General features: G+C 41.2%; 1 protein-coding gene across 4 annotated transcripts; it reads left to right on the forward strand.

Moving 5' to 3' along the window:
- The first annotated feature begins 2,388 nt into the window (after positions 1-2,388).
- GCNT1 (glucosaminyl (N-acetyl) transferase 1) lies at positions 2,389-65,088 on the forward strand. Of its 4 annotated transcripts, XM_082614955.1 has the most exons (6): positions 2,389-2,482; positions 3,112-3,144; positions 3,300-3,419; positions 51,175-51,268; positions 60,288-60,424; positions 61,495-65,088. In XM_082614955.1, exons 5-6 carry the CDS (start codon positions 60,397-60,399, stop codon positions 62,922-62,924), a joined length of 1,458 nt encoding a protein of 485 aa, XP_082471081.1. In that variant the 5' UTR covers positions 2,389-2,482; positions 3,112-3,144; positions 3,300-3,419; positions 51,175-51,268; positions 60,288-60,396; the 3' UTR covers positions 62,925-65,088. The 4 variants fall into 4 exon arrangements, with proteins under 4 accessions (XP_082471081.1, XP_082471080.1, XP_082471082.1 ...); XM_082614954.1 differs by lacking the exon at positions 3,112-3,144; XM_082614956.1 differs by lacking the exons at positions 3,112-3,144; positions 51,175-51,268.
- Positions 65,089-144,179: the final 79,091 nt, after the last annotated feature.

Genomic DNA, 144,179 nt, shown 5'->3' on the forward strand with positions numbered 1-144,179 from the left:
ACTTTTACAGTACTTAGTTTCCAGAGCTTCTCTTGTGTCTCAGTTTCTTAAAAATAACCAGTTTAAAATGATCCTTGTGCTCAAGAGGCATATTTTGGGGTGGCATATTCTGCTCCCCTAAATAGGAATACTAAGTATTGACAATTAAAACAAACTTAAAATATTCTTGATGTAAGCACAGTAAGAAAAAAACTGGTCAAGTGAGGATGGAGGAAACATGTTTAGTCCAGTGGAAAGGAGTGACAGGCTGAGTTTCAAACAGTGAATTAATAAAACTTATGAATTTAATTTCATAATGCTGTATTAAGGTTTTAGCATAATTGACTTCACAATGGCTTTACTTAAGGAATTAAAAAATATAATTCTGTCCTTTAGTAAAAAAGGTCATCTGGATTAGCAATAGATTGAAAAAAAAATTGCAATTACTTTTTTTCTAGTTCTGACCAAAATGTAAATTCTGTGTATATTTGCAGAAGATATTTTGGGTTCATACTTTTTGTTTCCATGATAAAAATATAAACCACACTTAAAAGAGGTTCATGGGGCTTCCCTGGTGGCGCAGTGGTTGGGAGTCCGCCTGCCGATGCAGGGGACACGGGTTCGTGCCCCGGTCCGGGAAGATCCCACATGCCGCGGAGCGGCTGGGCCCGTGAGCCATGGCCGCTGAGCCTGCGCGTCCGGAGCCTGTGCTCCGCAACGGGAGAGGCCACAACAGTGAGAGGCCTGAGTACCACACACACACACAAAAAAGACGAAAGCAAGATGCTCCAAGATTACACTGGAGGAGGAATCTCCTCAGGGAAGAGGCAAGATTTACCTTCCCCCAGGAATATTTCACTAGTGACTCCGCCATTGTCAGTACAGCTGGCCTGCAGGGTCCTGGTTCGCTCAGCAACACTCTGGCACAGGGGTGGGGAGGAGTTGAGTCCAGAGCACTCCTCCCAGAATATTCCAAAGTCTAGAAGAGAAAAGGCCAGGTGTTCATAAAAGAGACACGTGGGTTAACTTGAAACCTGTGTGCTGTGCAATGTGGCTAATTTATGCTCCACTTACTGGGCACTGTCAGCCTCTGCTTTGTGTGGACATGTCTATACAGCTAACCCTGTACCTAGGGCATCTAATCTTATCAAGACCAAAGCCCAAGAAGATGAGCCTCAGATACTCAGTGCTTCCCGGCCCTGCTCTCTGTGTTCACGCGTGTCCCCCTGAGCAATGACCTCCTTTCCTTAGAATGGTGGACACCAGGCAAGCCTCCTGTGACAGGGAAGCCCATCCACTAACAAGGTCTCAGCTTTACCCTACAGCTCCAGCAGGGCCCTGTGGGCAGGGAAGTGACTGTGTATTCAGTTAGCTCCTTCATTTTTTCAGTACATATGTGTTGAATGAATAAGTGATACGAAGATAGGTAAGAACCTGTTCTGCACTCCAGGAGTTAAAAATTCAACGGAAGAAAACACGTACACAATATTCCTCTTGCTGAAGGGTAGATTGTGCAGACTTTTATAATTGACACAGTGCTACGGGCGGGCAGTGAGGGCAGGAGAGAAGTGCTTTCTACTTTGCATAGCATTGAGGATGGTTCCACAATTCAATTTCAGTTTTCATGTCAAAATACACACGAATGTCATGAGTTTTCTAAAATGCTAAATTTAGTAAGCAAAGTTCATCAGGGGAAAAAAAACTACACCGTCACCTCTAAACTTTTTTTTTTTTTTTTTTTTTTTTTTGCGGTACGCGGGCCTCTCACTGTTGTGGCCTCTCCCGTTGCGGAGCCCAGGCTCCGGACACGCAGGCTCAGCAGCCATGGCTCACGGGCCCAGCCCCTCCGCGGCATGTGGGATCTTCCCGGACGGGGGCAGGTACCCGTGTCCCCTGCATCGGCAGGCGGACTCTCACCCACCGCGCCACCAGGGAAGCCCCATCTCTAAACTTTAACATGATGTAAAGAGCCTTGGCATTAATTTTTTTCTTTTTCGTTATAAAACCTATTTTTGTTTTTAAAATCAGAGAAGACAGCGCTTCCCGCGTTTCCTGCCCCCGAGGAAGGGGGTATAAAAGACCTCACTCACGTGCCCAGTCCTTACGCGGTTCTCCCAACTAAGAACCCGGGCAAACCTGAGGAAGCAGAGGGAGGAAGCACGTGGAGTCCAGCCCTCCGCTCAGACCACGGAAACGCCCTGAGGGTGTGCTGACCTCTACCTGGTGTCCCGCGGCGCCTGCAGGAGCACAGGTGGGCGAGGCGGGCGAGACGAGCGAGGCCTGTGAGGCCGGCGAGGCCGGCTAGGCGGGGATGCGCTGGGCGGGCCCTAGAGGGGCGGGCCGAGGGGCGTGGCGCGCGGGCCCGCGGGTGGGAGGCCCGAGGCCGGGCGGCGAGGTCCTCCAGCGCCGCCAGCGCAGCTTAGCGCAGCGTAAAGTCAGGCGAGGAGAGTACCCGCGCGGCCAAGCACCTTCCAGCGTCCTCGGGACCAGGCGCTCGCTGCTGGTAACTAACTCCCTACCCCGTTCCTGCTCGGCTGCCTGGCTGCAGGGGAGGAAAGGGGAAGTATGGGCTGAAGGGAGGGAGCAGGCTCTTAGCCAGGACCCCGCTGCCCCGAGCCGGGTCAGCTCCGCCGGGGAAGAGGAAGCGTAGCCGGGGCAGGAGGAAGAGGACGCGCGGTGGGAGTCGGTTTCGAGCTTGTGCGCCCGGGGCCGGGGATGGTGCAGGGCGCCCTGCCTCGACCCTACTCTTCCGTACGGTCAGGGGAGCCTGGGGCTAAAACTCTGGTGCCCAGTGTCACCTGGAAGCCACTTTTTCTGGTCTCTTTCCCCCTGGTCCACGTAGCGAGTAGGAGCTTAGGAATCGGAGTTGGCGGCTGCGGGCGTGGATAGTCAGGGAGCGAACAGTTAATCATTGTTGTCCCTTCGGGCCAGAGGCTTTAACTTCATTTAATCTGTAGCCCTGCGGAGAGGCATTTATTACCCCCATTCTACTGATAAAGAAACCTACGCCAGGATAATAAATGACTCACCCTGGGGCAAACCACTGGAAAAGAGACGCTACTCAAAGGCTCTGAAGCCCTCACGCGTCTCCCCATCTTCCTGTTCTCTCTCTATCCTTCATGCCAAGTCTAGAAAACGCGCGCTGCTGAGTCTGTGATGAAACAGGTGATTCTTCTTAAACTCATTCTACTCCCTTCCTAGGTTTCTTTTTGGTTTTGTGTTGTTGGCACCCAATTTCTGATTTAAATACTTCCAATTTTTGTTTATTAGCTTTTAAGGTGGAAGAAGCTCTCGCTCACAGCTCTTTTCCCCCCTTGCAGCCCTTTCTCTGGACGCCGAGCAAAACACACGCACCCCTGCCTGCTGCACACTTCTCATCTTTCCCGTTGGATGAGGTCACTTGTAGGTCCAGCTTCGGCCTTAGGGCTGCCCGGTTGGAGGTGAGTCTTGTATCACCTGGCATCCTGCACACCCTTGGCTTTGTTATTTCTTTCTTTTTTTTTTTTTAAAGAAGATGTTGGGGGTAGGAGTTTATTAATTTAATTTATTTATTTTTGCTGTGTTGCATCTTCGTTTCTGTGCGAGGGCTTTCTCTAGTTGTGGCAAGCGGGGGCCACTCTTCATCGCGGTGCGCAGGCCTCTCACTATGGCGGCCTCTTGTTGCAGAGCACAGGCTCCAGACGCGCAGGCTCAGTAGTTGTGGCTCACGGGCCCAGCTGCTCCGTGGCATGTGGGATCCTCCCAGACCAAGGCTCGAACCCGTGTCCCCTGCATTAGCAGGCAGATTCTCAACCACTGCGCCACCAGGGAAGCCCTGTTATTTCTTTTTAGAGAGAAGAGAGTCTTCATTTTAGAATTAGTAGGACAAGAAGCAAATTGGGAAGATGTACAGTGTTCAGAGAAAGCATGGTCTGCATTTGGTGAGGGGTAGGTGAGGCATCCGGTCAGGGACATATGTGCTCCTGTGGGGCATTCTGCCCCCCTTTTAGAGCTGTTCTGAAAGGCAGATTTGTTTTATAAAGGGGAGGAGGAGGGCTGAATGGTTATTAAAGATCAGTGTAAATTACCTGCAAGGAATCCAGGCAGTTCCAAACAAGCGCCACCCCCCCGCCCCACGCTGCCACAGGATTTGGTAATAGATTTCAGTTAGGGCAAGAAGGAAAATGCACGCTCTGTGGCTCTCTGCTGTTGCTTAATGGATTTTTTGCAGGCCTTCAGGATGGTAGTTCTGGGAAGATTTTGAGTTCTCAGAAATGGCTAACTCCTCTGTGTTTAAAAACAATGTAATATACGGCGAATTTACTTTTACTCAGTTTTGTTGATAGATGAAAGAAGATTTGTTTGTTTGTTTGTTTTCCCTGTTTCATGGTGAGAGTATAAAGGTTCCTGTCAGCTCCTCTGCCTTTGCTCCAGCCTGGCCTTGGAAAGAGCCTTCTCAGCCTTGGCGCTGAGTATGTACTGGATTCCATTCTTCATTAATTATAGTTCATCCTTGATTAATTATAGGACTGCTTCGAGTCACTAGTTACTTCTTTTCCATTTGCAATTTAGTCGCTTAACACTAAGGAAAATGTTTTTCCTGAGAACTATCAACTATCTACAAAATGAAATCAACAAATTTACAGGCACCAAACAAGTAACGTGTGGGGAGAGCTAAATGGACCTTGATTGGTCCCAGGTGACCTGCAGAGGACCTGCCAACACCTGGGTGGGTATTGGCCATTTCCTCCCTATAACAGTGCAGGAATTCTGGCCCAGTGTGACCAGAGCTCCCCCACCCAATAACTGAAAAATCTTTATTAAAAAATATGTAAAAAGGGATTTTAAATATTGGCTCTTCTTTTTTCTTTTTTAAAACACAAGAAATCAAATCAAATTTGGTTCATGCTGCGTCATCTGTTTTCAAATCTCTTAGAAACTGCTATACCTGGTGATCACATTCTCAAGTGAATGAAAAATTCTGACCTATGATGTATATATATTGTACACTTTTCATGAAATGAGGTGGTAGGAAACAAATTAATACTATTGAAAATCATCTCTTCTGAATCTCAATTTCTCTTTTCTATGAAGTGTACATTAGTGTAGCTGCATTGAGGAAAGTAGTCTTTTTTGGACCAACCAAGGAATTTTGTTACTGTTTATTCATGGTTCTAGCTCAGGATGTCAGATGCCTTACTCCCTGCCTTAAAAAGGGAGTTCCCAAATGACTATTCTTATAAATCTGGTCTTTCTCCTGGGGCCCATCTGTACTTTTAACCACAGTGGCTTTGACACAGGAGGCATGGCTTCAGGTTGTCATATGTCCTTTTGCCTATCTGTAGCAAACGCATGTACGCGTAGACCAGAGTTCCTCAACTTCGGTACTTTTGACATTTTTGGCCAGGTAATTTCCTGTTGGGATTGTCTTCTGCATTGTAAGATATGTAGCAGTGTCCCTGGCTTGACTCACTGGATGCCACCAGTCCCCTCCATCTAGGTTTTTTTTTTTTTTAATTAGTTAATTAATTTGGCTGCGACAGGTCTTAGTTGTGGCACGCGAGCTCTTTGTTGTGGTGTGTGGGCTTCTCTCTAGTTTTGGCGCTCTGGCTCTAGAGCACAGGGGCTCAGTAGTTGCGGCGTGTGGGCTTAGTTGCTCCCGTGGCACATGGGATCTTAGTTCCCCAACCAAGGATCAAACCCGGGTCCTCTGCATTGGAAGGCGGAGTCTTAACCACTGGATCACCAGGGAAGTCCCCCCTCCGTCTAGTTATAGCAACCAAAAATGTCTCCAGACATTGCCAAATGCCCCTGCGGAACAGTCACCCAGTTGAGAAAAACATGCACCAATAGTTAAAATGCTCTAGATGTTTATTAACTAAACTGTATACTAAACACAGTTAACTTTAAATTTCTAATGACTAGAGAAGCTATTGGTAAAGTTTAAACATCTGACATTTAAAATATTTTTATAATAAAGATGACTAAACCAGTGTTCTTCGTGAATGGCCACGTGTATTCTGCCAGATTTTATTGCGAAAGAAATCTCAAGTGTTTGATGCAGCTGTTAAATTTCTAAAGTTTAAAATGTGGAAGCTAAAAAGGAGTTATACAGCAGTTTTCATTTTTCTCTTTTTAGTGTGCTCATTGTCCTTCCGTTTTTTTTAAGGTGATGGAGTATCAGTGGACCATGGTTATTAATTTGAAAAAACTGACACAATCCCTAATTTTAGAACAACAAACAAAAAATTTTAAGCAAAAATTTTAAAAGAGAGACTCAATCTAAATCATGTTCAGAGTAGAATTTAGTTTTAAAAGAAATTTAAAATTTTTTGCCTAACAGCAGTAACTAGGACAACCATGTGTTTCTGCTCTGAGATATCCTAATTTTATTAAAGAGAACGTTAAGTAATATATGATATTGCTTATCAGAAGAAAAAATGTCCTGCAAGTATAATCCTCTATTTTTAGACCTTGGGAGGTTGAAAACATTGCCCTGGTTATAAACGATGCATCCTTAGAGAAATCAGACTAATTTGTAAGACTCAGGACTGGCTACGTAATTTGTGGGGCCCCTTGTTTAAATATTATGAAGAATTTCAGGGTGGCGACAGACAGCTGAGCGTTAAAGCTCAGGGTCCTGTGCAACAGCACACAGGAAACTGGCCCTGGTAAAACTCCGTCCAGAGCTCAAAAGAGGATTGTGGTCACAAATGCAAATCCAGAGAAGTGTTCCTGCTGCCATGAAGCACCCAGAATTTCTGATTCTTTGATTGTCCAAATATTTCCAATCAGGAGTCTATGTGTATTTGATAATCAGTGCACTAAATTTACTAAGAACTTCCTCCCAAGATTAATTTTTCTTTTGCTAAAGAGGGAGCCAGATAGTTTGTGAGGGGCCTGGGTACCTGCACCTGTTTACTCACTGAACAACTATTTACTGAGCACCTGTTGGATGCCAGGCATTGTCAGCTCTGGGGCTACAACTGTGAATGGGATAGAGGGTCCCTGCCGTTATGAACCATTTAGTCTAGTGGCTGGTTGTCGGGGGGCAGGGGGCTGACTAGCACGTAGTCACACAGGCAATCACAGTCATAAATGGTACTTCAGAAAAGCACAGATGTCCAGAGAACATTTAACCTGGGGACCTAACCTAGTTTAGGGGAGGGGATTACTCAAGGTAGGTCCACCTAAAAAGAGACATTTAAAATGAGGCCTTAAAAATGAGAAGGAAGTAGTCAGGTGAATTAGGGTTTAAAGTTCCAGGCTGAAATGGTTGAGACCAAGGAAGGGACGTGGCTTGGGATGAGGCCTCTTGGGTCATTTTTTGGACTTCGGACTTTAATGAAAAGGTAGGGTGGGGCTTCCCTGGTGGCGGCAGTGGTTGAGAGTCCGCCTGCCGATGCAGGGGATGCGGGTTCGTGCCCTGGTCCGGGAAGATCCCACATGCCGCAGAGCGGCTGGGCCTGTGAGCCATGGCCGCTGAGCCTGCGCGTCCGGAGCCTGTGCTCTGTAGCGGGAGAGGCCACGATAGTGAGAGGCCTGCGTACCGCAAAAAAAAAAAAAAAAAAAAAAAAAGGGGGTGGGACCTCATTGAAAGCTTTCAAGTGGGAGATGAGATGATTAGATTTGGGTTTAAAAAATGATATCGTCACTGCTGTGTTTGGAGGGGTAAGCCCTGTTGGCATATACAGTGCCTTTGTGCAAACCAGAAAAAGGCTTCCCGTCTGGGTGGACCAATTAGAAAAGATGTACTGCTTGTCCCACTAGGTCGGGCCTAAAGGCAGTCACTTTGTGTGGGCACAGCCTGTACAGTCATATGCGGCTACCCTGGGGAGGGGGAGAATTGGGTGCAATAGTGCAAAGGCTTTTCAGTCACCCAGGGATAGAGGGGGGGCGAGGGAGGGAGAGGGAGAGAGACATTAAGTTAGTAGTTAAAAATCAGTAAGAAGGTAGTGACTATTTGGATATAGCTGATAGAGAGGAAGGTATCAAGGATGATTTAAAAGTTTGGCATAAATACCTGAGTGGGATAGGATGGTGAAACCCTTTATGGCTGAAGGCACCAGAGGAGGAGTGGGTTTGTACAAGGTGGGAGAGGGAAGGTAATTCCATCCATATCTGTTTGCTTGTGAGACGTCCATGTGGAGTCAGGGAGTAGGCAATGGGAACTCCTGAAAGAGATCTGGGGTGGAAATCACATGTTTGGGAGGTATTGCAATTAATCATTGCATATGAAAAAGATCCTCCAGTGCTCCGCTAGCTCAGTCTGTAAGAGCATGAGATGCTTAAAAAAGATCATCCAAAGAGGGGTGTAGAATGAGAAGGGGAGGGAGCTGGTCCTGGAGAATTTGATCATTGTACTCAGATGAAGAGGAGAAATTGGTTAAGACTGAGAAGCCAGGTACACCTGCGGGGTAGGGAGGAAATATGGGGTCTGTGGCCCACTCTTTGCTTGTTTGTTTTTGGCTTGTTTTTTCAAATCGAGATAGAAGAAACTTGAATGTATTCTAATGCTGTTGGGAAGTTTCTAGTAGAGATGGGAGAGGCTGAGGGATGTGGGAGTGAGAAGGGACCCTAGGTAGCCTCAGGATGAGACTGGTCACTAGAAAGACCAAGTAATTAAGAGGGTTGGAACTTTTCAGCCCCACACGGTGACCTCTGGGAAGGGGAGGAGGTGCTAGGGATTGGGTTATAAAAACACTTGAACAGGGGCTTCCCTGGTGGCGCACTGGTTGAGAGTCCGCCTGCCGATGCAGGGGACGCGGGTTCGTGCCCTGGTCCGGGAGGATCCCACATGCCGCGGAGCGGCTGGGCCTGTGAGCCATGGCCGCTGAGCCTGCGCGTCCGGAGCCTGTGCTCCGCAATGGGAGAGGCCACAGCAGTGAGAAGCCTGCGTACCGCAAAAAAAAAAAAACCCAAAAAACCACTTGAACAACACCAGTTGGAGAGCTTCTGGGTTGCTGCACACGTCAAGGTGCTGAGCAGGGGCAGCCTGCTGGGAGGAGTAGCCAGGAAGCTCGGCGCCCGTCCCCCCATACCTTGCCCTATGTATCTCTTCCTTTTGGCTGTTCCTGAGTTGTATGCTTTCTAATAAACTGTAGTAGTAAGTAAAGTTTTTTCTGGAATCCTAGCTGTGCTAGCAAATTTTTGAACCTGGGGTTGGGGTGTCATGAGAAACGCTGAATTCACGGAACCCCCAAATTTATAATTTGCCTGGGCACCCCGTTTGCAGCTGATGACTGAAGTGCGGGCAGTCTTGTGGGACTGAGCCCTTAATCTGTGGGGTCTGGGCTGACTCCAGCTAGTTCGTGACAGAATGGAACTGAATGGTTGAGTACCCAGTTGGTGTCAGAATTGGTGGGTGTCAGGAGGAAGCAACCCCGCGTTTGGTGTCAGAAGTGTTGTAAAAAACAGCTCAGCCCCACGTACCTGAAACAGCCTCTTACTACCTTTTCTTCAAATCATTTCCCACCTTTCACCTCACACTTGATGACTAAAGGCATTAATGCTCACCTGAGAGCTTATTTTGATGGACATCAAGGCCCCTGGGGTGGGGGTGTGGCTTCTGGAGGGAAAGGGTCTTCCCAGGCTCCCTCCTCAATGCGCAGCTACATGTCCAAGTTCTCAATGTTGACTATACATTAGGAACACTTGGGAGCTTCTATTTTATTATTATTATTACTTTTTTTTTTTTTTTTGCGGTACGCGGGCCTCTCACTGCTGTGGCCTCTCCCGTTGCGGAGCACAGGCTCCGGATGTGCAGGCCCAGTGGCCATGGCTCACGGGCCCAGCCGCTCTGGGGCATGTGGGATCTTCCTGGACCGGGGCACGAACCTGTGTCCCCTGCATCGGCAGGTAGACTCTAAACCACTGCGCCACCAGGGAAGCCCTCACTTGGGAGCTGTTAAAATTCCTGCCACTCCCGTCAAACTCGAGACCAGTTCCATCGAATCTCAGGGAGGGGGATCGGTATTCTTGGAAAGCTCCCCGGTAGTTCCAACATGTGTACAGCCAAGGTTGAGAGCCACTCCCTCAGCTACCAGACCGTTTAAAGCCATTCTGCCCCCTTGAGCTGGAGCCTATTACCTGGAATTTACTGTATTTGCCTATTGTGTATGAACAATTAGGTTGAGACCATTGTGAGCGAAATAGATTGGCATCCAAAGCAGGAGACGAATGACGATTCTCTCGGGGTGTTGAAGGAAAGTATAAGACCTTCTATTTATAATTTTGTAAATATTTAAGAAGGAAACCAAGCTGTCTTACTAGTTAAAGTCTGTGTTGCCAGTGGTGCCTTCTGGATCTGCTATCCTGTGCGAGCCGTGTGATCTCCTGAGGAGGAGGAGGCTGGGGTTCCTCGCCCAGGTGGGGCCCGCCTCATCTCGCCCTTAAGCGTATTGTGAAGTGTTGCAATTTGCCACTGACAGGGTATCATTGAGTTATGTAGTTGTTTTATCAATACAAAGGCTTTAAATCACATCATCTCTCAAACGGTGAACTGAGACTTAGCCGTGAGTTGGTTATAGGTGTCCTGAGATTTGATTTTCAGCCACGGGAGTTGAAGTTGAGCATTCGCCTCGTTGGATGTGTGTCAGGGCATGAGAGAGAATTGCAGCTTCAGGTGGTAGATGCTTTACCATCCTTTATAATGCTCTGGGGAGGGAGCGTGACCATCTTCGCACCACTCAGCATCCCTGGTTCTCTTCCCGTCACCCACCTAAGAGCGGTTGAGTTTACAGGTGTTTGCATTTTTTTTTTAACAAAAGTCAAGGTTTCCAGATTTGCTGCCCGTTCCCAGTTTTGCTGTGCCTCTCAGTAGTTACAGCTACTTTGTAGAGCAGGAACAATCCAAGGTAAGTGTGAAATTCTCACAAGGAGAGGGAGAGTGACTGCTTTTCAGAAGAAATTTATGCTACAGAGGCATTTGGAAATAACTATTTGGAAAACGTTTGCATTAGGATGTGAACATGTTGCCAAGAAATATGGTAGATTCGTGAGTTATCAAAACTCTCCCCAAAAGAAAAAACTTTTTATTTTATTTATTTATTTATTTAATTTTTATTTTTGGCTGAGTTGGGTCTTTGTTGCTGCGCTGCACATGGGCTTTCTCTAGTTGCGGCGAGCGGGGCTACTCTTCATTGTGGTGCACGGGCTTCTCATTGCGGTGGCTTCTTTTGTTGCGGAGCACGGGCTCTAGGCCCATGGGCTCAGTCGCTGTGGCTCGCAGGGGCTTAGTTGCTCTGCCGCATGTGGGATATTCCCGGACCAGGGCTCGAACCCGTGTCCCCTGCATTGGCAGGTGGATTCTTAACCACCGCACCACCAGGGAAGCCCTTATTTTTATTTTTACATTTTTGGCCACACCACACAGCATGTGGGATCTTAGTTCCCAGACCAGGGATCGAACCCGCGCCCCCTGCAGTGGAAGCGTGGAGTCTCAACCACTGGACTGCCAGGGAAGTCCCAGAAAAAACTTTTATAAACTTGGAAACAGAATTATCTACCTGTTAAAATGTTTTAGGTGAAGAATATCAGTAAGTTTTGAATCTATTTGTTGAATTTATAAAAATGTGACACCTGAGACTAATTTGCAAGAAGGACTGATTGAAACTTTACCAGTTGAATCTCATCAAGGAGCTTTTTATAATTGGTCAATAGAAAAGTATCAAGATTTGGGAAGCAGAGCTAAGTGTGTTCTGCTGTTTTCCAGTGTATCCCTGTCACCCCAGACAGCCATTAAAGCAAAATGTTACAGTACGCTGAGCTTGGAAGCAGTCATTCAAGCACTGGATCGCAGAGTAATTGGGGGTTTTCAAAAATAATGAAGCATATTTAATATATTGCTTTCATTACAAATATTAATAAAAAATTGTAGTGAGCAAGAACTTTTGTGCCCTAAGTGATTAAGCTAATAGGTTTTATTTCCTCTTGCTCCACCTTTTTGTTTTGTAATGCACATCATTTAAGGTACATATGTACAGTAGTACATGTAATTTTTAAAAGAAATATACATATATTGAAGGTACTTAAAGCTTTTACTCTTAGTGTTTGTAGTAAAAATTTTGCCAGCTTATCATTAAAAACTTTGAGTCAAACTGCTGTGTCTGTCCACACACACACACACACACATACACAGGACAGTCTGAAAACTTGCTTTCCTTGTAAACTTTAATCTAAAACTGCCTCTTCCCCATGATATGCTCCTGTAGCTCACTCAGTGGAAAATAAAATTGCTATTAGAGTAAAAATAAGTGCTCAAACTCTGGAAGGAATTGAATGCTGTCTTGTTTCCCTTGAACTGTGTACATTAAACTTCCTTTAAACAAGCCACTTTGAACACTTTAAAAAACAAGCACAAAAAGCCATGGAACTTCAAGAAATCTTGTCGTCAGCCCTTTGCTCTGGGACAGGTAAATGCTTTAAATCGTGTGGCTTCCCTTTCTTTCATTCATTAGCCACATCATTGCTGTTGTCTGTGCACCCATACAAGCCAGTTTGGGTATTTTTGGCAAGCAGAGATTGGTGGAGGGCTGCAGTTCTCTGGGCAGGTGAAGATTAAAAAGCCAGTCCAGGTCAGCTGTGTCCTGTCTTGGGGCTCTGACTGCCTCTCCCGCAAAAGGTTGACTTGAGGCACAGGGTGTCAGACATTCCAGCAGGATTCAGCTGACCATCATGTTGCAGTCAAGTAATCACGAATTTTCTGGAATCAGCAGCTGGACCCAGGAATGCTCCCAGGGCACCATCCCAGGCTATTCGACTTGCCAGGCTTATGTGTCCTTTGGATGTAAGCATAGGACGTGCCTCTAGAATATCCCTAATCCATCCACATAGACGGAGCATCCTGATCTCATCTTTGTCCACTCTTTTCTCAAATGCCATGTTAATCAAAGTCATTAGCTTCACCCAGGAAGATCCAGTTCTAACACTCCTGCTAATTAACAAAACCTCTGGTTTGCAGTGAAAATACCTGAAGCACTCGTAGTAGCTGCCACTAGAGTGCGGCTGTCCCAGGAATGTGTTCCTGTTTAGGGCTCTTGACCTCTCTAGCTCCCAAGTATAGATGAAAACCAGCACATTTACATCTTACTGGCTCTGCTGAAGTATTTTAACAGTACACTATAGTCAACCTAACAATATGGCGTTGATTGCCTTTTATCAGAGAACTAGCAAGTTCCCTGAAAAAATAGGCATGGCTATAAAAATACAAGATTTTCAGGACTTCCCTGGCGGTCCAGTGGTTAAGACTCCACGTTCCCAATGCAGGGGAACCCTGGTCGGGGAACTAAGATCCTGCATGCCCCACAGCCCGGCCAAAAAAGGAAAAAAAAAACACACAACAAGATTTTCAAACACATGCACAAATCAAAATGAGTGCCTTTGAACACCTTGTTTGGTATCCATGAAACCAAGCAGGACCCTGTGGAGCCCTCCCAAGTACAAAGGCTTTCCATGCCCCACCACTTCTTGCTTGTAGGGAAAGGATTTTAGCCTCCTAGACCTTCCCTGAGTTCCAAAGGTCAGATTCAAATAGTTACTACTTAGAGGAGGGAGGGAATGCAGAAACAAAGGAAAGGCAGTCAAGGAACAAATAGTGCAGCCATCAGTCAGGGCCCTGGTTTCTCCTGAAGGGATCTCTGATTTCATTTATGGGAACTAAGGCCCCCCACCCAGGTGGAGGGTGGTAACTTCAGGCCCATGGGCCCCAGACTGGTTGGAACCAGAAGGCTGATGATTGAGATTGTTGGAACACCACCCTGTTGCCTCACCACCAACCAATCAGGAAGGACACACACCCTGCAGACCTCCCCACCAAAGTTTGCCTAAAAAAACCTATTTCCCCAAAACCGTCGAGGAGTTTGGGGTTTTTTGAGCATTGGCAGCCCCGGACTCCTTGTCTGGCGCCTTACAGTAAAGGCTTCATTTTCCTTCACCATAACCCAGTGTCAGTAGATTGGCTTTACTCTGCACAGATGTGTGGACCCAAGTTTGGTTCTGTAACATCCTTAGATGTTTCTCGTTATTTTGAGGATTAGTCTCTGTGCTAAATTGGACCCATTAGGAAAGGGACCAGTGCTTGATGGTAGATGTGATTTTGGAACGTGGTAAAAGTTGGCCTTACAAGGTAGATTGATCATGCTCAGTAATACCATTTTGGGGAGGTGGGGTAGGGAGGTTAAAAATAAAGTGTAAGTGTAAGAAAATAATACACTAGATTTCTTGTTTGACTCATATAGAGATTTTTTTTTCTTTCTTTTTTTGGTTACGAAATTTGACCTGTATTGAAAGGGGATGGAAGAAAAGAAGCGATGTTTGATGGCCACTAACCACACAGGAATCAGGTTTCCCATTTGGGTTCCTGTGGCCGGCCCTTCCTATCTCCCTCGCCCCATTCCCCTCCCCCACCAAATTGAGTTGACGCAAAGCAGTAGAGTGTAAAAACGTACATTCTGACAGGGTGAAGTTCAGGGTGAACCCTCAGCCTTTACACTCACAGTTGACCCTTGGAAAAGTCATTTGTGCCCCTGGGCCCCAGCTTCTTTGTGAGTTAAAGAGGAGAGTGGGGCTTAGGACTAGCTGGATTTTTTCCTTATGGTTGTAATCTGCTGCTCTAAAATGTGTTCTTGGTCAAATTTGAGAAATTCTGAACACCATGTCCCTTGTACCTGTCTTTAAATATTCATGGTGAGCATTACCATCTTGAGAGCTATTAGAAGGAAGAAGCCCGGGAGTACAACATCTTGTCCAGCTTTGTTTCTGACCACATTTCTCATAATTTATTGGACCACAGGATCCACCTGACCCACACAACCTAGTAACTGCCCACCAGAGCTGGTGTTTCTAGCAGGACTAGATGCATTCTCAAGTTTCTTTCAGCTCTACAATGGATGCATTGTTTCCAAAATAGGTTTTTACTGTATTGACCAAGCCTATAATTTCCCGCAGAAGGCTCAGCAAATAACCTTTGTGTGAACTCTTTGAGATCAGGGAGATGCATTATATGTGATTGTATTTTTCCCCTAGAACCTATATGATAGGTTTTGTATAATAGCTTTTTGTACAACACAGTGTTTTGTATAATAGCTGCTTGTGTGGAATTAAGTGTATTCAGGTATTTGTCAATAAACTTGAGATACAGTTTCTTATTTGGGGGCGGTTGCCTGGAAAGTTACCCTTAGATATGAATTAAAGATTTGAACAATGTCCAGTTGAGGAAATATAAACAATAATAATGAATAAATTGCTAATGTTCATGGAAGGCTCATTATGTATCAAGTATAGTGTAAATACATTACAGGTTGGCTCACTTATTCTGTATAAAAACTAATGTATGGGACTTCCCTGGTGGTGCAGTGGTTGAGAGTCCACCTGCCGATGCAGGGGACACGGGTTCGTGCCCCGGTCCGGGAAGATCCCACATGCTGTGGAGCGGCGGGGCCCGTGAGCCATGGCCGCTGAGCCTGCGCATCCGGAGCCTGTGCTCCACAACAGGAGAGGCCACAACAGTGAGAGGCCCGCGTACCGCAAAAAAAAAAAAAAAACGAAAAAAAACGAATGTATGTGTGATCCTTAACCCAATTAAATTGCTTAAAATTATTATTATTGTTATTTTTTAACATATTTATTGGAGTATAATTGCTTTACAATGGTGTGTTTCTGCTTTATAACAAAGTGAATCAGCTATACATATACATATATTCTCATATCTCCTCCCTCTTGTGTATCCCTCCCACCCTCCCTATCCCACCCCTCTAGGTGGTCACAAAGCACCAAGCTGATCTCCCTGTGCTATGCGGCCGCTTCCCACTAGCTCTTTATTTTACATTTGGTAGTATATATAAGTCCATGCCATTCTCTCACTTCATCCCAGCTTACCCTTCCCCCTCCCCAGGTCCTCAAGTCCATTCTCTACGTCGGTGTCTTTATTCCTGTCCTGCCCCTAGGTTCTTCAGAACCATTTTTTTTTTTCTGAGATTCCATATATATGTGTTAGCATACGATATTTGTTTTTCTCTTTCTGACTTACTTCACTCTGTTTGACAGACTCTAGGTCCATTCACCTCACTACAAATAACTCAGTTTCGTTTCTTTTTATGGCTGAGTAATATTCCATTGTACATATGTGCTACATCTTCTTTATCCATTCATCTGTCTATGGACACTTAGGTTGCTTCCATGTCCTGGCTATTGTAAATAGAGCTGCAGTGAACATTGTGGTACATGACTCTTTTTGAATTATGGTTTTCTTAGGGTATATGCCCAGTAGCGGGATTGCTGGGTTGTATGGTAGTTCTATTTTTAGTTTTTTAAGGAACCTCCATAGTGTTCTCCATAGTGGCTATATCAATTTACATTCCCACCAACAATGAAAGAGGGTTCCCTTTTCTCCACACCCTCTGCAGCATTTACTGTTTGTAGGTTTTTTTTTTTTTTTTTTTTTTTTTGCGGTACATGGGCCTCTCACTGTTGTGGCCTCTCCCGTCGTGGAGCACAGGCTACAGACGTGCAGGCTCAACGGCCATGGCTCATGGGCCCAGCCGCTCCGCGGCATGTGGGATCTTCCCGGACCGGGGCACGAACCCATGTCCCCTGCATCAGCAGGCGGACTCTCAACCACTGCACCACCAGGGAAGCCCTGTTTGTAGATTTTTTTTTGATGGTGGCTATTCTGACTGGTGTGAGGTGATACCTCACTGTAGTTTTGATTTGCATTTCTCTAATGACTAGTGATGTTGACCATTCTTTCATGTGTTTGTTGGCAATCTGTATATCTTCTTTAGAGAAATGTCTATTTAAGTCTTCTGCCCATTTTTGGATTGGATTGTTTGGTTTTTGATATTGAGCTCGTGAGCTGCTTGTAAATTTTGGAGATTAATCCTTTGTCAGTTGCTTCGTTTGCAAATATTTTCTCCCATTCTGAGGGTTGTCTTTTCGTCTTGTTTATGGTTTCCTTTGCTGTGCAAAAACTTTTAAGTTTCATTAGGTCCCATTTGTTTATTTTTGTTTTTATTTCCATTTCTCTAGGAGGTGGGTCAAAAAGGATCTTGCTGTGATTTATGTCATAGAGTGTTCTGCCTGTGTTTTCCTCTAAGAGTTTGATGGTGTCTGGCCTTACATTTAGGTCTTTAATCCATTTTGAGTTTATTTTTATGTATGGTGTTAGGGACTGTTCTAATTTCATTCTTTTACATGTAGCTGTCCAGTTTTCCCATCACCACTTATTGAAGAGGCTGTCTTTTCTCCGTTGTATATTCTTGCCTCCTTTACCAAAAATAAGGTGACCAGGGCTTCCCTGGTGGTGCAGTGGTTGAGAGTCCGCCTGCCGATGCAGGGGACACGGGTTTGGGCCCCGGTCCGGGAAGATCCCACATGCTGTGGAGTGGCTGGGCCTGTGAGCCATGGCCGCTGAGCCTGCACGTCCAGAGCCTGTGCTCCACAACGGGAGAGGCCACAACAGTGAGAGGCCCGTGTAATGCAAACAAACAAACAAACAAACAAAAAAATAAGGTGACCATATGTGCATGGGTTTATCTCTGGGCTTTCTATCCTGTCCCATTGATCTATATTTCTGTTTTTGTGTGAGTACCATACCATACTGTCTCGATTACTGTAGCTTTGTAGTATAGTCTGAAGTCAGGGAGCCTCATTCCTCCAGCTCCATTTTTCTTTCTCAAGATTGCTTTGGCTAATCGGGGTCTTTTGTGTCTCCATACAAAATTTTAAGAATTTTCGTTCTAGGTCTGTGAAAAATGCCATTGGTAGTTTGACAGGGATTGCATTGAACCTGTAGATTGCTTTGGGTAGTATAGTCATTTTCACAGTGTTGATTCTTCCAATCCAAGATCATGGTATATCTCTCCATCTGTTGGTATCATCTTTAATTTCTTTCATCAGTGTCTTATAGTTTTCTGCGTACAGGTCTTTTGCCTCCTTAGGTAGGTTTATTCCAAGATATTTTATTCTTTTTGTTGCAATGGTAAATGGGAGTGTTTCCTTAATTTCTCTTTCAGATTTTTCATTATTGTATAAGAATGCAAGAGATTTCTATGGCTTAATTTTGTATCCTGCTACTTTCCCAAATGCATTGATTAGCTCTAGTAGTTTTCTGGTAGCATCTTTAGGGTTCTCTATGTATGGTATCATGTCATCCTCACACAGTGACAGCTTTACTTCTTCTTTTCCAATTTGGATTCCTTTTATTTGTTTTTCTTCTCTGATTGCTGTGGCTAAAACTTCCAAAACTATGTTGAATAATTGTGGTGAGAGTGGGCAACCTTGTCTTGTTCCTGATCTTGGTGGAAATGGTTTCAGTTTTTCACCATTGAGGACAATGTTGGCTGTGGGTTTGTCATATATGGCCTTTATTATGTTGAGGAAAGTTCCCTCTATGCCTACTTTCTGCAGGGTTTTTATCATAAATGGGTGTTGAATTTTGTCGAAAGCTTTCTCTGCATCTATTGAGATGACTATATGGTTTTTCTCCTTCAATTTGATAATATGGTGTATCACATTGATTGATTTGCGTATATTGAAGAATCCTTGCATTCCTGGAATAAACCCCACTTGATCATGGTGTATGATCCTTTTAATGTGCTGTTGGATTCTGTTTGCTAGCATTTTGTTGAGGATTTTTGCATCTATGTTCATCAGTGATATTGGCCTGTAGTTTTCTTTCTTTATGACATCCTTGTCTGGTTTTGGTATCAAGGTGATGGTGGTCTCGTAGAATGAGTTTGGGAGTGTTCCTCCCTCTGTTATATTTTGGAAGAGTTTGAGAAGGATAGTTGTTAGCTCTTCTCTAAATGTTTGATAGAATTTGCCTGTGAAGCCATGTGGTCCTGGCCTTTTGTTTGTTGGAAGATTTTTAATCACAGTTTCAATTTCAGTGCGTGTGATTGATTGGTCTGTTTACATTTTCTATTTCTTCTTGGTTCAGTCTCAGAAGGTTGTGCTTTTTTAAGAATTTGTCCATTTCTTCCAGGTTGTCCATTTTATTGGCATATAGTTGCTTGTAGTAATCTCATGGTCCTTTGTATTTCTGCAGTGTCAGTTGTTACTTCTCCTTTTTCATTTCTAATTCTATTGATTTGAGTCTTCTCCTTTTTATTTCTTGATGAGTCTGGGTAATGGTGTCAATTTTGTTTATCTTTTCAAAGAACCAGCTTTTGTTTTGTTGGTCTTTGCTATTGTTTCCTTCATTTCTTTTTCATTTTTATCTGATCTGATCTTTATGATTTCTTTCCTCCTGCTAACTTTGGGGTTTTTTTGTTCTTCTTTCTCTAATTGCTTTAGGTGTAATGTAAGGTTGTTTATTTGAGATATTTTGTTTCTTAAGGTTGGATTGTATTGCTATAAAGTTCCCTCTTGGAACTGCTTTTGCTGCATCCCATAGGTTTTGGGTCCTTGTGTTTTCATTGTCATGTGTTTCTAGGTATTTTTTGATTTCCCCTTTGATTTCTTCAGTGATCTCTTGGTTATGAAGTAGTGTATTGTTTAGCCTGCATGTGTTTGTATTGTTTACAGATATTTTCCTGTAATTGATATCTAGTCTCATAGAATTGTGGTTGGAAAAGATACTTGATACGTTTTCAATTTTCTTAAATTTACCAAGGCTTGATTTGTGACCCGAGATATGATCTATCCTGGAGAATGTGCCATGAGCACTTGAGAAGAAAGTGAATTCAGTTGTTTTTGGATGGAATGTCCTATAAATATCAATTAAGTCCGTCTTGTTTAATGTATCATAATGTATCATTTAAAGCTTGTGTTTCCTTATTTATTTATTTTCATTTTGGATCATCTGTCTTTGGGGAAAGTGGCGTGTTAAAGTCCCCTACTATGATTGTTCCTGACAGTTTCCCCTTTTATGGCTGTTAGCATTTGCCTTATGTATTGAGGTGCTCTTATGTTGGGTGTGTAAATATTTACAATTGTTATATCTTCTTCTTGGATTGGTCCCTTGATCATTATGTAGTATCCTTCTTTGTCTCTTATAATAGTCTTTATTTTAAAGTGTATTTTGTCTGATATGAGAATTGCTACTCCAGCTTTCTTTTGATTTCCATTTGCATGAAGTGTCTTTTTCCATCCCCTCACTCTCAGTCTGTATGTGTGTCTAGGTCTGAAGTGGGTCTCTGTAGACAGCATATATATGGGTCTTGTTTTTGTATCCATTCAGCCAGTCTGTGTCTTTCGGTTGCAGCATTTAATCCATTTACATTTAAGGTAATTATCAATATGTATGTTCCTATTACCATTTTCTTAATTGTTTGGGGTTTGTTATTGTAGGTGTTTTCCTTCTTTTGTGTTTCCTGTCTAGAGAAGTTCTTTTAGCATTTGTTGTAAAGCTGGTTTGGTGGTGCTGAATTCTCTTAGCTTTTGCTTGTCTGTAAAGGTTTTAATTTCTCTGTCAAATCTGAATGAGGTCCTTACTGGGCAGAATAATCTTGGTTGTAGGTTTTTCTGTTTCATCACTTTAAGTATGTCCTGCCACTTCCTTCTGGCTTGCAGAGTTTCTGCTGAAAGATCAGCTGTTAACCTTATGGGGATTCCTTTATATGCTATTTGTTGTTTTTCCCTTGCTGCTTTTAATATTTTTTCTTTGTATTTAATTTTTGATAGTTTGATTAATATGTGTCTTGGCGTGTTTCTCCTTAGATTATCCTATATGGGACTCTCTGTGCTCCCTGGACTTGATTAACTATTTCCTTTCCCATATTAAGGAAGTTTTCAACTATAATCTCTTCAGATATTTTCTCAGTCCCTTTCTTTTTCTCTTCTTTTTCTGGGACCCCTATAATTCGACTGTTGGTATGTTGAATGTTGTCCCAGAGGTCTCTGAGACTGTTCTGCATTCTTTTCATTCTTTTTTCTTTTTTCTGCTCTGCAGTAGTTATGTCCACTATTTTATCTTCCAGGTCACTTATCCGTTCTTCTGTGTCAGTTATTCTGCTATTGATTCCTTCTAGAAAATTTTAAGTTTCACTTATTGTGTTGTTCATCATTGTTTGTATACTCTTTAGTTCTTCTAGGTCCTTGTTAAATGTTTCTTGTATTTTCTCCATTCTGTTTCCAAGATTTTGGATCATCTTTACTAGCATTACTCTGAATTCTTTTTCAGGTAGACTGCCTATTTCCTCTTCATTGATTTGGTTTGGTGGGTTTTTACCTAGCTCCTTCATCTGCTGTGTGTTTCTCTGTCTTCTCATTTTGCTTTACTTACTGTGTTTGGGGTCTCCTTTTTGCAGGCTGCAGGTTCGTAGTTCCCGTTGTTTTTGGTGTCTGTCCCCAGTGGGTAAGGTTCAGTGGGTGTGTAGGCTTCCTGGTGGAGGGGACTAGTGCCTGTGTTCTGGTGGATGAGGCTGGATCTTGTCTTTCTGGTGGGCAGGACCGCGTCTGGTGGTGTGTTTTGGGGTGTCTGTGACCTTATTATGATTTTAGGCAGCCTCTCTGCTAATCGGTGGGGTTGTGTTCCTGTCTTGCTAGTTGTTTGGCATAGGGTGTCCAGCACTGTAGCTTGCTGGTTGTTGAACGAAGCTGGGTGCTGGTGTTGAGATGGAGATCTCTGGAAGATTTTCGCCGTTTGATATTATGTGGAGCTGGGAAGTCTCTGGTGAGTCAGTGACCTGAACTCGGCTCTCCCACGTCAGAGGCACAGGCCTGACATCCGGCCAGAGCACCAAAGCCCTGTCAGCCACATGGCTGAGAAGAAAAGGGAGAAAAAAGGAAAGAAAGAAAGATAAAATAAAATAATTAAAGTAAAAAATAATTATTAAAAGTAAAAAAATTGAAATGTGATAAACAAAGAAAAAAGAGAGAAAACAAATCCACCAATGATAACAAGCACTAAAAACTATACAAAAAAAAAAAATGGACAGAACCCTAGGACAAATGGTAAATGCAAAGCTATACAGACAAAATCACACACAGAAGCATGCACATACACACTCACAAAAAGAGAAAAAGGGAAAAAAATATATATCGTTGCTCCCAAAGTCCACCTCCTCAATTTGGGATGATTCCTTGTCTATTCAGGTATTCCACAGATGCAGGTTACATCAAGTTGACTGTGGAGATTTAATCTGCTGCTCCTGAGGCTGCTGGGAGAAATTTCCCTTTGTTTTCTTTGTTCGCACAGCTCCTGGGGTTCAGCTTTGGATTTGGACCCGCCTCTGCATGTAGGTCGCCCTCTGGAGTCTCTTCACCCAGACAGGATGGAGTTAAAGGCGCGGCTGATTATGGGGCTCTGGATCACTCAGGCTGGGGGGAGGGAGGGGTACAGTGGCGGCAGAGGCCGGCGTGACGTTGCACCAGCCTGAGACACACCGTGTGTTCTCCCGGGGAAGTTGTCCCTGGATCACGGGAGTGGCAGTGGCGGGCTGCACAGGGTCCCGGGAGGGGAGATGTGGATAGTGACCTGGGCTTGCACACTGGCTTCCTGGTGGCTGCAGCAGCAGCCTTAGCGTCTCATGCCTGTCTCTGGGGTCCGCGCTGATAGCCAGGGCTCGCGCCTGTCTCTGGAGCTTGTTTAGGCTTTGCTCTGAATCCCCTCTCCTCGGGCACCCTGAAACAATGGTCTCTTGCCTCTTAGGCAGTTCCAGACATTTTCCCAGACTCCCTCCCGGCTAGCTGTGGCGCACTAGCCCCCTTCAGGCTGTGTTCACGCCGCCAGTGCTCTCCCTGTGATCTGACCTCCGAAGCCCAAGCCTCAACTCCCAGCCCCCGCCCGCCCTGGCAGGTGAGCAGACAAGCCTCTCGGGCTGGTGAGTGCTGGTCGGCACCGATCCTCTGTGCGGGAATCTCTCCCCTTTGCCACTGTGTCCCTGTTGCTGCGCTCTCCTCCGTGGCTCCAAAGCTTCCCACCCCAACCGCCCCCCCCTCGTCTCCGCCCGTGAAGGGCCTTCCTAGTGTGTGGAAACTTTTCCTCCTTCATAGCTCCCTCCACCTGGTGCAGGTCCCGTCCCTATTCTTTTGTCTCTGTCTGTTCTTTTTTCTTTTGCCCTACCCAGGTACGTGGGGAGTTTCTTGCCTTTTGGGAGGTCTGAGGTCTTCTGCCAGCGTTCAGTAGGTGTTCTGTAGGAGTTGTTCCACATGTAGATGTATTTCTGATGTATTTGTGGGGAGGAAGGTGATCTCCATGTCTTACTCCTCCACCGTCTTGAAGGTCTCCAAATTGTTACTATTTTAACCAGCAAAGAAGCTGAAACTTGGAGAGGTTAAGGCCTTATGAAAGCATGAGTTGGTGGATGATGGTGTCCGGTTTTTGAACTGGGTAGTCTGGCTTTAGAGTTGAAATCATTGCTACCAGACTCTCCTTCCTCTCACATGTAAACGTACTGGAGAAAATATTGAGCCACTAGTAATCAAAGAAATAGAAGATGAAACCTCTCTGATGTATCATTTTATAGTTGTAATAGGTCAAAGATAATTATACAGTATACGAATAGGTAACACATAGTTAAGATAATCATAGAGTAAATGTAGAGAAAATGATACTCGGATATTAGGGTACTCCGATATGTACTCAGTATAAGTAAGTACTATAGTCCATTTGAAAGGCAAGCAAGAGCCATAGAAAGTTGGTTTTATTATTATTATTTTTTTTTTGCGGTACGCGGGCCGCTCACTGCTGTGGCCTCTCCCGTTGCGGAGCACAGGCTCCGGACGCGCAGGCTCAGCGGCCATGGCTCACGGGCCCAGCCGCTCCGCGGCATGTGGGATCTTCCCGGACCGGGGCACGAACCCGTGTCCCCTGCATCGGCAGGCAGACTCTCAACCACTGTGCCACCAGGGAAGCCCAAGAGCCATAGAAATTTATAGATTTTGATCCAAGAGTCCTCCTGGAACTCCAAGGAAAAGCAAAGATACAAGTATATTCAAACTTGTCCATAGCTCATGTTTATTTCAGTATAATTTGGAAATAACTTTTAGTATGCAGCCACAAGGCACACACTAATTGGGGCAGAAACAATGAAGACATTTTGATATCCATTAACTGAAAAAAGCAGAATAAAAAGCTGAATCCCAGCTGCTATCACATCCGTCTGAGTACAGATGTAAAACAGTCGTGCCCCTAGATAGGCATCAGAAAGGAACATGTAAATGACGTGTAGCTGGACTGAGACTGTAAACAGCTTTTTGTTTGTTCAGAAATTATTGTTACCATCATGCTTTGCAAACCTGTCAGTATTTAACCGGAGCTTATGTTGGAGCATTGGGGCCATTTAATCTCAATTTACAACTAAAAACAATTCCTGAAGTGAAAATTAAAAATTCAAGTATTACAAAAGTGAATAAATACCTCTCTCCCCTGCCTCCCCAGACTTAAAGATGATCACTAAATGGTTTTGGATATATGCCTCTCATATTTTTCCAGTGCACATTTACGATCTGTTTGGAGGCTTGTTTTTTTAATGGGTTTATTTTGTACAGACTAAAGTGCAACTCATCTCTGAATGCCAGTTCATGTCAAAAACTATTTTCTGTGTTATTACGTAGAGAATTCCTTCATTCTTGACTTCTGCAATAATTTCAAATTCAACAACTGTGCTTAAATGTAATTTAGATAAAATGATAGATAAAGGTTGCCCCTCAAGTTTATGAAGCTTACGTAAAGGGAGCGTTCAGAGCTCCTCTCACAAATGGGTATCTGAGGGTTGAAGATGTTGTTCTGATGTATCTTTGGTCTGAAGCCTTCAGGAGAGTTTGTCATAGTTACACCCGAGGGAAGAATTGGAAGGTTCTGGGGCTCCTTGTAAGGTTAGGAGGTAGGGTGAGGTATAATTTGAAGCTTTTAATAACTAGATCCAGTATTGTTCTTGGCTGGAAAGTGAGACTGTTCTGCTCCCTCTTCTCTCTCCCCAGAGTCAGTTGTGGGTTGAGCCCCACCTCACCCCTTTCCTGCTGGTGAGCTAGAGTAGATAAACAGCAGATGCTCATCAGAGCAGCTAAAGTCTCAGTTTCTTTAACTGTTAAAGAGAAAATGTATGTGAAACGAACTTGCTAACTCTTAACATTAAAACTTTCCTTAATTCTGCAGTAACTTCAATTGTAAGAGCACCATCAATTTAGTATCAGTTTTCAAGGACATTAAAAAAAAGAAACCACCATAGTAATGAACACATAGTGTATATAAGTGCATCAAATGCCTATCAGTTTCAAAACTATCAGTGTGAGAAAAAATAAGTTCTCAGGCTTGTGGAAATACAGTCCGATTAAGATTTTGTCTTGCATTGGGACTTCCCTATCATCCTCTGCTGTCTTGCCTCTCAGCTCAGTCAGTGCTCAGCCTTCCCATCCCTCGTCCCTGTCCATCATACATCTGCTGAGGAACAGCATAGTGCTTTATCACTCAAAAGTAGGGATCCCCAGGGACTTCCCTGGTGGCGCAGTGGTTGAGAGTCCGCCTGCCGATGCAGGGGACACGGGTTCGTGCCCCAGTCCGGGAAGATCCCACATGCCGTGGAGCGGCTGGGCCCGTGAGCCATGGCCACTAGGCCTGTGCGTCCGGAGCCTGTGCTCCGCAACGGGAGAGGCCACAACAGTGAGAGGCTCACATACCGTAAAAAAAAAAAAAAAAGTAGGGATCCCCTAACCGAGCTCGTCTGCTCTTGTGCATAGGTGAGGAGACTGAAGCGCAGAAAGGTTAAGAAAGGTAGCTCAATCCTGAAGACTGGATGAGAGCCACCCAGCATGAGGCCAGTCGTTTGGGGTTTCTTTATAGATATTCATTCTGTAAGACCCAACACAGAGTGCTTTGAATTCATGTTACACTCATCGACAGACTATAATTTGGAACCTTTAAGTACTGTACTTTAGTTTCTTTATCTGGAAGAGACTGAGTTAGAAGGCACATTTAACAAAAAGTATCCAAGATACCGCCCTACCTTTTTTGGGTGGAAGGGAGTGGATTTTGCAATATTTAGGCTTGTTTTTTTCATTCTTTGGGGCGTTACTGGTTGAATAAGCCTATGCAAGGCCTAGGGAGCAGTGTGAGTAGAGGGGGTAGGAAAGAAGGCTGAGGCTGGACCCTGATTACTAGGAGCTGAACAAACGTGTGCCTGGATTAGTTCAGAGATGGGGTTATGTGGAATTAAGTGAGCGGTGATGGTGGTAACCCTTGTTTATTGGGGAACTGATGCATACTAATCACTGTCAGGTGCTGTATAGCTTTTTAAAAAAATCATCACCAACCAAATAAAGAGGGTATTATGAGCTTCATTTTTTAAAATTTATTTATTTTTATTTTTGGCTGTGTTGTGTCTTCTTTGCTGCACGTGGGCTTTCTTCTAGTTGCGGTGCACAGGCTTCTCATTGCGGTGGCTTCTTTTGTTGCAGAGCACGGGCTCTAGGCATTCGGGCTTCAGTAGTTGCGTCACACGGGCTCAATAGTTGTGGTTCGTGGGCTATAGAGCACAGGCTCAGTAGTTGTGGCGCATGGGCTTAGTTGCTCCGCAGCATGTGGGATCTTCCTGGACCAGGGCTCGAACCCGTGTCCCCTGCATTGGCAGGCGGATTCTTAACCACTGTGCCACCAGGGAAGCCTGAGCTTCATTTTTCAGATGAGGAAACTAAGGCTCAGAGAGGCTAGGTAGCTTGCTGAGGCCAGTCATCAGGACGTCGCATAGTTAGGATTTATACTTGCTTGTGTTTGACTTCACACTGCTGTTTTGCTCTGTGGCTTCTGATAGTGAATGATGTTGGATTTCAGATAAGGGGGCAGTCATTGTGGTTCAGAAAAGGGACCAAGTGCAAGAGGTGGATCTGGTTTTAACCTGTTGAAGAAATTGGGCAAAGAGAGCACTTCTCATTCTTGCTAATAGTTAGCTGTATATTCTTCTGTATGGATTGAGAATATTTGCTCTGACAATTATATTTAGCAAGCCAAAAATCCAGACAGGTGGTATGACCTGGAATTTTGGGAATTCTTCTAAAAGCAAGAGGGAATCTAGTATTTTATAACTAGAATTTTTGGAACCTAGGAAGCATTTAAACCCTAGAGTATTTAAAATTGGGATTGTTCAAAAAAATCTGGGACCTATCGGCTTCATGAGGAGTGGGTGGGACAGAAACCTGGGCCACTATTAAGATGTCTCTGCTTAAGAATTGTTCTTGCTGGCTGGCCTTGCCAACCGTGTACACTCTGAGTGCTAGCTTTCTCATCTTTAACATTAAGAGTGAGCAAAATGAACCTTAAAGTACCTTTGAAATCTAAAATTTGTTTCCAAAAAACTGTGGTGCTCTATTCAGTATTATAAACTACCTAGTATTCAATTTTTTTTAAAAAAAGGAAAGAAAGAAAGAAAAAAGTTTATTACTCTTCAGTCTGCAGTTTTGAAAATGAACAATGAGATCTTTTATACTTATTTCGGTGTGTAGTAGTAATAAGGTTGAAGATTTCTTCAAAAAACAAACTGTGTGTGTCTGTGTGTGTGTGTGCGCGTGTGTGCGCGCACATAAATAGATGTATTTCTGTTCAGATCTATCAAGGTCAGCCTCTGCTAATGAACTTACTGCCTTAGAGGACAGGCTTTTCCCATTTCAAAGTTTGTTTAGCCGATATTCATACTTTAAGGAAATTGGGATAACACTACAGCCGTAAGAAACACACTGGTTTTTGAGAGGGAGCCAGACGGATGATCTTTGTTCTTTATCTCCCAATTTTCATGGCATGAAACTTGAAAAGGTGGTCTGTCTTTGTGTGTTCAGGCAACCTGCGTCACTCCTGCCTGTACTCCTGATATATTTCTCTTAAGTTAAAAAGCCTCTTCTAAGTAACATTTTTGCCTAAATGTACTCACCTACTCTAAAGGTGTCAAGGTACATGTAAGCCAGCAGCATCCTTTTAAAAATCATAATGGCTTAAAAAAAATAACCCTCAAGTTTAAAACTGTATCACTGATGGAGTTAGGGAAAATTCAGTGACATTAAGTATATTCACAGTGTTGTGCCCCCGTCTGCACTGTCCATTTCCAGACCTTTTCATCATCCCAAACAGAAACTCTGTACTCATTAAGCAATAGCTTCTCATTTCCTCCTTGCACTGCCCCTGGTGACCTCTATTTTACTTTACATTTCTGTGAATTTAATTACTCTAGGTACCTCCCTCCTGTAAGTGGAATAATATGGTGTTTGTGTTTTTGTGACTCACTTAATGTAGATGAGCGTAGCATGTGTCAGAATTTCATTCCTTTTGAAGGCTGAAGAATATTCCATTGTGTGTGTGTGTGTGTATACACACACACACACCCCATTTTATCATTTGCTTTTCCTAATTACTAATATAATGCATTAATTCTGATATTTTAGTACAGTCATGGGCATTCTTTTGGCTTTTAAGGGAATGGGTACAACTTGTATGGGTAAACCCAAATAGTGAGTTTCAAGGGACACATAATTGTAGAATCCTGTTTGAATTGACCAGCCTCGTCCACCTGCATTTATTTCCTCATCAGTTGGAGCCATTGTATTCAAGCCCTGCTGCTTCTTCAGCCACGGGCCCCTCTCTGGTGGCCAGAGGACACAGACAGCTCAACATAGTGGGAAGGAGAGGCCCTCAGCTCGTTTATTCTGGTGTATTGTGTCTGGTCCTGCTGGTGCCCTTATCCCCTCCCCCACTTGTCTTTTTTGACTCCATGAATATATATGTCTAGGTTCTTGGAAAAAGGACTTAGGCCAGTTATTAAGTCTTCTTTCACCTTTTCAAGCTATCATGGAGTATTTAAAGAGAGATCCAGATGAAGAGCATTGGTCTTTACTCTCAGACATTCAGAGTGAGAGAGTGTGTGTGTGTGCCTGCATGTAAGGGGTGTATAAGGAAAAGAAGGCATTCAGAGAACAAACAAGTCTACTCTCTGGTCTCTGTGTACTTATTGTTTGCCTTACATTTGCAAAGGAAATTTCCAGAACAGTGTTTTGGTTCTTCTCAAGTTTCCTTCTTTCAGGGGATGGTTTGAGCATTTTCAGTATTACTGAGCAAAGCTCATTTGATGGATGAGGAGCCATCCTAGGGGAGGACAGAGCTGGCCCTGGAGAGAGGCCGCCACCACCACTGCTTCTGTGCAGGACTTTTCTACAGCCTTCTGAGCTGCTTCTCAGAAGGGCTTTTTTAATTTATTTTATTTTTTTATTTTGCTTTATAACAAATTTAGTCAGTTATACATATACATATGTTCCCATATCCCCTCCCTTTTGCGTCTCCCTCCCACCCTCCCTATCCCACCCCTCCAGGCGGTCACAAAGCACCGAGCTGATCTCCCTGTGCTATGCGGCTGCTTCCCACTAGCTAGCTACCTTACGTTTGGTAGTGTATATATGTCCATGCCGCTCTTTCACTTTGTCACAGCAGAAGGGCTTTTTATTATGAGTGAGAATTGTAATCATTTGGGGCATGTATGTGTCCTCTGTTTATCATCACTCTTTTGATTTCTTTACTGAAATCTTGACTTAGTTTTCACAGATGTACTTTAAAATATATTCATTGTTGTGGTTCACTGTAACTGAGAAAACAGACTCTGTGTCATAATAGAACATGAAAGGAGGTCTCTAGGGTTATGGAACATGAGTGGCAAACAGCTGTTATCTCTTGTTCACCTTCCTTTTCTTTCTTCTCTTTTTAATTTATTTTTTTATACAGCAGGTTCTTATTAGTCAACACTTTTATACACATCAGTGTATACATGTCAATCCCAATCTCCCAATTCGTCCCACCCCCCACCCCCCCACCACTTTCCCCCCTTGGTGTCCATACGTTTGTTCTCTACATCTGTGTCTCAGTTTCTACCCTGCAAACTGGTTCATCTGTACCATTTTTCTAGGTTCCACATATATGCGTTAATATACGATATATATATATATATTTTTTTGCGGTACGCAGGCCTCTCACTGTTGTGGCCTCTCCCGTTGCAGAGCACAGGCTCTGGACACGCAGGCTCAGCAGCCATGGCTCATGGACCCAGCTGCTCCGCGGCATGTGGGATCTTCCTGGACCGGGGCACGAACCTGTGTCCCCTGCATCAGCAGGCGGACTCTCAACCACTGCGCCACCAGGGAAGCCCAATATATGATATTTGTTGTTCTCTTTCTGACTGACTTCACTGTGTATGACAGTCTCTAGATCCATCCACATCTCTACAAATGACCCAATTTCATTCCTTTTTATGGCTGAGTAATATTCCATTGTATATATGTACCACATCTTCTTTATCCATTCATCTGTTGATGGGCATTTAGGTTGCTTCCATGACCTGGCTATTGTAAATAGTGCTGCAGCGAACGTTGGGGTGCGTGTGTCTTTTTGAATTATGGTTTTCTCTGGGTATGTGCCCAGGACTGGGATTGCTGGGTCATATGGTAATTCTATTTTTAGTTTTCTAAGGAACCTCCATACGGTTCTCCATAGTGGCTGTATCAATTTACATTCCCACGAACAGTGTAGCAGGGTTCCCTTTTCTCCACACCCTCTCCAGCATTTGTTGTTTGTAGATTTTCTGATGATGCCCATTATAACTGGTGTGAGGTGATAACTCATTGTAGTTTTGATTTGCATTTCTCTAATAATTAGTGATGTTGAGCAGTTTTTCATGTGCTTCCTGGCCATCTGTATGTCTTCTTTGGAGAAATGTCTATTCAGGCCTTCTGCCCATTTTTGGATTGGGTTGTTTTTTTATTATTGAGCTGCATGAGCTGTTTATATATTTTGGAGATTAATCCTTTGTCCGTTGATTCGTTTGCAAATATTTTCTCCCATTCTGAGGGTTGTTTTTTCGTCTTGTTTATGGTTTCTTTTGCTGTGCAAAAGCTTTTAAGTTTCATTAGGTCCCATTTGTTTATTTTTGTTTTTATTTCCATTACTCTAGGAGGTGGATCAAAAAGGATCTTGCTGTGATTTATGTTAAAGAGTATTCTTCCTATGTTTTCCTCTAAGAGCTTTATAGTGTCTGGTCTTACATTTAGGTCTCTAATCCATTTTGAGTTTATTTTTGTGTATGGTGTTAGGGAGTGTTCTAATTTCATTCTTTTACCTGTAGCTGTCCAGTTTTCCCAGCACCACTTTTTTTTTTTTTTTTTTGCCTTATAACAAATTTAATCAGTTATACATATACATATGTTTCCATATCCCCTCCCTTTTGCGTCTCCCTCCCACCCTCCCTATCCCACCCCTCCAGGCGGTCACAAAGCACCGAGCTGATCTCCCTGCAGCACCACTTATTGAAGAGACTGTCTTTTGTCTGCTGTATATCCTTGCCTCCTTTGTCATAGATTAGTTGACCATAGGTGCGTGGGTTTATCTCTGGGCTTTCTATCTTGTTCCATTGATCTATATTTCTGGTTTTGTGCCAGTACCATATTGTCTTGATTACTGTAGCTTTTCAGTATAGTCTGAAGTCAGGGAGTCTGATTCCTCCAGCTCCATTTTTTCCCCTCAAGACTGCTTTGGCTATTTAGGGTCTTTTGTGTCTCCATACAAATTTTAAGATTTTTTGTTCTAGCTCTGTAAAAAATGCCATTGGTACTTTGATAGGGATTGCATTGAATCTGTAGATTGCTTTGGGTAGTATAGTCATTTTCACAATATTGATTCTTCCAATCCAGGAACCTGGTATATCTCTCCATCTGCTCCATCATCTTTAATTTCTTTCATCAGTGTCTTTTAGTTTTCTGCATACAGGTCTTTTGTCTCCCTAGGTAGGTTTATTCCTAGGTGTTTTATTCTTTTTGTTGCAATGATAAATGGGAGTGTTTCCTTAATTTCTCTTTCAGATTTTTCATCATTAGTGTATAGGAATCCAAGAGATTTCTATGCCTTAATTTTGTAGCCTGCAACTTTACCAAATTCATTGATTAGCTCTAGTAGTTTTCTGGTGGCATCTTTAGGATTCTCTATGTATAATATCATGTCATCTGCAAACAGTGACAGTTTTACTTCTTCTTTTCCAATTTGTATTCCTTTTATTTCTTTTTCTTCTGATTGCCATGGCTAGTACTTCCAAAACTATGTTGAATAATAGTGGTGAGAGTAGACATCCTTGTCTCATTCCTGATCTTAGAGGAAATGCTTTCAGTTTTTCACCATTGAGAATGATGTTTGCTGTGGGTTTGTCATATATGGCCTTTATTATGTTGAGGTAGGTGCCCTCTGAGCCCACTTTCTGGAGAGTTTTTATCATAAATGGGTGTTGAATTTTGTCAAAAGCTTTTTATGCATCTAATGAGTTGATCATATGGTTTTTATTCTTCAGTTTGTTAATATGGTGTATCACATTGATTGATTTGTGTATATTGAAGAATCCTTGCATCCCTGGGATAAATCCCACTTGATCATGGTGTATGATCCTTTTAATGTGTTGTTGGATTCAGTTTGCTAGTATTTTGTTGAGGACTTTTGCATCTATATTCATCAGTGATATTGGTCTGTAATTTTCTTTTTTTGTAGTATCTTTGTCTGGTTTTGGTATCAGGGTGATGGTGGCCTCATAGAATGAGTTTGGGAGTGTTCCGCAATTTTTTGGAAGAGTTTGAGAAGGATGGGTGTTAGCTCTTCTCTAAATGTTTGATGGAATTCACCTGTGAAGTCATCTGGTCCTGGACTTTTGTTTGCTGGAAGATTTTTAATCACAGTTTCAATTTCATTGTTTGTGATTGGTCTGCTCATATTTTCTGTTTCTTCATGGTTCAGTCTTGGAAGGTTATACCTTTCTAAGAATTTGTCCATTTCTTCCAGGTTGTCCATTTTATTGGCATAGAGTTGCTTGTAGTAGTCTCTTAAGATGCTTTGTATTTCTGTGGTGTCTGTTGTAACTTCTCCTGTTTCATTTCTAATTTTGTCGATTTGAGTCCTCTCCCTCTTTTTCTTGATGAGTCTGGCTAATGGTTTATCAATTTTGTTTACCTTCTCAAAGAACCAGCTTTTAGTTTTATTGATCTTTGCTGTTGTTTTCTTTGTTTCTATTTCATTTATTTCTGCTCTGGTCTTTATGATTTCTTTCATTCTGCCTACTTTGGGTTTTGTTTGTTCTTCTCTCTCTAGTTCCTTTAGGTGTAAGGTTAGATTGTTTACTTGAGATTTTTCTTGTTTCTTGAGGTAGGCTTGTATAGCTATAAACTTCCCTCTTAGAACTGCTTTTGCTGCATCCCATAGATTTTGGATCGTCTTGTTTTTATTGTCATTTGTCTGTAGGTATTTTTTTATTTCCTCTTTGATTTCTTCAGTGATCTCTTGGTTATTTAGTAAGGTATTGTTTAGCCTCCATGTGTTTGTGTTTTTTAGGTTTTTTCCCCTGTAATTCATTTCTAATCTCATAGCATTGTGGTCAGAAAAGATGCTTGATATGATTTCAATTTTCTTAAGTTTACTGAGGCTTGATTTGTGATCCACGATGTGATCTATCCTGGAGAATGTTCTGTGCGCACTTGAGAAGAAAGTGTAATCTGCTGTTTTTGGATGGAATGTCCTATAAATATCAATTAAATGTATCTGGTCTATTGTGTCATTTAAAGCTTCTGTTTCCTTACTTATTTTCATTTTGGATGATCTGTCCATTGGTGTAAGTGAGGTGTTAAAGTCCCCCAGTATTATTGTGTTACTGTCTATTTCGTCTTTTATAAGTGTTAGCAGTCACCTTATGTATTGAGGTGCTCCTATGTTGGGTGCATATATATTTATAATTGTTATATTTTTTTCTTGGGTTGATCTCTTGATCATTATGCAGTGACCTTCCTTGTCTCCTGTAACATTCTTTATTTTAGTAACATTCTTTATTTTAAAGTCTATTTTATCTGATATGAGTATTGCTATTCCAGCTTTCTTTTGATTTCTATTTGCATGGAATATCTTTTTTCATCCCCTCACTTTCAGTCTGTATGTGTCCCTAGATCTGAAGTAGGTCTCTTGTAGACAGCATATATATGGGTCTTGTTTTTGTATCCATTCAGCAAGCCTGCGTCTTTTGGTTGGAGCATGTAATCCATTCACTTGAAGGTAATTATCGATATGTATGTTCCTATTACCATTTTCTTAATTGTTTTGGGTTTGTTTTTGTAGGTCCTTTGTGTTTCCCACTTAGAGGAGTTCCTTTAGCATTTGTTGTAGAGCTGGTTTTGTGGTGCTGAATACTCTTAGCTTTTGCTTGTTTGTAAAGCTTTTGATTTCTCCATAGAATCTGAATGAGATCCTTGCTGGGTAGAGTAATCTTGGTTGTAGTTTCTTCCGTTTCATCACTTTAAGTGTATCGTGCCAGTCCCTTCTGGCTTGTAGAGTTTCTGCTGAGAAATCAGTTGTTAGCCTTATGGGAGTTTCCTTGTGTGTTATTTGTCATTTTTCTCTTGTTGCTTTCAATAATTTTTCTTTGTCTTTAATTTTTTCCAATTTGATTACTATGTGTCTTGACATGTTTCTCCTTGGGTTCATCCTGTATGGGACTCTCTGTGCTTCCTGGACTTGGGTGGCTATTTCCTTTCCCATGTTAGGGAAATTTTCAACTATAATCTCTTCAAATATTTTCTTGGCGCCTTTCTCTCTCTCTTCTCCTTCTGGGACCCCTGTAATGCGAATGTTGTTGTGTTTAATGTTGTCCCGGAGGTCTTTTAGGCTGTCTTCATTTCTTTTCATTGTTTGTTGTTTATTCTGTTCTGCAGCAGTGAATTCCACCATTCTGTCTTCCAGGTCACTTATCCTTTCTTCTGCCTCAGTTATTGTGCTGTTGATTCCTTCTAGTGTAGTTTTCATTTCAGTTATTGTATTGTTTATCTCTGGTTGTTCTTTAATTCTTCTAGGTCTGTTAAACATTTCTTGCATCTTCTTGATCTTTGTCTCCACTCTTTTTCCAAGGTTCTGGATCATCTTCACTATCATTATTCTGAATTCTTTTTCTGGAAGGTTGCCTATCTCCACTTCATTTAGTTATTTTTCTGGGGTTTTATCTCGTTCCTTCATCTATCTTTCTGTGAATGTGTTTTTTGTTCCACAGGCTACAGGATTGTAGTTCTTCTTGCTTCAGCTGTGCCGTTTGGTGGTCTCCTTTTCTTTCTTTTTTTTTTTTTGTGTGTGTGTTACACAGGCCTCTCAGTGTTGTGGCCTCTCCCGTTGCAGAGCACAGGCTCCGGACGCCGAGGCTCAGTGGCCATGGCTCATGGGCCTAGCCACTCTGCAGCATGTGGGATCTTCCTGGGCCGGGCACGAGCCTGTGTCCCCTGCATCGGCAGGTGGACTCTCAACCACTGCGCCACCAGGGAAGCCCTCCTTTTCTTTTTAAAACTGCTTCTGTTACACATCACCATTGTGCCTTCCTTTCCGGCTTCCTTTGCTTCAGGCTTTCACTCGGTCAGCGTGCATAGAAAGTAAGGATGCTTTTCTCTCCTATTTCCTGATATCTAAATCCTACCCATTTTTCAAGATTCGAGTTGGTTGTAACTGGGGAAGCTTTCTTGGATCCTTTCTTTTCCTCTAGATGGACTTATAGCTTTCCCCTCTGTAGTGCAGACTGGGGTGTATTTCATGGGTCCTGCCAACCCTGTGCACAGAAACGGTAGGTTTTATCTCCTCTTTCAGGCCATCAGCTGCCTGTGTCCCTGGTGTGCCTCAGGGGAGAAAGTGATGGCAATTGAATGAATACTATTTCCAGTCATGAATAAAATGCAAGAGTTATTTATTTATTTATTTATATTTTATTTTTATTTACTTAATTTTGGTGACGTTGGGTCTTTGTTGGTGCGCACGGGCTTTCTCTAGTTGCGTTGAACAGAGGCTACTCTTCGTTGAGGTGTGAGGGATTCTCATTGCAGTGGTGTCTCTTGTTGCAGAGTAAGGGCTCTAGGTGTGTGGGCTTCAGTAGTTGTGGCCTGCGGGCTCAGTAGTTGTGGTGCACAAGCTTAGTTGCTCCATGGCACGTGGGATCCTCCCTGACTAGGACTCGAATCCATGTCCCCTGCATTGGCAGGCAGATTCTTAACCACTGCACCACCAGGGAAGTCCCAAGAGTTAGTTATTTAAATGACATTTCCTCCCACTGTAGTATAATGAGTAAGTGAAAGAAAATTCTGTAGAACTTTTCATGCCATTAATTCAGGCATGGAGAACCTTTATTTATTTGTTTTTCTTCCGTAGGTGAGCACACGGATGAAACCTAGTTTTTTTTTTTTTTTAAGTACATTTATTTATTTTATTTTATTTTTGGATGCATTGGGTCTTCGTTGCTGCACGCGGGCTTTTTCTCTAATTGCGGCGAGTGGGGGCTACTCTTTGTTGTGGTGCATGGGCTTCTCATTGCGGTGGCTTCTCTTGTTGCAGAGCACGGGCTCTAGGCGCGTGGGCTTCAGTAGTTGTGGCTCGCAGGCTGTAGAGTGCGGGCTCAGTAAGTGTGGCGCACGGGCTTAGTTGCTCCACGGCATGTGGGATCTTCCCGAAGCAGGGCTCGACCCTGTGTCCCCTGCATTGGCAGGTGGATTCTTAACCACTGCGCCACCAGGGAAACCCAAAACATAGTTTTATTTAGTTTCATCTAATTTAAAATTAGGGGCAGGTCATTGAGTCTTTCATTAATCATATTTGCTATGTTTTTAAAATTTTAATGTAATTATTAAATATGCTTTAATGTGAGATTAAACAGTTAATGAAAATGTAAAAAAAAGGTAAAAATGGAAGAAATTTTAATAACCATTCTGCTTACCAAGACTTGAGAATATTGATTTATGCTAGTTATGTTTAAAAACTGATTAACTATCCTTATAGCTCTTAATTTTATCACTACCTTTAAGACTAGAAAAATGTAGCCTTTATTTTAATAACTATAAATGCACATTTTTTGAAAAAGCAGATATTTCCACAAGAGTAGAACTATCAAAAAGCTCTTAGAACTATCAAAGGTCTTAGATTTAAAATCGGTCATAGTTTTCATCGGTGCTGGCAGAAGGCATAAGACTCCTGGGCCAAAGACAAAGGACAGCTTACTACCAATAGCAATAACAAAGCAGAGTATTGGCATTCTTCATGTAGGTTCCTGAGCCCCAGTTCCCCCAGGGAAATATGAACAGAGCCATATGGTACCTGCACAGGAAGTGGGTTGCATTACAGGAAAGGAACCCTGAGCTTAGGGAACCTGAATCATTTATGGTGGGCAGTGAGCCTACCTCCCCTTTGTTCCCAGAGATAGTATCTTTATTATCTCAACAGTAAGCACACTTGCCCTTTGGTAGGGAGGAAAGCACTCTCTATCTTTCAAGGCTGTTTACTATATGAATAGCCTTAAAAATAGCCCAGAACAAAAGGGCAGTTAGTGCCTTACTGGCAAGATGTGCAGAAATTCGAGGGACCCATGGAGAATTGTCTCCCAGCAAAGAATTGTAGTTATAAAAGGTAGCAGTCCTCTACCATTACCCCCCAGAACTTCCTGCTCCCTAGAACCCCATTGTGCAATAGAAATATGATGTGAGCCACATGTAATTTTCTAGGAGCTGCATTAGAAAAAAGCAAAAAGAAACTTATAAAATTAATTTTAATGTTATATGTGACCCAGTATATCCAAAATTGAATCATTTTAATAGTTAAGCAGTATAAAAGCGTTTTAATGAGGTATTTTAAAAAGCTTTTTTCTTTGAGTTTTATTGAAATGTAGTTGACATACATCACTGTATAAGATACACAGCCTGGGCACTTCCCTGGTGGCGCAGTGGTTAATTATCCACCTGCCAATGCAGGGGATCCGGGTTCGAGCCCTGGTCCGGGAAGATACCACATGCTGCAGGGCATCTAAAGCCTGTGCGCCACAACTACTGAGCCTGTGCTCTAGGGCCCGCGAGCCACAACTACTGAGCCCGCGTGCCACAACTACTGAAGCCTGCGTGCCTAGAGCCCATGCTCTGCAACAAGAGAAGCCACCGCAATAAGAAGCCCGCGCACTGCAACGAAGAGTAGCCCCTACTTACTGCAACTAGAGAAAGCCCACGCGCAGCAATGATGACCCCCAACGCAGCCAACAATAAATAAATTAATTAAATAAATTAAAAAAAAAAGATACACAGCCTGATGATTTTCCTTTACATACATCACAACATGATTAATACATAGGTTTAGTGAACATCCATCATCTCATATGGATACAAAATTAAATTAAAAAATATATTTTCCTTGTGATGAGAACTCTTAGGATTTCCTTCCTTAACAGCATTCATCTGTAATGTGCAGCAGTGTTCATTATATCTATCATGTTGTGCATTGCTTCCCTAGGACTTATTTGTCTTGTAACTGGACGTTTGTTCCTTTTGACCACCTTCATCCAATTCCCCCACCTCCGATAACCATAAATGTGAACTCTTTTTCTCTGATGTTTGTGTTTGTAACCACAAAAATGATCTCTTTTTCTATGAGATTTTTTGCTTCTTTGCTTTTGAACTGACAAACCACACTATGTTAGTTCTTAAAATACAGCAAAGTGATATTTCTATATATTTCAAAATGATCACCATGATAAGTCTAGTTACCATCTGTCAGAATACAAAGATAGTACATAACTATTGACTATATTGACATTCCTCTGTGAGGCCATTGATCCTGGACTCCTGTTTGCTGAGAGAATTTTTATTACACGTTTAACTTCATTACTAATGATGGGTCTGTTCAGATTGTCTCTTTGTTTCTGATTCAGTCTCAGCAGGTTGTATGTTTCTAGAAATTTGTCCGTTTCTCCTAGGTTGTCCAATTTGTTGGCATATAACTGTTTGCTTTGTAATATATTTCAAAATCAGGAAGTGTGATGCCTAATGAGGTATTAAAATGATGCCTTTGTCCAATACATGTGCTACAATAAAACAGGAATATCTTACACAATGCAGCCATCACAGCTAAATGGAGTCCTACCAGAAAAAATAAGTTTAATGTAAAGACATTTTACACTCCTTCAAGTTTTAAAATTTAATTTTAATTAATTAAAATAATTTTTTTTCCTTAGTTAGGCTAGCTACATTTCAGTTGCTCAATAGCCACATGTGACTAGTGGCTTCCATATTGGACAGCATAGCCCTAGAGGTAACCATTTTCAACTTTTTACATATTTCTTTGAGTCTTTATTTCCATATTTTTAAATAACTTGCTTATACTGTTTCTTTATTTTTCAGTTGTAAAGTCTTCCTATTGACTTTCTACTGTTAAAGAAGATTTAATTCTCTTTTATCTTCAAACCCTCCTGCTGTGTGTTCACTTCACAGCCCTGTTTCCCATCCTCCCAATCACTGATTCTGAAAACTTGTTTTACACTCTTAAAAATTATTGAAGATCACAAAGAGCTTTTGTTTATGCGTGATATGTTTATCAGCATTTAGCCTGTTAGAAATTAAGACTGAGAAAAAATTAAATATTTATGTAAAAACACAATGATAAGTCCTTTGCATATTATCATAAGTAATATTTTTTTAATGAAAACCCTTTCATAAAAATTTGTGAGAAGGGTAATAACATTTTATATTTTTGTAAAACTCTTTAATGTTTGCCTTAATAGAAAACAGCCTAATAGAAATGAGAAAATACTTGCCTCTGAACTCATTCCAAAGACAAATCACAGGGCTTCCCTGGTGGCGCAGTGGTTGAGAATCCGCCTGCCGATGCAGGGGATACGGGCTCGTACCTCGGTCCGGGAAGATCCCACATGCCGCGGAGCAGCTAGGCCCGTGAGCTATGGCCGCTGAGCCTGCGCGTCCGGAGCCTGTGCTCCGCAACGGGAGTGGCCACAACAGTGAGAGGCCCGTGTACCGCAAAAAAAAAAAAAAAAAAAGACAAATCACATATTATGTAGCCTCTGGAAAACTGCACTGTATACTTTGTAGTAAGAATATGGGAGTAAAAAGGGTGAATGATATCCTAGTATTATTATGAAAATAGTTTCAAGATTCTCTGTATATTATAATTTTGTCAGACCATGACTCAGTGTTTATATTATTATGACCATGTATTAGCTGAGCTATAGTAGCGTAAGCTGAGTTAAGCAGCATACCGTGGATTTTTTTTAATTGCACTTTTTTGTTTTCCTTAGAGATAATGCCTTCTTTTCATATATATATATATATATATATATATTTTTTTTTACTATGGACATTTTACTTATTCAACTCTGAACTCTATCTTAGTTGTCAAAATCTCTTCAAAATACATTCATTTACAGCAGGTGTTTTCTCCTTTTTGTCTTAAATATCTTCTATAGCCATTCGACTTGGTTCAGTTAAGACTATTTTTTTCCTAGGACCCCTGCATATCCTAGGATTGCTTTTCCTCAGAACCCTGGGAATTTTTGTTGCCTCTCTTTTATATTGGATCCCTGATTATTAGGTCCCCTGTCTTCAGCAGGTGGGTGTGGGTGTGGTGGGGATTGGTTCCAGAAACCCCGAGGATACCAAAACCTGCCAGTGCTCCAGTCTCTTACATAAAATGATGTAGTATTTGCAGGTAACCTACACATATACTCCTATATACTTTCAGTCATCTCTAGACTATTACCTGGTACAATGTAAATGCTATGTAAATAGTTGTAAGTACAATGTAAATAGTTGTTGGAGAATGGCAGATTCAAGTTTTGCTTTTGCAACTTTCTAGAATGTTTTTCCCCAATTTTTTTTTTAAATGGTACAGTGGACAACTCAGTCTACATTTCTTTTCTTTTCTTTTTTTTTTTTTTGCAGTATGCGGGCCTCTCACTGTTGTGGCCTCTCCCGTTGCGGAGCACAGGCTCCGGACGCGCAGGCTCAGCGGCCATGGCTCACGGGCCCAGCCGCTCCACGGCATGTGGGATCTTCCCAGACCGGGGCACGAACCCGTATCCCCTGCATCGGAAGGCACACTCTCAACCACTGTGCCACCAGGGAAGCCCTCTACATTTCTTTTTACAGTAGTGCTAGTTTTTTTTTTTTTTTAAAGACCATTATTTATTTACTTATTGGCTGTGCCGTGTGACATGTGGGATCTTAGTTCCTTGATCAGGGATCAAACCTGTGCCCCCTGCAGTGGAGGCACAGAGTCCTAACCACTGGATTGCTAGGGAATTCCCCCAAATATTTTTGATTTGAGGTTAGTTGAATTCAAGGATATAGAACCCACAGATACAGAGCCCACAGATATTGGGGGACAACTGTATAGTATAAACTTGGGGGCCAGATTGTGTAGGTTTGAATCTTAGCTCTCCCACTTACTAGGTATGTGACTGATATTGTGATTTATAATAAATATGTAAGTCTGTCTGGTCTAATGTGTCATTTAAAGCTTGTGTTTCCTTATTAATTTTCTGTCTGGATGATCTGTCCATTGCTATAATTGGGGTGTTAAAGTCCCCTACTATTATTGTGTTACTATTGATTTCCCCTTTTATGGCTGTTAGTATTTGCCTTATGTATTGAGGTGCTCCTACGTTGGGTGCATAAATATTTATAATTGTTATATCTTCTTCTTGAATTGATCCCTTGATCATTATGTAGTGCATGGAATATCTTTTTACATCTCCTCACTTTCAGTCTGTATGTATCCTTAGGTCTGAAGTGGGTATCTTGTAGACAGCATATATACGGGTCTTGTTATTGTATCCATTCAGCCAGTCTGTGTCTTTTGGTTGGAGCATTTAATCCATTTACATTTAAGGTAATTATTGGTATGTATGTTCCTATTACCATTTTCTTAATTGTTTGGGGTTTGTTTTTGTAGGTCTTTTCTTCTCTTGTGTTTCCCTCCTAGAGAAGTTTCTTTAGCATTTGTTGGTGGTGCTGAATTCTCTTAGCTTTTGCTTGTCTGTAAAGGTTTTAATTTCTTTGTCGAATCTGAATGAGATCCTTGCTGGGTAGAGTAATCTTTGTTGTAGGTTTTTCCCTTTCATCACTTTAAATATATCCTGCCACTCTCTTCTGGCCTGCAGAGTTTCTCCTGAAAAATCAGCTGATAACCTTATGGGGATTCCTTTGTATGTTATTTGTTGCTTTTCCCTTGCTGCTTTTAATATTTTTTCTTTGAATTTAATTTTTCTTAGTTTGATTAATATGTGTCTTGGTGTATTTCTCCTAGGGTTTGTTCTATATGGGACTCTGTGCTTCCTGGGCTTGGGTGGCTATTTCCTTTTCCATGTTAAGGAAGTTTTCCACTATAATCTCTTCAAATATTTTCTCAGACCCTTTCTCTTTCTCTTCTTTTTCTGGGACCCCTATAATTTGAATGTTGGGTGTTTAATGTTGTCCCAGAGGTCTCTGAGACTGTCCTCAATTCTTTTCGTTCTTTTTTTCTGTATTCTGCCCCTTGTCAGTTATTTCCACCATTCCATCTTCCAGTTCACTTATTCATTCTTCTGCCTCAATTATTCTGCTGTTGATTCCTTCTAGTGTATTTTTCATTTCATTTACTGTGTTGTTCATCACTGTTTGTTCTTTAGTTCTTCTAGGTCCTTATTAAACATTTCTTGTATTTTCTCGATCTGTGCCTCCATTTGATTTCCGAGATTTTGGATCATCTTTACTGTCATTACTCTGAATTATTTTTCAGGTAGATTGCCTATGTCCTCTTCATTTATTTTTCTTGTAGGTTTTTACCTTGCTCCGTCTGTAACGTATTTCTCTGCCATCTCATTTTTGTTGATTGGTGGGGCTGTGTTCCTCTCTTGCTGGTTGTTTGGCCTGAGGTGTCCAGCACGGGAGTTTGCAGTCAGTTGGGTGGAGCCATGTCTTGGTGCCGAGATGGGAACCTCTCGGAGGGCCGACACTGATTAATATTCCCTAGTGCTTGAAGTTCTCTGTTAGTCCAGTGGCTTGGACTTGGCATTCCCATCACAGGGACTCAGGCCTGACCCATGGCCTGGGAATCAAGACCCCACAAGCCACGCAGTGTGGCAAAAAAGAGAAAAAAGACAACCCCCCCGCCCCAGAAGACAGACAACAAATGAAAAAGATCAGAAGAATAACAAAGATTAAAAAATAGAATAAAATTAGAAAAATAAAAAATATTAGTAAAAATTAAACAACAACAAAACAAAGCGCAAGAGCAAAAAAAAAGAGAAAGAATTTTAAAAAATAAATAAAAACATAAAAACTCACTGGTGGCTCTGCTGTCAGTGTCCTTGCCCCCACGTGAGCTACATCCAACTCCTGCCTCCCCAGGAGGGCCTCCAAGACCTCTAGGTAGGTCTCTGGACCCACTGTATCAGCCCCACCTCTGCATGTTTTCCTTTCACCAGCATCTGCTCCTGAAGCTGGCCTGGAATACATGAGCCCATGCAGGCCAGCTGGGGTGCAGGCTTCCATGGGCATGTCCACAGGGGCCGACATAGCTGGAGGAGGCTTTGTGGCAGGGGGCAGGGGTGTGGTGCTCGGATCCACTGGGACCCACTCAGCCAGAAGAGGCTTTGGGGGTGTGACACAGCTGGAAGAGGCTCTGACAGGGGCTGTGGTCCCCCAAACGTCCCCTCCTGTCCGTGCCGATCCCCCCACTGAACCCCAGGTCACCAGCCCCATCCTGTCTCCACCCGTCCTCCCCCCCTTCCCTCCCTTGTCCCACCCGGCTGTGCCAGGACCCCTCCTGTACCCCTAGGTGTCTGAAGTCCTCCTCCAGTGTCCAGCAGGCGCTCCGACGTACCCCTGTCATACCTATGAGGAGACGTGAACTCCACATCCCCCTACTCTGCCCTCTTGACTCTGCCCCTCTCCCTAAGAGCTCATTTTTATTCTCTGTTCCTTTTTCATAGTCTCTTGTTCTTGTTTCATGGCTGCAATAGTTCCTCTTATGCCTTTGCTGATAATAGCACTAGGATTTTGTTGTTGCAGTTTTCATCTCTTGATCTTAATTTCTCCATGTGACAGAATATTTAATGGATACAGATTCCTCCCATTTCAGTATCCATGCCCCCTTGTAATTGATTTTGCTTCTCTTCCTATCCAGAAGTAGAACCTTACTTCCTCTGGAATCATGGCTGGCCTGGTGACTTTCTCTGACTAATAGAACATGGCAGAAGTGATGTTGTGTATGTTCTGGAGCTTAGGCCTTATGAGGCTTTGGAGCTGTTGTGTTCTCTTGGTATGCTGCCATGCAGCTGCCAAGTAAGGGATCTTGTCCAGACTAGTAGATGATGAGAGACACCCCAGCTAGCATCCAGTACCATGTGCAGATGTGAACGAGCTGTATGGAACCCTCCAACCCAGACAGTCCTCTATATGCATGCAACTGCCTAGGTGAGCCCAGGTAAAGCCAGAAGGACTGCCCAACCAATTCTAAAAGTAGTGAGAAATAATAAATTGTTATTCTTTTCAGTCATTAGGAATTGTGGTTGATTATATAGAAATAGTTAACTGATACTCTCCTCTGTTTTTTCTGTTTGTTCTGATCTCTTTTGTGTCATGAGCTTTTCTTGGACATCGGGTAGTTAGTTCTCTCTTATCTGAGGCCGAAGCCTGGGAGATATATATGCCTGCCTGCCAGTGTTCTAGAAATGAGGACCTGTGACTTAATTCCCTTGTTTTCAGGTCGGTACTCCTGCCCTCAGCTGTGCCTTGTACCCTCCAGGTCAGATACCCTCTGTTTCACATTTTTCAGAGTTTTTCACTGAGGCCAGGAAGGATATTTACTGGATTATGAAGAATAGGGGTCTGGGAGTCTTAACAGCCTTTTAAGTAGATTTCCACTCAGTGAAGTTTAACTCCACTTTCACGCCGCTTCCAGAGGAGTTGTGTTGCCAGTTCTGGAGCCTTCTGAGGAGGAGCAGATGGCTGATGGTGGGAGGTGCGGGGTAGGGGGAGCTGTGCTGTAAGTTGAGTTGCCTCTCAGCTTTCTACTCTGCCTGCTTCAGGGTCAGCTTTCTGAGATCTCCAAGTCAGTTACCACTCACTCCCTCTAGCTTTCAAAAGTTTGGTGCTATTTCCTCAATTCTTTGAGGGGTTTAATCATTTACTATCATTTCACCTTTAAACAGCATGTTCTTTTTGATAGACTCTCTAAAATAGGATAGTCCTTGCTGCAAGTGTAGAGAACTGGTGACAGAACCCTTCTCTGACATTCAAAAGGGAGAGAGGATAGATGTTCAATTTTTAGCAGAGGAACGTGGGCTTCACTTGAGAGAGACTTTGTTTCTTTCAACAAACATAACCAAGCAATTCTCTGTGCTGCATTCTGTGTCTGGCTCTAGGACATGGGGGTCTGAAGAAGGGAGACATGGGCCCTCTTCTCCCTCCATCACACCGTCTGGCTTTAGTTGGTGTAGAAAGCGCCCTTTCCCAAGGGAGCATAGGAAACATGGTCCAGTTTGGTTATAGAAAGTCCCCTGTTGCCTATGTTTCCTTGGCTGGAGCCCAAGGAAACTCTGGGATGGATTCTGGGAGACAACGGCCTAAACTGTGGAGTTTGGTGCTGAGGTATGGGGACCCCAAGAGCTGTTCCTGGCCAGTCTGGAGAGGCAGGCATTGTGGGGTCTCAGGAGTTTGTTTTAACATGAGACCTCAGAGAAGCTAGGGAGTTCACCACAGCGAGTTACAGACAGCAGCCAGGCAGCAGAGACCACCCTTCAGTCAGGGCACAGCTGTCCGGAGACAGAGACCGGGTACCCTTGGACGACGTGAGGCCATGGAGGTGCAGGTGGCAGAAAGAACCCCACCCTGGTTGGCAAGGCCTCTGCCTTGGGATCTCACCTGCTTCCCACTCCTTCCATTGGCCTGCTTCAGGGCGGCATTTGGGCACCCTGGCTTGAGTCACAATCCTCTGAGATACTTGCATGGCCTTGGCATCAGTCATAATAGTGAGTATTTTCCTCCCGTCACAGCCTCTGGGCCACAGAACAGTAGTCCTTGTAGAGTCTGAAATTGAGCCCCGGAGGAGTATTCAGTGAAACTAGAGAGTGACTGAACTTAGACCATGCTTCCTGCTGCAGAAGGACAATACGTTGTGAACCCTGATTTATGCATCCAGCTATTTGTTTATGCAGGCACACAGATGTGTGTGCATACATGGTGTGTACACATGTGTGTACTTTTTAAAATAATTTTTATTTAATTTATTTATTATTTTTGGCTGCATTGAACCTTCGTTTTTGCGTGCGGGCTTTCTCTAGTTGTGGCGAGTGGGGGCTGCTCCTCATTGCAGTGCATGGGCTTCCCACTGCGGTGGCTTCTCTCATTGCAGAGCACGGGCTCTAGGCACGCAGGCTTCAGTAGTTGTGGCATGCGGGCTCAGTAGTTGTGGCTTGCGGGCTCTAGAGCTCAGGCTCAGTAGTTGTGGCTTGAGGGCTCTAGAGCTCAGGCTCAGTAGTTGTGGCGCATGGGCTTAGTTGCTCTGCAGCATGTGGGATCTTCCCGGCCCAGGGCTTGAACCTGTGTCCCCTGGATTGGCAGGCGGATTCTTAACCACTGCACCACCAGGGAAGGCTGGTGTGTACTTTTGTAAGAAAGAGTATTTCCAGTACTTAAAAAATGGTACAATAGGCAATAGGTAGAGAGAATTATTCTTATCTATAGTAGTTTTATTTGGATTTAAACTAGAATTACTTTGGTGGAAATTGTTGAAGAAAAGAATTTACCTTTTTAACTTCTCCTTTCTTTTATTATAGTTGACAGTTATATCTGTCAGCTTTAACCTTAATAAAGGTTAACAAAGCTAACCAATGCAGAGCCCTTCCTATCTCTCTCTTTTTTTTAATTTATTTTTTTGGCTGCATTGGGTTTTTGTTGCTGTGCGTGGGCTTTCTCTAGTTGCAGTGAGCAGGGGCTATTCTTCATTGTGGTGCGTGGGCTTCTCATTGCAGTGGCTTCTCTTGTTGCGGAGCACGGGCTCTGGGCATGGGGGCTTCAGTAGTTGTGGCTCGCATGCTCTAGAGCTCAGGCTCAGTAGTTGTGGCGCAGGGGCTTAGTTGCTCTGCGGCATGTGGGATCTTCCCGGACCAGGGATTGAACCTGTGTCCCTTGCATTGGCAGGTGGATTCTTAACCACTGCACCAACAGGGAAGTCCCTTTTTTACTTTTTTAAATTTAAATTTTAATTGAAGTATAGTTGACGTGGTGTGATATTATATAAGTTACAGGTATACAATATAGTGATTCACAGTTTTTAAAGGTTATGCTCCATTTATAGTTATTATAAAATATTGACTATATTCCCTGTTGTACAATGTATCCTTGTAGCTTTTTACATAATAGTTTGTACCTCTTAATCCCTACCCCTATAATGCCTCTCCCCTCATCCCTCTCCCCACTGGTAACCACTAGTTTGTTGTCTATATCTGTGGGTTTGTTTCTTTTTCGTTATATTCACTAGTTTGTTGTATTTTTTGTTTATTTTTTAAATTAACTTTTATTGGAGTATAGTTGCTTTACAATGTTGTGTTAGTTTCTACTGTATAGCAGAGTGAATCAGCTATACGTATACATATATCCCCTCATTTTTGGATTTCCCTCCCATTTAGGTCACCATAGAGCATCGAGTAGAGTTCCCTGTGCTAATCAGTAGGTTCTCATTAGTTATTTATATTTTATACATAGTATCAATAGTGTATATATGTCAATTGCAATCTCCCAATTCCTCCCACCCCGTTGTATTTTTTAGATTCCACATGTAAGTGATATCATACAGTACTTGTTTTTCTTTGTCTTATTTCACTTAGCATAATGCCCTCCAAGTCCATCTACGTTGTTGCTGATGGCAGGGTTTCGTTCTTTTTCATGGCTGAGTAGTACACCCCCCCACACACATATCTTCGTCCATTCATCTGTTGATGGACACTATCTCTTTGTCTAGGAGTCTCAGGTGTAATTAGAGGCTGAACAAGGAAATCCTGATTGTTCTTAGAAGTGTGTACATATGTATGTGAATAGTCATGTAAATATGGTAAATCCTTTTCCTTCCAAATTCTGAATGTTATGTCATATTAATTTATAATAAAATATATATTATTCCCCCTCCCTCCCTCTTCCTGCTTTGCCTTTCTATTATTAAAAAAGAAATTAAGGAGAAGATAGCCTGAGCCACATGTAGCTCATTTCTTTAAACGTTTTTTTTCATTTTCTTCTTTATATGGTGATAGTTTTCTAAATTAAACTAGTAAGTGTGTGATTGAGATGAATATCACCGTTTTGGACTTGGTTCATTTTAAAATACAGAGGCAAAAAGAAACGAAATCAAGTTAGTTGTAGTGAGGTGGATGGACCTAGAGTCTGTCATACAGAGTGAAGTAAGTCAGGATGAGAAAAACAAATACCGTATGCTAATGCATATATATGGAATCTTAAAAAAAAATGGTTCTGATGAACCTAGGGACAGGACAGGAATAAAGACACAGATGTAGAGAATGGACTTGAAGACACGGGGTCGGGGGGGAAGGCTAAGCTGGGACGAAGTGAGAGAGTGGCATGGACATATATACACTACCAAACGTAAAATAGATAGCTAGTCGGAAGCAGCCTCATAGCATGGGGAGATCAGCTTGGTGCTTTGTGACCACCTAGCTGGGTGGGATAGGGAGGGTGGGAGGGAGGCGCAAGAGGGAGGGGATATGGGGATATATGTATACATATAGCTCATTCACTTTGTTATACAGCAGAAAGTAACACACCACTGTAAAGACATTACACTCCAATAAAGATGTAAAAATAAATAAATAAAATACAGAGGCACGTGCTAGTCATATCTAGTAGATTTTAGTTTTGAAATGCTGTTATAGCACTTATTTTTTTACGTTGTAAGGTCTTCTGATGTTTCTTACTTATTCCAAGCTGAAATCTAGATCTGATGATCAGTGGTTTTTGGACTTCTCTTATGTGCATCTCCTCATCTATTTATCGCTGTGCAAACAAGCCTGCATTAGTTGTACTCTTTACCTCTACTGTATGTGTTTGATCAGATCCTTACCATTTGAGCTGTTGAATAAAAAGAGCACTTGGTGGAAGAATAAAATGAGAAAGAGGCCTTTTGCTTGGAACAGCAATGTAATTCTAAACACCCCTTATGGCCAGTTATGTGATGCTGGTCAAAGTATACAACCCCTGTGTTTCAACACCCATCTCTCCCATTGCTCTGTGCTCCTAATATAGTGTATTGAATCTCGTGGAAAACAGCGTTTAGGTTATTAATACTGATGCTCTTCCAAGCTAAGCCACAGATTACACTATGATTGATTTTGTCATCATCTCATGATTCTGATTTCTTTCGAGTCAATAATAATTATTTCATCAACCCCCTTCATTTGCTTTTCTTCAATGTAGTTATTACAGATTCACCTCAAACTCTGCCAGTTGCTTACATTGACTTTCAATATGCTTATTCCCATCAGTTTTCCATCCATTTCATCTTCTTGAAGACATCTCTTCCAGGGCCTTCTGACCCACTTCCATCTTCTATATTTGTCTGTGACCTATTACACACACAGCCTAGGGTGTTCCTTTACTGTCCTGCTGGTATTTCCTTTCCTTCCTTCTGGTATTGTGATACAGTTTCTGATTCTAATGTTTCCCTCTTTCTTGGTTTATACTTTAGTGTTTTTTTTTTTTTTTTGCTGTACGCGGGCCTCTCACTGTTGTGGCCTCTCCCGTTGCGGAGCACAGGCTCCGGACGCACAGGATTAGCAGCCATGGCTCACGGGCCCAGCCGCTCCGCGGCACATGGGATCCTCCCAGACCGGGGCACGAACCCGTATCCCCTGCATCGGCAGGCGGACTCCCAACCACTGCGCCACCAGGGAGGCCCTATACTTTAGTTTTGATGGAGCTCATCCTCCAGTAGCTTCCTGAAAAAGGATGCATAATGGTAAATATTTTGAAGCCTTGCCTTTTTAAATATGTAACATGTTTTAATTTTACCCTTAATTTACTTAGTAGTTCATCTGGTTCTAAGAATTCTCATCTGGAATTCAGTTTCTTTTAGTAATTTGGAGGCATTGCTCCATTATCATCTGGCTTCTTTGGTTGGTTTTTATGAAGTATGAAGACATTTTGCTTCTGAATCTTTTTCACGTATTATACCATCCGCGCCCCGCCCCCTGAAACCTACATGATAACTCTTTTTACCTTTTTACCAGTGTTCTGACATTTCATGATTAGTACGTATGTCTTGGTGTGGGTCTGTTTTCACCCATCATGTTGGTATTCCAAGGGACTTTTCAATCCGGAAACCATCCCTTTGTTTTGAAATACAGTCTTGAATTATTTAATTGATTTAATTATTTACTTTCATTTTTTCTGTTTTCTCTTTTTGGAGGTACAGTTCGGATGGTGGATCTCCTGGTCTGGTTCTCTAAAGTACTATATTTTTTTCTCTAGTTTTCCATCAGTTAGTTTGCCTATTTGCTTAAAACTCCCGAGAGTTTTTCTCAACTTTATTTTCCAATGCTTCTATTGAGTTTTTCAGTTTTTGCTGTCATGTTATTAAGTTTTAAGAGCTTTTTATTTGCCAGGTGTTCTGTTTATGTGGTTTCTTGTTTGTTCTAATCATTGCTGTGAGGCAAACCACCCCAAACATAGTAACATAAAACATTGCTGTTTTATTTTTTGCTCACACATTCTGTGGGTCAGGAATTCAGTTAAGACTCGATTGTCTAGGGGCTGGAGTCATCTGTGGCTTCTTCACTCACATGGCTGGCACCTGGGGTGGGATGAATTGAAGACTGGGTTCAGCTGGGACTGTTGACTTGGGTACCAATGTGTGGCCTCTCTGTGTGGCTTCTTGCAACATGAGAAGTGAACTTTCCCTCTGATGGGGAGCTTCTGGAGAGCACATTTTCCAAGACAACCAGGTAAAAGCTACGAGGTTTTATATGACCTAATCTTGGTGGTCACGTAGTATCACTTCTGCCAAACTCCACTGGTCAGTGTAAACATAAGGTTGTCCAAATTCAAGGGGAAGGGAGTTTTGACTACTTCTTGATTGAAGGGTGGGAAGATCACATTTCAGAAGAGCATATGGTATGGTAGTACTTTTTGCCTGTTTTTAAATAATACAGTCTGTCTTGCATATTGACTAATTGTATACAATACTTTTCTTACCTCTCTGAGGATATTATTAGTAGTTTTCTTTTCCCTGTGCATAGTCTGTCTCCTTGAACATTTGGGGGGCATTCCCAATGTAAGCAGCATGATTAAGTCATTTTCACTTGTCCTGGTTGGGTTCCCTAGACAGTAAACTCCTGCATAGGCTTGGCTGCCAAAGTTCTGGGAGCTGGTAGCTGGAAATAGGGAAGGAGATGAGATCTCGATATTTGTTGTCCTCAGGTTCACTTAGTCTGTCTCCTCTTTTAGGAAAGGCATCAGTGTTCCAGTGAAGGACCTTTTCCAGGGCACTCATGATGACCGTTGCCAAGTCCTGTAGTAGGTCCTGGGTGAGGAAGCCTTGGTATGTATCTGGGACTTTTATTTTTTTTTGCTGTCTCATAATTCATGAGCTTTGGTTATTTAGAATGGTTCTTATTGTTCAGTCATTGGCCTCATTGACTATTCCCACTCCACACCCTTCAAGAAATCTATGTGATTTGTGAAATCTGAAGGTGAAGGAACACTGGGCCCGGCAGTATGAACCTCTGCCATATTTTTCATTTTTATTTTTAAATTTTATTATTTAATTTTATAAATTTATTTATTTATTTTTGGCTGCATTGGGTCTTCATTGCTGGGCACGGGCTTTCTCTAGTTGCAGTGAGCAGGGGCTACTCTTTGTTGCGGGGTGCTGGCTTCTCATTGCCATGGCATCTCTTGTTGTGGAGCACAGGCTCTAGGTGCGCAGGCTTCAGTAATTGTGGCACACAGGCTCAGTAGTTGTGGTGCATGGGCTTAGTTGCTCTGCCGTATGTGGGATCTTTCTGGACCAGGGCTGGAACCCATATCCCCTGAATTGGCAGGAGGATTTTTAACCACTGCGCCACCAGGGAAGTCCCTTGTTATTCGTTCTTCAATATTTTCAATATTCTTTGTGTGTGCTTAAACTAAGTAATGTTTGATGACTGAAGTTCCATTGAAATAATATAGTATGTGGACATTTATGCCTCCCTTTAAACTTTTCCACATAGAAATCCCTTTCTTAATGAAATCTTATTTTCCCTTCACCTTCTCCTAACTCTTAGCCAAGTTTTGTTTAAGAGAATGTTCTATATCTTGAAGTTAGGCTAGTTAAATACTTTGAATGATACATCATTGGAAGAAATGTATCTTCTCTATTCTCCATGGTGATAAATATACAAAAACAAAAGCGTTATTAATAAAATAGACTTGTTTTCTCACACGCTTACCTACTTTACAGACACTTATCCATTGTGTTAAAACCTGAGACTAGTGATTTTACATTTTAAAAAGCATTTTTCAAAGCATGATGGATGTTTAAGATGTGGATGGGAATGGTAAAGACAAGGTTTTTTTGAGGTGAGATCTAAGTTTCTGGTCAGTTTCTTGAGGTGAGATCCAAGTTTTTGGTCAGGAACTTGTATTTTCGGTATGAATTTTGGGGTGACTATGAACTCACATTCTCTAAAAAAAATCTGTTTAGGATAGTTCTTCTACTTCTTGTTTAAAAAACTCCACATGGGCTTCCCTGGTGGTGCAGTGGTTAAGAATCCTCCTGCCAAAGCAGGGCACACGGGCTCGAGCCCTGGTTCGGGAAGATCTCACGTGCTATGGAGCAACTAAGCCTGTGCTCCACAACTACTGAGCCTGCAGGCTACAACTACTGAAGCCCACGTGCCTAGAGCCCATGCTCTGCAACAAGAGAAGCCACTGCAATGAGAAGCCCGTGCACCACAACAAAGAATAGCCCCTGCTTGCTGCAACTAGAGAAAAGCCCGTGTGCAGCAACAAAGACCCAACGTGGCCAAAAATAAAAATAAATAAACAAAAAAACCCTCCACAGGTGCTAGTCTTTTGTTTTTTGGTTGAGTTGTAAGAGTTCTTCATATATTCTGGATATTTATCAAATAAATGATTTGAAAACATTTTCTTTTATCCCGTGGGTTGTGTTTTCACTTTTTTTTTTTCTCATGGTACGCGGGCCTCTCACTGTTGTGGCCTCTCCTGACGCGGAGCACAGGCTCCGGACGCGCAGGCTCAGTGGCCATGGCTCACGGGCCCAGCTGCTCCGCAGCATGTGGAATCTTCCCGGACCGGGGCACGAACCCGTGTCCCCTGCATTGGCAGGCAGACTCTCAACCACTGCGCCACCTGGGAAGCCCTGTTTTCACTTTTTTGATGGTGTTCTTTGAACCACAAAAGTTTTAAATTTTGATGGTTTAGTTAATCAATTTTTTTTTTCTTTTATTGCTTGGGCTTTTGGTGTCATATATAAGAATCCATTGCCAAATTCCAGGTCATGCAGATTTACCCCTGTTTTCTTTTTAGTTTTGTAGTTTTAGCTCTTGTATTTAGATATTTTATCCATTTTTTGGGCATATGCTATTTTGTATATGCTGTGAGATAGGGACACAACCTCATTCTTTTGGATGTGGATATCCAGTTGTACCAACACCATTTACTTAAAACACTATTCTTTCCTCATTGAATTTTCTTGGTACCCATATCAAAAATCAGTTGACTGTAAATGTAAGAGTTTATTTCTTGGATTCTATTCCATTGTTCTTTATGTCTTCTTGTACCAGTACCATACCATTTCTCTTACCATAGCATTTATAGTAAATTTTGGAATTGGGAAATGTGAGTCTTCCAACTGTGATCTTTTTCAAGACTGTTTTGTCTGTCCTGGGTCCCCTGAATTTCCACATGAATTTTAGGATCAGCTTGTCAATTTTTGCTAAAAAAGGCAACTGAAATTCGATAGGAAAATTATTGGTTAATTATTGGGTGTATTGCCGTCTTTACAATACTGAGTCTTAAGTTATGAACGTAGAATGTTTTTCCATTTATTGTCTTAAATTTTTTCAACGAAATGTTTTCAACAGTCAAGTCTTATACTTCTTCTGTTGAATTGTTTCATTCAGCTATTTTATTCTTTTGGATGCTATTATAAATTGAATTACTTTCTTTCTATTTTTGGATTGTTTATTGTTAATATATGGAAATACAATTACATTTTTGTATAATGATCTTGAATCTTGCAAACTTGTTAAATTCATTCTGATTTTTTTTGTGTGTTTTTCTTAGGGTTTTCTATAAACAAGATTATGTCACCTACAAATAGAGATAGTGTTACTTCTTTCATTTTAAACTTGATGGCTTTTATTACTTTTTCTTCCCTAATTGCTTTTCCTAGATCCTCCAGTAAAATGTAGTAAAAGTAACAAGAGTGGACATCCTTTTCTTGTTCCTGATCTAAGGGGGGGAGAATCTCGTTGTTTACCATTAAGATGTGCTGTTAGCTGTGCATTTTTCATAGATGGCTTATCAGGTTGAGGAAATTCCTTTTCATTCCTAGTTTATTTTACTGTTTCTATCATGAAATGGTGTTGATTCTGTCAAATGCTTTTTTTCTATGTCTATTCTGATGATGGAGTAATTGTCATTTATTCTATTAATAGGGTGTGTTACATTTACTTTTCCATGTTAAACCAATTTTACATTCCTGGATTAAAACCCATGTCGTCCTGGCATGTAATCCTTTGTATGTTGCTGAATTTGGTTTGCTGGTATTGTGTTGAGAATTTTTGTGTCTATAAGTGATATTGATCTATATTTTTTTTGTGATGTCATCATCTGCTTTTGTTATCAGGGTAATCGATTACTGGCATCATAGAGTGAGTTGGGAAACGTTCACTCCTATTCCATTTTTTTAATAAAAGTTTTGGAAGGATTTTTGTTTAATTCTTCTTTAAACATTGTAAAATTCACCAGTGAAGTCATCTGGGCCTGGGCTTTTTTTTTGTGGGAGGGTTTTTGGTAATTGTCATTACAGCTCTGTTCCGATTTTCTATTTCCTCTTGAATCACTTTCTGTAGTTTGTGTTTCTCTGTCTAAGAATTTGTCCATTTATCCAGATTATCTAATTTTATTGGATGATGACTTTTCATAGTATTCCCTTATAATCCTTTCTATTAATGAAAGGTTGGTATGTAAGGTTGATATTTTAAAAATATAGGTGTTTATAGATATACATTCCTCTTTTTTTTTTTTTTGTGGTACACGGGCCTCTCACTGTTGTGGCCTCTCCCGTTGCAGAGCACAGGCTCCGGACACGCAGGCTCAGCGGCCATGACTCACGGGCCCAGCCGCTCCGCGGCATGTGGGATCTTCCCAGACCGGGGCACAAACCTGTGTCCCCTGCATCGGCAGGCAGACTCTCAACCACTGCGCCACCAGGGAAGCCCGATATACATTCCTCTTGAACACTGCTTTTGCTGCATCCTATAAGTTTTTTTGTTTTTGTTTTCATGTCATTTATATCAGAGTAGTTTCTGATTTGCTTAGTGATTTCTTCTTTGACCCATTGGTTATTTAGGAGTGTATAATTTAATTTTGACATATTTGTGAATTTCTAAAATTTTCTTCTGTTGTTGACTTCTAATTTCATTCTTTTGTAGTGAAGGACATATGTTCCATCATTTCATTCTTTTTAAATTTAATAAGGTTTGTTTGATAGTCTAGCATATGGCCCATCTTGGAGAATGTTCCATGTGTCCTTGAGGAGGATGTGTGTTTTGCTGTTCGGTGAAGGTGTTCTATAGGTGTCTGTTAGGTCTAGTTGGTCTATAGTGTTGGTCAAGTCTTCTGTTTCCTTGTTGACCTTCTCCTTTTTATTCATTTTATAATTATAAAATGTGCTTCTTTGTCTAATAATTTTTGTTTTTAAGTCTATTTCATCAGATTAGTATGATTATTTTGCCAATCTCTGCCTTTTGATTGGAGGTCTTAGTCCATTTATATTTATTATAATTACAGATAAGGTAGGATTTACATTTGCTATTTTCTTATTTGTTTTTTGTGTCTTATGTCTTTTTTGTTCCTCTCTTTCTCAATTGCTGTATTCTTATGTATTAGATATTTTCCAGTGTACTATTTTAATTCCCTTGATGTTTCCTTTACTGTATGTTTTTGAGCTTTTTTAAGGTGATTGCCCTTGGAATTACAGAAAAAAGAACCTTCTTAACTTAAAATATTCTACTTTAGATTAATACCAACTTAACTTCAATAGTATTCAAAAACTTTGCTCTGATATAGCTCTGTTCCCCTTCCCTCCTTTATACTGTTATTACTATATGAATCACATCTTTATACATTATAATCCTGTCAATACAGTGTTATAATTACTACTTTATGTAGTTATCTTTTAAATCAGATGGGAAAACTGTTCATAGAAAATTACATTTCCTGTGTATATACTTTTATAGATGCTTTTTATTTCTTCATGTGGATTTGAGTTACTGTCTAGTATCCTTTCTTTTCATCCTGAAGGACTCCATTTAGTATTTCTTTTGGGCAGGTCTGCTAGTGATGAATTCTCTTAGTTTTCATTTATCCAGAAATGTCTTAATTTCTCATTGTTTTTGAATGACTATTTGCTGATTATAGAATTCTTGGTTGAATTTTTTTTATTTCTGTCCATTGAATATGATATTCATTACCTTCTGGTCTCCATTGTTTCTGATTTGAAGCTGTTAATTTTGAGGACCCCTTGTATAATCAGTTTTCTCTTGTTATTTTCAAGTTGTCTTTCAACAGTTTAAGAAGTATCTAGATGTGAATTTATTTGAGTTTATCATCCTTGGAAGTCACTGAGCTTCTTGAATGTACAGATTAATTGTTTTTTCAATTTTAATAGATTATTTTTTCGAGCAGTTTTAAGTTTATAGAAAAATTACACAGAATACAGAGTTCTCATAAACCTGCTCACATTGTTTTCCCTATTATTAGTGTCTTGCACAAGTGTGGTACATTTGTTACAAGTGATGAAACAATATTGATACATTATTAATTATAATTAAGAGGGGTCAGTCTTTGTGTTGTACAATTCTTTGGGTTTCGACAAATGCATAGTATCCTTTAACCACTGTAACAGTATCCTATAGAATAGTTACATCACCCTAAAAATGCCCTGTTCTGTACCTATTCATCTGTTCCTTCTTTCCTTCAAATCCCTAATAAATGCTGAACTTTTATTGTCCTTATAGTTTTGCCTTTTCCAGATTATCATATCTTTGGACTCATACAGTGTGTAGCCTTTTCACATTGGCTTCTGTCACTTTGCAGTATGCGTTTAAGCTTCCTCCATGTCTTTTAATAGCTTGGTAGCTGATTTTTTGAAAAATCACTGAATAATATTCCATTTTATAGATGTACCACAAATTGTTTATTCATTCACCTATTGAAGGACATCTTGATTGCTTCCAGTTTTTGGCAATTATGAATAAAGCTGCTATAAACATTCATATGCCTGTTTTTGTGTGTACATACATGTTCAGTTTGGGTAAATAGCTAAGAGTGTGATTGCTGGGTTGAATGATTAGCCTATATTTAGCTTTGTAAGAAACTGCCAAAGTGTCTGCCAAAGTGACTGGCCCATTTTGCATACTTGGAGCTCATTGAGTCTCTTGGATATTCAGATTAATTTTTTAAAGTCAAATTTGGGAAGTTTCAGCCATTATTCAAAGTTTTTCTAGAGGTATCACCTCCCTGACTTCAGAACATACTATAAAGCTACAGCAATCAAAACAGTGTGGTACAGGCACAAAAAGAGATGCAGAGGTCAGTGGAACAGAATAGAGAGCCTGGAAATAAACCTACACACTTATGGTTAATTAGTCTGTGACAAAGGAGGCAAGAATTTACAGTGGAGAAAAGACAGTCTCTTTAATAAGTGTTGTTGGGAAAACTGGATAGCTATATGTAGAAGAACAAGATTAGAAGAACATTTCTTCACACCATATACAAAAACAAACGCAAAATAGATTAAAGACCTAAATATAAGACCTGAAACCATAAAACTCCTAGAAGAGAACATGGGCAGAATGCTCTTTGACATAAATTATGGCAACATTTTTTGGGAACTGTCTCCTAAGGCAAAAGAAATAAAAGCAAAAATAAACATGGGACCTAATTTTAAACTTAAAAGCTCTTTGTACAGCAAAGGAAACCACTGGACAAGACAAAAAGACAACCTACTGAATGGGAGAAAATATTTGCAAATGATATGACTAATAAGGGGTTATTATCTAAAATATGTAAACAGCTCATACAACTCAATGTGAAAACAAACAACCCAATCAAAAAATGAGCACAAGACATGATTAGACATTTTTCCAAAGTAGATATACAGATGGCCAACAGCCATATGAAAAAAATGCTTGTCTCTAATCATCAGGGAAATGCAAATCAAAACCACAATGAGCTATCACCTCACACCTGTCAGAATGGCTGTCATCAAAAGTCTACAAATAACAAATGTTGATGAGGATGTGGAGAAAAGGGAACCCTAGTACACTATTGGTGGGAATGTAAATTGGTGCAGCCACTATGGAAAACAGTATGGAGGTTCCTCAAAAAACTAAAAATAGAACTACCATATGATTCAGCAGTTCTACTGCTGGATATATATCAGAAGAAAATGAAACCGCTAATTTGAAAAGATACATGTACCCCAGTGTTCATAGTAATGTTATTTACAATAGCCAAGATATGCACACAAACTAAATTGCCCATTGCTGGAATATTACTCAGCTGTAAAAAATGAAATTCTGCCATTTGCAACAGTGTGGATGGACCTAGAGAGTATTATGCTTAATGAAATAAGTCATACAGAGAAAGACAATACTCTGTTATTAGTTATATGTGGAATCTCAAAACAAATGAATATATATAACAAGCCTCACAGATACAGAGAACAAACTAGTGATTACCAGTTGGGAGAGGGCAGGGGAGGAGGAGCAAAATAGGTGTATGGGATTAAGAGACACAAACTATTAAATATAAAATAAGCAACGAAGATATATTGTACAGCACAGGGAAATAAAGCCATTATTTGGCAATTGCTTTAAATGGAGTATAATGTATAAAGTATTGAATCACTATGTTGTACACCTGAAACTAATATTGTTAAGTCAACTGTACTTCAGTAAACAAAATAAAGTCAAATTTAGGAAGTTTTCAGCCATTATTCAATTTTTTTCCTCACCCCCTCCCCCATGCTCATGACTGCAGCCCCCTCTTTCACCCTTCTCTCCCACCCTTTCCTCCACTTTCTTTCTGACACTCCTGTTATGCATTTGTTGATGTGCTTAATGGTTTCTCACAGATCTTTGAGCCTCTATCATCTTTCTTAATTCTTTTTTCCTTTTGTACCTCAGACTGGATACTCTCTCTTGACCTTTCCTCAGTTCCATTGATTCCTTCTACTGTCAGTGCATACCTGCTGTTGAGCCCCTCTAGTCAGTTTTTCAATTCAGTTATTGTACTTTCAATACAATCAATTCTATTGGTTCTTTTTTATAATTTCTATTTCTTTATTGAAATTCTCAATTTGGTTAAATATCTTTCTCATGGTTTGATCTAGTTCTTTAGTTCTTTGAACATACTTATTATAACTGACTGAAAGTCTTTGTGTAGTTAAATCCAGTGCTTGGGCTTCCTCCGGGACAGTTTTTATTGAAGCCCCCTTTTCTGTGTATGGGCCAGACTTGTGTTTCTCTACGTGCCCTGTAATTTTTTGTTATTGTTGAAAGTGGACATTTTATAATGCATCAACTTTAGAAATCAGACCTCTGCCCCTGCGCAGCCCAGGGTTTATTGTTGTTATGGACCTTCTTGGGTTAATTTTGTTAATCTGTGTTCTTTATTGCATGAGGCAACTTAAGTCTCTGTTCAGTTAGCTTAGAAGCTGACTAATGATTAGTCAGAGATTTTCTTAAATGCCTTAAGCAGAAATTGCTTAAGGGTATAACTTTGTTTAGGGATCTGATGTGTTAATAGTTCAGATGCTTAAGTATTTCAGCAGAATCTTCCAATGTTTGCTTTCCAGTAGAGGTTTGGAGTGTGGGGTGGCAGACAGCATAGTTGGAGGAAGATAAGCAGCTAATTCAATTGCAGGATTGTTTTTAATGGAATCCTCACAGCTGCATAGGATATGTTGGATTTTCCAATCATATAGGACCATTAAACTGTTCCTTGGCACACATGTTGGGAAATGCTCCTAGAGTTTTCTCTGAAAAAGTTCAACCTAAGTTGTGGGATGTCTTCAAACCTTTAGCAGTCCACAAACAGAGACTAAAAAAAAAAAAAAAAGACTGGAGAGAAGGTTTTAAAAGAGAAATCAATGAGCCATCATTTTGAAGAAAAAAATGGATATGACCAGCCATCATTTTGAAGAAAAAAGTGAATATGTCGAATTAGTTTACCAGTATGCTTTCTGAGTATGTGTGTATACTTACGTGGGCATATATATCCCTTCACAAATTTTTCTTTTTGTTTCACGTGTTTTTTTAAAAAAGACTCATGGGACATAACAGCATTGTTGGATGCCTGGTACATTTAAGAAAACTGACTGCATAAGAAGCACTCTACATGGGCAGAGGATGTTACCTGGAATCAGAGCACTAAATGATCCCGACTTTTCTTGATTTAAATGGTAAAAAGTCTAACTACTTTTTGTAACATTACTCTGTACAAATGATAGTCAGTTATTTATTTTTATTTGTATTAATATTCACAATTTGTTTCCTAATTAAATATTTAAAAGTTCTAGTGCTAATTCTGGTGTTAAAAACTTTTCAAATCTCTATAAATCTGGTTTTGAGACAAATGATAGTATTTGACTTTCTTTGTTAGAACCAATTGCCAAGTAATAAAATTGACTTTTGAAAACAAAACAATATCTGTATATTTGTAAACACTTTACATAATAAAAGTGGGTTAGGTTCCTGGAATTTGAATATAGACAAAGGGTCTTTCATAAGTTACAATTTGCATACAAGTGTTGTTTTTCAGCTAGGCTGTTTCTGTATTTTGGATTATGTATGTCTTCTCTTCCTGTGGTGCCTGGTATGGAACTGAACAAAGTGAGGTCAACCCAAAACAGTTCCAAATCTGACCTGGTTTCACCTGAGCCTTTCTGTTCCAGTTTGAAAATTCAGTTGACCTGCTTTTCCTTCAAAGATTCTTAGAAGCCACAGCCATTTCTGAATGTCTCCTTAAGTGTACTTCCACTCTTACGTTGATAAAGAGCAGAGTGGATCTGATCTCTTCAAATACTTGGGGCTGCTGACACCAACTGATGGACATTAATGGATGTGTCAGGAGGAACCCAGATTAGTAATGATTTCAAGGCAAGGGGTGCTAATTAGCACTGGCACAGGATCAAAAACTCACCAACTATGGAGAATTCAATAACTATAGCCTAGGTCCTCAACTGTGTTTTGCACCTCAATATACCTGAGAGGTAAAATGTTGATTGTAGGATATTCTAGCATATCCTTGTAGTCAGCATTTTTAAAAAGACAATCTGGCATTGATACCAGAGATGATGGGTATCCTATAACACTACTTCCTTTCCTCTGATTGACCCACTTTGTTTTTGTCTTAAACATCTGACCTCATAGCAAAGAGGACAGTTTTTGAACCTGAGAAGATGTCATGAAACACTGTATTTTTATATATATATATATATATATATATGTATCCTTTCTATTTTTCTTTTAGTGCTGCCCTCCATTTCAAGATGCCTTTGCATTTCTGATAAATGCAAACTGACAAATCTCCAGGCCACTACAGAGGGGAAATCATTACTGCTTGAAGCCTGGAAGACTGCCCTTAATAAAGCCAAGTCCCCAATTGTTGTTGAAATGCTGAGGAAGTTGCGGAGGAGGAAACTTTTTTCTTATCCCACTAAATACTACTTCTTCCTTCTTGTTTTTTCCCTGGTCACCTTCTCTGTTTTAAGAATTCATCAAAAGCCTGAATTTGTAAATGTTGGACATCTGGAGCTGCTTGAAGAGAATCCTAGTAGTAATATTAATTGTACCAAAGTTCTACAGGGTGATGTAGATGAAATCCAAAAGGTAAAGCTTGAGATTCTAACAGGGAAATTTAGAAAGCGCCCTCGATGGACAAACTATGACTACATAAACATGACCAGTGATTGTGCTTCTTTCATCAAGAAGCGCAAATATATTGTAGAACCCCTTAGTAAAGAAGAGGCAGAGTTTCCAATAGCATATTCTGTAGTGGTTCATCACAAAATTGAAATGCTTGACAGGCTCCTGAGGGCCATTTATACGCCTCAGAATTTCTATTGCATTCACGTGGATACAAAATCAGAGGAATCCTTTTTGGCCGCAGTGACTGGCATTGCATCCTGTTTCAGTAATGTCTTTGTGGCCAGTCAGCTGGAGAGTGTTGTGTATGCATCTTGGAGCCGGGTTCAGGCTGACCTCAACTGCATGCAGGACCTCTACCGAATGAACGCAGACTGGAAGTACTTGATAAATCTCTGCGGTATGGATTTTCCTATCAAAACCAACCTGGAAATTGTCAGGAAGCTCAAGTCGTTAATGGGCGAGAATAACCTAGAAACGGAGAGAATGCCACCCCATAAAAAAGAAAGGTGGAAAAAGCATCATGCAGTCGTGAATGGAAAGCTGACAAACATGGGGACCGACAAGATACATCCTCCTCTTGAAACACCTCTGTTTTCAGGCAGTGCCTATTTTGTGGTCAGTAGGAGGTATGTGGAGTATGTGCTCGAGAATGAAAAAATACAGAAGTTTATGGAGTGGGCAAAAGACACATACAGCCCGGACGAGTATCTCTGGGCCACTATTCAGAGGATCCCCGAAGTCCCAGGGTCCCTGTCCTTAAGCCATAAGTACGACATGTCTGACATGCACGCAATTGCCAGGTTTGTCAAGTGGGAGTACTTTGAAGGTGACATTTCCAAGGGCGCCCCCTACCCGCCGTGCAGCGGCGTCCACGTGCGCTCCGTGTGCGTTTTCGGAGCAGGTGACTTGAACTGGATGTTGCGTGTGCACCACTTGTTCGCCAACAAGTTCGACACGGACATCGACTTCTTTGCCATCCAGTGTTTGGATGAGCATCTGAGGCATAAGGCCCTGGAGACATTAAAACACTGACCCTTGGAGGCAGTTTTAGAAATAATTAGGAGGCATGAGATGTACCCCCATTTGATTCTTCCGCCTACAGAATCTAACTCTTCAAGCCAGAGAAGCTCTATGGTTTCTGCAGAGCAGGTCGGTTAGAAAGGTTGTAGCCTTCAGGCTTGACTTAGAGTTAGAGTGTAGGGCAGGTTGCAGGGCGTTGTGCGGGCGAGTGGTCCGGGTGGCTGGGGAAGAGATTGAACGCAAGTTATCCTGTTAAAAGAGCTCAGGGACTGAACAAAACCCGAAGGTTTGACCTGTGCCAAAATTACTTGGAGAGCTTTAAATATGATGGTTTTTCCTGATTTGAATAGATTTATAGCAACAGCCAACAGTCAGGATGTAATTTATCTTGTAGACCACATTTGTTGAAAGAGAAATTTGAGTTTATTCTAAATGATCTTTGTAAATGATTGACTTTCTGCTGTAACATTGCATTGTGTTATGTATCTCTATATGCCATCTCAGGGAACTTGCAAAAACGGGCTTGACTGAATGTGAACATTTCCCATTTACGCTTTTAACAATGTACATATGTTTTAAAAGCCCCCCCCCCCCGCCAAAAAACAAGACTTTATAGTTTAGTTGATTCTATGAATCATCTTAGGTTATTTACAAAGTTAAGGTATCTTTGATTATTATAGTGTCTACAGAGTAATACTCAATTTTTTTCAAATATGTCTCGCTTCTCCTCCTCCAGTCTCCCTAGACCCTGCTGTCAAGCTGTACATAAACTTGTTTTCATAGTGCCCCGTATTCCTAGTGTCCCATATTACAGCCTCAGTTCTCCTTTGTGATCCGATTGGCAATAATTGGTGTGGAGAACTAAGACAAGAAAGGGTGAAGTGTAAGTATGGCAGAGGGGAGGAGGAGTCATATGTAGACAATCTCTGAGGCCTGTGATGCAGCAATCGGTACTATCCCCAGAAATTATGCCTGTTGCTCTTCGGGTCTGCTTGTGTCCATCCTCCAGGCTCTTGCATCCGACTGTCACCTCTGTCGCCTTTTGAAAGGAACTGGCTTCCCGTCTTCTTGCTTCTTCATGTTACCGTTGTAACCAATGTAACCAATAACCGTTGGTTATTCGTTAGCTCTTGCATTTTAAGTTCCCTTCTCTCTCGGAACCTATGAGGAGGGGAAAGGTGTGCTGTTGTACCACCTGGCATGCTTGAAGGCCTGGGTATCCTAAAGGGAACATTAGGTTTGGGGCGGATTGTCTCAGTATTGATATTATTCTCAGCATATGGTTTTTACCCTATTTTTCACTAAAAGACAGATTTGCAATTGCTATTGTGCTGTCTCAAATCTCAAAGTAAATGAAGATTTAAAAAAAAAAACAACTTGCTCTTTTGCTAAGCTGATACCATTCAGCCATCAATTTAACAGGAAATGAGAAGCTTTATCGTTTAGCTGAGACTTCAAACAAGAATCAAATCCATGTACTTTATTTTTAAAACTTAGACAACTTAAATAGTATATGGGAAATACATAATATCAGACAGTTTTCAGGCATTCAACTGATAAAACATTTTATTCCTCAGAGTTAGGAAACGTTTTTATTTTATGGAGAGGTTTGTTATACTGACCCTCCTGAATGAAAGTTTCACACTTTTGGAAACTTAATCATTTGTAAATGTGCAAGTCAGTGGATTGCTATGGTTTGCATGATTTAACAGGGCAGCCAATGTTGGACCAAGAAAAACATACCCACTTGGAAAATTCAAGAGGTGATGTCAGTGAGGACATTATATGCATGGTGTTCTGTCTCTATTGGCTTCTAAACCAATTTGTTCTTTGAATGCACGTCACGTCTCTCCCATGCTGTCTTTTAGAAGAAAAATTTTACCTGTAAGTTGGGCTGTTTTTTTTTTTTACTCTAAAACCAGTGATTTTCAGTGACCTACTTTGTGTCTATGTCTTGTGTTTCTTTAACTTCATTCATTGTATCTTGAATACTATAGACATTTGTCTTTTTTTTTTTTTTTTTTTTTTTTTTGAGGTCTGCGGGCCTCTCACTGTTGTGGCCTCTCCCGTTGCAGAGCACAGGCTCCGGATGCGCAGGCTCAGTGGCCATGGCTCACGGGCCCAGCCGCTCCGTGGCATATGGGATCCTCCCGGACCGGGGCACAAACCCGTGTCCCCTGCATCGGCAGGTGGACTCTCAACCACTGCGCCACCAGGGAGGCCCGATCATTTTTAAATTTTGAATATTTGCAAATTTATGGGAAAGTTAAAAGTAATAGTACAGTGAACATTATAGAACTTTCACCTGGAGTCACTGGTTGTTAGCATCATGCTCATTTGCTCAGTTTTATGGATTTTTGAATTTAGCAAAATTGAAAATTGAAAGTTAAAAAAAATTTACAAATATCATCACAGTGCTCTTACTGTAGCGTGACTGAATCTGATTGACATTTAAATTGGCAGCTTTGAGGGTTTTTTTTTTTCTCCATCACATATGTAAAAATATGATTTTAGAATCCATTTCCACAAACCCCACACTAAAACTGTGGACCCACCATCTTCTATGTAGCTGTGGTACGTCATCTCTCTAGAATGGCACTTGCTGAAATGTCTGAATATTACCCTATTGCTAATAGCTTTACAGGGATTATATAGCCATTAGGACTCAATTTTATACTATCCAACCTAACTTAAAACAAATGAAATTCATAGTAGTGGAACAAGCAATTGGAAGAATCAGGAAGATGGTTTCAAAAGGAAACCCTTACTACATTCAGGAGGAACAAAAATGCTGTAAGTTCTTTGGGAAAGATAAATTATTTAAATTGCTTCCTGTATGTCAGTTATTAAATACTAATTACTTTTTACTGTCATTTAAGGTCTTTTATAGGGAATTATTAGAAATCATATTCCCAAATAAATCCTTAAATATACATAAACTGCAATTTTTTAATGGAAGCGTTCTAGTTAATGAAGTACTGATCAAGATTCACATATTACTTATTAAGGACAGGAGTTAACAAAAATGGTTCTTTCTTTATAGGCAATTACCTAGGCTCTTCCCAGACCATGGTAAACAGCCATTCAGCCTTGAAAATGTGAAACACTGTAGTCTCTAAACATGTATTTGTGTCATTCATCAAGCACAATTCACTTAAAGAACAGAAGTGGATTTTCTTTTGTAGTCATTTGGGGGAGGAGGAAGCCATGTTTTACTTCATTTCATCTGTAGAGTCAGTTGACCTGGACTTTTTCAGTTGCCTTAGAAAAATAAAAATCATTTCTCGTTATGGTAAACATAAATAAGTAAATGCAACACTTTCATGGCAAGTGTGGTTACCTTAAGGTTTACTGTTTTGAATACGGGCATGACTTGATGCGTTTGGAACTAGTCATATCACCATTAAAATCACCTATTCAGAAACCAGTGCCTTGTCTCCACAAGTTATTTTGTTAGCTACCAGCACCCCAATGTTAAATTTAGTATTTGGATTTGATAGTTTGTAACCAACAGGTGTTTTGTGTGAGTAGTGATTCAAAACATAAAGGTTAATTCTTTAGGCAGAAATGTCTGAGAGAGAGGGTTTGGCAATGGCAGAAAGTGTAACACAGGTTATGCAAAAAGAGCTAGACCAGGGACTTTCGAAGAATGCAATTTAATAGCTAGTATTGCTTTCTGGGCATTACTGGCTTCAGCTTATGTCTGCAGAAGAGCAAAGGCCACAGATACTAACAGGATCCATGACTTGTGGTATGAATGTGGAGAGCACACCTGAGGGAAAAGGGAAGCTCCCTCCCCGGAGCATTGAGTGTCCGCTCCAGCTGTGTCCTCAGCTGGTCTGGTAAACCCTTCTGGATGTTCTTTAGCCGCATTTTCGATGAAACAGACTCTACGAAGTGGCAAAATTGATTAACCTCAGGTCTTTCTCAACAGCTTGAGAGCTTTATGTATCCTTTATAAGCCTGCTTGTCAAGGATTTAATTTTTAATATGTGCTTAAAGTTTTCAGGGCTCGTCATCAGAATATTGATTTGCTATTTTTCAGTGTAACAAAACCCGAACTAGAACTGAGTTGTAACTATTGGGAAAGAAAAGAATGTTTTCAGTAGTGCAGATGATGGGATTGTCCAAGTTGAAAGCCCAGGAATCTTGTCTTGAAATTAATAAGACTTTAGCAAATACTGCCACTCATCCAAAAATTAGTTTTCCATATTCAAACAAAAAAATTGTTTTAAGATATAATGGGGATAGGTTACCTTTCATCATGGCAATAAGCTCTATAAAATGTGTAGACAAACTTAAGATATGTGTGGGACCTGTATGAATAAAATACTTATATAGATTCAAAACAAAACAAAACAAAACATTGTGCTCCTAGCTGATAAATATTTTAAATATCTCCCTTCTTCCCAGATCAATCCATCAGTCAAATATAAGCCCAGTCATAATCTCAAAGGTCGATAAAATTATTCTAAATTTCATCCGAAAGAAAAAATGTGCAAGAATAACAAAGAATGCTTTGAAAGAGATTAATAAAGTCATATAATACTAGATACGAAGCCATACTTTAATGGTAAAAAATGTTAAGAGTACTGTAAGTTTATATTTGAACTCTCAGACTGATAACAGTAATAGCCCAGAAATAGATGCTAGTATATATAAAACATTGCAAAGCAACTATCAGAACATAGTGAGGAAGGGGGGGTGGTAAAAGTTCCAGTAAATACCTGTTTGGAGAACATTAAATTATCGCTTTTTAATGCACAGCAAAATCCAAATGGAGTAAGAATGAAAATAAACTGAAAGAACATGTCAGTGACTATCTTTGCATGTGATGGAATTTTCCAAATAAAAGCAATGGGAGGATTCATTAAGGAACAGATAATAGATTTAACTAAAAGTGTGTATTTCCTGAATATGAGAAAGCAAAAGGCAATCAGAATTGGAAAATTTGCCAACAGTTTTTGAAAGAGGGAAAAATGGAAGTTATTTATACTAATATTTTTTTAAAAACAGCTTCTTGAGATATAATTCATATACCATACAATTCACCCATTTAAAATGTACAATTCAGTGGTTTTTAGTATAACATCACAGTCAGTTTTAGAAGATTTCCATCACTCCCAAAAGATACTCTGTACTCTTTAGTGGTTACTCCCTATCACCTCTCAACCCCCTTATACTAATAAATTTTTTAAAAGCATTAAGATGCCAGGAGTAAAATGAACAAAAGATGTAATAATTCACAGAAAATGAAATAAGGAGAATACAAATGGCTAATATGAAAAATTGAAATTCAATAAAACGAATCCAAATTAAAATTTTTACACACCAAATTCGGGTTTTTTTTGGCGGGGGGTGGGGGTGCGTTTTTTTTTTTTTTTTTTTTTGAAACGTGACTGTTGAGGAATGCATGCTCATACTGCAGGGAGGAGTGTTAAAACCTATCAGGTAGAGTCTTTAAAAACACTCAAATTCTTTGATCAATAATTCACTTCTTGGAAAATATCCTAGGGTAATAACGAGAGATTTGGATCCACATTTAAACCCAGTGTTTGTCAGCTTCTTATTTGTGGTGAAATGTAAAAATCCATAAATCTCCAGTAATAGAGGAATAATTATGTACTTTAAAAAATATATGATGAGGTATTATAGAATAGTCCTATAGTATGCCTAATGCCATGGAAAATCACTGTAGGTTAAATGAAGTAAACAGACTGGAACAGAATATATAATGTGCTCTCAATTATGTTAAAAAAAATGATACTGAACAGAAAGGAGCATTCAGAATTTCCCTGAAATATCACATCTTGATATTTTGAGAACTATTCCTTCCAGCTCTATAAAATTGATGCTTGCCAAATATTTATTTGGAGCATTTTCCACATATGGTTTGCCTTAGGGAGTATTACTGAGACTCCTTACCCCTAGTCTTCACTTGGTGGGTTGTAGCGGGAAGGAGCCCTGCTTTCCTGGAGCACTCCTCTTTTACCCACAGAAGTGTTTTTAGATTTAAGCTTTGGTGCTTTGCAATGTGTCCCGGGGCCTTATACTCTGGGTAACCCTCTAAGATACTCTACTTGTATACCATGGCTGGAGAGAACTTTTTGCAGCACTAGCCAGAAGAATCACTGAACCAATTCTAAAGGGCACTGTCAACCTGGCTTCAAGATCCTAGGGTGCTCAGATTGGCAGCTATTTGGCTTTTAGCTCCTTAGAATCTACAGACGGAACTTCATTTTCTGGTCCCAGATAAGTGTTAATTGCTAACTAGGTGAGGATGGTCTGGTTCTTTCAGCTGCATGCCAATACAAAACAGATGTTATTCTCCAGCAAGAGGACAGGAAAATATTCGGATGGGTCGTGTGGAGTCACTTGGATGAGCAATCTTGGTGCAGGAGGAGGATCTTGTTTAACTCCAGAGTTTTATGCATTCCATGTGAAGGCTTCACTACCTTCAAGATTAGCTAAGAAACAGAAACCAATGCTTTCTTTTTTAAAAATATTTATCTATTTATTTATTTGGTTGCACTGGGTCTTAGTTGAGGCATGTGACCTCTTAGTTGCGGCACGCATGTGGGATCTAGTTCCCTGACCAGAGATTGAAACCAGGCACCCCCCTGCATTGGACTGCGGAGTCTTAACCACTGCGCCACCAGGGAAGTTGTGAAACCAATGCTTTCTTTAAAAAAAAAAATAAATAAATAAATATTTTTTTGGGAAAGGATTTACTTCTACAGAGCTAATCATTAGCTTAAACATTACTTACAGGATATTTATAATTTACTTTCTTTGTCAGACTTATTAGTAAACTATTCCTGGCCCAATCAGAGTTCCTTCGTTTAACTTAATTCAAAGGAGACATGTTTTCTCTCCGGGAAGCTTTCCTTACCTCTCTTTCCAAAGAAAAATGCCCCTCCAAATACGTTCCTTAAAGCTCATTGAGGGAATAATGACAACAGCTAATATTTGTTGAGTGTTTCCGTTCTGCATGTTCTAAGCACTTTGCACTTACCACCTCTCACTTCACAACAGCCTTAGGAGCAGAGGCTACTATTGGCCCAATTTACAAAGGGGGCAAAGAAGTACGTGAATCTGTAACAAATGGCACATCTTAAATACAAGACAAGTTTTCTTCTGATCTGTTCACCTCCTTTCTACCATTTCCACCATCCCATCTCCTTCCCCAGACCCTGCTCTGCTCTGAGTGTAGCACTTTTTTAAAAATAAGCAAATGTATTGAGAAATAAAAAGGGTAGAAACAAAAAGAACGAACCCTTGCATCTTGCTGAAATCTTCCCCAAAGGAGTGTGTGGAGGGAGAGGAGATAAAAACCTGGAAGTGTGGTGAACATCCATTTGATGAGGACCACTGAAAAGGAGAGATGGGCCAGAAATCCTGAGCCATGATAGTCTTAAAGGTAGAAGGAAATGCAGGAGAGAGGAGTCAGGAAGCCACAAAGGGGAATAGTTTCAACAAGTGCCATCAGTCTTAAAATACTTGGAAGCATGGGAGGTTTGACAGGGAAATGTTTGGGCATAAAATATATGACAAGTGCCAACCTCCAATTTCCAGGGGCCAGTCTCCCTTTGAGTACTACTTTCCTGTAGTCAAGCATTGTTTCTCTAACTAATGTAATAAATATACTTTCACACATACAAAGAAGGGCGGCCTTGGAAATGTGAGGTAGTTTTTCTTTGGCTGAGCCCTATTTGCTTGCTTTTTGTGTTGCTGAGGGAATTATGCAAATTGATAGGTTTTGCGAATGTGAGGGGAGGAGATACCAGCTGGAAAGACCAGAAAGGACTGTTTGGGGCAGGGCGGTGGGTGGGCCTGCAGTCTATGGAGGAGAATTTGAGGGCAAGGGGAGTTTGCGAAGGGAGTCTTAACCTTCCCCTTGATGTCAGGTGACCCACCATCCTGATCTGCCCGGCCCTGAGGAGGAGGTTCCTGGGACGCTGGACCTCGAGTGCCAATGTCAGGAGGAGTTGATCTCCCTTCCTGTGTCTTTCCCCCCAAAACTTCTGGAAAATCTACATCAGTGCTTTTGACAGTGGATTTTATGCGTTCTGGGCACTAGCAATTCAGAAATTGACCTGTAGGCAAGCGCAAGAAAGAACAGGGGGCCCACAAGTAGGCCCAGCCACATACAGGCGGAGTTCCTCATTAAGCAGAGAATTATAATCAAGCAAGTCTTGGAGAAGGTATCCACTTAATGGAACCTGAAAAGCCTCACCCAGGCTGTTTGCATCCAGGCCTTCCCACTTCTGAGGGGCGCTTTGTAGGCAGGGCTTGTGGATGGATAGAAATCAGAATAAGACAGACCAAGCTTGTTCCAGTTATGATACGTCAGCTCATGTACCAAATCACACCCACCTAACTTTGCAGGTTCTACTTTGGAAAACCCTTCCATGTTCTACCCGGTTACTCTAGTGTTCATTCTGGAGTGTCCTCTGTCCCCACAGCCAGTCCCTAAGGTCTCTCTTCTTAATGGTGCTTCTACTCATACCCTCCTCTCTTGTCATCAAGCCCTGTTTAGTCCCTCCTCTCTCACCTGGAGCATTGCCACTTGCCAAGCCTCCTGTTCTTGAAGGCTGGCTTCCTGAAAATGTCACCAAAACAATCTGGTCGTAAGACAGAGCAGAGTCTACTGCTGACGGCAGTGACGGTGAGCTCCATCTCCAGGCTCCTGATAGCATCTCAGAGGGAGGAGGGCCAAGTCGGGCTATTTCTGAGGTCTTGAATTCTGCTTAAGTTGGGTCTGATAGTGTGGGATCTTGGAGAATGACAGTATAAAATGGTGTAGGATTGGAGGAAACAGCAAAGGTGAGGATTTTGAGGCAAAGGGTTCAAACAGTCCTGGGGTATAAACTGACATTTCATGCTTTTTATTTATTGCAACGTTCTTGGGCCTTCGAGGATGTTCCTGGAGTGAACAATGAAGTTATTTGCAACTTTTACCTTCCAGGGCAAGAGTTTTCTGAAATAGCAAGGTGGTGTTGATGAAGACCATGTGGGTGCAGATGACTTTGCTTCTTACCTCCTTCCCTCGGGTCTCTCACTCTCCTGACAACAGCAACGACAGCAACGGCGGTCACAGCAGCAGCAAATACTTCAGTCCACGTGCCAAGTGCTGTCCTAAGCATTTGACAAATATGAGCACGTTTAGTCCTCACCGCAATCTTAGGGCATGTACAACTGTTGTGCACTTTCTACTAATGTAAGAATAAACCCGTTCAGAGAGGTCAAGTTACTTGGCCAAGTCACACACACTGTCAGAGTGATGTATCAGAAATGAAAATTTGGTAATTTCACACCCTTGCATAGCCCTTCCAATGACTCCCTGTTGCCTAAAAGATAAAATCCTGATTTCTTCAAATGGCGCCTGAGGCCCTCCCTGATCTGGCCTCTGCCCACCTCTCCATACCTTCTGTTTTGCACATGATGCTCTATCCATTTGGGCCACATGTGGTTTTCTGAACACGTGATGCTATTTCATGTCTCCTTGAATAGGACTCATCTGGGGTTTTTGCCCCTGGTGTCATCTCAGTAAGCATCTGCTAAACAGTGGTCTGAAGGAACCATCTCTTCTCTCACTTTCAGCCTGTGTGCTTTGCCCACACTTAACAATGGACTGAGAGTAAGAGGGTGCTGGCGTTTCTACATCCATCTTACAGGAAGCAAGAGGGTTCACCAATGTTGAGAAAGCAAGTGGAGAAAGGGAGAGTTGCAGATTTTGTCGTAGGGCTGCTCTTTGAGCCCTGGAGCAACCTGAGCCCAGGATTGTTCACTCATAGGATCCAGTAGATTCTGACTTTTATTGCTTGAGAGAGATCGAGCTGGGTTTTTGAAAGCAGTTGCATCAGAAAAGGTCCTCTTTCACACTATACACTCTCCTAGAACACATTTCTCCAGGCTTTCAGACCAGAACGTCTTCACCTCTTTAACACTCAACTCAGGCATCATCTCCCCTATGATAAATAAGGTCCTTCCTGACCATCACTGTTTTCCTTCTGGCTTATATAAATGATCACTGTGATCTCTGGCTTCCATATTACCCTGTACAGAGTTTATCGCCACCATCTACAATAAACTATTGAACTCACTCATATACCTGTATGTGTAGTTTGGTATATTAAAAAAAATAGACTTTATTTTTTAGAGCAATTTTAGGTTCACAGCAAAACTGAGTGGAAAGGACAGAGTTTCCCTTTATCCCCCGCCCCCTGCCCCCATCCTTCCCCACTATCAACTTCCCGAACCAGAGTGGTTCATTTGTTGTAACAAATGAACCTGCATTGACATATCACCATCACCCCACATCCATAGTTTGTCTTTGGGTTCCCTCTCAGTGGTGTACATTCTTTGGGTTTTGACAAGTGTATAATGACATGTATCCACCATCTCAGTGTCATGCAGAATGGTTTCACTGCTCTCCAAGTCCTCTGTGCTCTGCCTAGTCATTCCTCCCCTCCATCCCTAGCAACCACTCATCGTTTTACTGTCTCCATCGTTCTGCCTTTTCCAGAACGTCCTATAGTTAGAATCATACAGGATATAGCCTTTTCAGATTGGCTTCTTTCATTTAGTCATATGCATTTAAGTTTCCTCCATGTCTTTTTATAGCTTGATAAGCTTTTCTTTTTAGCATTGAATCATATTCCATTGTCTGGTGTACCACAGTTGATTTATCCATTCGCCTACTGAAGGACGTCTTGGTTGCTTCCAAGTTTTGGTTAATTCTGAATAAAACTGCTATAAACGTCAGTGTTCAGGTTTTCTGTGGACATAAGTTTTCAGTTCCTTTGGGTAAACACCAAGGAGCATGATTGCTGGATTGTATGGTAAGACTATGTTTAGTTTTGCAAGAAACCTCCAAACTGTTTTCTGAAGTGGCTGTACCATTTTTGCACTCCCACCAGCAATGACTGAGAGTTCCTGTTGCTCCACATCCTCGCCAGCATTTGGTGTTATCAGTGGTCTGGATTTTGGCCGTTCTTACAGGTATGTAGTAGTTTTTCATTGTTTTAAATTTGCAATTCTGTAATGATATATGATGCGGAACACCTTTTCATATGCTCATTTGCCATCTGTATATCTTCTTTGGTGAGGTGTCTGTTCAGGTCTTTTGCACATTTAAAAAATTGGATTGTTGATTTTCTTATTGTTGACTTTTAAGAGTTCTTGGTATATTTGGGATGACAATCCTTTATCAGTTGTGTCTATTGCAAATATTTTCTCTCGGTCTGTGACTGCATTTTTTAACATAAAAATGCATGTTAAAATGTTAAATTAATAGCTGATATTGCTCCTCGGGGGCAGGGACAGTGTACCTTCATTTTTTGTATTTCCAGGCCTAGCGCAGAGTGTGACATACAGTTGGTTCTCACTAAATATGTGGTAAATGAACAAAGATAGTTAATTTGCTTAATTTTTTTCTTTCTTTTTTTTTTTTTTTTTGGCCGTACCGTGCAGCTAGTGAGATCTTAGTTCCCCGACCAGGGATTGAAACCGTGCTCCCTGCATTGGGAGTGTGGGGTCTTAACCACTGGACCACCGGGGAAGTCTCTCATTTGCTTAATCTTGAATAACCTCTCTTAAGGGAAAAAAATCTTTTAGGTACATTTTTTCCTCTCAAAGAGAAACCATAACAGTAGAAGGGGAAAAAAATAGATTTACTCACAACATCTAACCTTTGGTTTAATTTGGCTTGTCTTTATATTCACTGTGAAATGAAACCTTACTGAAAATGAAATGCTGCACCTGAATTCAAGTATTCTGTCATTTTGTCCCTGCCCACAAATATTTGTTCAGGAAATACGATTTTTAGGAATCTGGTGTTCTTTGCTCACTGGCTGAGCACGTGACCGAGGTAGCTGGAGAGCAGGTCCAACCAATCCTGCGTGTGCTGTTCGGGTCTTGGGCAGGTCAAGGTTTCCTTCGTTCCCCAGAGGAAAAGAAGGGAGGCGGAGGGCGCAGTGCATGTTCATGGGCCCCGGGATGCATTTTTTCCCAAGCCCTTTATAGAAATTCACAAAGGGGGTCAGGGTACACCTGTTTCCTATGAAGCTGGACTGTACTTTGTATGAGATGCAAAGAAGGAAATAGGGATGCTAATGCAAATAGGAAAAATAGGTGTCTAAAAACTTGGGGAGAAAAAAATACATGCTTTCTTGGCTTAGGATGAGTAACAACAAACCAGTGGGACAGGAGAGAGAAAAGCCTTCCCCAGGGATCTTTCCACACACCTCCTGCCTGGTAGGCGGACTGTGGGGTGTGTGTGACATAATTCGGTACTGCTGTGTCATTTCAACAGTGGAATATGGCAGGAGTGCAGTGTCTGAGGGTGAGAAATTGCCTACTGTGACTGTTATGTCCATCCATGTAAGCAGGTTTGCCTCAACCTGGGCATGATTGACATTTTGGGCCAGATAATTCTTTGTTATGGGGGTGGAGTCTGTTCTGTGCATTGTAGGATGTTTAGCAGCATCCCTGGCCCCTATGCACTAGATGCCAGTAGCAGTCCCCCTCCCTGGTTGTGACAACCAAAGATGGCGCTAGGTATTGCCACATGTCCCCCGGGAGGCAAAATTGCTGTTGCTTGAGAACCACTGATTTATAGGAAGAATTCAGTTCCCATCACAGTGCCTGGGAAGAGTGTCTTGTATGTGAAAAATCACTGACTAAGGTATTAGATTCATGCTGGTGGACCAAATGTTCATGGTTTCTGCCCATATGATGCTTAAATCTGATGGATGAGAAGATGGGTAGATGGATGTAGGGTGTCTCAATAGGTAGATGTGATTTCTCTTAGTAATCATCCAGTGTTTAAAAAAAAAGTCATCTAAGCTACTACCTTTCTAGCCAATCTTGGGAGGTAAAAGCAACCCTTGTGTGAAGGTAGATCAAGTAGTCAACAATCAGAGCCTAATGACCTGGGAAAAACAAGTTATCTTTTTAAAAAAATCTGAGGTAGAGTCTATTATATAAGCTTCAGGTATACAGCTTAGTGATTCACATTATTTAAAGGTTATACTCTATTTATAGTAATTATAAAATATTGGCTGCATTTCCTGTGTTGTGCAGTATATCCTTGTAGCTGATTTATTTTGTATAGGACTTAGCATTTCTTGACTCTGGATAACGTGACCACAAATCTCTTTGGCTTTCACACTCACAATAATGCTACCCACTCTGCTTTTTAAAAGAAAATCCGTCATCGTCTCATGAATCCACAAACTTAGCTACTTTTCCATCTTTTCCATCGCTTCATCATGCACTACAGGTATTACTTTAGCACTTTCCCGAGTGGCCTCACCCAGAGATCAGCAAATTTTCTCTTCCTTTCCTGGATGTTGATTCATTAGCACCGGACTCGCGGCCAACAGCACTGTTAACTTGTGCCTGAACCAAGCTTCTCTAACTTGTTTTCTCTGTAAGGCACATCCCAGCCTTCTGGCACCTCAGGGTCATTAGATACCACTTCAGCACTGCTGGGGGGATGGCATAGGCTGGGGGGTGGGGGAGTGGTGGTGAACAAAAACGCACAAAAATGCAAAAAGCATGACACTGTTAGACCGCAGAAAGGACACTTGTTTACAGTGTTAAAGCCGAAAGGAGAAAACAGAGCCTCGCCTTTTTCCACCTCAGCTAGGAATGTGCATATTGGATGACTGAGATTTTTCACCTCTCTGTACATGTTGATGAGTGATCGTAAAAGTGCCACAAGTAATGCTTTTGGGGTCACAAATACAGTTTAGTGAGTATGTGAATTTGCAAATACAGAATCCACGAATAATGAGGATTGAAGGTATCTATATTTTTAACAAGTTCCCTATGGTATTGTGATACACAGCCAAGTTGAGGAAACTCTGAATTACATAATTTGTGAATGTGAGGTAGTGCTTCTATTTGTGACAGTGCAAAAATTATAAAATTTTCTAAAGACATTTAGGTTTACTGTCCTGCCCCAATTAAAAAAAAAAGTTTAAAGCTATGCCTACGCCTTGTGCTGCAACTGTGGCTATTACCATTGGTTGAGCTTCTGTTGAGGAAATAATTTTTATTCTTTCGACCTTAGATAAACAGAGAGATTAAAAAGAATCTTCTTTGTGATGGAAGTGTACAAATATTAGGTTACCACTGCAGAATTAAGATAGAAAAGGAAGCACAACTGGAATAATCTTTCACTTTTGGAAAATCAACCGATACTAAAGGAGCAAAGATCAGTGTATGTTCAATATTTCTCTTTATAGTTGATGATCAGGAGAAATGAGATACTCTCCTCATTTTTTTCCTCCCTAAATTGAAAACAGAGGATCAAAAGATTCCTTGAATATGACACCTCCCTTTACTTCCTTTCAGCACTACCACGATCACAATTACTTTTGATGCCAATTATCGTGTATTATTTGTCTCTCCTGCAGAATGTAAACACATTAGGGATTGTGTTTTTCTAATTCACCACCATGTCCCTGATACCTGGTACAGGGCCAGGTGCATAGTAAATGTTCAAAAAAAATGTGGTTGAACACATGTTTCTGAACGAGAGGGAAAGGGGAATGTGAATAAATACTTGTTGAACACTTACTCTATGCTAAGCAAGTTACTATTCCATTTATTCCTCACAAACCTATATGATAGATATTTTGAATCCTGTTCTATAGGTGAGAAAAACCAAGGCTCAGAGACGCTTTGTAGGAAACCTGTGTCACTCCATCAGACATTACTAGTTGCTAGCTTACCTTCCATCTCCCCTTCTTCCTTGCTGGTAGAGCCTCAATTGTGCTGAGTATATAGCACATCCCCTTACCCCTAACCCTTACATGCTTTAAAGGAAGGCATTCTTAGCCCACATTCCAAGTGTAAGTCTTGATGAATTTAAGACAATCAGGGTAAAGTTGTTCCCTTTGTAAGTGATTCATTTTGGGGTTGGCATGTGACTCAGTTCTAACTAATGCTGGTGGTTGGATATCCTGAAAAAGATTTAGAATTCCTAAGGGGACATTGAAAAAGGCAGAATGTCTGGATTTGGTGTTTCCTGGATATGATGCCTGGAATAAATACAGTCATCTTGTGACCTGAAATAGCAAAGTGGAGAAGCTGAAGAACCAGGGTTTGTGATGACATGAGTAAGCCTCTGAGTTAACTAACCTCAAAGTTACCCCACCCCTGGACTTGTCAGATTAGAAAATAAATTTCTATATTGTTTCAGGCATTTTGAGTCAGGGTGGTATTTCCAGATGAAGACATCCAAACTGACATAATCAGGTACCTGGGAGTGGGAAGCCCAGATTTTTCCCTACATCTGGCTCTGTAGTCTGTGTGCTTTCTCCACTCTATTCCACTGTCTTTCAGAAAGTGAAATCATTCAAAACAAGGGCCAGAAACTTATGAGTCCCAAGGGAAACTGAATAATGGGCATTGTTCTAAACCATTCAGCTGTGCACTCTAGCACATTCTTCATACACTTGACAAAATTATTCACTGTACAAGATATATGTGAAGTAAGTACAACGTGATGCCTAAGTATATGTTCACTTGTATTTTCTTCTGTAATTGTCCCTATCTTTCCATATGAATCCTAAATTCTCTGAGGGCAGCACACATGCCTTGTTTTTCCATAAATCTCTATTTGTCAGTTTCTTTTTTTCATTCTAATGGATAGAAACAAAGTGAATTAACTCAAACAGTGAAGGATGAAGTTCTAGCTCCAAACCTCAAGAAGGGTGGAGCTGGCCTCATGCATGAATGAACCCAGGAATGGCTTGTGACTCCTACACAAATCAGGATTCAGCAGCTCAGAAGGTTTTCCCTGGAAATTTATGCCTTCACGTTTTCTTACTTGGTGGAGAACCAAGTAAGGCCATTTCCACATCACAGTCAAACAGCTCCTGACACGTAAGAAAGGCAAGACTCTTCTTCAGCTTCTACAGAAACATCCTGGAGAAGCCTCCCGATTGGTTGAGCTTATGTCCCATGGCCCTTCCTGGGCCAGTCACTGCGGCTAGGGCCAGTCACATTGGCTCACCCTGGGCTCTGTGTCCACTCCTGTGTTCAGAGGGGGGTATGTCCTAAAGGAAAGAATTCTGGACAGAAAGGAAAAGAGCTACCCCATCCTCCCAGGGCTTCTTTCCAGGCTCCTAGGTTAGCATTGGGTAAATAGTAGTCACTATAAATTCCTAGGGAGCTTGTGAACACAAACTTGTCTCTCACTGGTGACAAATGAACACACACACACACACACACACACACACACACACACAGTGCACCCTTATAAGCTCTTTCCCAGTTTTCAGAACTCCATGCAGACATTATGGGAAGAGCTTCTGTACCCACATTTTAGAGTTGGGAACTTTTTACTCCTAACCCTTGATGGTGATCTTGATGATTGCCAGATAGCACGGATTTTACCTCCCACGCCCACCCCCCCATCCCCGGTCCCCAGAAGGAATGTAGCAGGGAGAAAATTCCACAGTACCAACTGCTGCATGTCAACCTGCTCGACAGCACACAGCCTCGGCGCCAGTAACATGCCTTTGCCTGCCTGCTTTGGGATTGAGGATTCTCACTTTTGAGCCATTTAGCCCCCAACCCTTCCTCACAGCCCATTCAAGCCTGTTCAGTCTCCATCATGGGAAACAGAGAGGGGACAGTGATCACTGAGGAACTTGGATGCCCTGGGGACACAGGCTGAACATGATAAAATCCCAGGGAACACCGATCTCCCAGCTCACCTGGCCTCGTGCCAAATGCAAGAGAGCCAAGGAAGGGAGGAAGCCATCCCGCTTTCCTTTCCTTGTTCACAGACTAGTAAATAATACGGTGAATAGGGACATGCTGGAAACAAAGTGCTTAGTCCAGTTTCCACGTGGGTCTATCAGCCCAGATAATGACATGAGAATCTCGGCCAATCATTGCTCAGAACAGCCAGAGACAATTTCGACCTTGAGTTCTTAAAGGAGAGTTTTGATTTCTTTACCTACTTTATGCAAGGATCATGTACAAATTTTATAGTTGGAAAAAATGCTTAGTATTAATTTAAAGGAAGGTATGTTAGTATTGGCTTTTCCTTCACTGAAAGTTTTAGTAGGAGGGAATAATACCTCTGTTGATATGGAGATCATCTTTGACATAAAAAGTGACTCCAGCAAAAGGCTTTTCTGTGTCTCTCAATGAAGAGCAAACCAAAGAATTCAAAAGAGTAAGAATATTTGCACCTCATCTGTTTTCCCCTCTATATTAGCTTCCCCTTTGTATTGTATTGCTGTTGTAACAAATTACTGCAAACTTAGTGGCTTAAAATAACACAAGTATATTCCCTTATGGTTCTGGAAGCTAGAATTCTGAAATCAGTTTCACTTAGCTAAGGTCAAGGTGTCCACAGGGCTGTTTCCTTCAGTGTCTCTAAAAGAGAATTTGTTTCCTTCCCTTTTCTGCCTGGGCTGTATTCCCTGCATTCTTTGGCTCCCAGCCATCTTCAAAACCAGCAGAGTAGCATCCTCAAATCTGCTTCTCTCTGACTGATTTCCCCTGTGTCCCTCCTTAAGGGCCCTATGAGCACATCAAGCCCACCCAGGGTAATCTGAGACAATCCCCCAAGCCAAGGCCTTTAATTTAATCACATCTGCAATGTCATTTGCCATGAAGATAACATATTCGCAGGTTCTGGGGATTAGGATGAGGATATCTTTGAGGGTTGTTATTCTTGATTTGTCCTAGTACACCCTTTTACTAAATTAACAATATAAATCAAGGAGAATTGATGAATCAAGGGATATTTATTTTAGATTAGTGAAAAATTACTGAAAACATATAACCCGTCAGGTGCTCCTCGTTGAGCTCCACAGTTTTTCTGTTAAAATTTTGTTGCCTGAAAAAAAAACCACACTAAAGAGCTAAAAATTTTTTTGAAGTGCAGTGTATAATAAAGTATACTGACCTTCAGTATAGCTGGGTTAATTTTTGCATATGTGTGTGTATTTGTAAAACCATCCCCACATCGGTATACCAAACAAGTGTAGCACCTCTGAAGGCTCCCTCACACCCATGCCAGTCGGTAACCTCCCACTTTAGTAGCCTCTGTTCCAACGGCAGCCACTACAGCTTTGTTTTCACCTGTTCTTCAACATACAAATGTATGAACTCTTCTGTATTTGCTTCCTTTTGCTCAATACAATATCTCTGGAATATATGCATGTTGATGCAGGCAGCAGTAGTTTCTTCTTTTTTTTTTAAAATTACTATGAATGCCATAGTATTTTTGTATCCATTGAATGAATACCCAACCTTTTATCCATTCTCCCTTTGATGGACATCTGGCTTGTTTCCATTTGGGCGCCATTATGAATAAACCTGCTATGAACATATTTGTAAACATTAAAAGTTTTTAATAGATGGTTAAAAAAAGAAACCATGTCCTCAGGCACTGTGGAAGACTTTGAAATTTGGTTCATCTGTTAAGATTGGGATCAAATATGCCGCCCTGAACCAAGAGGTCTTCTTCCACCCCAGTGAGTATCAGTGATTTGGGCCTCTACTCTCCCATGTCCATGTATGGTATTCCTCCATCTCACCTGGAAAAGAAAAGAAAATGACAGTGAACAATTTGGGGGGTTCCCTTTGAGAAAAACCTTTTGCATATACTTCTCTGTAAACATATATATATGCTTATGTTTGTTTATACAAAGGAATTATACTCTACAAAGTTTCCTGTACCTTGTTCCTTTCACTTATTGATAAATTTGTATGTATTTGGATATCAGTATAAAGCACTGTTGTTTTTAAGGGCTATATAGCATGGATGAACTATAGTTTATTTAAGGAGACTCTCCAGTTAAAGGACATTTAGGTTGTTTCCAGTCTTTTTCTGTAATAGATAATTTTTCAGTGAATATCTTTGTATATTTTGGGAAACAGTTTAAAACATATCCATAGGATTCCTAGCAATAATATTATAGGTTTAATAATATTTACTTTTTAAATGTTGATAAAATTGCCAAATTATTTTCCAAAGATTTGTACTGTTAACAAAAATCCTCTTAACAAAAGAATATGAAAGTACCTATTTTTCGTATTCTAGCCAACCCTGAGCATCATCAAACTTTAAAATATTTGCTGTCTGCTAGAGGAAAAAATAATAATGCCTTAATTTGCATTTTTTGGGAGGATAATAGTTAAAATTCTTTTTCTTCCAGTTTTATTGAGATATAATTGACATACAGCACTGTACAAGTGTAAGGTGTACAGCATAGTGATTTTGACCTACATACCTCATGGAGCGATTACCATAATAAGTTTAGTGAACATCCATCATCTTATATAGGTACAAAATAAAAGAAAAATATGATACACACACACTCATACACATACAATGGAATATTACTCAGCCATAAAAAAGAAAGAAATCTTACACATACAATGGAATATTACTCAGCCATAAAAAAGAAAGAAATCTTACCATTTGCAACAAGATGGATGAACCTAGAGGGTATTATGCTAAGTGCAGTAAGTCAGAGAAAAACAAATACTAAATGATTTCATTTATATGTGAAATCTAAAAAACAAATAAAGATAACAAAACAGAAGAATCATAGATCCAGAGAACACAAACAGGAGGTTACCAGAGGGGAGGAGGTGGGGGAATGAGCCACATAAGTGAGAGAGATTAAGAGATACACACTTTCAGTTACGAAATAAATGAGTCATGGGGATGAAATATACAGCATGGGGAATATAGTCAATAATAGTATAATACCTTTGTATGGTGACAGATGGTAACTAAACTTATCATGGTGAGCATTTTGTAATATATGGAAATATCAAATCACTATGCTGTACATCAGAAGCTAACCTCGTGTTGATTTTTTTTTTTTTAATATTTATTTGGCTGCACTGGGTCTTAGTTGCAGCATGCGTGATCTTTAGTTAGGCATGCGGGATCTTAGTTGCGGCATGTGGAATCTAGTACCCTGACCAGGTATCAAACCCGGGTCCCCTGCATTGGGAGCACAGAGTCTTCTTACCCACTGCACCACCAGGGAAGTCCCTGAGTTGTATTTCTTTATGAGTGTGACTTAGGTTTCTTTTACTTTATATTACTTCTGTAAACTCTACTGTTATAAATTCTGACCCTTTTAAAATTAGGTTGCTTCATACTCAGTTTTTTTTTTTTTTTTTTGCGGTATGCGGGCCTCTCACTTTTGTGGCCTCTCCCGTTGCGGAGCACAGGCTCCGGACGCGCAGGCTCAGCGGCCATGACTCATAGGCCCAGCTGCTCCGTGGCATGTGGGATCTTCCCGGACCGGGGCACGAACCCATGTCTCCTGCATCGGCAGGCGGACTCTTAACCACTGCGCCACCAGGGAAGCCCAATACTCAGTTTTTTATTTATGAGATCTAGCTTAGATTTACTTAAATTTCTATTCATTAAATTTGGTATAGAATTGAAACTTGTTCAAAATATGAAAAGTCTCAAAACAATGCACTTTGAGCCACTTTTTTTCTTTCTTTTTTTTTTTTTTTTGTGGTAGGTGGGCCTGTCACTGTTGTGGCCTCTCCCGCTGTGGAGCACAGGCTTCGGATGAGCAGGCTCAGCGGCCATGGCCCACGGGCCCAGCCGCTCCGCAACATGTGGGATCTTCCCGGACCGGGGCACGAACCCGTGTCCCCTGCATTGGCAGGCGGACTCTCAACCACTGTGCCACCAGGGAAGCCCAACTTTTCCTTTTTAAAAAAAAAAAAAATTTAATGTAATAGAAATCTCTTCATCACATGAAGGTCATCTAAATTTTTTGACACTCATTTTTCTATAATCATTGTCAAAATCACTTTTCATCGTTTCTTTCTTCTCTTTTCTGGCTTTAAATTTTTTTTATTCATCAACTCATTGATGCCACATTTAACATTAAGTAATACATAAAGCATTTCCTCTCATGTAGCAATGTTCTACTTGTAACGGGACTATGAGAAATGGAATGAAGTTAGCCAAAGTGTTCTTTGGGCAGGTGTCTCTATCTGCAATTCCATTAATCCTGCAACCCCCATAAAATTGACCTTCCATTGTGAGCTCTAAATAACCCTAAACCAGGAGGATTTTAATCATTCTTCCTCTCTCATTTCCTGGTAGTGAGAATCCTTTCCAGTGTTTTACCTTTCTTGGATCTCAGTGCAAGGAAACTGGTCTTTCATAAAAACATGTGCAGGTTTAGCTGTAAGGATGTTTCTCCCAGCATCATTTGGGTTTGAAATATTCCAAATATTCAAATAAAGGGGAACAGCTAAATAAATTCATTCATCTGTATCATGAAATGTTCAGCAGTCATTCATGTGATGGTGTAGACCACAGTCTTCAAATTGTGCTCCCCAGATCAGTTGCATCAGCATCAGCTTGTTAGAAGTGCAAATTCTTGCCCCTCCCACCAACTACTAACGTGGAGACTGGGCAACTGAGTGGGTGAAGACCAAACACCTTGTGTTGTATTGAGCTCTTCACATGCATGATCTAGTGTGAGAACCACTGTAGTAGACAGAAATTTACTGACATGAAAAGAGGGCCACAATAGAATGAGTTAAGTAAAAGCAGATTACAAAAAGAGTATATACAGCATGATCCTAGTTTTGAAATATTCATACATATATATGAAATGTATAGAAACAGATATGAAAAGGTGTACATTAAAATGTTGACAATGGTAATCACCGGGTGGGGAGGTTACAAGTAATTTCGTTTTTTAAAACATTTTATTTGTACTGTCAAGCATTTTTACGGTGAATACAAAGTACTTATGTAATATTAAAGTAGAGCAAAATAAATATTCTCCATTTGGAAAGGTTTGGCAGATGAGAGGGACCCATCTGTGCCCCTGAGTTTCACCTTCCACTTGGGGAATGTCTTTATTTTTGCTGCCATCAGCAGACTGGTATGTGGAGAGCAACATTTCCTTCTAAATCTCTCAAGCAGACAGAAACAAAATTGCTTTGACTTCCTTAGTATGGCTGGAATTTTAAAAAACATCTTGCCAAACATACTAAAAGATAACTGAAGATGAATAAGCCAGGAAATATGAGAAACATAAATTTCAGATCCTAGCACAGCTACCTGCTCCTTTTTTCATTTCATATTTGGCACGAAATGTTTCTATATTGTGGCTGTCAGTGCGGGATATCTCCGTAAACACTTCCTCATCCAGAGTTCTTCTGAAGCTACAGTCCCAGCTTCACATCTGAAGGCTGCATTTCCTCCTAAGTGATTGGCAGGACTCATGTTAGGCATGATTGATGAGCCCATGCTTCATGCACGACTCTGACTTTTATTTTGGGGGTTTGACCTTGCATGGACTCTATATGCATGAATATGCAATCGCTTTGTAACAGATATAACTTCCTAGTCACATCGTTCCACAAAATTCAGGAGTACAAAAATATAACTTTAATTTGAAATAAGTCAGTTTTATATTCAAGATCGTGACTCCCATTTCTATCTGAAAGAAACATTTAAATTTGTTATTTCTGTGAATAAATTTCTTCGTTCTTGAAGAAGAGCCCAAGCTCTTGATTTTTTGGATTCTTCAGAGTTAAAAAACAGCTATCCCATTAGGGGGATGCCTTTTACCAGGGTTTTTCTTCCTCATCTCCTTCCCTCTCAATTGGTTCTAAATTCCTGGATTCTTATGCCATTGCCAGTAATTGAGAGTGAGGAAGGAATCACCTTGCTTCTGGGTCTTTCTCTCTCGGTCCTCTGTTGGCCTTTGGCTCCCAGTGTTTCCTTGGCATTTGTGCGATACCCAGGGTGTTGTAAGTCATGGCAGATCTGCATGTGTGGATTATAGCGTTGGGACCCACGCAGATGCCACTGCCTTACGGTGACTATAATTTATTTAAGAATACTCAGCATAAATTTTGTGATGTTTTGTATCTGCTTATTAGGTTAAGCCAAAACCTATGAAGTAATCCAGAATGTGTAGTCAAAGAGTGATTAGCTAGGATTAAATCAGAGAAGGTTACCATCCAGAGGTGGCTTTGTCAAAGCAATAGTTGGTTAATCAGCACAGTGAATGTCAGAAAGGGGATTTTATTGGAGAAACTAGTAACTTAGTTTATTAGTAAACTTAATTACTTAGCATGATGATTCATAGAAATGAGGTCTCATTGGTGATGCTAAAGGTATTCAAAATATGAGGACTGGCTAAAAATACCTTGAAGAGACTCCTTACTCTTGTGTGAACAGTGGGTGAGCCTTCAGGGAAACCTAAAATCTGGCTTGATCCCTGAGTGGTCCTTTGCCCAGCTATTGCTGTAGGAGGATTTCTGAATGATGCCAATGAGGAAGCATAGACTCCTGTTTCTGAAGAGTCTGCCACCTGTGAACGTTTCCCACAGTGTGGTTGGATCACCTGAAGGGTTCAGAAGAGCTAAAATCTCATCGAGCTAACAGGGGAGTGCCAACTCTTCAATGACCACTGATGAATATGTGTGTAACAAACATCTGTATGGGTGGCAGAATTTGGCCTGCGGTTGCTTTCCCTGTACCCTGATAGATGATGAGGGTGTAGGTAAATCTCACTTCCTCAGACTTCTTTAATGGCTAGTATTTTCCAGCAAAAACAACCTAAAAGATTTATGGACTCACGATTCTCCCCATCCTGGGTGGACGCAGCACAGCTTTAATGCAGGATTAGGGTGGAAGGCACTACAGTGCTGTTGAACACCAGGAGGGGTTGAGATTTTGGGAACAGCACCTAGACAGAAAAGCCGAAGTAGATGCCGTTAAAGGAACAGTGGTGGGGCATCTCCTGGGTGGCTTCCTGTCAGTGGAAGTTAATAAAGGGGCAGCACAAGCACTATTTACAGTAACCAGGACATGGAAGCAGCCTAAATGTCCATGGACAGAGGAATGGATAAAGATGTGGTGCATATATACAATGGCATATTACTCAGCCATAAAAAGGAACGAAATAGTGCCATTTGCAGAGATGTAGATGGACCTAGAGATTGTCATACTGAGTGAAGTAAGTCAGACAGAGAAAGACTAATACCATATGATATCACTTATATGTGGAAACAAACTTATGTAGAAAATAAACTTATGGTTATGAGGGATAAATTGGGAGATTGGGATTGACATATACACACTACTATATATCCTATGTATAAAATAGATAACTAACAAGGACCTACTGTATAGCACAGGCAACTCTACTCAGTACACTGTAATGGCCTATGTGGGAAAAGAATCTAAAAAAGGAATGGATATATGTACATGTATAACTGATTCACTTTGGTGTACACCTGAAACTATACTCCAATAAAAATTTTAAAATAAAGGGGCAGCACAAAGGGGTCTAGCCTTGTTCCTGAGCAAGTGGAAGGGGTCTCCAGAAATAGCTGGGGAAACTTTGGTATGTGTGCTGCGATCCCATGACTCTGTGGATGGGGCCCACCCAGCCAGCGAAATGTGAGCATGATCAATGTTAATGCAATGGAAGACATTAGGGTTATGTTTTCTTAGGCCTTTGAGCCAACATATTAGTAACCACCAGTGCTGCGTTAAGACTTTCATGGCCCCTCAGCACTTATGCCTTCGTGGGTTCCTTCCTCCATAAAAAAATATTAACAATTACATTTTACAACTGCATGAGTATAAAGATGAATATAATCCAGACCGAGTTCATTATAATATGTTCACTTTTTTTTCTTTTGATTTTGAAAGAAATAAAAATTAAATCATTTTTGTGGGTCTCTAAATCACCGTGTGCCCCAGACGCTTTGCCAACTGTGACTAATGGATACGTTGTCCCTGGTAACTGCTTTCCTCTGTAACTGCTTTCCTCTGTTTTTTTTTTTTTTCCCAGCAACTTTCTCCTCTTCTCTCACTTATGGCCCCTTCTGACTACTTCATTGATCTCTATCCAAATCGGCCTTTTCACTGACACTGGAAAGTTGCCTGTAAGCTGGCTTTGTTTAATCAATTGCCAGCTACTTCAGTTTAAAAAAAACCACACACACTCATTAAGTTATCAACTTCTTGTTTTCTAAAATGGATTTGCTATTTTGGAAAAAATATACCAACTATTCACTCCAAATGGTTTTTCTTAAAAGCAGAGAGCTGTAGTTTTCTATGGGATACCTGTGCATCAGCCCTAAAAACTTTTAGTTTTTTTTTTTCCTGAATTCCAAACCCAGGTTGTTTGCATAGGTTCAGGAACCAGGGAGTGCAGTTCTTTGGGCTCTGACATCCAGGAAACACCGCAGTCAACCGAGTCAACGTACTTAACCTTCCTGCCAACCTGCCCTAGAGCCACCCCTTGTTCTAGTTACTCCTTGATGGGAAGGTGCTGTCAAAAAGTTGACTCTCAGATGAAAAACGAAACAAAATAAAGACCCATGATGCTCTCAGAAAAGAACTATTTCCTTAGATTTCTGTATTTGTTCTCTCTGCATTGCTTATGTTTTAGTGGCAAGAGGTTAAATGGATAAGATTGATTTCTTTAGGAGAGGGGTAACATTAGCCCACCCCCAGTTCTGAGGCAGGTTGAATGTAGAAAACCAAAAGCAGAAGAATGTTCTTTTTTTTTTTTAATTATTTTATTTCATTTATTTTTGGCTGCGTTGGGTCTTCGTTGCTGCGCGCGGGCTTTCTCTAGTTGTGGCGAGCGGGGGCTACTCTTCGTTGTGGTGCACGGGCTTCTCATTATAGCGGCTTCTCTTGTTGCGGAGCACGAGCTCTAAGCGCGCGGGCTTCAGTAGTTGTGGCACGTGGGCTCAGTAGTTGTGGCTCACGGGCTCTAGAGCGCAGGCTCAGTCGTTGTGGCACACGGGCTTAGTTGCTCCGCAGCATGTGGGATCTTCCCAGACCGGGGCTTGAACCCGTGTCCCCTTCATTGGCAGGTGGATTCTTAACCACTGCAGCACCAGGGAAGTCCCAAAGAATGTTCTTATAATCCACTGGAAATATCAAGGATGAACCAGAAAAAAACCAATTACTGACATAAGATATGGAGTGGTATGTAGAAAGTTAGATTTGAGTATGTATGAGTCTTCCAAGAACTTTGAAACTCATCATCATCCCTTTTGTAGGGTTAAAGTGATCATTAAGAACAGAATGGCAGGGGCTTCCCTGGTGGCACAGTGGTTGAGAGTCCGCCTGCCGATGCAGGGGACACGGGTTTGTTCCCCGGTCCGGGAAGCGGAGCGGCTAGGCCCGTGAGCCATGGCCGCTGAGCCTGCGCGCCCGGGCCTGTGCTCCGCAATGGGAGAGGCCACAATAGTGAGAGGCCCGCGTACCGCAAAAAAAAGAGAACAGACTGGCAGTTGTTTGGCTCTCACTTGCCTCTCTAGTTTCATGTCTTAGACGTTATTCCCTGTACCTTATGCTCCATCTGCCTCAAAGTTTTCATTATTCCCTGAGTATAAGAATATACTCTCTTTCAACTCAGCAGCACATGTGTCCCTGCTTCTGCCTTGCGTGTGCCCTCTCCCCTGACACTTGCTCCCTCATCTGAGTACCTCCTCTCATCCTTCCAGACAGCTCGCATGCCTCTCCAGCCTCTGGGCTCCCATGGCAATTAGTTCACTCTTCTATTGTGCTGCCTACCAAGGAAGATGGCGATTCATCTGTTTATAAGTCTGTCTTTTTTTCCCCCACCGCACCAAACTAAAATTGCCTTGAGGGCAGTGACCCCATTTTATGTCTTTTATATTTCTAACACATGGCATAATAGTCAACATGTAGTAAGCGTTCAATAAAGGGGCCAAATGAATGATTTAACTAACAGAAACTGAATGAAAGTCACTTCAACCTTTCCTTATTGTTCAAAGCTTCAAGGGACGTAAATCAAATACAGTGAAATAACGCATATGAGAGCGTTGGGCTGTAGGGGTTAAATCTCAGACTCTGGGGTTAGAGAAACAAGGTTTGAATGCCAGCTGTGCCACTTATTAGCCACGTATCTTTTGTTTTGTTGTTGTTTTGCGGTACGCGGGCCTCTCACTGTTGTGGCCTCTCCCGTTGCGGAGCACAGGCTCCGGATGCGCAGGCTCAGCGGCCATGGCTCACGGGCCCAGCCGCTCCGCAGCATGTGGGATCTTCCCGGACCGGGGCACGAACCCGTGTCCCCTGCATCGGCAGACAGACTCTCAACTGCTGCGCCGCCAGGGAAGCCCCAGCCACGTATCTTTGAGGAGGTAACTGTCTCCGCTTTTTGGTTTCCTTATCTTTAAAATGGGGGTCATACTGGAACTTATCTCATGGGGTTTTTATGAAGATGAAATAAGATAGAGCATATAGAGTGACCTGCATGGTGCCTGGCCCATAGCAAGTGCTTGGTAAGTTTTCATAACGAGGGTGATGGAGAAGAAGATGACTATGGTTACTAATATCATGACTCTCACAAGGCCCATAATCCGACTCAGGAATTCACGCAGAAGGAAGCACAGAGAGATAAGGAGAGGAAACATACACATAGCTGGAGGTCTTGGAGATAAGAAAAGGACAAAATGGAAAAAAATATTTGAAGATGTAAAACAAGAATGAATACTTGCTTGAAATGAAAAAGTTTAGTCTACCTAATGAGAAAGTACATCTTGTCTTTAGAAAAAAACGAGAGAATAAAAGTTACTAAATGTCAAGACTAATGAAAGAATCTGATGGGCATCAAAGCAGACAAAACAAGTGTACAGAAGACACTTTCATACTGATGCATGCGTCTGCCCAGCAACGCTCAGTGCCAGAAACTAGCGACGCAGTGTTTACATGTTCTCAGGAAAGCGTGAATCCAAGCTGCTCTACGTGTGGAACTCTCCCTGTTTACCTGGAACAGAGGGGTTACCTGCGACACAGGACTTTCGGTGCTAAAACCTGATAGTCCCAGATAAATGAGGATGGTTAGTTACTGTGTACACAGCAGTCATGAACTTTTCATGAAAAAAAAAATGATTTGAGGATTTAAAAAAAGATTTGTTGGCAAAACCTAGCCAATGGAGAGAAGAATCAAAATTAAGAGGTCAGAAATATAAAAAGCTTTGTGAAAGAAATGGTAATAAGTATCGACTATCTTTATGTGTAAAATTAAAATGAAACTGCTGTGGAAGCTGTAAGCCAGCACCTCCTGTAAGTTTTATGAACCTTAACAAAGTACTATAACCATGCAAATAACAAATATTGAAAACTAGAGAGAGAGAGGGAGTCAGGCGGTCCTGTACTGTGCTAATTTATCTTTCATAATAGGAAGTTGATTCTGTTTGAAATTGAAACAAGTAAGGAAAAAAAAGAAACCCACGATGACTGCCACCTTCTTAATGGCTTTACATCATGTTTTTACTGAGCCTCAAAAGGATCTTTTGGGAATGAACATAACCTTATTGTAAGGAAACATTTATTTGCAGTTACACTTTAACTCCTTTTTCTCCTTTTAAAGAGATATTAAATTTTAAACTTTTATCTTAAAAATAGCATATATAGTACAGGCATACCTCATTTTATTGTGCTTTATTGTGCTCCACAGATATTGCATTTTTTAAAATAAATTGAACGTTTCTGGCAACCTGGCATTGAGCAAGTCTATTGGCACCATTTTTCCAACAGCATTTGCTCACTTTGTGACTCTGTGTCACATTTTGGTAATTCTCGCAATATTTCAAATTTCATTATTATTATATGTGTTATGGTGATCTGTGATCAGTAATTTTTGATACCGTTACAACTGTTTTGGGGTGACTGAACTGTATCCATATCAGGTGATGAACTTAATAAATGTTGTGTGTGTTCTGACTGCTTTATTGACTGGCCTTTCCCCCATCTCTCTCCCTCTCCTCTGGCTTCCTGTTCCCTGAGACACAACAACACTGAAATTAGGCCAATTGGATATTAGGCCACAAATACAGTGGCCTCTAAATGTTCAAGTAAGAGGAAGAGTTGCATGTCTCTCACTTTAAAGCAAAAGCTAGAAATGATTAAGCTTGATGAGGAAGGCAGGTCAAAAGCTGAGACAGCCTGAAAGCTAGGCCTCTTGCACCAAACATTTAGCCACGTTGTGAAGGCAAAGGAAACATTCTTGCAGGAAATTAAAAGTGCTACTCCAGTAAACACATGAATAATAAAGAAGTGAAACAGCCTTATTGCTGATATGGAGAAAGTTTTGGTGGTCTGGATAGAAGGTCAAACCAGCCACAACATTCCCTTCAGCCAAAGCCTAATCCAGAGCAAGGCCCTAACTCTCTTCAATTCTTTGATGGCTGAGAGAGGTGAGGAAATTGCAGAAGAAAAGCTTGAACCTAGAAGAGGTTGGTTCATGAGGTTAAAAAAAGAAGCTATCTCCATGACATAAAAGTGCAAGGTGAAGCAGCACATGTTGATGTAGAAGCTGCAGCAAGTTATCCAGAAGATCTAACTAAGATATTAATGAAGGTGGCTACACAAAACAACAGATTGTCAATGTAGCTGAAACAGCCTCTTGTTGGAAGAAGATGCCATCTAGGACTTTCATAGCTAGAGAAGAGAAGTCAATGCCTGGCTTCAAAGCTTCAAAGGACAGGCTGACTCTCTTGTTAGGGGCTAATGTAATTGGTGACTTGAAGTCAGTGCTCATTTACCATTCTGAAAGTCTTAGGACTCTTAAGAATTATGCTAAATCTGCTCTGCCTGTGTTCTATAAAAGGAACAACAAAGCCTGAGTAACGGCACATTGTTTACAACATGGTTGATTGAATGTTTTAAACCCACTGTGGAGACCTACTGCTCAGAAGAAAAGATCCCTTTCAAAATATTACTGCTCATTGACAATGCACCTGGTTGCCCAAGAGCTCTGATGGAGATGTATAATAAAACGAGATTAATGTTTTTTTCATGCCTGCTAACTAACACAAAGTTCATTCTGCAGCCCATGGATCAAGGAGTCATTTCGACTTTCAAGTCTTATTACTGAAGAAATACACTTCATGAGGCTGTAGCTGCCATAGTAGTGAGTCCTCTGATGGATCTGGGCAAAGTCAGTTGAAAACCTCTGGAAGGGATTCATCATTCTAGATGCCATTAAGGACATTCGTGATTCATGGGAAGAGGTCCAAATATCAACATTAACAGGAATTTGGAAGAAGTTGATTCTAACCCTCATGGGTGATTTTGAGGGGTTCAAGACCTCAATGGAGGAAGTAACTGCAGATATGGTGGAAATTGCAAGAGAACTGTACTTAGAAGTGGAGCCTGAAGATGTGACTGAATTGCTGCAATCTCATGATAAAACTTGAATGGATGAGGAGTTGCTTCTTATGGATGAGCAAAGAAAGTAGTTTCTTGAGATGAATCTACTCCTGGTGAAGATGCTGTGAAGATTGTTGAAATGACAACAAAGGATTTAGAATATTACATAAACTTAGTTGATAAAGCAACCTGAAGGTTTGAGAGGAAAGAAGTTCTACCATGGATAAAATGCTGTCAAACATCATTGCCTGCTACAGAGAAATTGTTCATGAAAGGAAGAGTCAGTGATGCGGCAGACTTCATTGTTGTCTTATTTTAGGAAATTGCCACTGCGGCCCCAGCCTTCATAACTTACCACCCTAATCAGTCAGCAGCCATCAACATTGACCCTCCATCAGCCAGAAGATTATGACTCGCTGAAGGCTCAGATGATGGTTAGCGTTTTTGAGCAAAACAGTATTATTTATTTATTTATTTATTTATGCATGCATGCATGCATGCGGTATGTGGGCCTCTCACTGCTGTGGCCTCTCCTGTCGTGGAGCACAGGCTCCAGACATGCAGGCCCAGTGGCCATGGCTCACGGGCCCAGCCGCTCCGCGGCACATGGGATCCTCCCAGACTGGGGCACGAACCCGTGTCCCATGCATCGGCAGGCGGACTCTCAACCACTGCACCACCAGGGAAGCCCCAAAACAGTATTTTAAAATTAAGGTATGTGCATTGTTTTTTTAGACATAATGTATTACACACCTAATGGACTACAGTATAGTGTAAACATGACTTGCATATGCACTGAGAAACAAAAAATTCATGTGACTCACTTTATTGTATTATTTGCTTTATTGTGGTGATCTGGAGCCAAACCCATAATATCTCAGAGGCATATCTGTGTATGCTTTTTATCTTTTGTCTATATTTCTCTCTTTAATTTGCCTAGCTAGCCATATAGAAGTTTTGAGGATAGTGGTCACTAAATATTGAGATTTCTTGTTGCAAGGTGTTTGGATTTGGGATGGAGGTAGATAAAAGTTCTTCTTTCTGCTTTTTCAGTACTTTTAAATTTAAAAAACACTGTGATGGTTAATTTTATGTGTCAGCTTGGCTGGGCTACAGTACTCAGATATTTGGTCAATCATTATTCTAGATACCTCTGTGAAAGTATTTCTTTAGATGAGATTAACATTTAAATCAGTAGACTTTGAGTAAAGCAGATTACCCTCCCTAATGTGGGTGGGCTTCATCCAATCAGTTGAAGGCCTTAATATAAAAAGACTGACCTCCCCAGAAAAAGAGGGAATTATGCCAGCAGACTGACTTTGGACTTGAACATCAACTCTTCCCTGGGTCACCAGCCTGCTGGCATACCCTGTAAATTTTGGACTTGCCAGGCTCCCCAGTTGTGTGAGCCAATTACCTTAAAATACCTTTCTCTCTCTCTCTTTCTCTCCAGCTCTATTTATATAACATCCTATTGGTCTGTTTCTTTAGAGAATCCTAACTAATACAAGCACCCAACCCACGTGTATGAGATCTATAAAAATAATAATATCATTATTTCTTTTTATAAAAAAGTTAAAGCTTCCATATGAGAAAATAGGTCCAGAAAAATTTAGGAAAATATCCAAGGGGACTTCCGTAGACCCCTTCCACAGCTAGTTAGTGGTGGAGTTGAGGCCAAAACCTATGAATGACCGATTCAAGAGCTTACCCTCCTTTCCAATGAATTATGATCATTATAATTATCTACTAAATTATGATATAGAAACAATAAATGCTTGGAGAATACAGAATATGAGATAGATCTTGATGGCTTTGTAGAATTACCGGAGCGGAGAGAAATGATAAGGCATTTGCAGGCAGTGAAAAGTGTTTAACTAAAGCTTTAGAGGAGACAATGAACAAAATGCATCTGTGAGTTTAGGTGGTTGTGGGGCAGATATATTATTAAGTGAAAAAAATCAAGGCATGGAGCAGTAGGAATATATCACTCTTATATTATATAAATATAAAATATATATATGTATATATGTGTAGTCAGTTATAAAAATGTGTGTGTGTGTTTGTGTATGTGTGTCTGCTTGTGGGCACATATTCACATTGGTATGTAAGGAAAACTCACCCACATTTCCAGGAAGAAAGAGCAGCCGTCATGCTTCCAAGACCTGAGCCCCTTATCCCTGAGGAGCAAATGAATACATCTGTTACTGAAAAGCGGTGCTCCATTAAAATGATTCAGGCGGGTTTCACAAGAACTGTTAACAGCATTTTGTGGGAGATTAGGGGTAGAGACTCTCTTTTTTTCATTTTGTCCCCTTCCATAGTGTTCACATTGTTGTTTTTTTTTTTATCATATGCATGAATTACTTTTGTAATAATAATTCTAAAAACTAGTTTAAATTAAAAAGGAAAGGGTACTTAATGCCACTGAACTGTATACTTAAAAATGGTTAGAAAGGTAAATTTTATGTTATGTATATTTTAACATGAATGAAAGAAAGGAAGAAGGAAAAAAGAAAAGAGAAAGAAAGAGAGAGAAAGAGGAAGGAGGGGGCAGGAAGGAGAGGGAAGGACATCTTACACTGATGAACATAGGACTAAAAACAGATGTGTAAAAATTGTTTTCCTTTTCCTGAAATTGTTCAAGTTTTGATGTGACATGTGCTAAAAAGAACAAGCATGCTACTTGGACAGCTCTAAAAAGCCCCCCTAAACAGTGAAAAGAACAGTGTTTGGTGACAGTATTTTTGGTCACATTCCTGCTTCCAAGTTGGCCACGTGCTCAGGCTAACGGCAGCCCCAGCGGGACTGCGGAGCCCACCTTCACGAAAAGCATCTCTGGATTTGAACCTCAGCAGGCTGCTCCCAGAAGCTGCCAGGCTCCCAGCATGACATTGTCTGGAGCTGTGCCCACATTGTTGTTTCACTCACTTTTCCATTAAAAATCGAGACAAAATGAAAACATCCCAGGCACCTGGGTTCCCTGCGTTAGAAGTGGCCCAGCAAACTTCTGGCAAGATGCTCCACCTCTTACCAGTGAAAGGGAGGGAGGGGAGGGGGGCAGGGCCCACACACTAGACATTGAGGGGAGGAATGCCGGAGCTGAAGCAGCTTGCGCTGCAGCCGGGCTGGACAGAGTCATCTAGGAAAGCTGGGTCCCTGTCCCGATAGTCAGCTGCCTGAAACTTCTAAGAGCTTCACACTGCCCTGAAGAGGCCTTGCCTGACCCGTCTCTTGCCTCCCTCTCAGGCCTCCTTTCCCGGCCCCTGCTGTGTCGGGCAGACAGGACGACTTTGCCCACCCTCGCTGCTCTTCTGAGTGGAGAGGACAAGACCTGAGGCAGATATTTCTATTTTTTAAAAATTGTGATTAAAATATACAAAACGTAAAATTTACCATTTTAACCAGTTTTAAGTGTATGTACAATTCAGTGGCATTAAGTATATTCACAGTGTTGTGCTTGACACAGCCTTTTGGTGCAGGGGACATTTGGAGACAGCCCACTTGATGCCGTAATTTTTCCCAACTTTTTTATTTTTAAAAATTTCAAAAGAACAGAACATGAATCACCATTCACGTGGATTCTCCATTTGTTAACATTTTCTTTCATTTCTCCCTCTCCCTCTCTCAGTGTGTACTCGTTTGTTTCTTTGCTGAAGCATTTGAGATTAAGTTACAGACATCATGATGACAAGTCCCTGTTAAATGCTTCTCCATGTACCTCATAAACACAAGGCCATTCTTCTTCTGGAATCTAGAACACATACCTAGTCTGTGTGTGTGTGTGTGTGTGTGTGTGTGTGTTTCTTGACATTGCCGTTCGAAGAGCCCAGTACAGTTATTTTGCAGAATGTTCCTTGATTTGGATTTGGCTGTTTGTTTCCTTGTGTTTGGATTCAAGTTAAGCATTATTGGTAGAAAGATGATTATTTCAACATGAACAAGGGTATTGCAACTCAGTTCTGGCACTAACACCTGGAGTTAGCACGGATCCCACAAGTAGGGGGCACGGTTCCCAACAAGACTGCCTTCACTTCAGATGTCAGCTGCAAGTTCAGGGGATCCCCAGGCCACTCATACTCTGACCAACTAGCTACAAATTCAGGGGTTCTTAGGACCCCCTTGAGTTCAATAATTCACTAGAATGACTCACAGAATTCAGAAAAATGCTATTGTAGAGGAGGAAAAATAATTTCCCCTCTACACTTCTAGGTTCTTGGCTAAAAGATTAACAAGAGAAAAACAAACAAAAGTTTAATAACATGTATACCTCCTGTATACATGAGAGTTACCCAGGAAAACTGAGTAACGCCCCCAAATGTCCCAAGCCACCACCTTAAATACCATCTCCCACTAAAGAAAAAAGAAGGTATTTGGGGCATGAGGGGGCCAGTTATGGGAGGTTACCAGACAAAGCACAGTAAATGAGGCTGTTATGCCGATTTAAGTCCATGCCTCCTCCATTGATAAGAGTTTCTAGAGTTTTAGTCATCCTCGTCCTGGTACAGAGAGGGAGACACCTCTACAAGGGAGGTTTCCCTCATAAATGTAAATGTCTCTTACAAAAAGGTGACCTCTACTTGGTTTTCAGGGTTTCTCTCATGGCTGCTTTTACTTTTTTAAAGGACCATCTCAAGATAATCCTTATGCCACAGTGGCATATTTTGGGGTGGCAAGTTCTGCTCCCCTTCACTAGACTTATTATTTTATTGTAAAAGATACAACCCAGGAACAGCCAAAGAAGAGACATACAGGGTGAGGTCTGGGAAAGCAGAGTTTCTGTGCCCTGTTCTTGTGGAATCAGAACACATCACCTTCCTGGGACATTGATGTATTCACCAACCAGGAAGTTCTACTGAGTTTCCATGTCCAGAGTTTTATTGGAGTTTTATGATGTCGGTATGTTGGTTGAGCCGTTGGCCATGTGATTGAACTCAGTCTGCAGCCCCACCCCTTCCGCAGAAGCTGGGCTGGCTCAGAGATCCGACCCTCTAATCATGTGATTGGTCTTGCTGGTAACCAGCCCTCATCCTGAAGCTAGGCGCCCACCATGAGTCACTTTCTTAACATAAACTCAGGTGTGATCCAAGGGGCTCATAAGTAACAAAGGTACTTCTGTCACTTAGGAAATTTCAAGAATTTTAGAAATTCTGTGCCAGGAACCAGTGACAAAGACCAAACAAATTCTTCATTATATAACAGCTGTGTAGGTCATTTTGTGTCCTTCTCAGTTTATTACATCACGAGGCACATAATATCAGTTGGTCCCATCATCGCTGATATCAGATTTGGTCATGTTTCCCACATTTCTCCATTGTAAAGATATTTTAACCTTTGTAACTAACAAGTAATATTTTGTGTGCTATTCTGAATATCCAATTTCCGCAAATCTTTTCACTCAAAAGTCGTAACACTTAGTGATAATTATTGGCTATATCAGTTATTGCAATATGGTTACTTTCTGATTCAGTAATATCGTCTACATTTATTAGCTGGCATTTTTCTGTAAAGAATAGCTTTCACTTTCCCTTCTCCCACTCCATTTAAATTTTTAAATGAAGTATCATTATGAACTCATGGGTTCTATTACTCTTATTTTTATGCTCAAATTATCCTAGATTTGGCCCTTTCACACTCACCCCTGGGTCCCATTTTGAGCACTTACTCTCTGGTCCAAAATGATGTTGATAAGGTTGTTATGACTTTGTTATGAACGGATACAGTCTAATGAATAAGTAAAACAACCATTAATTATCATGTAGGAGGTGAGACAGTCTTCTTCTCTCACTGAGACTTTCTCCATCACTGACCCCACCCCACATGAAGTGACTGGACTGGGGTGAAGGATGGGAGGGCACTAAACACCCACGGAGAGATCACAAGTAGAGGAGAACAGTGTCACCCCACTTTCTCGTTCAGAAAGTGCTGTCAAGCCCAGTGATGACTCTGAGAATTCACTTTAGCTTCATCAACTGCACATCAGTTAAATACTGTAATTATATTTGTGTCCTTAATAATGGCAATTCACTTTCCATTAGTAAAGCTTAAAAATGCATACTTTTTATTGCAGCCTTCGTTATGATGCATATCAGATATATATTCAGCTCTGGAGATGAATGTTTCAGGGTAAAAAGGAGAGAAGAGAGTTTTGGCTAAAAATGATAACATATTCTGATAAGGAAAAAAGAATGTTCAACTAAATTTCTAATGATTTTTCTTTTAGCTAAGGAATGTCTATACATTAAAATTGTTTATAAGCTTTTGTAAAGGGTTGTTCTGGGGGACAAATAAGCTACTTTTAGAAGAAGCTGATTTTAGAGTCTAACAGATTTTTCAAAAATTCAGACTGTTCTTTTAAAGTACTATATATTCATTTGTAAATCAAACAACACAGAACATAATAAGGTGGAAAATAATCACTTCAGTTCCTAAGTAGAAAATTATACAAGGGAAGGCACTTAGAGATAGGTTTCTCAACCTCAGCACTAATGACCTTTGGGGCTGGATAATTCTTTGTGATGGGGTCTGCCCTCTGCATTGTGGGATGTTGAGTGGCCTCCCTGGCCTCTACCCATCAGATGCCAGTAGCACCCCCCCTTTCAGTTGTGACAACCAAAATGCCTCCAGACTTTGCCACCTGTCCCCTGGGGGACAAAACTCCCTCACTGAGAACCACAGAGTTAGGGTAAGGAAGCTCTACTGCACACATACCTGGTAATAGAAAGAGTAATATTAAAATCAAGATACCTTTGTCCAAAACTCCAGTTTCAAAATATTTCCTTAATGAAAAGAGTCATGTCAAGATGTCTTGCTTCAGCCTAGTCAGGGATTATGGGTCACTTGGACCAAAATAGCCTTTCCTCTTTTTTCCCCCTCCCACTCTATTTCCATTTTAAAATTAAGTTCATGAACTCCTACCCCTGGCCTTGATGGCTCCTGGCCTTAACTCAGCCCGAATATGCCTTCTTGGGGTATCCTTGGGATGTTCAAGGTGATTTCCATACTCTTTTGTTATATGTTCTCACAACATCCTGTCCTTTCTTTTGTTTATAACACTTTGTCACATTTGGAATTATCCTACCTAGCTCAGTAAGGGCACTACTCACAGAGTCTGACATGAAGCGTATGCCAAGGAAATATTTTGAAATTCATTTTCTCTTTGGTTCCAAAATTATTCACCCTTAAGTTCATATACGACATCATTCTCTTTTATTATGTTGAATGCACTTTGGTGAAAAAGGGGTAAGAAGGTGCATGAAGTACTCGTGAAGAGAAATAGATAACTGTGGGTCGGGTTTGACTGCCTCCTTCAAATTTGTGGCACATGCCAATCCCAACACATATTTCACTCAGATTGCATTTCAGAAGTCACAGGATAGTCTTTTATACAAAGCTAAATAAATAACATGATTTTAAAATTCTTTATATAAGTTGAGGGGATATATATCTGTGAAAGCTCATGTATTTTTTTCCTTGTAGAAATGGTAATATACAAGTTGGTCCGGAACATAGTTTCAAATTACTCAAAACATTCAAAAGACTCCCAAACTCTATTTTTTAATGATGGGAATGTTGCAAGTTTTGGAACAAAGTCATTGAGACTTTCTGTGCAGGATAAATTTGGCTGCAAATAACAGAGAACCCAATTCAGAATGGCTTAAGCATAAAGAAGATTATCATTATTTTATGTAATAAGATTCAAGGTGGGTTGGTTTCAGGTTTGGATAGACAGTTGGCTCAATAACATTTTTAATACCCAAGTTCTTTCATCTTTTCCATTCTTCCACCTGCTTATATTAGTTTTGTCTTCATTCTAGCTCAACCATGGTGATGAAATGACTGCCCTACTTGTCCAAGTCACATCTAGCCCATCACTGAGCAAAAAAGAGACTCTCTTCCTTTGTGTTTCTTTCAAAAATTTTAAATTTACATAAAATTCACTTTTTTTTGTGCAGTTCTTTGAGTTTTGACAAATACGTAGTCATGTAACCACTCCTACAATCAATATACGGAAGACTTCCATTAACCCTCAATGGGTTTTTTTGTGTGTGCTGCCCCTTTGTAGGCAACCCTTTCCCCATCCCTAAATCTGGCAACCACTGATTTCTTCTGTCATGGCCATTCTAATACGTGTGTGGTGATGTATCATTATGGCTTTAATTTGCATTTCTGTAAGGCATAATGATTTTAGAATCTTTTCATGTGCTTATTTGCCATCTATATATCCTCTACAGTGAAGATTCTGTTCAAATCTTTTGCCCATGTTTTTATCCTTACTACTGAGGGTTTTAAAAAAATATTTATTTGTTTATTTATTTTTTTGGCTGCATTGGGTCTTAGTTGTGGCGCACAGGATATTTCATTGCGGCACATGGGCTCTTCGTTGTGGTGCGTGGGCTTCTCTCTAGTTGTGGCGCATGGGCTCTGTAGTTGTGGCACGCAGGGTCTAGAGCGTGTGGGCTCTGTAGTTGGAGCACTCAGGCTCTCTAGCTGTGACACGCAGGCTTAGTTGCCCTGTGGCATGTGGGATCTTAGTTCCATGACCAAGGATCGAACCGGCGTCCCCTGCATTACCAGGCAGATTCTTAACCACTGGACCACCAGGGGAGTCCCCCGTACTATTGAGTTTTGAGAGCTCTTTACATATTCTACCTACAAGTTCTTTGTTGTGTGTTTTGCCAGTATATCCTCCAAAGCCTGTGGATTGTCTTTCTGTTCTATTGCTATCTTTTGTGAAGCAGAAAATTTTAATTGTGATGGAGTCCAACTTATCATTTTTCTCTTTCAATGATTGTACTTCTGGTGTCATATCTAAGAAGTCTTTGCGTAACCCAAGTTTACAAAGATTTTCTCCTATGTTTTCTTCTAAAAGTTCTGTAGTTTCCTATTTAGATTTGGGATCCATGTTAAGTCAGTTTTTGTACAAAGTGTGAGGCACAGATTGAGGTTCTTTTTTTTTTGCAAATGGATGTCCAGTTTTTCAGAACCATTTGTTGAAAACACTATCCTTTCTATTTTGAATTGCCTTTATCCCTTGGTCAAAATTGGTAGACTTCATTTGTGTGGATTAGTTTCTGGACTCTCTGTTCTGTTCCTGAGTGTCTATTCTCTCACCAATATCAAATTGTCTTGATTACTGTAGCTTCATCATAGTAAATCTTTTTTTTTTTTTTTTTTTGCGGTACACGGGCCTCTCACTGTTGTGGCCTCTTCCGTTGCGGAGCACAGGCTCCGGACGCGCAGGCTCAGCAGCCATGGCTCACAGGCCCAGCCGTGCAGCGGCATGTGGGATCTTCCCGGACCGGGGCATGAACCCGGTCCCCTGCATCAGCAGGCGGACTCTCAACCACTGCGCCACCAGGGAAGCCCCCATCATAGTAAATCTTGAAGTCAGGTAGTAGTATGAGTCTGTCATCTTTTAGAGTCAGCTTCTCGGCCTTTACAAAAAAAAATAACAAATCTTTCTTTCTGGGATTTGATTAAGGCCATGTTGAATCTATACACTGTAGATCAATTTGGAGAGAACTGACATTTTAACAATATTGAGTTCTTCCAACCCATGAACTCACCCTTTCAGTTCTAAGAGTGAGGAAATTTTTCAAGAAAAGTCCCTGGAAGACTTCCCTCATGTCTCGTGAACTTGAATGGGTTGATAAGCCGAAAGCCAGTCATTGTCAAGAGGAATAGGATTGACATGACAGGCTTAGAACAGTGTTTTGAAATTTGCCTCATGACTTATTAGTGGGTTGGGAAATCAAATTCACTGGGTCAGAGTTATCATTCAAAAAAGAAGTATAATAGAAAAAGCATATCAAAGCATAATGCACATTATAAAAAATGGATGTTGTTTTATTAAGCTTTCTTTTCAGTTTTCTGTAAAAATTCCATAGGATGCATATGTGTACTGGGTTGCCATGTGAAATTTGTTTTTTACTCTGAGTTACAGTCTAAAAAGTTTATAGTGTCAGATTTAATTTTGAGCTGGGGATAGAGCCACCCTCTCTGATGGATAGAGATGTGAACAAAATATGGGTCTCTTAGCTAGGAAGAGAGGAAGACTAAATATTATTAAACAGCAAGCAGCAGAGCTTGCTATACATCTCCTAACATTTTGTTCCTTCATAGTGAATTCTCTGTCTTTCCATACTTTCAGATTCCAGTTAATGAAAACATGCCGTTTTGCCCAAGTTGAAGAAACACAGATGTTCATGCAAACATAAATCTTCTATTTTTGTCCAATTAGGAGGAACTAAAAGAAAAAAGAAAAACTATTGGTTCTCTTTTGGAGATAGTGGTAATAGGAACAGTGATCCCTGACAATAATTACTTGACCTTGGAGAAAGAAATCAGTTCAGTATTTCAGATGGACATTAATAGGTAATTAATCTGACAAAACAAAGAGAATGTTTATCCTCATTAATGCAGTATCACCACACTGACACTATTTAAAATTTTAAAGAAACTATACGAGGGTCCAGCTAATTCATTATGTGAGCCATAAGCCAAAGGTCTCTGAATGTAGATTGGTGGATTCTCAGAGTCAAAATCTTTGAAGATAAGAACGGAATTTTGTTGCCAAAATGCTGTTTCTTGGCAGTTGCCCTGTTACACCAGATTCTTAAACCTCCAAAACAATTTACAGACTTAGTTTCTGTCAACTCACAATTCATAATTTAGATACAGGAATCACTTCTAAATGTCAGGAAATGAAGACATTTCACACACCTTAGAGAAATTGCATTGTAAAGAGTTTACAACTAAACATAGAGGTAAACGTCAATTCACAGAGCCTGGCCTGTGGGGTTGTGTGACCTCTTGACACATGACGAGGGTCATGTGTCTTCTGCCTGGTGTTGCCTTTAGTGCAGGAATGTCCTGAGTGATATACCTCACAGGTCCGCACGGAATAATAATAGACTGGATTTGACTAGACCGTTCCCCAGATGAATGCACTATTAAATTGGTCTGTTTCTAACTTGCTCAGAGGTTTCTGCAACAAAAGCTTCTTTTTTCCTTGGTTGTTTTCTTTATTGGGAGATTCATGGGACTCACACAACCACCCCACTGACTTACATATATGTAGAATAACCTTTCAGGTACATCCTTTACATCCTACCTGCTTATTAGGAGCCAGTTACATTTTTTGGCTGAGGACCAGATTACTCAACTGGTAGATGTAGAGGCATGTTTGTTTCACAACTACAACCAAGAATGTTTTATGAAGTAGTGATGGGGCAGGGGTAAAACCCCCCCAAAACAACCAACTCCACGATCTATTTTTTAGCTTAGAATAAAAATCCCCCTTTTCTCCTTCCAGATTAATTTCAATGCCAGCTAATTTTTGGAAACTTAAACAGTTCCTTAAGGTCATGCTGCAACTTAGTAGAAACTGGGAAATTTCACCTTTGCTGGACACAGCTGCTAACTAAGCATTTGCTGGATTTTATACTAAGTCTAAGAGGCTTGTCATTTCAAATGACTTAAAGCACAGCATGAGAATATTCTAAAAATACATAGCATCTCTCTTCTAGATTGTCCTATATGTTTGAGAAATTTGAATAACTTTGTGTTAACCCTGGTTAAATTTCATGATACTGAAACTGAGTTCCCCGGAAACCGAGTTCTCCTGCTGAGTTTCTGATTAATCTCTCTACCTAAAACTTTATTCCCTTTCTTGTACCCCCCCACCCTTGTTGCCTTCAGGATTGAGAAGTAAGGCCTATCCCTTTAAAATCACCAGATCACAAAGAGTTAAATGCATTTTTAGGAGTATTGGCTTAACTGAAGGAGCAACTTGGGAACTATGGGAATGGGGGGATGGGGTACATACATAGTAATAATGGCTACAGTTCGTTCCCTGCTTCCCATGTCCCTGGCATCGTACAACATTGTATACACATTATTTCATTTTAATCTTTACCTGTGAGGTAAGTATTATTTATCCTTCAAAAAATTTAAGTAAATTGACCAACATCACCCATCAAGTATATTTTCTTCATCTTAGCCTTCTTGAGGGCAGGGAAGTTTTGCTGTTCATTGTATGTTTGAAATTTAGAACAATGCTTGGCGTGTAGTAGGTCCTCAATAAATATTTATTGAGTGCATGAATAAATGAAAGAATGTGTTAATCAAAGTGAAAAAGGTAAGATTAAAAAGTGGGTCTTTCAGACCTTGCCGTCTGTTCTCTTAACTCTATTTCCACCACGTTCCGTAGTATCCTCACAGGGTAGGAATGGCTGTCCTTCCAGCATGATGGTTTTTGTGCTGAAGGCTTCCACCTGTGGGCTCCTCTTCCAATGGGTGAGGCTGTTGAGGCCAGTGGACAGCAGCTTGCGCCTGCTGACTCTGGCTTTGATTTTGTCTAGGGCATCTCCTTGGTATTCCCTCCTGGAAAACCTTGTATTGCCACCTTTGAGTCTTCTAGTGCAGAGAAAACAGTAAATTGGGCATTGCAGCAGAGGGAAACAAGTTGGTGGTGAGAGTGGATAGAAGAAAATGAAGACTCAGCCCCCAACCGAGGGAGTCCACAGATGACACAAACGTTTGAAATAGCATGAACATGTGGGTTTCCTTTTTCTTGTGCAACTGCTGTTTGTCAGCAATCCTCTCCACTTGCTGAGAACTAGGGGGTTGGGAGGACAAGGGCAAATCACGCAGTGCAAATGAAGACACTGACATTCAGGTGGCCTGAATTATTCTTTTGTCAAAGCAGAAGTTGGAGCCCTAAGTCGGCAGATATAATAACAATAACAACAGTCATCCTTGTAGTTGGAAGAGACAACATATTTGTGGTGTTGATGATATAGGGTTGGGGAAGGCAAAGAGCCATGGTGTCTACTTCCTGTTCAAGACTTCTGAACCCAGTCAGGTAACTTTCTAGTCCTCTGGGGGTTTTTGTTTTGTTTTGTTTTTTTCTGTTTTTTTGTTTTTTTGTTTTGGCTGCACCGTACAGCATGTGGGATCTTAGTTCCCCGACCGGGATGGAACCCGCACCCCCTGCAGTGGAAGCGCGGAGTCTTAACCACTGGACCACCAGGGAATTCCCAAGTCCTCTGTTTAGAATTCCATGGAGTGGAATGTGCACATTTCTGGGAATTGGCTGAGCTTTTTTTCTTAAGGTAAAACACGAAGGTGAAGAGGAAGAGAAAGTGTGGCAGAGAAGGAGAGAGTGCCAGAGCCCAAGGGAGCTTGGGATTCTGGCTTGGGCAATGCCATCACTGCTGTAAAGGGAGAATCAAAGATCTGGGTGTGGGTTGTGTAAAAAAAAAGCAAGCGGCTGCCTGGTGGGGTGGAATGTCAATAAGCTTTGGTGCCCCAGAGAGCTGTGTTTGAATTCCTACTTTATCAAGCACTGGTTTTGTGTGTTGGAGTAAGTCCCTTCATCCCTGAGCACAGCCCGTAACTGCCAATTTGGTGCTCCAGAAAAACAGTATAAACGGTGCCCGCAAACTGCCGTCGTCATTTGTATGTGGCTCGTTGGTGGATTTTACTAATAATGCACCTTCGTGGTGCTTCCTATTTTCAAGAGTTACTCTTACTAGATATATGCTCTGCTCTGTTGTTTCCCTGCTGCTGAAGCAACGTGGATGATGACAAGAAGCAAACGAGCAAGTTTTTTAGTGGCACAATTATTATTTAAAATATTTCTCCTTCTAAGTTTGGTTGCTCAGAAGACACTGACTGCTTTAGCCACCCCTCTTGCATAACTTACTTTCCTCTGATGCTCAACTTCTTCTGTATCATGGAGGATAACCTTTACCTTGCCTGGTATGTATCAGGTTCTAAATAAACAGCTCTAATAACGATGATAATTCTAATAGGGGTTCTGTGAGACTGAAGTCTTTCAAAAGCAGAACTTACTAACCTGCTTACAGAGTGGACAAGTGCTGCTGCTTTCTGTATAACCAAGAGAGCTTTCTTCTTAGCACAATTGAAAACAGGGTTGCTTTCCATAACCACTGTCCTGTTAGTGACTTTTTCAGTACAGTGGTGTTGAAAAGTTTTACTGCTTTCTGGACAATTCGCTTTTTTTTTTGATATAACAAGTTTTCACCGCCAAACACAGTAACTATATAGTCTGTAAGAACTGCAATTTTGACGTTATGGTTTTGGGCAAAGGCATACTCACCAATTCACTTGACACAGCAATTTCTAGTCAGAGAACAGCACTGTGTGCCATGTTTGAACATACCCAGATGTTCAGCTTTGCATGTGTGAGCCAGGCAAGAGGGATGACCGGGGAGTGCCTTCTAGGACTCTTCATGCCTGTTATGCATGTATATTGTTACCATATGTTTCAAAGTAGTCTTGTGTTTAGCTTTTCTTTACCTCTAAATGTGTTTTTCCGTGCTATGATCTTAAGTGCATTTTGAGTGTAAGATAACTGTGAGGCACAGAAGTTGAAAACAGTGTGGAAAAAGTGATTCAAAAAAAAAAGGATACACATCCCAAAGGATAATTCTCATTTGCCTCTTCTACCACCCACCACCCATTCTCAAGACTGTTTTTCCTCCGTCAATGACTACAGTAAACTTTCACTGATTTACATTTTATGGATAGTCTCTGTTTACTTTCAACTTATCCTCTGTTGTTTAAACTTACCTCCAATGATGTCTTTTTCTATTTGTAGAAATCACTTGGGTATCTTGCTTGGGTTGAGCTAGAACACATCATACTTTTCCCATTAAAGTTCATGGAACTGTTTTTTCATTTAGTAGCTTCTCAGAGCATCAGGGTTTACAGGATGAGTTAAACTCATTCGGCAAAGAATACAAAAAGATCTGTATTCTGTATTGATATGTTCTGGCAACCAAGTGCTGAAAGCTTCTATAAAGGGAGAGAAGAAAAAGACCATATAATAGTCGCTTGACTTTTGGACAAGGCATGGAACTACGTGATAACTTTGGACAAGGATAAAACACTCTTTTGGTCTTCCTCCTACCTCATTCATGTTCCAGTCCTTCTCAGTCTCTTATATTGTCTCTTTCTGCTTTTCTTGACCTCTAAATGTGAGGGTCCCAGGCAGTGATGTGCTGGTAAATGTTTAACATCTGACTCTATGGGGAAAAAAAGCCCTGACATGTGGCGTTTGCCAGTTTTCATGGTGCAAATATTTACACTCTGGCTGGTTTCTAGCTATGAGCATCATGTTACTGCATGGGGATTTAGGAAGAGATGTGCTCAATCAGCTCTCACCAGCAGGCTAGATCCTGTTCCAGCTCACCACTGGCTCTAGAATTTAATCAGACCTCTCTTTTTGTAGTTATCTCCTAGGTGATCTCACCAAATTCCATGTCTTTAAATACTACCCACATGCTGGTGAATCCCAAATTAGATCTTATGCCCAGTCTGTCCCATGTGCACATATTCATATCCAGCAGCCAGCTTGACGCGTTCATTTGGATGTATCACAGGCGTGTGAAGTTTAACAAGAATAAAACAGAACTCTTGATTTCATGCCCGCTTACCTCCTGTCCTCCACCATCTCAGTGCGTGGCACCGTCATTCACCCAGTCACTCCATTCTAAACCCTCAGAAGCATTCTTGACTCTTTCTTACTTTTATACCCCACGTTCAACTCATCAGCAGGGCTTATTAGCTATGCTTTTAAAATTCATCCCAAGGGCTTCCCTGGTGGCACTGTGGTTGAGAGTCCGCCTGCCGATGCAGGGGACACGGGTGCGTGCCCCGGTCCGGGAAGATCCCACATGCCGCGGAGCGGCTGGGCCTGTGAGCCATGGCCACTGAGCCTGCGCTTCCGGAGCCTGTGCTCCACAACGGGAGAGGCCACAACGGTGAGAGGCCCGCGTACCGCAAAAAAATAATAATAATAATTAAAATAAAATAAAATAAAATTCATCCCAAATTACACTGATGTGCGTCCATCTCCAGTCCCTGCCTTGTAATGTAAGTGTGATTTCTCTCCTATGGTGTCATCCCTGCCTCCATTCTGTCCCTCGGCAGTCAATTCTCTACATAGCAGCCAGAGTAAGTCTTTATGATAGAAATCATGTTCAGTCACTCCCTTGCTGAAAAGCCCCCAATTAGCTTATCATATTTGGAATAAAATTCAAACCCATCCACCTCCCATGAGGCTCTACTACTTCCCGTGGCCCTTGCTACCTCTCCAATCTCAGCTCTCTCTACCCTGCCTTTTGCTTACCTGCTCTAGCTGCACTGGCCTGCTTGCTCTTATGAACACACCAAGCTTGTTCCAGCTCTGGATATTCGCATTTCTGTACCCTTTGTGCACACATCTCTCCCCAAAGCCCTATCCCATGTCTTCACATAATTAGTCCACTTCATTTAGAGTCCTGCTCAAATGTTACCTCTTAAGAGAAGCCTTCCTTGACTACCACGTGGCAAAGAGTCCCTTTCAACCCCCTCTACCAACCCTATACCTCTTTAGAGCACTATCACTATCTGATTTATATTATTTATCGATTTGTTTCCATGAAAGCAGGATTTGTCTTGTTGCGTGCCGTATTTCCAACATTATGAAGGTGCCGTGCACACAGTAGGTGCTTAATAAATACTTGATGAATGAATAGATGTGACGAGAAATGAAGCCATCTACTTCCACACAGCTTACTGTCTGTATCAGGCGTCGCAAACTTTTTCTGTAAAGAGCCAGACCGTAGCTATTTTAGACTTTGTGGCCATACAGTCTGCATCACAGTGTTTGAACTGCATTTGTAGTATGAAAACAGCCACAGACAATACTTAAAGGAATGAACGTGGCTGTATTCCAATAAAACGTTATTTACAATAGCAGGCCACAGGCCAAATTTGGTCTAGATGACCATGACTGTACCATTCTGCTACCTGCATTAATGTGGCCTTGCTAGTCCACTGTCTTCATCACCACGACTTTTCTATTCCAGGAAATTCTTGCTCAAGATAATAAAAGTTGCAAATAGCTTTGGAAAAACCCAACTGAATGAACATCCGACTGTTCAACTTTTGGTTGAATAGCATCAAATGCCAGTTTTCTCTCTAAGACTCTTCAAAACATACTGCAAACCCCTCACCTTGCTCTGTCTCCCAGTCCTAAACTGTTATGTCACAACCTTGCATTGAAAGACCTGCCTTCAACCAGACCTCAAAAACCTCATAAATATCTTAACTTGGCTCTCCCGACCCAGAGATGCCGGTAAGACTATCAACGTGACGATCTCCCTGAATGCAGAAAGCAAAAACTTGAGTTATTTGCTGGTGTATCCAGGGAGTCAGTCATAATGAAAGATAATCCCAGAAGAGGTTATTATGTTTTTTCTGCTATCATAATTTCTTGGCCCCAAATTAAAGGAGATATTCATTCATTCACTCACTCATTCAACAAATATGTATCAAGATCTTATTACACATCTGCCTTCGTATTAGCCAGTCCTGTTATGAGTGTATAAGTACAAATCAGACAACTGTGCTTTGTCTAAATATGATAGAAAGAGGCAGTCTTTTCCCCTAGTCATTTCATGCCTTTCATGTTTATGTTTTTGAAATTTAAAAAATTGTGTCACCAGGGATTTTGACAGGGAAGGACAGTTTTACTCATTAAAAATGAGGACTTCTTGGTTTGCCCTAAGCTTTTTATATCTCCTTTTCTCCAGTCTCCTAAGTTCACTGATCCAAGAGTTTTCTGGAGGAATGCCAAGCATGGCTGAAACATCAACTTTCTGACTACTTGGGGGAAAAGCAACCATCATTGGCATCATCGTTCATAAAAACTCTGGAATTTATTTGCACAAAGAGCTCATTGAGAGCTGACAGGCCTGCTACAGCCATTCCTTTAGTCCCATGGAGGAAGCGTCAGAAAAACCAGCCAACCTGCTTATGCCATTTCTGCAAACGCAGTGTTGGAGAGTCTGGGCCTTGTGGGTAACCAGCGGGCCTGACTGTCCTGATGGACAGAGGCCACAGAGCAGCCTGGGGAGCAGCCCATGGCGCAGAGTCAGGGCCTGACTCTGCCAACTGAGACAAGTCACTGAGCCACCCAGAGCCTCGTGTCTTCATCTTGGAAAGGCAGATGGGAAAAAACAGTAGCATCTCACCCACTGGAAGCTGGTGTTTATCAGCTGAGAAAATAGAGACAGGATTGTTGTGTAAATCTGACTCTATTCGCAAATGCCCGTCATTATTACTTCATTAAGGCAGTGGTCGGAGCTGTCCTTTCAGCAGTTCTACAAAATCTGCCTCCCCTCCATCCCCCCCAACCCCCACCCCCCAGCCCCTACCGGCAACTGTCTTCCCTGAAGTGCCACGAATAGAATAGCAATCTTTGTTCTCTTCTTGTTTGGACTCTTTTTTTACTTTTAATTTTTTTGGCTGCGCCACACGGCATGGGGGATCAAACTTGTGCCCCCCGCACTGGAAGTGTGGAGTCTTAACCATTGGACTGCCAGGGAAGTCCCTGGACTCTTTTAAAATGCAAGCACCTCCTGGAAGGCATAATACACCAAAGCAATCCAGACTAAAACACAAGGGGCTTCTCGAATGTTTTCTTTCTCTCAGGAGGGATCAGGTGGCTATGGATGGATAATGAAGACAAGGATTACTAAAAAGTCAGGAAAAGTCATTTTAAAAAGGAGGAATGCCCACTGAATAACAGAATTGTAATAGCCTTGCAGATTATGAGGACCAGTGGTTTTTGAAGTGAAATCTTAGGCAGGTTCCTTTTATATAAACCAGAAAGAAACGAAGCTGGAATGGGAGTTTCACTCACCATCACAGCCTCTTGCGGATGCCTCTGCAACCCACAAGGGCCCTCTGTGGAATTTCAAGGCTCTGGGGAGCAGAGTTGGAAAACCTCTGCTACTTAGCCTCCACTTTGTCTACCAGAGGCCAGTGCCCTCCCAGAAGAGAGATGGAAATATAGCCACTCTCCTAATCTAGGGCTCAGGGCTGTACATAAAAACAAAATAATCCTGATGAACATTTGAGATCTTACTATATGCCAGGCTTTTGGCTAAATTATGTGCACTGTCTAATTTAATCTCCAGAACAACCTTGAGAAGTAGATACTCTTTTCCTTCCCATTTTACAGATGAGGAAATGGAGGCTTAGGATAAAAAACTTAGTAAGACCTCAGACTGAGGCCTGTGTGGCTCTGGGGCCGATATTCTGAACTCCATCCTGTATTTCCTTCCATCGTATTGTTTCCCTGAAGAATTTTTTTTTTTTTTTTGCGGTACTGTCACTGTTGTGGCCTCTCCCGTTGCGGAGCACAGGCCCCAGACGCACAGGCTCAGCGGCCATGGCTCACGGGCCCCGCCGCTCCGCGGCATGTGGGATCTTCCCGGACCGGGGCACAAACCTGTGTCCCCTGCATCGGCAGGCGGACTCTCAACCACTGCGCCACCAAGGAAGCCCCCCTCCCTGAAGAATATCTTCGTCTCTTCCTGACCCTTATCACCACAAATGTCATGTAGAATTTCTGTAGACGCTAGGTTTGGATTTCAATAGAGATTTGTCTGCAACACACAATGTCTTCAGTCTCGATTTATGTTTTAGAAGGGGGAGAAAGAGTTTGAATCGAAAGAAAGTTCTTTTATGGGTGTAACAAGTAAGTGAGCATACAGTCTTAGGCACAAGATGAGGTTCTGTTTTCCTCCCATTTAGCCAACTTCGGGTCGTTATTTTTTTTCTTTTCAAGTGTAGCATAAGCTTCCCGAATAAAAGAAGAGGGGAAAAGTTGACATACTGCAACAAACAAAATACCCCACCTTAAAATCTGAACTTCAGATTGGAGAATCACTCTGCAAAGCAAAATAACATTGGGTCCTTTAAAAACAACCCCCAAACTTAGCTCATCATGGAAACTTTTAAGTGATGTCTAACAGAGACAAAGAGAAAGAGAAAGAAAGAAACCAAATGAATAAGGACATTCTTCTTTCAGTTTAAACAGCGTCAGACAGAAGTGGAAAAATATTTGATTCCCTTAATGGCGAGAACAGATAACCATTTTCATATTAGTCACCAGCAGAGTCATCATCCACTTGGTTCTGACGGCTACAGAATTATAAAAGTAAGAGTATTTTAGAGCTCTGGAAATTCTGCCCAAGGATGAGCCAACCACCCTTAGAGATAGGAAGATGGAAAAATGGAGCGACTGACAGGCAGGCAGGGCCCAGTGGTTTTAATGGGTTGTTGTCTCATTCCTGTCCAGTCACAAGAGCTCTTTGTATGTTAGAGACACTAATACTTGCCTTTGGCATTACACATTTTTTTAAACCATATTTTTTTTGTCAGTTGGTTTTTACCTGGAACATTTTCCAGATACGGGTTTTCACTTATTTATGTTTGAGTGTGTCTGTGTCTTTAAAAATAGCTTTTGGGATTCCAGTCCTAGTTAAGAAGGTTATTTCTCATGTCTACATGATACCTGTCCTATGTTTTCTCACACTGTTTTTTTCTGTTTTTTTTTAGTTTGCATTTAAGCCTTCCTTCTTTATACAGTTGATACCATTTTGTATTCTGTGAGATAGCAGTCTACTTTTACTTTCTTTTGGGGACTTAATAGTTGTGCTAGCAACATTTATTAAATAACCCGTTCTTACCTCCTTGAGTTGTAATAGCACTTTTGTCAAGTGTTAAATTTCCATATATAATTAGATGTCTTTCTGTCTTCTCTGTTCTGTTCCACTACTCTATTTCTCCACAGTACTCTATTGATTTTATTATAATACCTTTTTACTGTTCTTCTTTTTCATACATTCTTGGCAATTCGAGGGCATATTTATTCTTCCATAACAATTTTGAGAATCGTATTCATGTTTGTGGTAGACTGAATAATGCCCCCTCCCCCGACAAATATGTCCACCTCCTAATTCCTAGAACCTGTGAATGTTACTTTACTTAGTAAGAGGGACTTTTGGGATGTAATTAAGTTAATGATTTTGACATGGGGAGTGGTCCTGAATTATCCCATGGGCCCAATGTCCTCACAGAAATTCTTATGAGGGACACAGTAGGAACCAGAGTCGGAAGAGAAGGCAGTCTGACGACAGAAGCACAACAGGAGTGGTGCGCTTTGAAGATGGAGGGAAGGGCCACAAGCCAAGGAGTGAATACAGGTGGCCACCAAGGAATACAGGTGGCCGCAAGAAGCTGAAAACAGCAAGGGAGTAGATTCTTTTCTCAAAGCCTCCAGATAGAACCAGCACTGCCAACACCTTGATGTGAAACTGATTTTGCACTTCTGACTTCCAGAACTGTAAGACAATAATTTTGTGTTGTTTTAAGCCACTGAATTTGTGGTAATTTCAGTAGAAAACTAATACAGTGTTGCAATAGAAATCACATTAAATTTACATATTGATTTTGTGAAAAATGACATTTTGTTTCTTTTTTTACTAAACTTATTCTGAAATATTTTATATTTTGCCATTATTGTGAACGAGACATTTTTCTATGTTTCTACAATACTTTTATGTAATTATTTTTAGGATTTGAGAAAAGCTACTGATTTTTAAATATTTATTGCTTGTCCAACCATGTTACCAAATTCTCTTATCTTGTTACCTGTACTTGATTCTCTTGGGTTTTATTGTCGTAGTTTGCTTTAAATTTTTTTTTTTATTTTTAGGAAAGCAATCACATCATCAGCAAAAACAAAAAGAGCTTTATTCTTACTTTCAAATGTTAGGTCAGTTATTTAATTTTGTTGTGTTAATAAGTTTGGGATCTCTTCCAAGTCAATTTTTAGTCATAACGGTGATGGTGAGCATCCCTTGGGTAGTTTCTGTTTAATTAAAATGGTTTTAGCATTTTGCACGTTAGGATATTATCTGTCATCAGTTTGATAAATAGCCTTTATTATATTAATTCTTTAATTCTTATTTTACTCATTGGGAATGGCTGCTACTTTACTAAATACATTTTAAACATCTAAAGATATGATCATATGGTTTTCCTCCCTTAAAGGACTGATGCAGTAGTTTGTGTTTAAACTTCCTGGTACTGAACCACCCTTGACTTCGTGGAAGCAGTCATGATCTGGTTTTTGTTTGTTTGTTTTTTGATATATGACTGGATTCTACTTGTTAATGTTCCTGAATCTATACTTGAAATTTTCTATAATTTTCAATTTTATCTTTATCAGCTTTAAGGTTTTTTTGTTTGTTTGTTTTGTCTGCACCCAGCGGCATGTGGGATCTTAGTTCCCTGACCAGGGATTGAATCTGTGCCCCCTGCATTGGGCGCGTGGAGTCTTAACCACTGGACCACCAGGGAAGTCCAGCTTTAAGTTTATTTTGACTTTATAAAATGAATCAGAGTCTTTTTATCCTTTTCTATGCTGAGAGTAATTTAAATAAAAGTAATATTGTCAGACCTTTAAAGGTTAGATAAAATTCAGCTAGAAATTCATGCCCAGTGAGTTTTCAAACATTTGTATTTCCCTCCTCTTTCCCACCCAACTTTAAACACCTAGATTTTTCTGATATAATTTAGTATTTTATTTCTATATTGTCATTTGAATTATTCTTATAAATCTTTCAAGAGCCCTCATTTAGACTTACCTATCTCTAGTCAGAATCTTTCTATTTAATATATATACATGTATAAACGTTCATTGCTTACCAGTCACTCTTCTTTTTTTATCTTCTCCCATATTGAGATTTATATTCTGATTTATTTGATGTTTGGTGTGTCTTTCTGAGTATTTTCCTCAGATAGAGTGCATCACAGATAGACTGACAGGCTCTCTGAAAGCTTGCATGTCCCTCCTCATATGTATTTTTTTTCACTCTCACAGACTAATGAAACAATGCCAGGGTATGGAATTTATCTCAGTACTGTGTCATGATATTTCACTGTTTTCTGGCTTCCAGTATTGTGGTCTGATGTGATACCTGTCTTGATTATTTTCCCAGTGTAGATAACTTGTTTCTTCTATCTGGAAGTTTACAAAATCTTCTCCTTATCCTTAGAATTCAAGGCTTTTATTGAAATATGGCTAAATATGTGTCTTTTCTCCCAGTACTGCATTTCTCTAATGACTAACAATGTTGAGCATCTCTTCATATGTGTATTGGCTATTTGTCTGTCCTTGGAGAAATGTTTATTCAAGTGGTATGTTTATTTTTTAATTGGGCTATTTGCCTTTTTATTGTGGCTATTAGTTGTGTGTTATTTGTTTGTGTTAGTTATTTGAACCCATGGCTTCCCAGTGTTTTCTGGATTTCTTTTTTCATCAGTGATCACATCAGCCCAGCAATGATCACATCACATCAGGAAACAATGAGGTCGACATTGGTCATAGTTAATGATGTTCACCAAAGGAATACATTTGTTATGTTTCGTCAGAAGTTGGAAAAGGTACTTTATGACCTTAATGTAGAATGGCAATCAGTTATTTGGGCCTCAGTGAGAGAAAGAAAAAGTTCTCAGAGCTCTGAATTTACATTTTGAAAGAATCCAGGTTTTCATAGCATAGACTCTAAGGAAGTGAGGCTTGAAGTGAGTTGTTCAGTTAAGAATCTATTACAGTAACCTAGGTGAATGGTGAATGTGTTTGGGCCGTGGGGATAATGGAAGATTATAAGTGATCAGGTAGAATGAAAAGGATTTGCCACTAGATTGACAGTGGTGAAGAGAGAAAGAGAGGAGTCAAGGAGAACTCTAAGGTTATTGTCCTGAGAAACTGGAAGAATGGAATCATTCACTGGGTTTAAGATGACTGCAGGAGAAACAGTTTGCGGAGTACAATTAAGGGTTCTGTTTTTAACGTGACAAATGTGAAATTGCTATCAGCTCTCCTAATGGGAATATTGAGTAAGCAGTTGGATCTCTCTGCTGGAATTCAAAGGAAAAGTATCGGCTGAAGAGAAAAATGGGGGAATTATTAACAGATGGCATTTAAAATCATGCTGTGGTGTGTATACACACAAACACACACACACACACACACACACAATGGAATATTATTCAGCCTTAAAAAAGATGGAAATTTTGTCATTTGTGACAACAGAGATGAACCTGGAGGGCATTATTCTAAATGAAATAAGCCAGACAATGAAAGACAAATGCTATATGGTATCACTTATATATGGAATCTAAAAAAAAAAAGAAAAGGTTGAACTCATAGAAATGGAAAGTAGAGAAGTATTTTTCAGGGGCTTGGGGGTAGAGGAAATAGGAAGAGTTTGGTAAAAGGGTAGAAACTTTAAGCTCTAAGATGAATAAGTTCTGAGGAACTATGTGATATGGTGATTATAGTTGATAACACCATATTGTATAATTGAGATTTGCTAAGAGAGTAGAAGTTGAATGTTCTCACACACACAAAAGTAAATATATGAGGTGACGGGTGTATTAATTTATTAATTAACTCAGTGGAGGGAATCTTTTCACAATGTATGTGTATATCAATCAAATCACCATGATGTACACTTTAAATATCTTACACTTTTGTCAATTATACCTCAATAAAACTGAAAAAAAAAGCAAGTCATGATCCTGAATGAGGTTACCTAAGGAATGAGTGTTGTATAGAAGAGATTTGATGTTGGAAAATGATGATGAAAAAGCAGAGGAGGCTAAGAGAAGGCAGTCTGTGAGATACAAGGAAAACCAAGAGAGACAGATGACCTAAAGCCCAGTGAAGATAGTGCCTCAAGAAGGATGGAATGATCGGTTTGGTCAGAGGCAGCTGAGAGGTGGAGTAAGTTGAGCTGGAGAAGGGACCTTTGGATTTGACGATATGGAAGTCACTGGTGGAGTTGATGAAAACTGTTTGGCTGCAGGGGTGGTGATGGAAGTTTGATTGGAGTAGGTTCAAGAGAGACGTGAATAAGGGATTAAAATTTTTTTCTATTATTATTCTTGGCACTTCAAATAAAAATGTTATATTTCTTAATACCGAAACCTAGTCATACTCTGGTAGGTAATCTCTGCTAATTTAAATTTAACACCCATTATTTAAAAAAATACTTAACCAGCTATTGAAGACACCCACAAACACACTTCACAGAACCAAGTACAAGACATACTGTGATCCTTTGGGATTTCTTTTGGAATATTTGTATAGGAAAGCGAGCAGTTTTAGTGTGAAGGGCAGCAGAGAAATGGGGCAGTGACAGGAGGGAGTAAATGGAGACTCTTTTACAGATGGGGGGGATATTACAGCATAGGCGGTGGAGAGAGAAAACTTGATGCTACAGCAGCAAGATGGAGCCGATTGCTGGAGCAGCACCTTTGTGTAGATGAGAAGGTAGCTAGTGGGAATCTAGCCACAAGTGGCAGGGTTGACCTAAGATAAGGAACCCATGTTTCAGCCAGAGAAACCAGAAGAAAGGAAGCATGCAAGTGTAGCAAGGCGGGGAGGTTGTGCAGGTCGCGGTTGGGGTGTTGCTTGCTTTTTGTCTAGTTTGGGCTCAACAGTGACCTTCGCTCATTTACTGATTTTGTTTCGTCTCAAATTATTTTGTTTAGAGAACAGAGTGCTTTGTGTGCTACACTTGAATCTAAGCACTCTTAACTATTTTCATATTTAAGATAGTATCTTCCTCCTAGAGCAGTGCTGTTTCTCTGCGTATGTCTTCTGTTTGTTCACATCCATCTTCCTCTCTCTTAGTGTTGGTCCCTTGAGTGAGTTGTATTTTTCTTTATTGCCTCTTGGGGATGAGATCTAGTAGCTTGGGTACTAGAAAGCTTCAGTAGCATGCAGAAAACTTGACCTCTGTTCACCTGTTGTTTCAAGGCAGGCAGGTGCCAGTTCCTGCTGAGGAACACAGAGGAAAGTTCTTTTCTCCCCCTTTCATCTTCTTACATTTGCTCAGACTTGGGAGCAGAGAAAACCCAACCCGTCCGTTGCCAGACTTTTCAACATCTTGTGCCTCAGGAAGAATGGGCACATTTATGTGGGCAAGTTTAAATCCCCGGCCACTGTCTCAGCAGGATCCCCTCTTTTCTGGTCCTCACCTGATGCTCTTGCACTGTGGTCCAGGCAGTTGTCCTACTTATGGTGATGAAAGACCTGCATATTTTCCTTCTCCCAACCTTTAAAAGTTGCCAGGGCCTTGCTTGCACCTAGTACTCTATAGGCTCCTGCAGCCATTTCACTTAGGAGGGTCAGGAGGCAGGGAGCATAGGACAGAGGGAGCTCCCTGATTCCTTTTGTAAGGCACTTCGGCAGTCTACTTGCTTTTCACGTTTGGTAGACATTTGTTGATTATTCCCCATGTGCCAGGCACTGTGCCCGTTTCTCAAAGTATGTCTTGCAGAACATTAGCTATGCAGGATATTAACAGGTGTGTCATGGGAAGGCTGACTTTATGGTTAGTTGGTTCAAAGAAAAGTGAAAGAAGTTACTGCAGGACCTCTCCACTAATTTCCAGTATTAATGGGAACACTCAACAGCTTGTCACATTTCTCAGCAGTCTCAGTATTATTTGAACCATGAAAGCTTTTCTTGAGATATATTTAGCAGAACACATGGAACAATTGTTCCTGGAACAAACTTTGGAAAATGTTGCATTCGGGGTGACGCTAGGTGAGCACATATGTATTACACCATACTCCAGACCAGGCTCTTTGTTTTATGTTGTACATACATGACCTCACTGTTATTTGACCACAGTCCTATGAGGTAGACAGCACTAGGAATATGAAACTCCAAATAATGGCAGAGTTAGGATCTGGCCTTGTTCTATGATACCACTGAAACAGGAGGGAAGGGTGCAGGGCACAACCTTTAAATGAATGACATAGCCATAGGACATGACAAAAACTGGTTGGAACCAACTAGGTCCAAGATGGTGGAAGATTCAACTTCCAGTAGACCTTGAGCCTCATTATACACTCATTGTAATACATTAGCTAAATGGCACATCCACCAGTGCCATGACAGTTCTGAGGCCAACTATAAAAGATCAAAAAGTGGGCGGTGGCCCAATTTCTGTAAATTCCTGCCCCTTCCTTGAAACAATTGGAATAATCCTCCCACTCATTAGCCTATGAAATTACCCAGCCCATAAAAACTAACATGCCATATTTTGGGGTCTCTCGCCTTCTGAGATGGCCCACACTCTGTCTGTGGAGTGTGTTTCTCTCTAAATAAATCCACTTCTTACCTATCACTTTGTCTCTCACTGAATTCTTTCTGTGATGAGACATCAAGAACCTGAGCTTCATTAAGTCCTGAGACCAGGTGTGTGATCTCAGTAGAAAGACCGTGGGTTCAAGTCCCAATCCGAGTTGCACAGTTTCACCACCGCTTCACCACTTCTCCACCAACCTATTGAAAATTACATGAAGAACTTTAAAAATCACTTCAGTACAGCTTAACATTGTAAGTAAACCACTTCAGAAACCTGCTTCAGAAAGAGTGTATAGTTTCTAGACTGCCACAGGAGAACTGTCTTTTTGTTGCTTCTTTGCCCAGAACTTAGAGGAGACATTCAAAATGTTTTTGAGTTCTTCAGTGTCTTCTTTTGGAACCATGCCCAAACAATACATACTAGAGTAACACTGGCTCCTGTAACAAAGATAAACAAGAATGGATAATAACTCAAACACAATAAAAGTTCACTTCTCATTCATTAACAGTCCAGGACGGGGATTCTGGTCATCAGGGGAAGGTTCTGCTCTACACAGACTTGTAGGACTTCTGCAAATGGTGGCTCTGCCATTTTCTATTTTTTTTCTTTCCTTCCCTTTTAAAAAATTTATTTGTTTATTTATTTTTGGCTGCGTTGGGTCTTTGTTGCTGCGCGCGGGCTTTCTTTAGTTGCGGCGAGCGCGGGCTACTCTCTGTTGCGTGTGTGTGCTTCTCATTGCGGTCTTGTTGTGGAGCATGGGCTCTAGGTGTGCGGGCTTCAGTAGTTGTGGCTCGCGGGCTCTAGAGCACAGCCTCAGTAGTCGTGGAGCATGGGCTTAGTTGCTCCACTGGCATGTGGGATCTTTCCGCACCAGCGCTCGAACCCGTGTCCCCTGCATTGGCAGGCGGATTCTTAACCACTGTGCCACCAGGGGAGCCCAGTTTTCAAAATATTATGTCTCCAGCCACACTGGTGAGATGGGGTGTTGCTGTCTCAGGGAGTACCAGTGGCACACACCTCTTCTACTCACAGCTTACTGCTAGAACTCAGTTACATGGCACATCTAACTGCAGGGGTGTCTGGGAAATACCATCCAGCTGTGTGCTCAGGAAGAAAAGAAAACTTATTCTGTTGGACAGCTAGTAGATTCTGCCACACCAACCGGTGAAAAAGATACCTACCAAAGCTTTCCCTGAGCATCTCTTTAAGATCAGCCAGTAATAATTGTAATGATGACGATGATTTAAAAAATGGAAAAGTGCTTATAATTCAATAATAGGTATTTACCAAATGCATGAAATGTGCAGTATACCATGCTAAATGCTTTACATCTATTATCTTTAATCCTCTCATAAATCCTAAGACAAGGGGGAATATTAACCCTATTTGATACAGAAGGAAACTGAGGCTTATGTCAGATTGAGTAGCAGAGGCCAGATGTAGAACTTGGTCAGTCAGCTTCAGAGCCTGTACGTAACCTCTATTCTATACTCAGAAAACAACTACATGCTGGGATTACAGCTGTTTAAAAGGAGGCACATAAAAAGACTCAAAGGAGCACACAAAGCGTGAAATAGTCATCGTGTCCAGGCGGTGCAACTTATATTTTCTTCAATTTTTTAAAACTATGCTTGAAGAAACTTTTTCCTGCTTCAGACCTTTTCAGTGGGATGGCACTTTTCTTTGAGTGAAAGGAAGAGACTAATTTTACCAATTAAACTGTGGCATTTATAAAAACAAATAAGACAGATCACCTTCTTGATAATAATGGGATGGGGAATGTGACCTTTTCTTTTTCCTGGAACTTGCTTTTGTGTAGTCTCTCTGGGGCTTGTCTGTGGCTATGGAATAAGAAAAGGCTTCTTGGTTGTCTTGTTTGGAATGGGCGTGGCCTTACCTTGTTCTCCACCTGAGTGGGTAACTTACTGGAAAGGGCATTCTGTTTGCTGGGAAAGGGGATCCACGTGGGAATCCTACAGCTTAACATTTTCCTGCCATAATCACATTGCATCTCTTGATGTGATGTAATCTTTTCTTTCTCTTTTCTGTCGTTCTTCTTAAAACTGACAGCTAATTTTGTTTTAAAATGAATTTTATTTTGAACAATCTTAAACTCACAGAAACTGCAAGAACAATACAAAGAATTTTTTTTTCCCTCAAACCATTTGATGGTAAGTTGACTACATGATACACTATCCTCCCCCTCTCCCCTTATGTCAGTGGGTATTTCCTAACAACAAAGACATCCTTTTACAAAAGCACAATACACTCATTAAGATCTGCAAATCAACATTGTTACAACTCCAGACCCCATTCAAGTGCTATCTATCATCCTACGTCCATTATAGCAAAAGGATCCACCTCAGAACTCTATGTTGCCTTTAGTTGGTCTCCTCCAGGCCCATTTTTTAAAAAATTGAAGTATAGCTGATTTAAAATGTTGTGTTAGTTTCAGGTATACAGCAAAGTGATTCAGTTATTTTTATGTGTGTGTGTGTGTATATGTGTGTGTGTGTGTGTGTATGTATGTTCTTCTATATATATATATATAGGATATGTATATATGTTCTTTTCCAGATTCTTTTACATTATAGGTTATTACAAGATATTGAATATAGTTCCCTGTGCTATATATAGTAGGTCCTTGTTGTTTATTTTATATATCTGTTAATCCCAAACTTTTAATTTGTCCCTCCCCCCCCCCTTCCCTTTTGGTAACCGTAAGTTTGTTTTCTGTGTCTTTGAGTCTATTTCTGTTTTGAAAATAAATTCATTTGTATCATTTTCTTAGATTCCACATATAAGTGATATTATGTGACATCTGTCTTTCTCTGACTTAGTGCACTTAGTATGATAATCTCTAGGTCCATCCATGTTACTGCAAATGGCCTTATTCTTTTTTATGGCTTAATAGTATTCCATTTTATATGTATACCACGTCTTCTTTATCCATTCATCCGTCGATGGACATTTAGGTTCCTTCCATGTCTTGGCTATTGTAAGTAGTGCAGCTATGAACATTGGGGTGGATGTGTCTAGGCCCATTATTTTATAGACTTCATTCAATCTGGGTTCATCCGATATAAAATTTAGTTTATGCATCTTTGGCAGGAATTTCTCAAGTGCCGCTTTATTCTCTTCTTTGCATCCTATCAGGAGCACAGAACAGAAGGAGGGAGCTATCACCATAGATAACTAGAGTATGAACTTGAACTATGTGTGTTATACAGGGAGGAACCAAGTAAAATCTGTTTGTTAAAATTCCTCTCTGGGTCCCATGGTCTCTACATGACCCAGAAAACATTTCTTTACCAAACATTTGCTTTTCCATCTTCATGTAGATTGCCTTCCTCCCCTTTGGAGTCCCAAACCACTACTCCCAACATCCTCTTTTTTTTTTTTTTTGCTGTACGCGGGCCTCTCACTGCTGTGGCCTCTCCCGTTGCGGAGCACAGGCTCCGGACACACAGGCTCCGCGGCCATGGCTCGCGGGCCCAGCCGCTCCGCGGCATGTGGGATCCTCCGGGATCGGGGCACGAACCCGTGTCCCCTGCATCGGCAGGCGGACTCTCAACCACTGCGCCACCAGGGAAGCCCCCAACATCCTCTTTTGCCTTTAGCCGAAGATGATATTTAAGGTGAGGGTTTCAGCCATTTTGGTGAGTTACTCAGTTCTGCTGGCGCTCTCCCATGTATACATGTTATTAAACTTCTATGTGATTTTCTCCTGTTAATCTGTCTCCTGTCAATTTAATTCTCAGACCAGGCAGAAGAACCAAGAAGGGTAGAGGAAAATTTCTTCCTCCCCAACACTATCTGTGTATGTTGAGAACCATGAGTTTACCCCAAATGCATCCAATTCCTATCCAACATCATGGAATGTATTCTAGTTTTCTTCTTTTCCATATTGTAACTCCCAACTCCAGCCGTAAGAAATTTGGCTCCCAATATCCTTAAATCTCCTTATTTGCTCAATCCCCTGATATTTAGTGAACCTCCAGTCATGGCCCCTGCCCCCTTGCTGCTATGTATTCCCTCCTCACCCTCACCTGCCTGCCCCACCTTGTGGAAGGGAAGCCATTCCCACCCTGCTCAGACTCTGCTACCACCTCCTGCTCGGACACCCTCCTCATCTCACTGAGGTGTGGATTCCCTACATAGGACCAGCGCCCTGTACATTTGCCTTCCGTGCCCTCTTGGGCTGTGACTCCCCACACGAGCATCTTTTATTATAATATTTGGTCTCTTGTTTTCAATTCCTGAAGTCTTGTTATTCATAACAAACCCCTTTCCACCACAACTGGGCTTATTTGTTAATGAGGTAACTTTCGGAAAGCACCTAAGGCTGGGGGAACTGGTAGCAGGGGAATCAACCATGAATAGAGGGTTGGATCTTTCAGTCCCACCCCCTGATTTCTGGGGAGGGGAGAGGGACTGGAGATTGAATCAGTCACCAATGACCAGTGATTTAATCAATCATGCCTATGTAATGAAGCCTCCATAAAAAAGGAGAGGGTTCAGAGAGCTTCCAGGTTGCTGAACCAGAAACCTCCATGTGCCACTGTGCCAGACCCCAAACTATACAAGGACAGACGCTCCTTTGTTTGGGGTCTCCTCCTCTGTATCTCTTCATCTGGTTGTTGATTTGTATCCTTTAATATCTTTTATTATAAACTAGCAATCTAGTGAGTAAACTGGTTTTCTGAGTCCTGTGAGCCTCTGTAGCAAATTAAACCCAAGGAGAGGATGGTGGGAACCTCCTATTTATAACCACTGGCTCGGAAGCACAGGTAACAACCTGGACTTGTGATTGTCATCTGAATGGAGGGCAGTCTTGTGGGACTGAGCCCTGATCCTGTGGAATTTGATGCTGTCTTTGGGTAGATAGTGTCAGAATTGAATTGAATTGTAGGACACGCAGCTGATGTCTGTGAATTGCTTGGTGGTCTGAGAATGCCTCCAAACATTGGAATTGGGTACAGAAACCTCACAGCCCTCAATCATCACTATAACAAACTCTGAGTTGACTCTTAAGGTTCTGTGCTTCTGATCAAGTTTATTTTGGAGACCATCTCTGGGCACAAAGTTGAAGATCTGAGTGATTAAGAGCTTCAGCAGATAGGATACCAGGCTAGAGTTTAGGAGGCCTGACATCTAGTGCTGACCCTGCACTTTGCCAGGGGTATGAAGCCTGTTCCACCTCTAGCCCTTTGTATAAATGGGGTGAAAAATAAACAAAATGATCAATAGATAAGACACCCAGTAGGAGTCCTTTTTCTGCACATATAAAATAGAGGTGGGTGTTGTGAAGGTGAAGCGAGGTGTAAGGCATTCTGAAATGTTTTGAAAACTATAAAAACCTATGCATATGTGACACTTTTATTAGAAAAAGATTTCATCAGGAAATATTAATGCAAACTTTTAGCAGGACAATCCTATTTTCTTTATGACTTAGAAAATTGATGTGACTAAAACATATCCCAGTACACAGAGCTGAAAATGTGTGCTGGGGAAGTAAAATACAGGATGCCTGGGTGGGGGGTTGGGCAGCGCATGCTGGATCCTGCTGAAACCAGGACCCTGTAAGTCTATGGAAGAGCTTTGAAGAACTTCCAATTTAATACAATTTGTGTATTTATCAATTGCTTTATTATAAACTTTCTAAGAGCAAGATTTTTTCTTCAGTGATACCCAAGTTTACTTCTCTGTCTCCTCTGTGGAAATTTTCTCTGTGCACTGACACCGTTGTAGCTGCTTCTAGGACTTCCTTTTTCATCTGTTTACCATCCACATATGTGTGGTATGTAATTGAACTATCTCCTATTTCAACAAAAGAAGACAACTCAATGGGATCTCTAAATCTGAAAATTCCTTGATTCCCAAAGCTTCCATTTATGCAAAAGGAATGAATTTAAGAAGTTTTCCCATATATTATGAACAAAATTCCTCTCTGGCATTTTTATAAGTGATTCTAATACATGTTTAAATTACTTCTCACTTATTCTTGAATGCTAGAATAATGAATTAATAAGCACAGCTAAGCCCAAAAAGGGGCCCTGAGGTCACCAGCCCTGTATGGATTACAAGTAAAGACTGGCTTCTAATGTTGCTCTATGTTAGAGGGATTTAGGCTTTATTTTTTAAAGATTCCAGGAAAACCACAAGAGAAGTTCAGCACCGTTCAAAAGAAGAAGTAAGGTCAAAGTTTAAGAAAGGTGGAATTGAGAAATCCCCACATTTGAGAAAGCTAAAGACAGCATGAACATTGCAAGGAAGTGGTCAGTTCTAACAGACTGGGGCAGCGAGGGTGAAAGGAGATGAAAACCACTGACTCATGGCCGCCTCTTCCATTTGGCAGGCTGCCAAGTGCATTTACACATTCTTAGTTATTTCTGCAGGCACGTTGTAACTGCAAGGGATTTCTTAGCTCAGTGGTAACTGGGAGATGCCATGCAGGTAACTGAGCTGGGCCAGTGAATGGGAGGAGGAACGGACTCTCTACAGGGTGACCCGGAGGGTGTCACTGTGTGGCATTGGCTTCAACTGGATTGGACCGCCTCTGAGGATTAAGTTACTTTCACGTATCTCTCTTCATTCATCCATTCATTCCTTTAGGAAACCCTATCCTTGCATAGATAGGGTTGTCAGGTGGTTTAAACCCCAAATTCCAGACATATGATAAAAATGTGTAGACCAAGTTAAGAAAAAAAAAAACACCTACAAGTCCAGTGATATGGAAAACTTATTAGTTAGAGATGGTGGCTTGTACACGTGTTTGTCTTGGTTCTCTCGAAAGACCCCATTAAAATGACAATGAATTTTATATTAGAGCACAAACGCATAAGGACAAAGAGAGTAGAGGAAACAGCAGGAAAGAAGGCAAGATGGAGAGCCAACAGACGAGTGGGAACTGACGTAGCCAGCTCAAAGAAGTGAAACCCTAAGCTGCCTGTGGTGGAAAAGGAGTCATCCACTCACTTTACACCACAGACCCCAGAAATGCTCAGAAATCCGTGACACCACATATCTCTAAGATGTGGGAAAACAGGTTCAAAATCCTTTTAGGAAGCAGTTAGAAGCCCCACTCCCTTCTCAAAGTCCTGCAGCCGGGGGTCCGTTCCCCACCCTTGCACAGTACCGAAGGCTTGTCTATAGAGCCGCCTTGCCCTTTACAGTGGCCACTCAGCACATGTGGTTTTTGAGCACTTGAAATGTGGCTCTTCCGAATCGAGATGTGCTGTACGTGTGAAATACACACCAGACTTGAAGACTTAGTACAATAAAAAAAGAATGTGAAATACCTCTTGACGTTTTAAAAAATATTGATTACAAGTTGAAACAGTAGTGCTTTTGATATGTTGGGTTACATGGAACATGATTAAAATTCACTTCTCTTTTTTTAAATTTTTTTTAATATGACTGAGAGAAAATTTAAACTTATTTCCGTGGCTCCCATTATGTTTCTGTTGGACAGCGCTGCTCTAGAGAGTGTGAACCAAGCGTGACTTGGGGTCAAGGGCACGGCTGAGGGGTTTCCATACTGAAAACAGGGTGGCCAAGCGAAGGCTGACATGAAATAGTCAGACCTTAGCCTCTTCCCTTACTCAGATCCCAGGTTGCTGGAAGCTGGTCTGCTAACCTCAGGTTGGAGAGGGGAACACTTAGCCCAGAACAGCCTAGGAGAAGACCTACACAGATCCCCAAGCAAACCCCGGCAGCCCCTGCCATCTCCCCAGCATTCACTTCTGTGCATGAAGATGGGTTCCTGAAAACGCCTGCAACTCTCTTGGGGAGAATGTTGCTTCTCAGCCTGCACATCCCAGCCAGGAATGCCAGAGCCAACGTCCCTGCAGTTGGTGGATACAGAGCCCAGCTGCCTGGCTCTTCCACTGGGTAGACAACCCTGAGCTCTGTGACCCACAGGGACTTGAGTTCTGCGAAGTGCTGAGTTTGCTTGCCCTGGACAGCCTCCTTCCTCCCCCGCCTCACTTCTCTGCCTCCCCACCAGGCTTTCCTGAGATGACCCGTGAAATTAATTTCCTGCACTCGGCTTCTTGTCTCTGGGTCTGCTTTGGGAGAACCTAAACCAAGACACATTCTTTTTTTTTTTTTTTCTAACGTTTATTTATTTATTTATTTTCTTATTAGTCATCCATTTTATACACATCAGTGTATTACACGTCAACCCCAACCTCCCAATTCATCCCACCACCACCACCTCTACCCCCCGCCGCTTTCCCCCTTTGGTGTCCATACGTTTTTTCTCTACTTCTGTGTCTCAATTTCTCCTCTGCAATCTGGTTCATCTGTACCATTTTCAAGGTTCCACATATATGCGTTAATATACGATATTTGTTTTTCTCTTTCTGACTTATTTCACTCTATATGACAGTCTCTAGATACATCCACGTCTTTACAAATGACCCAATTTCATTCCTTTTATGGCTGAGTAATATTCCACTGTATATATGTACCACATCTTCTTTATCCATTCGTCTGTCAATGGGCATTTAGGTTGCTCCCATGACCTGGCTATTGTAAATAGTGTTGCAATGAACATTGGGGTGCATGTGTCTTTTTGAATTATAGTTTTCTCAGGGTATATGCCCAGTAGTGGGATTGCTGGGTCATACGGTAATTCTATTTTTAGTTCTTTAAGGAACCTCCATACTGTTCTCCATAGTGGCTGTATCAACTTACATTCCCACCAACAGTGCAAGAGGGTTCCCTTTTCTCCACACCCTCTCCAGCATTTGTTGTTTGTAGATTTTCTGATGATGCCCATTCTAACTGCTGTGAGGTGATACCTCATTGTAGTTTTGATTTGCATTTCTCTAATAATTAGTGATATCGAGCATCCTTTCATGTGTTTGTTGGCAATCTGTATATCTTCTTTGGAGAAATGTCTATTTAGGTCTTCTGACCATTTTTGGATTGGGTTGTTTGGTTTTTAAAAATTGAGCTGCATGAGCTGTTTATATATGTTAGAGATTAATCCTTTGTCCAGTGGTTCATTTGCAAATATCTTCTCCCATTCTGAGGATTGTCTTTTCGTCTTGTTTATGGTTTCTTTTGCTGTGCAAAAGCTTTGAAGTTTCATTAGGTCCCATTTGTTTAGTTTTGTTTTTATTTCCATTACTCTAGGAGGTGGATCAAAAAATATCCTGGTGTGATTTATGTCAAAGAGTGTTCTTCCTATGTTTTCCTCTAAGAGTTTTATAGTGTCCGGTCTTACATTTAGATCTCTAACCCATTTTGGGTTTATTTTTGTGTATGGTGTTAGGGAGTGTTCTAATTTCATTCTTTTACATGTAGCTGTCCAGTTTTCCCAGCACCTCTTATTGAAGAGACTGTCTTTTCTCTGCTGTATACCCTTGCCTCCTTTGTCATAGATTAGTTGACCATAGGTGCGTGGGTTTATCTCTGGGCTTTCTATCCTGTTCCATTGATTTATATTTCTGTTTTTGTGCCAGTACCATATTGTCTTGATTAGTGTTGCTTTGTAGTATAGTCTGAAGTCAGGGAGTCCGATTCCTTCAGCTCCGTTTTTTTCCCTCAAGATTGCTCTGGCTATTTGGGGTCTTTTGTGTCTCCACACAAATTTTAAGATTTTTTGTTCTAGCTCTGTAAAAAATGCCATTGGTGCTTTGATAGGGATTGCATTGAATCTGTAGATTGCTTTGGGTAGTAGAGTCATTTTCACAATATTCATTCTTCCAATCCAAGAACATGGTGTATCTCTCCATATGTTGGTATCATCTTTAATTTCTTTCATCAGTGTCTTATACTTTTCTGCATACAGGTCTTTTGTCTCCCTAGGTAGGTTTATTCCTAGGTATTTTATTCCTTTTGTTGCAGAGGTAAATGGGAGTGTTTCCTTAATTTCTCTTTCAGATTTTTCATCAGTGTATAGGAATGCAAGAGATTTCTGTGCATTAATTTTGTATCCTGCAACTTTACCAAATTCATTGATTAGCTCTAGTAGTTTTCTGGTGGCATCTTTAGGATTCTCTATGTATAGTATCATGACATCTGCAAACAGTGACAGTTTTACTTCTTCTTTTCCAATTTGTATTCCTTTTATTTCTTTTTCTTCTCTGATGCCATGGCTAAGACTTCCAAAACTATATTGAATAATAGTGGTGAGAATGGACATCCTTGTCTTGTTCCTGATCTTAGAGGAAGTGCTTTCAGTTTTTCACCATTGAGAATGATGTTTGCTATGGGTATGTTGTATATGCCTTTATTATGTTGAGGTAGTTTCCCTCTATGCCCACTTTCTGGAGAGTTTTTATCATAAATGGGTGTTGAATTTTGTCAAAAGCTTTTTCTGCATCTATTGAGATGATCATATGGTTTTTATTCAATTTGTTAATATGGTGTATCACATTGATTTGCGTATATTGAAGAATACTTGCATCTCTGGGATAAATCCCACTTGATCATGGTGTATGATCCTTTTAATGTGTTGTTGGATTCTGTTTGCTAGTATTTTGTTGAGGATTTTTGCATCTTTATTCATCAGTGATATTGGTCTGTAATTTTCTCTCTTTTTTGTAGTGTCTTTGTCTGGTTTTGGTATCAGCGTGATGGTGGCCTCATAGAATGGGTTTGGGAGTGTTCTTTCCTCTGCAATTTTTTGGAAGAGTTTGAGAAGGATGGGTGTTAGCTCTTGTCTAAATGTTTGATAGCATTCATCTGTGCAGCCATGTGGTCCTGGACTTTTGTTTGTTGGAAGATTTTTAATCACAGTTTCAATTTCATAACTTGTGATTCGTCTCTTCATATTTTCTTTTCTTCCTGGTTCAGTCTTGGAAGGTTATATCTTTCTAAGAATTTGTCCATTTCTTCCAGGTTGTCCCTTTTATTGGCATAGAGTTGCTTGTAGTAGTCTCTTAGGATGCTTTGTATTTCTGTGGTGTCTGTTGTAACTTCCCCTTTTTCATTTCTAATTTTATAGATTTGAATCCTCTCCCTCTTTTTCTTGATGAGTCTGGCTAATGGTTTATCAATTTTGTTTATCTTTTCAAGGAACAAGCTTTTAGTTTTATTGATCTTTGCTGTTGTTTTCTTTGTTTCTATTTCATTTATTTCTGCTCTGATCTTTATGATTTCTTTCCTTCTGCTAACTTTGGGTTTTGTTTGTTCTTCCTTCTCTAGTTCCTTTAAGTGTAAGGTTAGATTGTTTATTTGAGATTTTTCTTGTTTCTTGAGGTAGGCTTGTATAGTTATAAACTTCCCTCTTAGAACTGCTTTTGCTGCATCCCATAGGTTTTGGATCATTGTGTTTTCATTGTCATTTGTCTGTAGGTATTTTTTTTATTTCCTCTTTGATTTCTTCAGTGATCTCTTGGTTATTTAGTAACATATTGTTTAGCCTCCATGTGTTTTTGTTTTTTACATTTTTTTCCCTGTAATTGATTTCTAATCTCATAGTGTTGTGGTCAGAAAAGATGCTTGATATGATTTCAATTTTCTTAAGTTTACTGAGGCTTGATTTGTGACCCAAGATGTGATCTGACCTGGAGAATGTTCCGTGCGTACTTGAGAAGAAAGTGTAATCTGCTGTTTTTGGATGGAATGGCCTATAACTATCAATTAAATCTATCTGGTCTACTGTGTCATTTAAAGCTTGTGTTTCCTTATTAATTTTCTGTTTGGATGATCTGTCCATTGATGTAAGTGAGGTGTTAAAGTCCCCCACTATTATTGTGCTACTGTCCATTTCCTCTTTTAGAGCTGTTAGCAGTTGCCTTATGTATTGAGGTGCTCCTATGTTGGGTGCATAAATATTTATAATTGTTATATCTTCTTCTTGGATTGATCCCTTGATCATAAGGATACTTATGCAGTATCCTCCTTGTCTCTTGTAACATTCGTTATTTTAAAGTCTATTTTATGTGATATGACTATTGCTACTCCACCTTTCTTTCGATTTCCATTTGCATGGAATATCTTTTTCCATTCCCTCACTTTCGGTCTGTATGTGTCCCTAGGTCTGAAGTGGGTCTCTTGTAGACAGCATGTATGTGGGTCTTGTTTTTGTATCCATTCAGCAAGCCTTTGTCTTTTGGTTGGAGCATTTAATCCATTCATGTTTAAGGTAATTATCGATATGTGTGTTCCTATTACCATTTTCTTAATTGTTTTGTGTTTGTTTTTGTAGGTCCTTTTCTCCTCTTGTGCTTCCCACTTAGAGAACTTCCTTTAACATTTGTTGTAGAGCTGGTTTGGTGGTGCTAAATTCTCTTAGCTTTTGCTTGTCTGTAGAGCTTTTGATTTCTCCATCTAATCTGAATGAGATCCTTGCTGGGTAGAGTAATCCTGGTTGTATGTTCTTCCCTTTCATCACTTTATGTATATTATGCCACTGTCTTCTGTCTTGTAGAGTTTCTGCTGAGAAATCAGCTGTTAACCTTATGGGAGTTTCCTTGTATGTTGTCGTTTTTCCCTTGCTGCTTTCAATAATTTTTCTTTGTCTTTAATTTTTGCCAATTTGATTACTATGTGTCTCGGCGTGTTTCTCCTTGGGTTTATCCTGTATGGAACTCTCTGCACTTCCTGGACGTGGGTGACTATTTCCTTTCCCATATTAGGGAAGTTTTTGAGTATAATCTCTTCAAATATTTTCTCGGGTCCTTTCTCTCTCTCTTCTCCTTCTGGGACCCCTACAATGTGAATGTTGTTCCAGAGGTCTCTTAGGCTGTCTTCATTTCTTTTCATTCTTTTTCTTTATTCTGTTCCGCAGCAGTGAATTCCACCATTCTGTCTTCCAGGTCACTTATCCGTTCTTCTGCCTCAGTTATTCCGCTATTGATTCCTTCTAGTGTAGTTTTCATTTCAGTTATTGTATTGTTCATCTCTGTTTGTTCTTTAATTCTTCTAGGTCTTTGTTAAACATTTCTTGCATCTTCTCGATCTTTGACTCCATTCTTTTTCCGAAGTCCTGAATCATCTTCACTCTCATTATTCTGAATTATTTTTCTGGAAGATTGCCTATCTCTACTTCATTTAGTTATTTTTCTGGGGTTTTATCTTGTTCCTTCGTCTGGTACATAGCCCTCTGCCTTTTCATCTTGTCTATCTTTCTGTGAGTTGGTTTTTGTTCCACAGGCTGCAGGATTGTAGTTCTTCTTGCTTCTGCTGTCTGCCCTCTGGTGGATGAGGCTATCTAAGAGGTTTGTGGAAGTTCCCTGACGGGAGGGACTGGTGGTGGGTAGAACTGGCTCTTGCACTGGTGGGCAGAGCTCAGTAGAACTTTAATCCGCTTTTCTGCTGATGGGTGGGGCTAGGTACCCTGCCTGTTGGTTGTTTGGCCTGAGGCAACCCAACACTGGAGCCTACCCGGGCTCTTCGGTGGGGCTAATGGCAGACTCTTGGAGGGCTCATGCCAAGGAGTACTTCCCAGAACTTCTGCTGCCAGTGTCCTTGTCACTTGGTGAGCCACAGCTGCCCCCCACCTCTGTAGGAGACCTTCCAACACTAGCCGGTAGGTCTGGTTCAGTCTCCTATGGGGTCACTGCTCCTTCCCCTGGGCCCCGATGCACACACTACTTTGTGTGTGCCCTCCAAGCGTGGAGTCTCTGTTTCCCCCAGTCCTGCCAAAGTCCTGCAATCAAATCCCGCTAGCCTTCAAAGTCTGATTCTCTAGGAATTCCTCCTCCCGTTGCCAGACCCCCAGGTTGGGAAGCCTGATGTGTGGCTTGGAACCTTCACTCCAGTGGGTGGGCTTCTCTGGTATAAGTGTTCTCCAGTTTGTGAGTCACCCACCCAGCAGTTATGGGATTCGATTTTATTGTGATAGCGCCCCTCTTACCGCCTCACTGCAGCTTCTCCTTTGTCTTTGCATGTGGGGTATCTTTTTGGTGCGTTCCAGTGTCTTCCTGTTGATGATTATTCAGCAGTTAATTGTGATTCCGGTGTTCTCGAAAGAGGGAATGAGAGCACGTCCTTCTACTCTGCCATCTTGAACCAATCTCACCAAGACACATTCTGAGAGTGGAGGTTCTTCAGGAAAACAGCCCAGCTGTGTCCCTCTGCAGGGGAGCTGCTGTGCATTCACCTCACCCACGCTCTCAGCTCTTTCCAGAGCCTACTTTTAAATATGAGCAGGGAGCCCAAACCACCAGACATTGGAGGGAATCCTCTAATGATTCAGAGAGCAAAACAACATTGTTTTTTAAATGATAATCTATTTTATGGCTCATTTTTGTGCCCTGCTTGTGCATGGAAGTAATATTTGCCATAAAAATAAGACTGAATGCATAAAAAGGATGTGTGTGTGTCTGTGCCTCTTTCACTAAACAGAAAGCTTAACTAGTAGGCTGACTGACTCCTACCTATGCCAGGTGCCTCTCACTGAGTCACATGCTGGAATGCAGAGATGACAGTCAGTCCCTGCTCTTCAAGGCGGTACAGTCCAAGAGAGAAGTCAGCCAAGAGGGGAGATGCTTATTGTGCCACAGGAAAGAGTGGGATAGACTCTGCACAGTAGGGTAAGGGTGCCCAAGTGGCCCGAAACCAAACAGGCTGGGGGAGGGCACGAGGAAGCATGTACAGAGGGCCACCCGGATGCAGCAGAAGGAAGGACATTCCCAGCAAGGACCACGGAAGGGACCACATGCCGAAAACTGAAATATCCTGAGGTGTCTACAGTGAAGGGTGTGAACAGGAAAGGGTCCAGGAATGGGGCTGAAGGGAGCCTGGGCCTGGCTTATTATGCCAAGGAGGTGGAATGACTTTCTACAGGAACCCAGGCATCATTGAAAGGCTCTGGGCAGCTTCACCTAAAGAGAGAATGTCTTCAGTGGCCTCCACAGTCTTTCCTTAGTGGCCAGATGCCCCCTGCCCCTGTAGAGGAAATGCAAGCAACCACTACCTACCTCTGTATCTTTTTTTAAATTTGAAGTATAGTTAATTTACAATGTTATGTTAGCTTCAAGTCTACAGGAAAGTGATTCATTTACATATATATATAATATATATTTGTGTGTGTGTGTATATATATATATATATATATATATATACACACACACACTTTTTCAGATTCTTTTCCATTATAGGTTATTACAAGATACTATGGTTCCCTATGCTATACAGTAGGTCTTTGCTGTTTACCTATTTTATATATAGTAGTGTGTATCTGTTCATTGCAATCTCCTAATTTATACCCCCCACCCCCGCTATCCCCTTTGGTAACCATAAGATTGTTTTCTGTGGCTGTGAGTCTATTTCTGTTTTGTAAATAAGATCATTTGTATCATTTTTTTAGATTCCACATAAGTGATATCATATGATATTTATCTTTTTCTGTCTGACTTACTTCACTTAATATGCTAATCTCTAAGTCCATCCATGCTGCTGCAAATAACATGATTTCATTCTTTTTTATGGCTGACTAATATTCCATTATATATATATAATATACATATATACAAATATATACATATATATTATATATATATCACATCTTCTTTATTCATTCATCTGTTGAGGGACATTTAGGTTGCTTCCATGTCTTGGCTATTGTAAATAGTGCTGCTATGAACATTGGGTGCATGTATCCTTTTGAATTATGGTTTCCTCTGGATATATGCCCAGGAGTGAGATTGCAGGATCGTAGGGTAACTCTATTTCTAGTTTTTTAAGGGACCTCCATACTGTTCTCCATAGTGGCTGCAGCAACTTAAATTCCCACCAACGGTGTAGGAGGTTTCCCTTTTCTCTGCACCCTCTCCAGCATTTGTTATTTGTAGACTTTTTAAATGATGGCCATTCTGACTGGTGTGAGGTGGTGCCTCATTGTAGTTTTGATTTGCATTTCTCTAGTAGTTAGTGATGCTGAGCATCTTTTCATGTGCCTGTTGGCCATCTGTATGTCTTCTTTGGAGATCTGTATCTCTTGATGCCTGTGGCGCCAGGTGCCTGGCAGTGCTGTGAAGTGTGCTTTTTGTGCTTTAAGTGTCCCCTCCCCCCATGAGTGATATCCATGTTTTTGTTTCTCTCACTCAGCGTCTCCATTTGGCCCAGGGCCTCTCACCAAGGAGCTGAGTGGCAGGCATTCCTCCTGCTGAGACCCGTTCACCTAGAGTGAGGAGTCAGTGGATTGGATGCTCTGATCCTGGTGAGTGTAAAATTCTTTCCAAGTTACACGAGATCATCTTAAACCAGTTACATGAGAAAAGTTTCTAGAAAGCACTAAGAATGATAAGGGGAGAATGTCAGGCTCCTGACAGGGTGACAGGGAAGAGATCTGCTGGTAGAAGTCCTCATGACACCCCTAAATCATCACCCAGACACAGGGGATCTGGAGCGGCATAAACAGGCAAAGGAAGGAAGATGTTTTAGAGAGCTGAGCAGGGTCTGCCAGGCAGCCCTTAAAACCATCTGCAGGCAGCACAGTAGGGCTTTCTGACAGTATAGAGCAAGAGAATGGGTGTGGCTGTTAGAATAAAACAATCTGGGGCTTCCCTGGTGGCGCAGTGGTTGAGAGTCCGCCTGCCGATGCAGGGGACACGGGTTCGTGCCCCGGTCCACGAAGATCCCACATGCCGCGGAGCTGCTGGGCCCGTGAGCCATGGCTGCTGAGCCTGCACGTCCGGAGCCTGTGCTCTGCAAGGGGAGAGGCGACAACAGTGAGAGGCCCGCGTACCGCAAAAAAAAAAAAAAAAAAAAAAAAAAAAATCTACAAAAATAGGTGATTGTGGGCTAAATATGGCCTGTGGGCCACAGTTTGCCAACTCTGGTATAGAGGTAAAAAAAATTATGGGCTTTGGACACACATAGACATGAACTCAAATCCTAGCTCAAGTATCTACCAGGTATGTGGTTTTATGAAGGTTAGTTGACCTCTCCAATCTTCATTTCTCTTGAATGTAAAATGGGATAGTCATACTCACATCTAGTGTAGTGACAAGGCTAAGATTCTAAATGTAAAGACCTTAACACTATGCCTGGCACATGTAGGCACCTAACAAATATTAGTCCCTCTTCTCTACTTTGACTTTTCCTTAAGCTGACATTGTTTAAAATGTGTGAGTATTGGGACTTCCCTGGTGGTGCAGTGGTTAAGAATCTGCCTGCCAATGCAGGGGACACAGGTTCGAGCCCTGGTCTGGGAAGATCCCACAAGCCGTGGAGCAACTAAGCCCATGTGCCACAACGACTGAGCCTGCACTCTAGAGCCCGCGAGCCACATCTACTGAGCGCATGTGCCAAAACTACTGAAGCCTACGTGCCCAGAGCCTGCGTACTGCAATGAAGAGTAGCCCCCGCTCGCCGCAACTAGAGAAAGCCTGCACGCAGCAATGAAGACCCAACACAGCCAAAAATAAATAAATAAAATAAAATTTAAAAAAATATGTGGGTATCAATAAGTACTCATTGGTCGATCCCTTGGTTGATTGAGTGATCAGATGGCAGATCCCAGAGAGGTAGGGTGTGAGTCAGGATATTTTTGGGGTCCCATATTTCTTGGATGGGGTATACTTGGGATGCTGTGTAAAGTTTGGAAGTCACTAAAGGGATTTGAAGGTTTTCCTTTCAGTTAGTTGCAGGCAAAATAAATTGTTTGGCTAATTGAAGCAAAAAAGAAATTCACTGGAAGAGTATGGTGTAGCTCAGAAGCTCCAAGAGAAGCTGGGGAATTAGATTTAGAGCTGATTAGGCAGCTAAAGGGAGCCTCAGAAGCAGGAATTTCACATCAGACTTGCCAGAAGTCTTTGTTTCTTTTATATTGAAGTATTTATCTTAACATTCAAAGTCCCATGGAGAGTTCAGGTTGAATGAGCTTGGTTCTCTCTCTGCTATTTCACTATATGAGAGAGGAAAGAGGAAGGATCTTGGCCAGGATCCTCCAGGGACCCATTGACTTCCTTAGTGGGGGAGGCAGCACCTGGTTGAGTAAACTAGATTGTGGCCACAATAAGCTCTTATGAAGAGAAATTTCTCAGACTCAACAAAAGGCATAAGCATTCTTGGGCTGAAAGGCCCCTTGTTCATCTGGTACGATTTCTCAACCTTGGCACTGTTGACATTTGGGGCAGAATAATTCTTTGTTGTGGGGAGCTGTCTTGTAGAATGTCTACAAGACATCCTGGTCTCTACCAAGTAGATGCTAGTAACAGTGCTCCCTCCTCCTCCCATGTCCCTGGGGAAGGAGGCAAAAATCACCCCAGGTTGAGAACTGTAGGACTGCTTCGTATCCTGGGGATCCTCTGAATGTTATGCCCGGTTAGGGCTTATGGAACCAGTCCCTCAAGGACTTGGTCAGCCTTGAGGGTAGACTCAGTTAGTACTTGGGATCCACTCTACTTCCTGAGTGGATGCTATATTATTTCACTTACCACAAAATATTTTAATAACGTTTTAAATATGACAATTTCTAAACAGCCCCAGATTCAGGTAAGGCTTTGCCTCTCTGGTGTTCTGGACACTCCAAGGTGAATACATGAAAAAGTGAATGAATAAATATATGAATGGAAAAGAGAGAAAGATGCATCCACTTTTATTCTGCCTGCACAGTGGCTATAGTAGTTCTTTCTTTTTGCACCATCCCAGTGCCAGTGTCCGTTTTTTCCTTTCTGGTTTCGTTCGAGGAGTTACCTCCTCCTCTTCCACAAATCATGCAGTTGTGGTAGGACTGGGAAGCCTGGTCCTGCTTTCCTACTGAGGAAGCCCAAGGTCCCTGGGGGATTCCTTCTCTCACATCACCGTACATCGTAGCGGCATCTGACTACAGCTCAACCAGTTAGAATTTTTCTCCCAGGAGCTTGAGGGCTAAAGGGCAAAGAAGGGGGGAGGGGGAAGAAGAGGAATGGATAACTGTGGAATGTTGGCTTCCAAAGGGATTGAGAGCATCTGCTTCATCGTGCCCACTGCCCTGAGGAGGCAGATGGGCTCAGCAGCATTCAGTGACTTTCCCAAAGTTGCTCTGTCAGGAAAGAGAAGGCTAATGGGGCCTCTGGGGAAGAAAAGAGAGAAAAAGACAGACATGGGGGGAAGAGGGAGAGGGAAACCAGGCAAGAAGGAGGAGAAGCTGTTGCTCAGGAAAGGCATTGGTGTGGATCCACCCACTCATGACTTGGGGCTGTAGCTTGCCCACCAGATCTCAGGTTCTGTGGGGAATGAGTCACTCAGGGCCTCACCAACTCATGGTGACCATTCCATTATGTCCTTTGGAAACATGTGAGGCTGTGCTTCTGGGCAACAGCTTCACCTTTAAAACAGCTATCTGTTGCTGCTATCTGTTATTAAGCTCTTTGTTCTCCGTTGGCCCATGGCATATACTGAATATTTTCTCATTGATTCCTCTCAGAAAGCCAGTGAGATAGGTGATAGTATTGGCCCCATCTTACGGATGAAGATATTGAAGTTCAGAGAAGTTAACTTGCCCAAGGGCAGAAACAGGATTTGAACCAAGGTCTGACTTCACTGCAAGGCCTTGACTACAGACAGTGGCGGCTTTCCAGCCTAGAACCTCCTAGCTCCAGGCCCTGGAAAAATGGAGGAGAGGGAGTGAGAGTTCCCCACATCCGAGGCCAGCTCACATCCACGCGGATCTCTATGCCTTCAGCTTTTGAAGCAGGACTTAACTTTTTGAACCTGACTTTGATCTGGCTTTGGAAACACAGCTGTCTCCCGATGCAGGTACCCCACTCTCCGTCTGGTGACTTAGCTTGCTTTCCATCTCCTCCTCCCTCCCTTGGTCTATGGGTCAGCGGGCTACTCGATAGCACCTTGGCCAGAGAATCAATGGATAAGGAAAGGAAGTGAAGGAAAACTTAGCCCAACTCTTGTTACCTGAGGCAGCAGCTGAAATCAATGCCCACAAAGGGGGTTTGTATTTCCCATGAATTTAAAATGTGCCTGTCACTCATGCTACCAAATGTCCTGAGCTGGTGATCCAAGAGAGAATGCGATCATTGTGCAAGCAGGACAGCTTATAAGGAAACAGCACGCAGATATGCAGGGAAAACGCAACGCCAAGGAGCTGACTATTCAGCTGTTTCTATGTTGCTCCAGCCTTGGTGGGGGGGGAGGAGTGGCACTGGTGAAAAGCCCAAGACCCCCCGAGACAAGGGGGTTCAAGGCCTGCTCCCCACTCTCTCTGTGGGTCCAAATCATGCTCCCCACTGCCTCTGTGCTGCTTCCTCACTCCTCACCTGAGGGAGGCTGTCCTTTCTATACGCTGTTTCCAGTCCTGGTCAGGGAACACACAAGCTTGGTTTTTAAACTGAGGTGTCTGGATGTCGGAAAGATGTGATAAAATTATCAGCAGCTACTGAGCCAATATTGGCTTCTAACAAGCTTGGCCATTGGGAGGATATTTTCTGGTGGGCTTGACTGAAGTTTTGGAGGGAACGGAGGCCATTCCCGTCAGAGGAGTAACAGGTGCCTTTTCAAAACTTCTTTCTTTTCTTTTTTTAAAAATGCTCTCTGACACGGACAAGGGGAGCCACCGTTGTGTAAGAAAATACCGTTTTGGTTTACAGCGCAGAGGTGCAGTGAAGCTTTGCTCCCAAGCTGAGGGGCGATTCTGTTTTAGCTGAAGAGTGATTCTATTTTACTTCTGAGGTTGAAAGTGAAACAAGAAAATAAAGCTTCCTAATTCTGACTTAAGTTCTTTTTTAAAATTATTATCCTTAGAAACATCTTCAATGTCAAAGAGAATTACATTTTCCACCCTCTTCTCTCCCCCTCTTCTTTTTTTTTTCTTTTTTTACATCTTTATTGGAGTATAATTGCTTTACGATGGTGTGTTAGTTTCTGCTTTATAACAAAGTGAATCAGTTATACATATACATATGTCCCCATAACTCTTCCCTCCTATGTCTCCCTCCCTCCCACCCTCCCTATCCCACCCCTCTAGGTGGTCACAAAGCACCGAGCTGATCTCCCTGTGCTATGCGGCTGCTTCCCACTAGCTATCTATTTTACGTTTGGTAGTGTATATATGTCCATGCCACTCTCTCACTTTGTCACAGCTTACCCTTCCCCCCTCCCCATGTCCTCAAGTCCATTCTCTAGTAGGTCTGTGTCTTTATTCCTGTCTTGCCCCCTAGGTTCTTCATGACCTTTTTTTTTTTAAGATTCCATATATATGTGTTAGCATACGGTATTTGTTTTTCTCTTTCTGACTTACTTCACTCTGTTTGACAGACTCTAGGTCCATCCACCTTACTACAAATAATTCAATTTCGTTTCTTTTTATGGCTGAGTAATATTCCATTGTCTATATGTGTCACATCTTCTTTATCCATTCGTCTGTTGATGGACACTTAGGTTGCTTCCATGTCCTGGCTATTGTAAATAGAGCTGCAATGAACATTTTGCTACATGACTATTTTTGAATTACGGTTTTCTCAGGGTATATGCCCAGTAGTGGGATTGCTGGCTCGTATGGTAACTCTATTTTTAGTTTTTTAAGGAACCTCCATACTGTTCTCCATAGTGGCTGTATCAACTTACATTCCCACCAACAGTGCAAGGGGGTTCCCTTTTCTCCACACCCTCTCCAGCATTTATTGTTTGTAGATTTTTTTTTTTTTTTTTTTGCTGTACGCGGGCCTCTCACTGTAGTGGCCTCTCCCATTGTGGAGCACAGGCTCCGGACGCGCAGGCTCAGCAGCCATGGCTCATGGGCCCAGCTGCTCCGCAGCATGTGGGATCCTCCCGGACCGGGGCATGAACCCGTGTCCCCTGCACCAGCAGGCAGACTCTCAACCACTGTGCCACCAGGGAAGCCCTGTTTGTAGATTTTTTGATGATGGCCATTCTGACCAGTGTGAGATGATATCTCATTGTAGTTTTGATTTTCATTTCTCTAATTAATGATGTTGAGCATTCTTTCATGTGTTTGTTGGCAATCTGTATATCTTCTTTGGAGAAATGTCTATTTAGGTCTTCTGCTCATTTTTGGTTTGGTTTGTTTGTTTTTTTGATATTGAGCTGCTTGTAAATTTTGGAGATTAATCCTTTCTCAGTTGCTTTATTTGCAAATATTTTCTCCCATTCTGAGGGTTGTCTTTTGATCTTGTTTATGGTTTCCTTTGCTGTGCAAAAGCTTTTAAGTTTCATTAGGTCCCATTTGTTTATTTTTGTTTTTATTTCCATTTCTCTAGGAGGTGCGATTTATGTCATGGAGTGTTCTGCCTGTTTTCCTCTAAGAATTTGATGGTCTCTGGCCTTACATTTAGGTCTCTAATCAATTTTGAGTTTATTTTTGTGTATGGTGTTAGGGAGTGTTCTAATTTCATTCTTTTATATGTGGCTGTCTAGTTTTCCCACCACCACTTATTGAAGAGGCTCTCTCTTCTCCACTGTGTATTCTTGCCTCCTTTGTCAAAGATAAGGTGACCATATGTGGGTGGGTTTATCTTTGGTCTTTCTATCCTGTTCCATTGATCTATATTTCTGTTTTTGTGCCAGTACCATATTGTCTTGATTACTGTAGCTTTGTACTATAGTCTGAAGTCCGGGAGCCTGATTCCTCCAGCTCTGTTTTTCTTTCTCAAGATTACTTTGGCTATTCGGGGTCTTTTGTGTTTCCCTACAAACAGTGAAATTTTTTGTTCTAGTTCTGTGAAAAAGGCCAGTGGTAGTTTGATAGGGATTGCATTGAATCTGTAGATTGCTTTGGGTAGTAGAGTCATTTTCACAATGTTCATTCTTCCAATCCAAGAACATGGTATATCTCTCCATCTATTTGTATCATCTTTAATTTCTTTCATCAGTGTCTTATAATTTTCTGCATATAGGTCTTTTGTCTCCTTAGGTAGGTTTATTCCAAGATATTTTATTCTTTTTGTTGCAGTGGTAAATGGGAGTGTTTTCTTAATTTCACTTTCAGATTTTTCATCATTTGTGTATAGGAATGGAAGAGATTTCTGTGCATTAATTTTGTATTCTGCTACTTTACCAAATTCATTGATTAGCTCTAGTAGTCTTCTGGTGGCATCTTTAGGATTCTCTATGTATGGTATCATGTCATCTGCAAACAGTGACAGTTTTACTTCTTCTTTTCCGATTTGTATTCCTTTTATTTCTTTTTCTTCTCTGATTTCTGTGGCTAAAACTTCCAAACCTATGTTAAATAATAGTGGTGAGAGTGGGCAACCTTGTGTTGTTCTTGATCTTAGTGGAAATGGTTTCAGTTTTTCACCATTGAGAATACCCATTGGCTGTGGGTTTGTCATATGTGGCCTTTATTATGTTGAGGAAAGTTCCCTCTATGCCTACTTTCTGGAGGGTTTTTATCATAAATGCATGTTGAATTTTGTTGAAAGCTTTCTCTGCATCAATTGAGATGATCATATGGTTTTTCTCCTACAGTTTGTTAATATGGTGTATCACATTCATTGATTTGCGTATTTTGAAGAATCCTTGCATTCCTGGGATAAACCCCACTTGATCATGGTGTATGATCCTTTTAATGTGCTGTTGGATTCTGTTTGCTAGTATTGTGTTGAGGATTTTTGCATCTATGTTCATCAGTGATATTGGCGTGTAGTTTTCTTTTTTTGTGAAATCTTTGTCTGGTTTTGGTATCAGGGTTATGGTGGCCTCATAGAATGAGTTTGGGAGTGTTCCTCCCTCTGCTATATTTTGGAAGAGTTTGAGAAGGATAAGTGTTAGCTCTTCTCTAAATGTTTGATAGAATTCGCCTGTGAAGCCAACTGTTCCTGGCCTTTTGTTTGTTCGAAGATTTTTAATCACAGTTTCAATTTCAGTGCTTGTGATTGGTTTGTTTATATTTTCTATTTCTTCCTGATTCAGTCTTGGAAGGTTGTGAATTTCTAAGAATTTGTCAATTTCTTCCAGGTTGTCCATTTTCTTGCCATATAGTTGCTCGTACTAATCTCTCATGATCCTTTTTATTTCTGCAGTGTCAGTTGTTACTTCTCCTTTTTCATTTCTAATTCTATTGATTTGAGTGATTTGAGTCTTCTCCCTTTTTTTCTTGATGAGTCTGGCTAATGGTTTATCAATTTTGTTTATCTTCTCAAAGAACCAGCGTTTAGTTTTATTGATCTT

The sequence above is a fragment of the Mesoplodon mirus genome (genome assembly GCF_964341445.2).
Source record: "Mesoplodon mirus genome assembly, chromosome: 1".
NCBI lineage: Eukaryota > Metazoa > Chordata > Mammalia > Artiodactyla > Ziphiidae > Mesoplodon > Mesoplodon mirus.

What these genes read in the sequence shown, in the direction of transcription:
- GCNT1 (XM_082614955.1), top strand. Translation starts at nt 60,397, where the DNA reads ATGATCCCGACTTTTCTTGATTTAAATG. An exon ending in GACTTTTCTTGATTTAAATG is followed by an intron (nt 60,425 to 61,494) that starts GTAAAAAGTCTA and finishes TTTTTCTTTTAG; the next exon opens with TGCTGCCCTCCATTTCAAGA.